The 117,558-nt window shown below is 38.2% G+C and overlaps 1 long non-coding RNA gene across 1 annotated transcript; it reads left to right on the top strand.

Moving 5' to 3' along the window:
• Window positions 1–19,998: 19,998 nt before the first annotated feature.
• On the top strand, window positions 19,999–85,643 carry LOC145525689 (uncharacterized). Its single transcript, XR_014068364.1, has 6 exons — window positions 19,999–20,055; window positions 20,607–20,689; window positions 76,941–76,998; window positions 81,450–81,625; window positions 83,638–83,738; window positions 84,531–85,643. It is a non-coding gene; the product is annotated as an uncharacterized LOC145525689 (long non-coding RNA).
• Window positions 85,644–117,558: the final 31,915 nt, after the last annotated feature.

Genomic DNA, 117,558 nt, shown 5'->3' with positions numbered 1-117,558 from the left:
AGTAAACACATGGTTGGAAATCTTATAAAAGTTAAACATACTTTGTTGCTTTCAATAAACAGTAAATGTCACCTAAAGGGGAAAAGAATTGCTTTATAATACAGAAAAATAGATTTTTGTCATTTATTCTATATGTTTTATGGGCATTCCTTCCTTTCATTTTTATAACTGTTGTAAAGATTAGGTAGAATTTCTTGAAAAAAAAAAACTACACACAAATTAGGATAGATAATATACTCTGTCATGAAACTAGTTTCAACAAATTTTAGAGGATAAAAATTATTTCAAACATCTCTTCTGACCACAGTGGTATGAAACTAGAAGTCAACCACAGAAAGAAAAATGGAAAAAAAAAATAAAAACAGAAAAAAGAAAAAAACAACAACACATGGAGACTAAAGAACATGCTACTAAAAGACCAGTGAGTCAACAATGAAATAAAAGAATCAGAAAATACCTTGAGATAAACAAAAATGAAAACGTAATCATACAAATCTATGGGATTCAGTAAAGCAATTCTAAGAGGAAAGTTCAGAGTGATGTAGTCCTTCCCCAAGAAACAAGAAAAATCTCAAATAAACTGCCAAACATATTACATAAAAGCATTAGAAAAAAAGAACAAACAGAAACAACAGTTAGCAGAAAGAAGGAAATAATAAATATAGGAAAGGAAATAAGTAAACTAGAGGTTAAAACAAATAGAAAAGAACAATAAAACTGAGAGCTGGGTTTTTGAAAAGATAAACAAAATTGACAAACCGATAGCCAGGCTCACCAAGAAGAAAAGGGGGAAGATCCAAATAAACACAGTAAGAAGTAAAAGAGGAGAAATAGCAACCCATAGCACAGAAATGCAAAAACAAAAACAAAAACCAAGAAAAATAAATAGGCCACTGAAAGAAAATAGATAATCCAGAAATAGACTTGAACACAAATGAAGAGAAAATCAGTTTTTCAATAATTGATACTGGGTCCACTGGATAGCCATAAGGAAAAATAAATTAATCTTAACTCTTACATCATATAAATTAATTTCATTTGGATAGCAGAAAATAAATAAAAGCAAACTAGTAAAGCTTCCAAATGTTAACATAAGAAAATATATTGGGCAGGAAAACACTTAATAAACAGAACCACTATAAGCAACAATCATGAAAAACAAGATTGAAAACTGGATTTCTCTTCATCAATAGCCATCGTTAAGGGAATAAAAAAGGTGCTAGAAATTAGTTAATGCTTCTATGGCAATCAAATTGCAACATAAACATATCAAACCAATATGTTGTATACCTTTAACTTATACAGTATTGTATGTCAAATATAATTCAACATACAAAAAGGAAAAAAAAAATGGAAGGAAATGAAAAGACAAGCTACAAAGTAGGAAAGTTCATGTAACTGAGAAGGGACATGGCTACAGTTGCTACCTCTGAGTATCAAATTATCTCATAATTAATTGGTATAAAATAGCCATTTTAATACTAATGTATTTGGCTGTCAAAAAATTTAGAAGTAAAATGGGAATGGCTTGTCCCTGATCCTCACAGTCTGAAGCTATGATTGGGAAGACTCAAAGGCAGAGTGACTAAAGGAATAAGTTACTGAATGAGAGTAGTGAAAGTTTAAGGCTGGAGATTTAGATCAGAGAATTAGATAATGATAGAGATTTTAACTGAGTATCTGAAGAGTAAATATATTAATAGATTGAATATACAGAGGAAAAAAGAGATTGGAGCACACAGATTTGGTGAACTTTATTCTTAGTAGGAAGAAGAAAAGGAGACACTCTTCAAAAAAAGATTAAGAAAGAAGGGTCAGGTTTTGGGGGGAAAAAAGGAGAAAGGATATACATGTAGAAGGCCAAAGAGAAAAGCATTTCAAAAGAGAGGGGGATGGATGATTACAGATACCAAATGTTAGAGTTCAAGGAAAATAAAGTCTGAAGAAAAGACATGGTATAGACAGAAAGGACATTTTTAATGTCTTGCAAGTGAAATATCTGAGACAAGTATAGCAACAGGAGATTGAATATATAGGCTTCAGAAAATAAGTAGGTAGGAGATGGAGACAGAGGCATAGCTGGAAGTTTCAAGGGGTTGACAGTCTAAACAGGAGTGATAAAGACGGAGCAGTAGCAAACAAACACTGTGTTAAGAAAGGTTATCCTCTAAACACAAAGGGTGCTTCTGTAGAAAGAAGTTCTTTATTGATTATGCTATGCAATGTCCTATTTTATCAATAAGAGTTTTCATGAAACAACTGATGAACAGAATCTTGACATTTTAGAGTTCATAAATGAATGCTTTCTCTTTAAGATGAAATAAAAATATCTTTTGGAAAAGATATTCCTTCATGACACATTTAGTAAAATGTTATATTATTAACAGACTCATTAATCTATGCATCCAACCATCCTACAGAATCTGTCTCAGTTTTTGTCATTCTAAAGGAGGGCATCTGTTCATTTCTGCCATCACTGAGACATTTTATATTGGTACTATATGGGTTTTATCTTCTTGGTTTTAACCAACTTCTCAAATTTAATCCGGGTATAATATGTACCAATTCAAACTCACATCATGTTACAAGACTCTTATACTTATTTCATCTGTAAATTATGCTTTTTATTTTCCTTTACTTGATTCTATGAGTTGTTAATGAAGTATTCATTAATATTATATTTAGAGGTATCTTATTAGAGACTCGATACAACATGCCCCTTCAGATTGACAGTGGCTTATCAATGGTTCCTTCTAAAAGGGGTATGTTAAATTATTTTTCAGTAGTACAATTCAAATGGCTATCACTTCTTTCTAATCAGCATCGTTACTTTCTGTCTGTTAATTCTGTTAGACCTGCATCTCATTTATTCATTAGACTTCCAGCTTTTGCACTGGGAAAAATATCATCTAACTTTGACTAATTTATTCACATCAAACATATTTGGCTTCACCATGATAGCAGATGGGTATAGAAATACATGCATGTATGCACTTTGCCTCTCTTCCTGGCAATGAATTAGTCCACAACATTTTCTGTAGTCTATCTCACATTTAATGTCACAGAAGGGATTCATCTTTTGGCAATGAACATTAGTAGCCTGAAGAAAGGGGGTCATAAATCCCATTTTCATTTTTTATTAAAATCATACTATGTCAGGGTGTAATTTTCATTTTTTGCTACAGTGTAATTTATTCAGTGACCTTGGACTATGTTCCTTTGCTAACCTGGAATGTTGAATCAGTGCGCTAACAATTTCTGCAACTTTACACAGTTTCTTCTAATATGAGACCTTAAAAAGCTTAGTTTAGCTGAATACTCACTGATGGAAGGAACAATATTGGTGTACTTGAAGAGGAAAAGCAATGGCCAGTGCAAAATTTTAAAAAATGGAACAAAGTCCATGAGTTACTCAGAAAAAAAATAAATTTTTTTTTTTTTTTTTTTACCTTTTAGGACTCCATTATCTTCAAACTGAATATCATTCTAGCACAACATCATTTACTATCTCTTTAGTCTCTCAAATTTAACCATCAATCATTTGAGTATAACTTATTTCTGAACAAACATTAAAAAAAAAAAACAGATTAAGGGCAATGTATCAATACATAAAATGGTTAAACCTAATAGTTTTAGATCATAATTTGTCTTCTTTCTAAGCATTTAATCATTACCAATAGTTTTTTTTTTTTCCCCTAAACCCATCCTTTTGACATAGGTTCTAATACAAAATAGTGTGAAAAGATGCAGAGATAAGGTAGTCACTTTGGTGGCTGAGGGTGATGGCTGTAATAGATCCAAACTCTGACCAATGTGGTTATCTTTTGGTACAGGTTTGTTGCCACTAAAACTTTCCACCACATCCAGCCCCTGATTCAATTCAACGTTCAACCACCTTCTGTCCATCTCCTGCTTTGCTTTATGTCATTCTCAACTAGCTGGCAAAACCCCAAGTCCAGATTCATTCTTTAGCCAGCTTTCCCTTCTAATTTCAAATACCTGATTCCTGGTAGAGAAAACTATATACACTATAACATATATCTATGGTTTCATGTCCATGGGGTCTCAAAGAGTCAGACGTGACCAAGCAACTAACATTTTCACTTTCACTTTTCATAAAAATATTCCAACAGCCTAAAATTGGATATTTGTGTGAACATGTAAATGTGTATACAAAATATGAGCTATGTTTTTTAAATTATAGGTCAAACTATTAGTAGGTTGTGTAGATAATTTAGTAGTTAAAATATACATTTTTATTTTTAGCAAAATATATGAGAACAGAAAGCTGAGGTCAGACTCTCTTATTTACAATAAATCAATGTATCATTTCCTAATATGTGTGTGCATCATGAGCTATAATGTAAGATGAAATTCTTATTGTGGTTTATAATCAAAATAATTCACTGATCTAAAACTACACAGGATATTGGTGAGAAAGAAAGAAAGTGAAAGTCACTCAGTCATGTCCAACTCTGCAACCCCATGGATTATACAGTCCATGGAATACTCCAGGTCAGAATGCTGGAGTGGGTAGCCTTTCCCTTCTCCAGGTGATCTTCCCAACCCAGGGATCGAACCTAGGTCTCCTGCACTGTGGGCAGATTCTGTACCAGCTGAACTACAAGGGAAGCCCAAGAATACTGGAGTGGGTAGGTTGTTCCTTCTCCAGCAGATCTTCCCAACCCAGGAATTGAACTGGGGTCTCCTGCATTGCAGGCGGATTCTTTACCAACTAGGCTATCAGGGAAGCTCAAAGTGAAAGTGAAAGTCATTCAATTGTGTCCGACTCGGCAACCCCATGGACTGTACTACACGGAATTCTCCAGCCCAGAATACTGGAGTGGGTAGCCTTTCCCTTCTCCAGGGGATCTTCCCAACCCAGGGATCAAACTCAGGTCTCCTGCATTGCAGGTGGATTCTTTACCAGCTGACCCACAAGGGAAGGCCTAGAATACTGGAGTGGGTATTGGTGAGAATGTGGAGCAAATGGAATGCTCATTCACCACTGGTGGAAACATAAAAGTTTCTCCTCTTTGGAAGAAATCATAGTTTCTTATAAAGTTAAACATATTTACCATATGACACAATAATTTCACTTTTAAGTATTTACATAAGAAAAATGAAACCTTATGATGACAAAGAGATTTGTACTTGAATGTTCAAAGATGGTTTATTCATATCAGTGAAAGTACTGGAAACAACCCAAATGTCCATTAACTGATGAATTGATAAACAATTTGTGGTAGATCCATATAGTGAAATACTTTTCAGCAATTAAATATAATAACTACTGATGCATGAAACAACATATTTGAATCTGTAAAGCAAGAAGTTAGGCGAAAGAAGGTAACCCAATCTCACAATATGTTCTATTACTTCATTGATATGAATTTCTAGAAAAGACAAAAAACATAGTGACAGAATCATCAGTGGTTGTTGGGAACTGGGAGTGAAAGAAGGCTTTCATTTACAAAAGGGCATAAGGCCACACAGGTTAATGGAAATGTTGTGTATCTTGATTGTGGTTGATAATATACAACTGTATACCTTTCTTACTACTCATCAAAATGGGCAGCTAAAATGAGTACATTTTATTGTGTGCAAAGTATACCTCAATGAGATTGAGTTTAAAACACTAATGGAAAAAAAGCAAAAACTTGTATAGATCTTTTTAGATGCTTAAAATGATCCAAAATATATTCTCTGATAACTACAGTACAGCTAGATTTCTTAACTCAATATTAAATGTAAGTAGTGTATGGTGACTTTGCACTACATTTGATTTTTTTGCTACACTTACAGTTCCCTCTTCTTCTGATCTCCTTAATTCATCTTTTGATCATACAAATATAAGTATACAACATAAGACTAAACCATAACCATTTCTGAATTTGACAAATGGAAGTAGGATGCATATTTTTTTCTAAAAGCAAGAAAATCGCTGTCCCCCTCACCCCCTGCTTTTTGGAATGTGGGCTTTTTTTTTTTTCTTTTTTTCATTTGTGTGAAAAAGGTGCCTTAGACAATATAAGTCAATTTAAAAATTAGTCTTTTGGAGAGAAAATATTATTAAATAGATTTTCTATAATGAGTTCAAAGGGTAATTTTCTAGTCATTGATATTTTCCAGAATTTCTTTGTAATTATTTCCCCCCCTTCCCACAAAAAAATTGCTTCAACCTTTTCCTTAAAGTATTCCTTTGAGCCTATTCATCTTCCACCTACTCCTCTTCCCATAACAACTGTTTCCAGGAGAGTCTGAACAGCTGACTAAGCAATAATCATTCTTTAACAGTGGACAATTTTTTTCCAGGGGAAAATCAGATTGTATTTCCAGCTGCACTTTTAAACAAGTAGACAAAACCATGTAGCATCTATCCTTGAACAACAAAATCTCTGTGAAAACCAGTCAACTAGGACTCATAACTACAGATGACTTGACAAAATGTAGGCACAATAAAACAACTAAACTATCCAATGATTTATATGTCTTAAAATTAAGTATAAGAATATATGTATGTACTATTTAGCTTTTCTTTCTTTGTTCTTTAGTGTGGAATCCCATAGGCACAGACTGTGATACAAGTTTAGTTGTATCAAATTTCACACACTAAGGAATTTCATCTCTCAGGCATAAGAAAGATGTCATGTAATACTTAGGAGAGAAAATTAGATTATTTTAATATGTAGTTTATTTTCTGAGTCAATGCCTATGTAATAATTTTCAGCAGGTCTATAAGAACACATAGGTCTACAAAATACTGAATAGAAAATTTGTGTTTCTTTTACTTGCTTATACAAGCTTTAAAATGCCAGATGACACAAAGTTGTTGAATTATGATGCTAGCAACAAATGGCCATGTTGGGACATAGATGTCCTGTAATGATTCCAGTAGTCATGCATGGATGTGAGAGTTGGACTATAAAGAAAGCTGAGCACCGAAGAACTGATACTTTTGAACTGTGGTGTTGGAGAAGACTCTTGAGAGTCCTTTGGACTGCAAGGAGATCCAACCAGTTCATCCTAAAGGAGATCAGTCCTGGATGTTCATTGGAAGGACTGATGTTGAAGCTGAAACTCCAATACTTTGGCCACCTGATGCGAAGAGCTGACTCATTGGAAAAGACCCTGATGCTGGGAAAGATTGAGGGCAGGAGGAGAAGGGGACGACAGAGGATGAGATGGTTGGATGGCATCACTGACTCAATGGACATGAGTTTGAGTAAACTCTGGGAGTTGGTGATGGACAGGAAGGCTTGGCGTGCTGCCGTCCATGGGGTCACAAAGAGTCAGACACAACTGAGTGACTGAATTGAACTGAACTGAATGATGGGAAGGTCATCCTTCCCATTTATGGATTGTGAGAAAGGAGGTCTGATACTTCATAAAAATTTGTCTGAGTGAAGGCAACAGATGTCAATGTACAGGTAATCAAAGCACAGATAAATGCCAGGATGCTGGACAAATCACTTCCCAACTGGATGTGTCTGCTGTTGTACTTCATCTGTCGAAGAAGCCCCAACCTTTGGAAACACACATGGTCAGATAGTCAATCATGGTAGCTTTAAATCTTAGCTGATGGGACACGGAACACTTTGAATTGGTCCCGTGATAGCTTTGTGGAGCCAGTTAGAGGATTCCTTTCTCTGTTAGAGTCCTGAAGCTCACCAGGTTGTATTTACACGGCATGAGAGCAGCATCGATTTGGGCAGACTTATTGTGGAAGTCTTCCCTGGTGGCTCAGATGGTAAAGAATCTGCCTGCAGTGTGGGAGACCTGGGTTCAATCCCTGAGTCAGGAAGGTCCCCAGGACAAAGGAATGGCAATCCACTCCAGTATTCTTGCCTGGACAATTCCATGGACAGAGGAGCCTGGCAGGCTACAGTCCATGGGGGTCACAAAAGAATCAGACATGATTTAGCAACTATACAACAATGACTATTATTAGTGAGAGAAATGGTTAGAAAGCAGAAGTTAGAAAGCAGACAAAAGACTGATAAGCTATTCGGCAAGTGGGAGAAAATTGAAACTGATGCTATCAATGGAAAAAGAAAAGCAAGTTTATTTGTACCACAGAACTTTAGAAAGGACCTTTCTATTACGTCAAGATAGGAAGAAAAATTCAAGTAGACTCTATGACTTGATAGTGTGGGTTCACAGTCTATCTCTGGGGGATGTAAGTGGAAAGACTTTGGGAGAAAAGACAGTGCTATTTTTATCATTAGGCTATTAGCATTATTTGAATTTTCAAACTATATGTATGAGAGCTTCTCTGGTTCAAGATGGCAGAGTAGAGGGACATGCACTCATCTCCTGCAAGAGTACCATAATTGTAGCTAACTGTTGAACAACCATTGACAGGAGGATGCTGGAACCCACCCTAAAGAGATATCCCATGTCCAAAGACATAGGAGAAGTTGCAACAAGATGGTATGAGGGGTACAAACATGATAAAATCAAAACACCTCTTAGGTGAGTGACCCATTAAACACTGGGACCTCACAACTGATGTGAAATTACTTTACTGCCCGGAACAATATCAAGCCATCGTTTTGCAATCAAAACTCCCCAGTGCTTGAGAAAGTATTTGTATTTAATATAGTCAACTATGACCATATTGGACCTCAGAGGGCAGCTAGAATCAATACAATAATGTTATACATTCTTGACCTTTAAAATGTGTTTTCATCTCTTCCTCCAACGGGAATATCCTTTCCTAAATTATTGACTTAGAATCTTGAACATTCACTTGAGAGAGACTGTTTCTAAATTGAAATTAAGCGGTGTCTGTGACATTCTTTTCTATTTTCTGATTTTTAATAAAAATAGTCACATGTTTAAGTTGGAAAGTAGCTGAGTAAAGTTGCATCTTGAGTATCATCAGAGGATCCATCTACGGCAGGATCTCAGCACTTGATCATGGTCACTCAGATACTTGGCGGTAAATTCAAGCGTCTGACCTAGGTTGGGGTTATTGCCACTTTATTGGCTGCCTCTCAGGAGAGAATTTTTAGCATGAATTCAACATAGGCCGTATGTGACAAGGAGAAGAGCAAATAGAGTCTATGTCACCCATTGTTTCATAAAAGAAGTTGTCTTTCATTTTCTCTACTTTTTTAAGGGAAGGCTCAGCCCAATTCACCATTTTTTTCTTCCTAAACACATTTTATTTCTTTGGTGGTCACTCTTCCCTTTATTTTCACTTCACTTAAATTACTGTATTCCTTGAAATACCTTTAATTATCGTTCAGTTTCCATCCCTTGGGAACATTCACTGTTGAAATTTTCACTGTTGGTACTAATTTTTAAAACAAAATAATTTTTGGATCACTAGATGCCTAACAGAAGTTCAAGTGTGCCTTGAACTTCTCTCCTGACCTGCAAAGAGAGAAGCTGCTCTATAAAGTAGAAGTTGCCAAGAACGAGAATGGGAACTTTCAAAGTGTTCAGAGGCATTTAAGAAACATTTTTTCTTATGTATGGGGAGTTGACTACTTCATCTTTCTTAATGAAAATGGTGATGATGATCATAATGACAAGAACAGTGGTGGTTGATATGCTAATTATGAAGATAACAACAAGCAATAGAAAGTGCAGTAGTACTAGCGGCGGTGGTGGTGGTGGTAGTTGTGATACTAACGGTAGCAGTGGTAAAACAAGCAACATCAGTCCAAGCAGTAGCAAGTACTCAATACTGGGTATTCAATCATGTCCTTCCCACCATCCTATAACATCCTTTTCATTAAATTGAGTCATACATTAACTTGTCAATATTCAACCAATTTTGAACCACTAAGTGGAATTTTATACACAGATGAGACAGTGAAACTTCAAGAGATTAAATAACTTATCCAAAGTCACCTAGGAAAATAAAATTGGCAGAATTCAGACCTTGGTATATCTGACTCAAAATCCACACCCTTACATTACTCTGTTATTTTAAGCTCTCATGTTTAAAAGCTGTTCTACCAAGATTTCCACGTGTACAAAGACAGGAAGAGTTGTGGTTTTCTTTTTTCCAATGTTTCTTAAATATCCCAATATTCTATATGAGACTGTTTCTCATATACTAGACATCAGTTAGTACTTAACAAAAGTTTAAAAATGGGAAATCCATGCCATTTATTTTTATATGCTTCAAGACAACTATGAGATACTGTGAACAATAAGTAGTCACAAATCATTCTGGATCAGATGACTGGGAAAACTGAATTGCTCTCTAATGTCCAGCCTGTTGGAACATCATATTACTAACATTCAGTGAGCTATTCCCCACATCTTAAATAAGGCAAGCAGACAGTGTTAATGACATGGTAGCAAATGTGTACAGTCTATTCCTTACATTTTGTTTTGATATGTAACGATGCCAATATAATCTTCTCACTTTGATAAGATATTACTTGTTTCATGTTTGTAATTAAAACCCTTTTGTTTGCTTGCTTATTTGGTGATCAGTGATGAGTTCTGAGGTTTGGGGATTATCACAGAAAAAGAAACACTTCCCAAGAGGGTAGTCTAGTTCAAGTAAAGTAAGAAAGATGAAGTCCATCTGTCCACAGCCAAGTAGTCCAGAATTAAGTCTACTTCCCCAGCTGCGAAGTGTAAAGCAGCCACAGGGACACATATAGGTAATGCAACAATTACTGTGCCTTGCTGTGCTCTTGCCAAGGGACACTGATAAGATAGACAAGTATCAATCACTTATGTTATACATCACAATAGCACCCAGAGATGTGTATGATAGATCCTGGCCATTTCACATATGGAAAAACCAGTACAATATAGAGTGATTAAACTCTTCAGCAATCTAGGAGAAATATCTAGAAGAGATCTAGAAGGCTTCCTAGTCATAAAATAATGGTGCATCATGTGCATATATGCAAACCTTCGTTGTTATATCTGTTAAAAATCTCTTTTGATACACAGTTCCTGGTAAGAGATGAAAGGAAAAAAAAAAAAAAAAGACCACCTTCAGGAAACAGAAAACCTTCCAATTTGACAGAATTTTCTTGAAAATAAAAAGTTACAATAGGTGAACATGAAAAAAAATTTTACAAACACAAAAAGAAATTTTCTTAGTTATTCATTTTCGGCCTTGCCCCTATTATTTTAGAACTGAGTAAGAAAACAGCTTGTTTCTTTACACACTACTTTCGTTTTGAGTGAGATACTAAACTCAAGATGTTAGGATATATAGGAGAGGAGAACCTACTGTTATAAAAAAGAACATGTGATCCTAAAATCTAATTCAGGCAAAAACAGAGAGTGGCGTCCTATTTTGAAGACAATCTATTTCTAGGACCGCACTTTGTAAGTGATGGAGTTGAGGTCGATAAGAATTTAAGTGAAAGTGAAAGTGAAGTTGCTCAGTCATGTCCGACTCTTTGCGATCCCATGAATTCAGCAGTGGCCACAGGACTGGAAAAGGTCACTTTTCATTCCAATTCTAAAGAAAGGCAATGCCAAAGAATGCTCAAACTACTGCACAATTGCACTCATTTCACCCGCTAGTAAAGTAATGCTCAAAATTCTCCAAGCCAGGCTTCAGCAATATGTGAACTGTGAACTTCTAGATATTCAAGCTGGCTTTAGAAAAGGCAGAGGAACCAGAGACCAAATTGTCAACATCCACTGGATCATCAAAAAAGCAAAAGCAAGAGAGTTCCAGAAAAACATTTATTTATGCTTTATTAACTAGGCCAAAGCCTTTGACTGTAGATCACAATAAACTGTGGAAAATTCTTCAAGAGATGGGAATACCAGACCACCTGACCTGCCTCTTGAGAAATCTGTATGCAGGTCAGGAAGCGACAGTTAGAACTAGACATGAAACAGATTGGTTTCAAATAGGAAGAGGAGTATGTCAAGGCTGTATATTGTCACCCTGCTTATTTAGCTTATATGCAGAGTACATCATGAGAAACGCTAGGCTGGATGAAGCACAAGTTAGAATCAAGATTTCCGGGAGAAATATCAATAACCTCAGATATGCAGATGTGCCACCCTTATGGCAGAAAGTGAAGAAGAACTAAACAGCCTCTTGATAAAAGTGAAAGAGGAGAGTGAAAAAGTTAGCTTAAAGCTCAACATTCAGAAAACTAAGATCATGGCATCCGGCCCCATCACTTCATGGGAAATATATGGGGAAATAGTGGAAACAGTGGCTGACTTTATTTTTTTGGGCTTCAAAATCACTGCAGATGGTGATTGCAGCCATGAAATTAAAAGATGCTTACTCCTTGGAAGGAAAGTTATGACCAACCTAGATGGCATATTAAAAAGCAGAGATATTATTTTGCCAACAAAGGTCCATCTTGTCAAGGCTATGGTTTTTCCAGTAGTCATGTATGGATGTGAGAGTTGGACTATAAAGAAAGCTGAGCACCGAAGAATTGATGCTTTTGAACTGTGGTATTGGAGAAGACTCTTGAGAGTCCTTTGGACTGCAAGGAGCTCCAACCAGTCCATCCTAAAGGAGATCAGTCCTAAGTGTTCATTGGAAGGACTGATGTTGAAGCTGAAACTCCAATACTTTGGCCACCTGATACGAACAGGTGATTCATTTGAAAAGACCCTGATGCTGGGAAAGATTGAAGGTGGGAGGAGAAGGGGATGACAGAGGATGAGATGGTTGGATGGCATCACTGACTCAATGGAGCTGAGTTTGAGTAAACTCTGGGAATTGGTGATGGACAGGGAGGGCTGGCGTGCTGTGATACATGGGGTCCCAAAGAGTTGAACACAACTGAGCGACTGAACTGAACTGAACTGAACTGTAGTCTACCAGGATCCTCCGTCCATGGAATTTTCCAGGCAAGTGTGCTGGAGTGGGTTGCCATTCCCTCCTTCAGGGGATCTTTCCAACCCAAGGATCAAACTTGCGGTCTCCTACACTGGCAGGAGGATTCTTTACCACTGAGCCACCTGAGAAGCCCCAAGCCACTATATATAAATCATATTTATAGCCTAATTAATTTTTTGACTTCTCTACCTTTGGAAGCAGTCACATGTTTATGGTTAGTGTCCTAGGAACTAGATGTCAGGTAAAAAAAGATGAATAATCAATTATTTGTCGTTAAAGAATCCATTCTGTGATCTGAAGACAGATTGTTACAATATAGTGAATTAAGAGAGTTGAAAAGGGAGAAGTAATCTAGTCTAAAGAGAAGGAACAGATTAGAAAAGCTACACACCAGCTTTCCCTTTGTCTTAAATTCACCTGTTAGAAGGTTCAAGAAGCTAGTTCTAACATTGGCTAGTATGAACCCATCTATGTTTTCCCTAAATAAAGTTCTCATTACTTAATAAGCCAGTGTTATTTATTCCTATTCAACTTTCATAGTCAATCCTTACATATCTGAGATTTCCAATTCTGAAGATATAGAGGTTCCTTTCAAAATGCTTGTCTGTTCTCTGAGTGGGCCTCACAGAGATAAGAATAGGTTAAACATTTCCCTATAAGAGAGAGAGCTGCATACCTTTACAATAACAATGAGAAAAAGTCTTTTCCTTACATAGTTTCAAAGAGCCTTTAATTGCAGCCCTTTAGTAAGCTGGAGGATTTTTCTAAACATATTGACAATGAGGCTAAGAAGATGTGTAACACATATAAATATGGAGAAATCTGACCATATTTTAACCATTCTTTTGATCACCTGTTTGTTTCCCTTCACTGCATCATACTAAACCCTACAGTCAGGATGGGGACACAAGACACACTCAGAATAAGGCCCAGCCTTTTGGAATTACTCTATCAAGAGAACAACATGCCTGCCTCACAAGTCATCTATTCAAATACTTAAATGTTGAATGAACCATGATTGACATTCGATCTAGTCTAAAGACATTTAGTCCCAGATTCTGGTGCCTTTTACAAAAAGGAGTCAATTCACAAAATGTTCAATGTGTTCTCAGGATACCTGCAACTCTATCACAAAGCCCCATCAGCAGAAAGGTCACCTACTACAGGCATCATGCAAAAACCTGCTTTCATTGTGAATTAAGATGAATATATGAAATCGTTTCTTTTAAAGAAAATAAAAGAAACTCCCTGTTGATTGAGATTTCATCTGGAATGGCCTAAATGTTGCAGAGTATTATTCTTAGGCATATTCTTTCACTGACTTTCCTTTGAAAAAGAAATTATTAATAAATCAAGTATGGCCTCAAGATATGTGTGGCTAACTACTTTTATTGAACGCTTATTATGTACCAAGTTCTGAGGAAAAAAACTCACTTTATATGCTTTTTCTCATTCAGCCCACTCTTTATGGGAGAAGAAACCAAGATTTAGGAAGTATAATCAATTTGTCCCAGTTCAAATATTCAGTGGATCTTCAGAGGTAAAGAGATGATTTAAAACAAACCATCTGATTTCAGAGAGAGTATTTGTAATTTCCTCTTGCAGTCATGAAAATGAAGAGGAAAACCTTTTCCTTCCTAGCAATATCATCATGAATGACTGATCTTGAATGATCAAAGGAAACCCAGACATGGTTTTAATGAATACCCTCATTTTGTAAATGAGAAGCTGTCTTTCAACTTCCCTTTTTATTTGTATTGACTTAATACAAATTATAAGAATCAATATGTTTGGGAAGTTTAAGTTTATTTCAATAAGTACTGTTTATTTTATAGTGAAGTATATTTGATTTACAATTTTGTGTTAGTTTCAGGTGTACAGCATGGGGATTCAGTTATATATATTCTTTTCAGGTTCTTTGCCTTACTGGTTATTACAAAATGTTGAGTATAGTTCCTTGCGCTATACAGTAGGTGGTAAAGAATCCCATCTGCCAATGCAGGAGATGTAAGAAATGTTGGTTCAATCCCTAGGTTGGGAAGATTCCCTGGAGTAGGAAATGACAACTCACTCCAGTATTCTTGCTAGGGAAATAGGTACACACACACACACACACACACACACACACACACACACACAAACACACTGTGTATATGTTAATCCCAACCTAAATACTCTTGCTTTAAAAAATTCCAAATACGAAAAAATACAATATCTTTTTAAGAAAACAGCTAGTTATATTGCTCTCTGGACTCTTCCAAACTTCACATAAAACAAACAATGCACACAATGGATATAATAATATTATCACATTGTGTATTACTTTTCTTACAGTATATTGTTTTACTTGTATCTGGATAGCCTGCACAGTCATCATTTTAATGGCTTTGTAATATTCCATCAAGCTGATACACCAAAGATCCAATGCACTGGCTTTATAAAACATCTGATTTTATTTACTAGATGCAAAATAAGTTTGTGTAAGCATGTGTTAGAAATTGCTAGACACATTTTCAATGAAAAAAACATCACTGCAGAAATAGGCAGATTGTTATCTATGTTTTACAAACCAGATTTGAGAGAAATGCTTTAATGAAATGCACAGAGCTTTATTTATTCTGATTTGAGAGTTTGAGGTCTGGAATAGCAATTCTGTATCTGTCATTTGCAATACAGATTATTGTTATCATGATTATATATGAAGCTTTGTGAATGCACCCTGCACTTTATGAATATATCATAGAGATAAAGTAGGACTCTGCCTCCAATGCTTATGAAAAACTGGTAGAGTACAGATAATTATGAACACTGAACAGAGATGCATATTAGTAGATGAAGACCTCTTAGAAAATGTAAGATTTGAGAACAATTTCAAATGATAAAGGAAAGATCCTAGATAAAAATTAAATTAATAGTGATGACATCTCTAGGTTTATTTTCAACCAGCTGATGGACTTGATTGAGTGCTTGTCTCAAGCACATAATTTAACTTCTGCAATGTTCTATTATCTGAGAGGAGCTTATCTGCATTTTGTGGACAATTTAATTCTCAGAGGACTAGCTTTTCTGTTTATTTATTACCAGTTAGACTCTTTTCTACCTTCTCTGAGATATTAGCACCTGCCATGCTGAAGTTAACTTTTGCTTAAGGAATGTATCATGTGCCATTAATCCTTTATAGAATACACTTCGATTTCCACTTTATGAAATTCAAAAGATCAAGGGAATAAGGACGAGTTTGGATGGCAACGTAGCCACTGAGATTGAGTGATAGGGAAAGGTTTCATAAAGAAATTGTTTGATCCAAGTACTGAAGGAAAATTAGGATATAGTGAAGTCATCAAAGGGCTTCCCAAATGGCGCAGTGGTAAAGAATCTGCCTGCCAATGCAGGAGACACAGGTTTGATCTCTGAGTTAGGAAGATCTCCTGGAATAGGAAATGGCAAACTGCTCCAGTATTTTTGTCTGGAAAATTCTATGGACAGAGGAGCCTGGAGGACTATACTCCTTGGGGTTGCAAAGAGTCAGATATGACTGAGCGACTGAGCACACACACACACTCAAACACGAAGGGGAGATAGGGCATCTCACAGAGGGAAGGATGAAACATCATGGTTATTATACATGGTATCCATAATGTCTACAAACACTCACACACACACACACACACACACACATACACACACATATATATATATACGAAGTAATTATTGATATTAAAATACATGGTGTATTCAAAAATATCACATGGTATGTTTGATATGATACCCCTTATTAATGGTGCCATTAAATGGGCTGTAGAAAACTGCAATGAATACAGTGCAGTAATGATGTATTTCCATCAATCTTTGCGTATGTATCTATGATTCATTGCTTTAGATGAATTACACCTCTAGTTTTCACTGAATAAATCTTCAGATTTAACATAGCCCATTAAAAAGTAAGCCTAGGTACAAATGAACTTACAAAACAGAAAAAGACTCAGAGATTTAGAGAACAAAATTATGGTTGCTGGAGGGAAGGGATAGTTAGGGAGTTTGGAATGGACATGTACACTCTGCTACATTTAAAATGAATAACCGACAAGGCCCTATTATATAGCACAGGGAACTCTGTTCAATGTTATGTGGCTGCCTGGATTGGAGGGGAGTTTGGGGAAAAATGGATACGTGTATATGTGACTGAGTCTCTTTGCTGTTCACCTGAAACTATCACAACTTTGTTAATTGGATTTACCCCAATACAAAATAAAACATTAAAAAAAGTAAGCCTGGGTATTCAGAAGTAAATCCAAAAAGAAAAAAAAACCAAAAAACTTGTATCTATGTTTCCAGACTTTATGGCAATGCTATAGGATCTACTGTGTAGTTCAGTATGGCTAGAAGATGTACACTGAGGAGGGAAGGCAGGAAAGAAGAATATACATTTTAAGAGGGTCCCAGTCATTCCAGCTATAAACTCAGCTGTATAGTTTCTTTTTGCTGCTATAACAAATTACCACAAATTTAGTGCCTTAAAACAACAACAAAAAAGTCTCTTATAATTCTGAAAGTTATGTTTAAAATCAGATTTGGTAAGTTAAAAATCAAGGTTCTGGTTCTTTCTTGAGGCTCTGAGTAGACGCTTTTTCAGCACCTGGTGTTTGACTATATCCCTTGGCTTATGGATTCTTCCTCTTTCCAAAGTTCATCACTGCAGTCTATGCTTCTGTCATCACATCACCTTCTTCTCATCTGTAGAAGAATCTCCCTTTACCTCCTTCTTATAATGATACTTGCAATGGTATCATGGGCCCACCTGAATAATCTAGTACACTCCCCCATCTCTAGAGCTTTAACTTAATCACATCTGAAAAATCCTCTTTCCTATATAAAACAATATATTCACAAGTTCCAGGGACCAAGAAGTTAGCATCTTGGTCTTGGGGTCATTATCCAGTCTATGAAACCAACAAAGGCTATTCTAGACCAATTAGTCCCAGACAACTATTTTAGGCTACTATGTTTTGAAGTGGTTTGCTATGTTCAATGGGTAAAAAATATATATATACCAATTTGCAAAATTTTTGTATGAGGAAACTGTAGTTTCATCCAGGTGGCTAAATTGCCAAGTAAAATAATGGATCTTGACTTGAGCTGGAAATTTAAGGTCAACTATCTGAATTTAAACCAACAAGCAAAATGCACAAACTTAATTCCCATACTATGCTGCTGCTGCTGCTAAGTCTCTTCAGTCGTATCCAGCTCTGTGCGACCCCATAGACGGCAGCCCACCAGGCTCCCCCATCCCTGGGATTCTCCAGGCAAGGATACTGGAGTGGGTTGCCATTTCCTTCTCCAATGCATGAAAGTGAAAAGTGAGTGAAGTCGCTCAGTTGTGTCCGACTCTTTGCGACCCCATGGACTGCAGCCTACCAGGCTCCTCCGTTCATGGGATTTTCCAGGCAAGAGTACTGGAGTGGGTACTATGAGTTCATATTATTAATAGCAGCACCATGGTCACCACTCAATGGGTAGAGTATGGGACTTTGAGACTCTCCTATCCCAAAATACTTTACTATAATTTCTCTTTTTTAAGTGGATAAGTCTAATACTTGTAGAAGAACACATTTGTCAGTAGAGATTTTAGTTTCAGCTTCTGTCTTCCAACAATAAGCCTTCCCCTGAGAAGTTGTTGTGAGGACACAGTGAGGTACAGTACATAAAAACTTAAAATTGAGTCACAAATTTGGTAAAATACCCAGTGAGTGTTCTCTTTTTTTATTACCATCTCTTCACAGGGCTTGCACGCCATTAAGGGCTCACCATCATCCAGAAAACAATGGGTTACTTCTACTGAGTAAACTTTGCTGCTGCTACTGCTGCTAAGTCGCTTCAGTCGTGTCCGACTCTGTGCGACCCCATAGACGGCAGCCCACCAGGCTCCGCTGTCCCTGGGACTCTCCAGGCAAGAACACTGGAGTGGGTTGCCATTTCCTTCTCCAGTGCATGAACGGGAAAAGTGAAAGTGAAGTCGCTCAGTTGTGTCCGACTCTTAGCGACGCCATGGACTGTAGCCTACCAGGCTCCTCCGTCCATGGGATTTTCCAGGCAACAGTACTGGAGTGGGGTGGAGTAAACCTTAGGAGTGACTTTATTTTCTAAAACCAACACAGTCTTCTTACTTCATCTTTGCTGTGAGAGCTTTCTCTGTGAAACGTTAATTCTACAAAGACTAGAAGAGTTGAAAAAGAAGCAAACTAAGTTTCTAGTCTCAGATCTACTGTAAACTGGCTTTGTCATTTTAAACAAGACACTTAACCTCTCTGTGCCTCACTTTCCCTAGGTTCTAATATTCATTTGAGCAATTGTAAAGATTAGAGCAATCGTAAGGATCAGTTGAATCAGTTAACCAATCAAACAGACAAACTGAGCAGTAATGATGGCTTTGGCCATCATTTATACGCTGTACTCTGTCTCAGTCCACTAGAGCTGCTCTAACAGCATACAATGGACTGGGTGGTTTATAGACAACACAAATTTATTTCTCACAGTTCTTGAGGCTATGAAATCCAAGATCAAGGTGCTGTCAGATTCAGTGTCTGGTAGGGTCTCACTTGCTAGTTTATAGATATCTGTATTTTTGCTGTGTCCTCACATGGTAGAAGGGGTGAAAGATCTCTCAGGGGTTGTTTTTATAAAGGCACCAATCCCACTCACAGAGGGCTCAGTCCTTATGACCTAATCACCCCCCAAAAGCCTCCCCCTCCAAATACCATCCCAGAGGAGAGTTAGGTTTTAATATATGAATTTTGTAAAGACATCAATGTTCAATCTATAACACCTATTCCTGGATTAATAATAATGCCCTAGAGAAAATAAAATGAACATTCTAACTTCTATACGCAACCACAAATATAGACATTATTTTAAGTTGGCCTGCCATAAACACAGACATTATCTGAAGGTTTGCATTTAATATTGAAAAATCATGCAAAAATACAGCAGAGAATGCACTTGTATAAATTGTCCTTCTTCAAGTTTACAAGAATCAAAGGGGTTAAAACAACCCTCTCAACTATCATAGATGATAGGAGTGGAAATAGCTATAGTTAAGACAAATCAAGAAATTTTTTGAAGCTGAAATCAGACGGACAATTCTTTATGACTTCACAGATGAAAGAAGAGTAAGAATCTTTATGACGGTAGCCAAGAAACAAGTGGTTTACTGTCATGGAACCCAGGAAAGTTCCTAGAATTATTGGTACCAGGTAAGTCTAAAGATTCAATAGGGATAAAAATGCAAAGCTTGGTTGAAAGCTTGTATGTAGTTAGATTCCTAGATATGTATACCGTGACAAATACACTCCCTTCCTAATCTTTCATATGCACACAGAGATACACAGTGGAAAAAAAAATACGGCAATTATTCTCTGGAGTGTTTGAATAAGAGGGCTTCCCTAAGAACAGTGGTTCTCAATCAGGTTCAATTTGTCTCCCAGGGAAGATGTTTTGGTTCCAAATTTGGGGGTGGAGGTGATGTAGAGGTCAGAGATGCTGCTAACATCCTACAATTATAGGATGGTCCAAACAACAAAGAATTATTCAATCCTAAGCATCAATAATGCAGAGGTTGAGAAAGCTTGCTTTGAATATCAGAAAAGGTTGAGGTTGGGATGAAATATTAAAATCAGAAGAATTAAATGTATATCTACACACTAAATGATAAGTACTATGTCTTGAATTCTGAGTCTCTTTTATCCCCTTTACTCACCTAGATGAGCTCTAAAAAAAACCTGACCATGTGCTTTATAACCTCCAGACAGGAACTCAGAAGCTTCCTTCCTTGGGGAAACACTATCTAGAAGAAAAGACCTGTGGATTTCAACAGCTGACCACTCTAAGGTAAAGCTTGCCATCTCCAGTCAGAGTTGTGACATCTTGAGCTCAAATATAAATGGACAGCAAAGCATCAGCAGATACCGAGAAGAGTTATGATCTGAAAGATATAGACCAAAACAGAGGAAGAAAGAAAGAAACAAAAACAAAATTAACAAAAACAAGAAAAAGAAATGAAGGAAACACAGACAAGGTAGGAAGTAAAAGGAAAAAAGATGCTTAATATCATCACAGATGTAAGTGAGGCCATTGAATCTATGAAATAGGAAAAAAGTGTTACAGGAAAAGACATATTAAGAAAAAAAAAAAAGAAACTCTAAACATTTTCCAGAAAGGTGAAAGACAGGGGTTTTTGACACAACCACAGATATTCATCAAGGTTTGCACTTATGAATTGGCGACTGCTGGTTTTGTCTTATTTTTACACAAATATGATTTTTATTATGTTTATTTATATCTATCATTCCACAAAGTGTGCCACACAAATAACTCATACAAATATTTTGTATAAATGATACTTATAAAATGTAAATGGGTAGCAAATAAACAAAGAAAATTAGTACAAAGGAAAATTAAAAAATACTTTGACTGTAAGTCAACAGAGAGGTTATATAGTTTAACTTCAAACTTTAGTAAATTTGTTAAAAATGAATGAAAGGGCAGTGATATAAACCATCCTTGTTTTTGGAAACACAGTGACAGCGAGTTTCCCTTCTATTCCTTCTTATTATATTTACTTAGAAAAATATCAGAAAACAGAGCTTCCATAGCTTTTTGATTGGCTTAGGACTGAACAATATAAAATTTTCCGGGGCATTTAAAATCTGCCTTACTTTACACTCTCATGCAGGTTTTTAGGTCAGCTACCCTGGTACCAAGACATTTCCTTCAAGTTAATGTTGGACACAGTTCTTGCAAATCTCTCTTAAAGGGGTTGTGATACATGTATTCCTCCACTTGTCTGATGGTTTTATTAGATGAGAGCCATCTACTACTAACCTTAGGCATTCTCAAGGAGCCAGTGAATTTGAAAAAGACTGCTGTTAAGGATTGATTTTATTAATGATGAACCTAAGCTCTGTACTTCAGTAATACTTTCCATGTAAGAGTCTTGAAATACTTTGCAATTTAAATGAATTAAGGCTTCTAAGATCCTTTGAGCTAGAGAAGACTTGCTTTTGAAACAGAAAATCTAAGGAAGAGAGATACAGAATTAGTTTTACGTTTTAAAAGTAAAATTAAAAAAAAAAAATCACCTTTCCCTGACCATCCCCTCCCTTGGTTGTACAGTAAGGCTACAGAGGTGAGGGGAGGACCCCTCCCTGTTCTCTGGACCCAGCCCTGCTCCAGCCCCTCAGCTTCCCAGACTCGTGGGCAGTTGGCGGTAAATTCTTCCAGAAGCTGTTTTACTGTCTACTTTTCAGGATTTAAAAAGAAAAAATACATATACAAGTGTTAAAAAAGCAAAATGCAGAGGGCAGATGTGATGACAGATATTTTTTTGACAATTATGCCTTTTAAAAAAATTTGAGAATTTGTCAGTTTTACTGTGGGTTGGCTGTTGATATTTCATCAGGACAACTGTTTCTTTTTTTTTTTTTTTTTTTAGTTGGGGGCTAATTATTTTACAATATTGTAGTGGTTTTTGCCATACATTGACATGAATTAGCCATGGGTTTGCATGTGTTCCCCATCCTGAACCCCCCTCACACCTCCCTCCCCATCCCATCCCTCTGGGTCATCCCATTGCCCAGCCCTGAGCATTTGTCTCATGCATGGAACCTGGAATTGTGTTCTGTTTCACATATGATAATATCCATGTTTCAATGCTATTCTATCAGAACGTCCCACCCTCACCTTCTTCCAAAGAGTCCATAAGACTGTTCTATGCATCTGTGTCTCTTATTCTGTCTTGCATATAGGGAGGACAACTGTTTCTTTGCTGGATTCAGATGACTGAGGAAGAGCCATGCCACCAAAACAAAACTACAGAGTCATCTTTAACCTTTTATTCAAGGTCTCAGTTTTCCTTAACTTTGCACACAAGCTTCAGTATTGAGTTGAATTGTGCCTGCTTTTTATATTCGGAGAGAGTATGACTATTGAAATTGAAAACTTAAAAAAAAAAAAATCACCTTTCCTCTCTCGCTTGATTTTGTGAGTTATGCCCCCTTGCTCTCTATACCGCTCCTCTCTTTTCCCATGTTCCTCCTTCCTCTGCTTCCTCCATTGTCTTTTTCTTTTCCTATTCTACCAACAGACTCATATTCTCAGACCTCCACCCAAATATGATGGGGATCTTTCTGCATGGGGTTGGGATTAGGAGAGGGGCTCCTTTTCCACATAACTTTGTTTACTCCACTTGGGAAGGTGCCTACATAATCCTTTTCTTCTGCTAAACTCCCTCTTCTGCCCACAGTCCCATTTTCTATGGGAGAAAACAGTGTCCCACTATGAGTTCTGGCTTCGCCTTTCTCCCCACTGTGTTTTATCTGGATATGAAGCTCAGGCCAAGTGGCCCTCCCATTCTCAGTGATGGGAGAAAGAGGTCTGGGGATAACCAAACCTGATCTCATATCCTTCCAGGCACCTTGCTCTGGTCTGTAAGCCTTGGGATTTGGCAGAGTACTCTATGACTAGTTCTTAGGAGCTTGGAATCAGAGTACCACTGCTTTTGGAAAACAGGTCTCCACCACTTCAGGCTGAGCAGAAAGAATTCTCTTTCTAGTTCAGGGGTAGGCAAACTATAGTGGGCCAAATCTGGCTGAGGCCTTGTAATGGTTGGTCTTATGTCTCCACTTGGAGGATGTTTTAGGGAAATTTACATTAAAATCAGTGGATGCTGAGTAAAGTAGACCACCCTCCACCATGTGGGTGGGTCACATATATTGTTCTGAATAGAACAAAAGGCAGGAGGGAAGTTCTGCAGCATATGGCCTTTAGGCTTGAGATGTCCACTGGCTCTTTCCCCAGGGTCTCCAGCCTTACAGCCCAAGGACCTGAACTACAGTTTCAACTCATCTCTGGGACTCCGGCCCGCTGGTCTACTCTGCAGATTTTGGACTTGCTCCCCTCCATAATTGCATTTGCCAATTCTTTAACATCGCTTTCTGTATATGGACACATCTTAGTGGTTCTTTTTCTCTGGAGAGTCTTGGATAATAAAGGCCTGGTTTTGTAAATAGAATGATAATGGAAGATAGCCACATCTATTTATCCACGTAGGGTCTATATAGCTGCTTTCTCACTATGATGGTGTAGTTGAAGAACTGAAACAGAGACACTGATCTACAGAACTGAAAATGTTTACTCTCTGGCCCTTCACTGAGACAGTTTGCCAATCCTTGCTGTAGCTGGCGCCCCATCTTTCTTCCCACTAAGAGAATACTATTCATTTTGCCTCAGGACTCAGGGTATGCTTGCCTCTATCTGAGCATTTAGAACATAAGCATATCCATCTCTGTGTCTCACACATGAGGGTGAGCTCTTAGAGGTCTGGGGCTGTTTTACTGTCTTATTTATGTTTGTTTGGAATTTTGTTCATGTTCAGAATCCAATAAATATCTTTTGAGGAAATAAATTACTAAAACAACAGCAGCTGACATTTGCTAATTGAGCTCCTGTGATGATGCCACTCTCTACGTTAAGCTATTTACATACATTAATCTTATTGAATTCAGACAACAGCTCCATAATTATCCCCATTCTGCACATGTAGAAACTGAGACCAAGGGAGGATGTGACTAGCCTATGGTTATACAGCCAGGAAAGTGCAGATCTGGGATCTGAGTCCAGACAATCTGACTCCCAAGCCCAGACTCTGATCTACTTAACTCCCCCTCCCCACAATGAATAAACTGCAGCTCTGGGCCCACTTTAGACTTGTTGCTTCTGTGATATCTAAAAGCTATTATTTTAACAAAATCAATGCACAATCTATTTTAAAATTCAAGTGCCTGATTAGTTCCATTAATATACTTATTTTGAAAACAGCCAATCTGTTAGCTTTCATCTTTATTAAAAAAAAAAAAACCCACAAAACTATAGTAAAAACATTTACAAAAGGAAATCAAAAACATCCATTTGATGCCGTTGCTAGGATCCCCTTTTTTAATATGCAGCGCAGCACCTGAGCCCTATGCTCTGAGTCCTGCCCATGTCTATCAGCCATAGCTGATGATCACAGGTACCTCATGAACGGAAAAGACCCAACAACAATACAAATGATCACAAGCCTCATTTCTTTTCTTTCTGCTTTATGACACCATGGTGCTGCAAACAAAGCATACAAAAAAATTATTTACTTTTTGGTTCAGGTAGTCCCACGTTATATTCATTTGATTTCAGTACATCAGAAAAATCTTCTGATCACTGGGCTCATGAGACATGGGAAAAGCATTTATAGCACCACATGAGCCAGCTGATGGTCCTAAAATTTCTGGGGGTGCTCTTACAGTAATAAGGAATTACCAGATCACATAAAAGCACTTATACCGATACATGAAAGGATTATAAAATAGGTTAGTTTCTTTATGTGGGCCTTAGTCTGCTGTGTTATTGTTGTGGGAGGAACAGGCATTGGGTAGACGACTGGGGGAATGCACATAACCTTCTTGGAGACTATGTAATACTGTCTCTAATGCTAATTCCCACCCATTTTTAGGGCAGGCTCTTAAAAGGCTGGTAGCAGCAACAGGATGATTTACAAGACCTGGTGCAGAAATAGCAGTAGTAACCAGGTACTGCTGGGGATTCTAGCAAGTATCTATGATAGTCTCTTCACATAAATTTCCTACAGTCTAAGAAGAAAGGAATCTCTAATTCAAGGACATTCTCTCATCCATTGTACGATTGCAAAGTTGAGATTCAATGCCTGATTCTTGTCAGACCACAAAGCTTATAAATGGAGGAAATGGGATATGAACTTGATTCAGTTTGTTTCCTAAGCTTGTCCTCATTTCACTGTTCACGGAAAGGAAGGAATCAACCAGCTCTGTTTCCCGGAAACAGAAGGCATTGTCAGATTGTCAGATTGATAAGTGAATATGTTTGATGCCTCATGGTAATCTCTTTCCAATGCTTAAAGGTTTTGAAGGGATAAAAAAAAAAAAAAAAAAAAAAAATCTGTCTAGTCCTCTATATACCCCAAATATCCTAAAAGCAAAAGGTTACTGCATCACCAGAGTCAAGGACTTATCTTCTAACTTTTTCTTCTGGTGATAGTTTATAGCTCAGATAAGGAGAAATTGTTTTCGGCCCAGACAGTCTAAAGAAAGTACCAAAGATATCCAATTTAGAGGTATAATTTGAACAGCTATAGAGGAGATAGGGGGAAAAAAAAGAAAACAACTCATGGAACGGTAGCAAGAAAAGTTGATAGTCCTAGTTTCTTTACTCACTATATACCTCTGGAAATTTTCTGAGCATCTATATACTTCAGTTTTAAATTTCTATGCTGTACAATGAAAATGAAAATAATAATATTGGCTCATAAGATGGTTAATAAGTGAGTTGTGATAGTATAATTTGATAGTAAAGTTTAATACAAATGTTAGATACAGCTATTTTAATTTCAACGCCATTTTGTTAATATAACATTTGTCTTATGGCTAGGCATGAAAGTGTCATGGAGACCAAAGAAAGTGGAGGTAACAAAGAAAGCATTGCTGTAGAAGAAAATAAGATTCTACTCATTTCATTAACAACTTAAATAATATAATTAATTTTTTTTTCCATAAAACAGATTGAGGTGGCAAATTTCACATTTCACCAGGAAAATATCATTAACTTCCTGGGTCTGATACAGTGCCATAATGTTTAGCACTGCTACAGTCTCTTGTAAAAAATATATTATTTATGAAATGCTCTTTAACTAGAGAAGAATGAATGTAATTACATTTTTATACCTGGGTTTCCAGCTCCTATCTAAAGAAATATATATTCTTTAAAGACTGTTTCAAGAAAACACGTCAAATGTAAATAGCATTTTAGCTCTGTTTCTTTTCAATACTCCTTTCTAGCATTTTCTGATGGAAAGTCCTACAGATAATCTTTTTAAGTTGAAAAAAGATATTCCCTAAGAAAGCAAAGCTTTCTCTAGTAAAAACTTTAAGACAGGAAACTATTGCTTTCCTAGGTAAGTTTTAGGGAGAACTAAAGCACATGTTCATTTGGAACTTGGACGTTTATATATATATAAATGAGCTTTGTCTCAGATAGAATGTTCTGGTGGGCTGGCCTTGATCTACTAATTCTTAAATTCAGATTCTCTCAGAATTTTAAGATGTACTGCTTAGTGTGTTTATAGGTTACACCATTCTTTCTTTCATCTGAAATTTAAACTCCCTCCACAGTATCTGACCCATGATTGGCCAATTTATGCTGAAACTCATCCAGAGATAGGACACTGGTACATACATGTATACATTCATTCATACTAGACTCATCCTTTGCCACATATCTAACATTAATGTGAGACTATAGGAATACAAAACAAGGAGAAAATATGTTCTTTGAATAGGGTCACTTGGCTTCTCTTTCCATGTAAACAATGAAAAATGACTCAAAGACTTCCCTTCAGTTTCATGTGATTTGAAATTCACATCAACACAATTCAAATATTAGGAGTGATCTTATTTTTCTTTCTAATTCAGCATACAATTAAACTTAACAAGGGCCTTCTCTCTGTCTAAACTATGCTTTAAGCTCTAGCATGCATTATATTAAGTACATGTTTCATCAGACATGCTAATTTTATCTGAATAACTACAAAGTCTTCTATCCTTCCTTCAACTCTACTTACAGAAACTGTCAACATCAATGTGGTTGATCAGTATAGCAATATTGTCTCATGGTTTCCCCTGTTCTCACTGATATGTGCTGACCTCACTCACCAAGAGGTTTGCACATCATCAATATAAGATTTGGGGGCCCTCAGTCTGTTCCCTTCCTTACCTGCCATATCTCTCTCTACAGTTTAACCCTTTCTCAATTGTCAGTCTCATACATTGTACTTAATCTTGAAGTTCTTCCTGGTCATGAGGTGTTCCCTTCTTACCATCTACTTCATGGTTTCTGACCTTTATTCTCTCCTGCCTACCATCCTGGAAGTGATTGTCTTCCCACATTTATATGGAACCCAGCTATCCATCTCAAATAGCCTTCTCCTCACTGTGGCCACCCACACTATCAAAGCTGAAGACCACTTGCCTCCCAGAAATCAAGCCCACGTTTAGCCCCAAGGGGAGGGCCTCTGGCTCTGTTGTCAGTGGTATCTTGCCCAGCATTTAAATCAGGCTTCAGGTACATCATTTAATATCTTCAATAATTACCTTTTTATCTTTGATAATTCACACATAATCCTCTCCCTGGAAAAAGTATTCACCTGAACTGCCCCTGCCCTTTAAAACTACTCAGATTTTCTCCTTTTTACACATGAGTTTGAGTCCTGCTGTCCTAGCAAGGCAGTTCTCTGAAATCTCCTTATGAATACAGTGGCCACTCTCAGTGCTCATTCTTCACTTGCTTCTGCTGTGCATTTTAAAGAGCTAACCATCCTTACTTTTTGAAGCTTTCCATTGAATTTAAAAAATGGCACTTTTTTCCGTTTTTCAGCCTTCCACTTCCATCTTTCCTGCTGCTTCAGTACCAAACAGAAATACTCATATGATTATAGTAATAACCACCATGTATTCCGTTTTTATGATTTGAATTACATTTTACACATAAACATGAGTTCATTTAGTCCACACATGACTTTAAGAGTGTGTAGTATTATTTCCATTTACAGGTGATATAATTAAGTTTCAAAGGGGTTAAATAATTTGCTTAACATCTACCTTAAGGCTTGAGTGTATATTCTCTCTTCTACCTCTACTCTCTTCCTAGTCATTCCCATATAGTGTTAGGTACAATCTATACACTGATGAAAAACAAATTATTATCACTAGACCAGATCTGTGTTAAACACAAAGCTTATATACCATTTGCCCAGTTGACATTTCTGTTTCATTCCTCAAAGGATCTCAACTTTATAATACTAAATTCTTTATTCTTCTCCTCTGTCTCATCTTCTCTTTTTTCACACATAGGAATGCAAACTTGTTTCTTCCTCCATTTTCTCTCTAAGCAAATGACACCACTATTTGCCCATTTGTCTGCTCAAGCCAACAGCCTAGAAACCATCTTGATTTTTTTCTTTTCCTTCACTCCTCTAACTCCAATAATTATCCAGTTATATTAATTCTTTCTTCACACTAAATCCCTCAACTGTCCATTCTGCACCATCTCTCATGCCTTCATGTTAACAAAAGTGTTAGTCACTCAGTCGTGTCTGACTTTGTGTGACCCCATGAACTGTAAGTCCACCAGGCTCCTCTGTCCATGGAATTCTCTAAGCAAGAATACTGGAGTGGGTTGCCATTTCCTAATTTCTCATTTAAACTGCTGGGATGAATTTTCAACTGATCTACTCATTTTCTTTCTTATATTTCCCTATCTTTTCTCTACACAAAAGCCAGAATGAGGCTTTTCAAGTACAACAGATCGTCACTTCTTTGGTTAAAATCTCCAAATTGTTTCCATCTGGATAACCACATGACATAGCCTCAGCGTCCAATTTATCTTTTGCCCTTCTTCGCTGACTTACCAGGATAGAGATGTTTCACTTTTTAAGTTCTTGTTGTATTCTAAGTACTCCCTGGTCTCTGGGTGTACACAGGTGCTGCTTCTCTCACTTCAACCTCCCAACCCCAGAACTCTCTGAATGGAAGTTCTCAGTTTAGACATTGCATCCTAATTGAGAAATTTTCCCACTGTTACTATCTAAGGTAACTCTGGCCTCTATCACTAATTTTCTCTAATACCATCCTCTTTGCTTCTTTCCTAAGACATTACAGTTTATAGTTATATTTTACTTGCTTATTATCTTATATTAGATTGTAAGTTCCATGAAAGCTGGTGCTATGTCTGTATTTTGTTCACTTCTTTTCAGCATGAAGCAGAGCACATGTATGAGTTGTCTAGGAATTTAGTAATGAAGTACCACAAACTGGGTGACTTAAACACCAGAAACTTATTGTCTCACAGATCTGGAGGCTAAAAGTCTAAGATCAGGGTATTGGCAGGGTTGGTTCCTTCTGAGGGTTATGAGGAAGAATCTATTCTATGCCTTTCCCCTAAGTGGCTTACTAGCAATTTGGCATTTTTTGGCTTGTAGAAATATCACCCTGATCTTGCCTTCATCTGCACATGGCATTCTCTCTATGCCTATATATCTTTTTATAAAGATACCAGTCATAATTGATCAGGGTCCGTCTTAATGACTTCATCTTAATTTAACTAATTACATCTGCAATGACTATTTTCAAATAAGGTCATATTTTGAGGTATTAAGAGTTACAATGAAAAGGGAAAGTATAAGTTGTTCAATCATGCCACTCTTTGTAACTCCAGGGACTGTAACCCCCACCAGGCTCCTCTGTCCATGGAATTCTCCAGGCAAGAATACTGGAGTGGGTTGCCATTCCCTTCTCCACAGGATCTTCTCAAACCAGGGATCAAACCTGGGTTTCCTGCATTGCAGGTGGATTCTTAGCTGTCTAAGCCATCAGAATTAGAATATAAACATATATATTTTGCTGGTGGGGGATACAATTCAACACATAACAGCACATGAAGGTGTTTGATAAATATTGAAAGCTAGGAAGTGATGAAAGTAACATTTGAAACCATGTCTATCCATCAAACTTTAAGACTATCTTTTAACCCCTGATCTGTACAGGTCATCTTTTTCCTCTTCTGATGATTTTGCATCTTGGGCATGAATTCTTAGACTTCATCCATGTTAAACAGAATTGGAATACAGTACCAAAACCAGGATACCTTGATCTGCCTGGAACCCAGAATCAAAGATTTCCTCTAAATAATTCAATTATGTATTATATCAGTTACAACCATTGTAAAAAACAATGATAATGATAGTAACAGTCCTAGTGTACTATGTAAAATCTTGATTTCTAAAGCTGCAGAGAGTTATCAACTATGAATATCATTATTTGACAGTTTTTTCAATTATAGGAAGATGAATGTAACAGCTTTAAGATGGCTGGCCTGCTGCTGTGCCTGAGAGAAGGCTACTGCATAGATTGACCTTTGCCAGATTGCTCATGTTTAAAAAGCTCACATGGACAGCTGGCCAATTTTCACACACACTTGCTTTAATTGCAAAAATTCAGGATTGAGGTGCAAGTATTCTAAACTCCTCTCTTAATCGAGGTTTTCTAGAAAACAAATCCTGTGGCAAAAGCTTCTATACTACTGTGTGTTGAAGAATCAGATCTCAGAGAAGCCAAAATGAGGGAAAAGGAGCAAGGGAAGGAAGGAGGAGAAAGAATTAAAAGAGGGACACCAGTGAGGCATCTGGACTATCGTTAGAGAGGAGTAAGAGAAGACTGCATCTCAGAGGAGGCTCTCCAAGAGAAGAGTGTGAGACACATTTTTTGTAGGCTCGCTCCCTGACCCCTCTCTCCCTTCCAACAAAGTTCACCCAATGTAGCTTTAGCTTTCCTGCACGTGTGCATTGTGTCACCTAGTCTCTCCATGTAGCTGCCTCTAGAGGTCCAGTCTAGTGAGGGAGCTGATATGGTTTCAGCTCTTAGCCAGCACTATCTAGAGCTCAATAGTTTATAATGGTGAGGCTAACAATCATAGAGAGTTGGACCTAGAACCAAGGAAAAACGACAAGCTGCTGCTTATCAAGAGCTATGCAGGGTCTGAGATTTTACTCAGTTAACCAGTAATCCGCCTCCTGGATGTTGGCAGAAGACATGAGACTGCTGGTCAGTGATAACAGTAACCAGAGTGCCAGCATCTGTGCATTTCCTGAGCCCCAGTTCCCACCGGGTGACTTGAACAGGGTCAGGTTGCCCTTGATATGTGATAGGTTGTTCTTTAAAAGAATAACTCAGAGCTTAGGGAATGCACAGGCTGTAAGCTTGCCTGACCTTTGCCCTGGAGAAGATATATTCTTACTTATTATAGACGCTACTAAGCAAATCAAATCACAGAAGAATTCACAGTAGAGGTAACAAATGAACTCAAGGGACTAGATCTAGTTAACAGTGTGCCTGAAGAACTATGGACAGAGGTCCGTAATATTGTATAGGAGGTGGCAAACAAAATCATCCCAAATTAAAAAGCAAGAAGGCAGAGTGGTTATCTGGCCTTAAAGATAGTGGAAGAATGAAGAGAAATGAAAAGCAAGGGAGAAAGGGAAATATATATCCAATTAAATGCAGAGTTTCATAGAATAGCTAGAAGAAAGAAGGTCTTCTTCAATGAACAGTGTTTAATAATAGAAGAAAACAACAAAAGGGGAAAAACTAGAGATCTCAATAGTTATAATGGTGAGGCTAACAATCATAGAGAGTTGGACCTAGAACCAAGGAAAAAGGACAAGCTGCTGCTTATCAAGAACTGTGCAGGGTCTGAGATTTTACAACTGGAAACATCGAGGGAGCATTCTACCCAAAGATGGGCACAATAAAGGATAAAAATGGTAGAGACCTAATATACGCTGAAGAGATCAAGAAGAGATGGAAAGGATACACAGAAGAAGTGTATAAAAAAGATCTTAATGAACCAGATTACTATGATGGTATGGTTAGTCACCCAAAGCCAGACATTCTGGAGTGAGAAGTCAAGAAGCACTGCTATTAATAAAGCTAGTGGATGTGAAGAAATTCCACCAGAACTATTCAAATCCCTAAAGGGTGATGCCATTAAGGTTTTGCATTCATTATGTCAGCAAATCTGGAAGATGCAGCAGTGGCCACAGGGCTGGAAAGGTCAATCAGTATCCCAGTTCCTAAGAAGGGTAGTACTAAAGAATATGCTAACCATCGGATGAGTGCTAAACATTGCACTCATCTCCCATGCTAGAAAGGTCATGCTTAAAATCTTGTATGCTAGGCTTCAGCATTATATGAATCAAGAAATTCCAGGTGTCCAAGATGGGTTTAGAAAAGGAAGAGGATCTAGAGATCAAACTGACAACATTCACTGGATTATAGAAAAGCTAGGGAATTTCAGAAAAATATCTATCCCTGTTCATCAACTATGCTAAAACTTTTGACTGTGTGGATCATGACAAACTGTGGAAAGCTCTTAGAGAGATGGGTGGGGATCATCTTATCTGTCTCCTGAGAATCCTGTATGAAGGTCAAGAAGAAACAGTTAGAACCCTGTATGGAACAACTGATTGGTTCAAGATCGAAAAAGGAGTATGACAGTCTTCTGTCACCCTGTTTGTTTAATCTATACGCTGAGCACATCATGAGAAATGCTGGGCTGGATAAGTTACAAGCTGGAATCAAGATGGCCAGGAGAAACATCAACAGTCTCAGATATGCAGATGATACCACTCTAAAGGCAGAAAGGAAAGAGGAACTAAAAAGCCTCTTGATAAGGGTGAAGGAGGAAAGTGAAAAGAGCTGGCTTAAAAGTAAATATTAAAAAGACTAGGATCATGGCATCCACCCCCCATTACATCATGGCAAATAGAAGGAGAAAATGTGGAAGTAGTGGCAGATTTCCTTTTGGGCTCGAAAATCACTGTGGATGGTGACTGGAGCCATGAAATCAGAAGATGATTGCTTTTTGGCAGGAAGGCTATAACAAACCTAGACAGTGTGTTGAAAAGCAGAGACATTACTCTGCCGACAAAGGTCCGTATAGTAAAGGCTATGTTATTCCCAGTGGTTGAATAGGGTTGGGAGAGCTGGATCGTAAAGAAGGCAGAACACCAAAGAATTGATGCCTTCGAACTGTGGTGCTAGAGAAGACTCCTGAGAGTCCGTTGGACAGCAAGGGGATCAAAACAGTCAATCTTAAGGGAGATCAACCCTAAATATACTCTGGAAAGATTGATGCTGAAGCTGAAGCTCCAGTATTTTGGTCACCTGATGCAAAAAGAGGACTCATTGGAAAAGTCCCTGATGCTGGGAAAGATTGAGGGCAGAAGGAGAAGAGGGCATCAGAGAAAGAGATGGCTAGATGGCATCACTGATGCAATGAACATGAACTTGGACAAACTCCGGGAGATAGTGAGGGACAGGGAGGCCTGGCGTGCCACAGCCCATGGGGTGGCAAACAGTAGGACATGACTGGGTGACTGAACAGTAACAACAAGCTTGTCTGACCTTTGCCCCGGAAAAGATATATTCTTACTTATAATAGACACTACTAAGCAAACCAGCCTTTTGTTCTGAAAGAAGATACTGTCTTCATTTCTGGAACAAAGGCAGTTAGTGTCTCTGCTCATAAGACTTGCCAAATTGTAAGAGACCCACAGATGATAATATTACAATACTGTTCAACCAGAAACCAAGGGAAATGTGAATCTGGGGTAGCTTATGAACTGAGCCTGGTACATCTTCCTCTTTTCATATATTTACCGTTTGCAAATATCATGGCAAAGGACTAAAATATGTAAAAAAAAAAAAAAAATCTTCTATACCCAGTTTCCTTTCGCTTTTCCCCCAAGTAATTGTAGGTTGGTTAATACATTTTCTGAAGTTTTAATACTCAACATAACTATGAAAATATCTTGCTTAGTTACTCTTTTTCTTAGCCTAATTTTTCTATTAGCATATTTAGGTAATCAGAGCTATAGAAATTCTGAGATAAATACTACCTTCATTCTATAGCTCTAAAAATTGTGCCATCTGCATTTAAAAAGTGCTATATAGGCATGTTATAGAAGAGAAGGGTGATGTGAGAAATGTAAGTAAACTGCAGGAGAGAGCATACATATCTATAATTTGATTTATAACGAAGGATCTGAAAGCACCCTCATTCCATTTCATAGATTAGGAAAAGGAAATTCAGGAGCATTAAGAAGCTTAAATAAAGATGGAACCAATATTAACCCCTGATATTTAAATTATACTTAATTTTATGTTCGGTGCTTACAGTTCTCCTTTTTAAGGGTGTCTAATGGCACCCCACTCCAGTACTCTTGCCTGGGAAACCCCATGGACGGAGGAGCCTGGTAGGCTGCAGCCCATGGGGTGGTGAAGAGTCAAACACGACTGAACGACTTCACTTTCACTTTTCACTTTCATGCACTGGAGGAGGAAATGGCAACCCACTCCAGTGTTCTTGCCTGGAGAATCCCAGGGACGGAGGAGCCTGGTGGGCTGCCGTCTATGGGGTCGCACAGAGTCCAACACGACTGACGCGACTTAGCAGCAGCAGCAGCAACAAATACGTAAGAAAAAAAAAAAAGACATAAAATAAACATGACAAGGCCTCTCCATTTTTTTACTTCAGGATAGACCCTGACATCTAGATGAGGTTGAAGAGAAAAATTAATGCTTGCCTTTAATATCATGTACAAAATAATCTTTGAAGGCTTTCTCTGTGAATTCTGTATTGTCTTTAAGACCTGATCATTCTCAATGGCTCCTTGGAGTAATTCAGTTTGAAGAGCTCCATGTTCTACTGTGATTTACACCAAGATGCCTGCTTGTGTGTGTCTATTGCAAATTTCCAGCTCCAACCAGCAATTTTTTCCTATAACAGATACACACTTCACTGAGTGGAACTCAACTATAAACATTTTATTGTCTGAGAGATTCATATGTATTGAGACATATAGTGTTTAGAATTCTGAATATTAAAGAGGAGGAAAAGGAAAGAAAAAGGAGGACTAGTTGATGTCTGTCATGGTTTCCACCCCATCCCCCCAAATCCACAATGCTAAAAAAAGTATTCAAAAATACAAAACTGTAATTTAAACCAATGGATTTTCTCCCAAATCATAAAAAAAGATCTGCTTCTTAAATTTACCAATATATCACCAGATTCAATTTACACAAAGAGAAGCCCAAGTGGTTTTGTAAAGGGTTAGATTTATGTAGCACTGTTCAGAAAGCAGACTGTGTTGCTGTATTTCCACATTGAAAGCATGGAATACCTTTATCTGAATGAAATATAAACTACACAAGTACAGAATTGCCATGCAAAAAAGGTAGAGACCCTAACCCATATCTTAACCTGTGCTACTATTTCCCCCAAAGCCCCGACCTTCTTCCTTTTCTCTGTGGTCACCTTGGAAAGGCTAGAATTCATAACCTTTCCCAGCAGCTTTCCCCTGGCTGCCAATGGAAAGAAGACAAATGGTTTTAATTCTTATTTCTGTGCTGTCCGCTGTCCAATGCAACTCTGCTGCCAGCTGGTCCTGCTGCAGCCCTGCTCATAGGAGCTTGGGTTCATGTGAAATTTTCACACAGACATTACAGGGGTGAAGGAGGGAAGACCAGTGTGGAGAAGGTCTTGCTGCTCATGGAGTAAGATTAAGATACCACAGTAGGACAGCAAGCATGGCACACGCAGTTCTACTTCTGAGTGTTCCACAGTCACAGGTGATAGAGGGGTGATGCCAGCCCAAGAGAGAGGCCTAATGTGTGCTGTGCTAAGTCGCTTCAGTCAAGTTTGCCTCTTTGCAACTTCATGGACTGTAGGCTGCCAGGCTCCTCTCTTCATGGGACTCTCCAGGCAAGAATACTGGAGTGGGTTGCCATCTCCTTATCCAGGGGATCTTCCCGACCTAGGGATCTAACCTATGTCTCTTAAGTCTCCTGCATTGGCAGGCGTGTCCTCTACCACTAGTGTTACCTACAATCTACCTAGGCCTAATGAAATGCAATATATAAAAGGTAACATACATACATGAGCCTATTAAAAAACAAACCAGTATATAGACTAGTGGCCTAGCTCGATGAAAGGATTGTTGTGGACTTGATTTTATTAATGGCTTTTTCAAGCATTAGGGAAGTCAAATACTGAGCTGTTTTGCTCGGAAATTGCAAATATAGTATCCCAAGGGGACAGGTTAAAAGATACAAGGACAGTTATGGAAGGAGAAGGAGAGAAAAAAGTCAGTGTAGGAAATAGCAATAGCCAAGTGACTCTATTTTACCTGAATTCTGTCCCTGACTATAATCTTACAATGGGAATTTGCCACGTCTTGGGAGTAGGAGCAATTCTTGCTTCATGGCTGCCCGAGACACAGATACACTCACAAACACATATTATGAGAAGCAGGAAATATGAATGTTAGTGATTAAAGTGAGAGGTGGTTTATTCTGGAGAAAATGTAGGAAGGAGAAAAGTAAGAAAAGAAAAAAAGGCAGCCACTCAGGAAGGAAGTCAGATGGTGACAAATTGGGGGTTTGGTGTGGGATTGCTGCTGGTAAGAAAACACCATAGGTATCAGGACCCGGACAATTTCTTTCAGATGTATAAACATTTCCCTAAAGCAAACCTTTGAAGACTTGAAACATCAAACTGTCACAGCAGAGGGCAGCAGGGAGAAATAGTGTTCTCAAACCCAGCTCAAAGCAGCACGTAAGAATGGTTTTTTGAAAGGTCTTTGCCAGAAACCTAGATGCACAAGGGGCATATTTCTGTGATCTCTGTAAATTCTTGAGAACAAGTAGTTTCCAGGAGCTCAGAACCTACAGGTCCCTTTAGACCAGTTCAATAATAACTGGACCTGAACACCTGTCGATCTTCCATTCATGCATCACACATATCAAAACTAACCAGGCACAAAATACTGTATTTAAACCCAAGAAATATACATTGGGGGAAAAAAAAAATCAGGCCTTGACCAAGAAATGCTGGTTCTAGGCAGTATGGCAGGGAAGTCTGCAAGAGTCCTCTGCATTCAGCCAAAAGTGTGATGAGATGTGAGAGACGGGGTGGAGGGAGGAAGACAGAGTGAGGAAGAAGAGGATGAGGAGGGGGACGGAGAGCGGAAGAAGAGGAAGGGGCCAGGGCAGAGGAGGAGAGAAAGATCATTCCTTGGATGATTCAAATATTTACATTTTCCTTCTTTGTTCCTGCCTATGCCATTCCCTCTCCTGTCCTTTTTATTTATTTCCCTACATCCTTTCTGCTCCCACCACCCCTACTCCTGACAAACTGTTCAATTCTTTGATTTCAAATCTGTTGCTACCTCCTACACTAGTCCACCTGTGAGTTTGTTTGTTTGTTTGTTTTTCATGATCTGCAGGCTCCTTCCCACCCTCCCTCTCCATCTCTGCATCCTGAAGTAGAACATCGATGCAAGCACACCATAGACACAAATGCACAGCTGTCCTGACTTCTCTCTGGCACTCTCCAATGACGGACAGTCCAAACATTTAGCACAGCATGCCAAAATATTGAAGTAAAAATGAGAAGCTCTCCAATCGCATTGCTAATTATTTGTAAACAAGCTCTTTTCAAGGTAGAAATTCTGGCAATGATGTCTGGTGTAGGAGACGCTGGGAGTCTACTGTTAGAAGACAACAGAGATCCCCTTCAGATGCTAGGTGGCAGTGTTAACTCACTAACAGGCTCATACCTAAGACTTGCCAAGTCACACAGATAATTTAGCTTGAGTGAGACACACATAAAAGTGGAGAACTCATAGAGATGGGCTGAAGCCAGGAAAATAAGTTACCGTGATGGTCCATGGAGGAGTTCATAAACATGGAAAGCTGGGAGTCATTCCTTTAAAAAGGCTCAGCCAGAGACGGTTGATATTTTAAGAGCCTGCCTTGTGATTTCAGCGTCAAGATTTCAAAGCCATACTGTCTTTTAAAAACACATAACACTGGTAGAGAGATTTCCCCAAATGTTGAATATTTTTTCCATCTCCATCTGAATTTTCCCATCTGAATAATAGTGATCAATATTTGTAGCAACCAGAAAATAACTGAACATCAAACACTGCTCCGATGAAGGGATTTCATGAGCAGATTGTCTTTCTCTTTCTCTGTGATCATTACCACGATATCTTCAGTCCCAATTACTCTTTCTCTCTCTCACATTCCAATTAATCACCTAGACCAGTGGATTCACTCACATAAACATTACTCAAGTCTGATCCTGGTTTATTTAGATTTTTATAAACATTCCTTCCTTATAAGATTGTGGTAGACTTTTGATTGGACATTCTTCCTTTTGTGTATTCCCCAGTTTATACTAACCTAACCAAAGTTACAAGAGATCTCAAAAGCAAATACAGGTCACTTAGAAGCACAGATACTCATAATCTAGTATCAAAAGCAGCATTCCAAGGATATTTTGTCCTCTTAATAGAGAGAGAAAATCTAATCTAGTCTTGCACCAGCTTGCTTTTAACAATAAAATTCACTTGTTTAGTTAATTTCAATCTAAATCTAGCCAATTTTGGCCATCCGCAAATCCTTTGTCACTTTCTGTATCAATATTAGTTCATCCTTTATTTCTTTTTTCCATCCAGAAATAATGAACTCTAAGACAGACTTGCTTTCTTTTTCCTTAATAAAATGCAGTTCCATTCCTCACACCTTCTTTACTGAAAATATGCATCCTATTTTACTACTGTATACTGAAATGTTTCTTTTATTATTTTATTAGCTTTAATTACATGTTTAAATTAGAATCATCAACTCTTAAAAACCTTAATTTTTAGTGAAAACTAACACATGACTTTGAGTAGGCTTCAGGAGTTGGTGATGGACAGGGAAGCCTGGCGTGCTGCAGTCCATGGGGTCACAAAGAGTCAGACATGACTGGACGACTGAACTGAATTGAACTGAAGAAGTAATTAGGAACCATTTTTACATTAGCATTACGTAGATAGACTGGTGAACATAAATTGCAGAGATAATTTCTAAAATATTTGCTTTCTTATTGAGAGCATCTCAGGGGTGGTATCAAACATATGCATTTATAGTTCTATCTTTTTTCTCTGTAGTAATTGATGTCTTAGAACCTTACTGTATTTGAGAATGACCCAGCTATTCAATAAACTACCATCGTTTAACTTAATTTAACACAGCTCTAAAATTTTGTGTTACCAAATATTTGGAGAGATCACCCTTAAATAGACATTTCTAAAACATAATTATTCCTATAGAATTTACCTAAAAGCCCTAGTAACTGAGGCACCAACTTCACTGGGCAAAAACAAATAAACAAAAAACTTCACAAAATTCTTGGAATTATAACTGTTTTTATCATCCTTTATTAGTCAAAAAAACTAATGGAAAATCTGGATTCAAGCAGAACAAAGCTTATTAACATAGGAATGAATGTATTGTTGAGAATAATTATTATTTTATAAATTTGTGTTTAAAATATTCCTGGTTCTTCAACGGCCATTTTTTCCAGATTTAAAACAAACTTTTGTCTTAAGATACCTACAACTTGGTAAGATATACTTTTGTGAACAAATATGAAACATTTACTTTTTCTCTCTACCTGGTACTTTTAGAATTCAGAAACTGTCAGTGAGTATTCTTATTTTCATGCTGCTTATGATAGGACACAATTGGAAACATTGGCTATATAACTAAAACTTTGATTGAAATGATATTCCACATAAAATCTGAAACTCTTTATAAACTGTGCCCACAAAGCAGCCTTAAAAAGAACTTAAATGGTCAATCACTTTTCTTGCTGTACTTAAATAAATAATAAGGGAAAATTTTTATACAAAAAGTTATTTTTACTATAATTCTCTTTGCTTAAAAAATAGAGCTAATTGTAGAGAGTAAAATTATGTTTATACTTTTGTAGATGTTAGATTCTAGTCTTTGGGGTTATTTTAATATAACTGTAAATTGAACTGGATCCTGCATTTTTCTAGTTTCCTCAAATATCTGGCTATAATTCACCAAACTAACATTTACAGTTTTTTTCCCACCCTTCTGATTTGGAATCAGTAAGAACAGAAAGTGATTAAATCTCCTTAAAAAGGTCTGTACCAGGTCCTTCTCAGTACCCACATGGCAGTCAAACTTCAGGGACTTGGTGTACATTTCACAGCTGAAAAAAAGCCCCACTTGACACCTGGTACTGCACAAGCATTGGAAACTTCTGAGCCAAACTGATGAGGAAAAAAAGTAACTGACATTGATGAAAAACTATACTTACCCAAGACACTGGATCAAGACTTCCTACTTTAGCTATCCATGAAACTCTTTACTCTTTTCATTATTTTCTTTACTCTGACATTGATTTAGAAAGCTAATAACATCATCTGCATTTCCTAAGATACTCCTAAGGGGAGGGGGACAAATCTTTTAGAAAGCGTTTTTCTACCAAAGGTTTCAATCTATGAATAATTATCTAGATCAGATTTGCCCCCACTAGATTCTCATCAGCAGTACCCATCTTTCCAAGGCATTGAGGATGACTATTTCAAGATAGGAGATTCTCTTCTCACATGTGCTGAAAACCATACTGACCCTTGGATTCGAAGGGCAAATTCAGTAACTCTTGAAGAAAGAATCTATTAACAGTGCCACCTTAGTGGGAGTAGTTTGTGCTATGATGAAATTTGTCCTTGTCTGTGGTGATTGTTATTCTCATTGTGACTATAAATGCCTAATGACTGGCATATAACTGGACCATGCCTCTTAAGTTATTTAACTGTATCCCTAACTATTCTAGAAAAAACCTACCAGGAAGCCTTTCATAATTCAGGGTTCACTTTCTTTGGCAAAGTCCTATTACCCAGGTTAGGGGTAAATGCAAATGAAGCTACGATTAGGAACCTTTCCTTAACTCTCGGAAACAGTCCATTGCTAAGAAACCAGCTTCCCAAGAAAAATCCTTAGACTTTCTGGCCAAAGTTTTGACAACAGAATAGCTCTTGATGATCTTCTAACTGAGCAAGGAGGTGCCTGTGCTATGGCCACCACCACCTACTACACTTAGATTGACACTTCTGGGGAAGCTGAAACTCAGTTATATAAGATAATTGAGTAAGTCATTTGGCTTAAAAAGGTGACTTCTTTAAGGAGTCCTTCTTTGAATTGAATCTTGGGAACCATGACTCCTAAGTGCACTCCAGACATTGGGAATTAACCTGATTATAGCTATCATAATAATCTCCCTAGATTTATAATTCCAGAAATTATCGTAACTATCCTACATTCTCTCAAAACCTTAAATGCAAGTTTGCAGCCAATAACTTCCAAGCAAATGATGTCCCTCAGGCTGAAGTGTCACAAAACGAATGAAGAAAATGACCAACTTAAAAATTATGACACTGAAGTCATGTCCTGTAATATTACATGTGTTTGATCCCATCAAAGATCAACAAAGCTGTAGAGCAATAGTTGAGAGTGCTGCTAATGCCTTAAAATATTACAACATCCCTCAGATAGACTGAGAGTCTGATCAAAAGGAGAAAATTATTAAAGAGAAAAACCACAGGCCCAAAATGGTGTCACCTGTGCTAATGCCCATTATAACTAACTTAGATTTAATACCTAACCTAACTGCAGTTTCAACCTTCCCCAGAAATGTAATCTTAATCAACTAGTTTAGAATATCTCTGGTCAGAACCAATGAAGTAATCTGCTACATGGGTCCTCCTCAGCCCTCAGAGGAAGAAGAGGCAACTATATTAGAAAACTACTGCCATTCCCTCAATGCTCAAAAGAAGCCCTGGCCCAAAATAATTCTTTCTTTTCATTGCAAATAGCTTCCTTGCTCCATCCTTCTTCCTATAAAAACTTTTCACTTTGTATAACCACTCAGAGCACCCTTATAGTAACTAGATGGGATGCTGCCTGACTCATGAATTGTCTAATTAAGCAAATTCAATCTTCAAATTTACTCAGTTGAATTTTGGACACTTCTTACATCTGTAATTTTTGACACCTCTTACATCTGAGAGTCCCTTGGACAGCAAGGAGATCCACCCAGTCCATCCTAAAGGAAATCAGTCCTGAATATTTATTGGAAGGACTGCTGCTGAAGCTGAAACTCCAGTACTCTGGCCACTTGATGCGAAGAACTGACTCACTGGAAAAACCCTGATGCTGGGAAAGATTGAAGGTGGGAGGAGAAGGGGGCGACAGAGGATGAGATGGTTGGATGGTATCACCAACTCAATGGACATGAGTTTGAGTAAACTCTGGGAGTTGGTGATGGACAGGGAGGCCTGGTGTGCTGCACTCCATGGGGTCACAGAGTCAGACATGACTGAGCAACTGAACTGAACTGAACTGACATCTGTATTTATATCTTTATTCTGTTGGTTCTGATTCTAAGGAGAATCCTGACTAATACAGGAGAGGATGGTTATGTGATCTAAATGGTAACAAAAGAGTGGTAGAAAGAGGTTGGATTCTAGATATATTTTGAGGCAGAAAAAAAAATTGTTAATGGTTAGAATGTAGGTAAGGGCTTCCCTCATAGCTCGGTCAGTTAAGAATCTGGGACTTCCCTAGTGGTCCAGTGGTTAAGACTGTGCAGTTCCAATGCAGGGGGCCTGGGTTTGATTTCTGGTCAGGGAACTAAGATCCTACAGGCCTCATGGCACAGCAAAAAAAATAAAAATAAGTAATATAATAATACGAATAATAAAATAATCTTAAAAAAAAAAAAAAAAGTATCTCCAGGCAATGCAGGAGACCAGGGTTTGATTCCTGGGTCGGGAAGATTACCAGGAGAAGGAAATGGCAACCCACTCCAGTATTCTTGCCTGGGAAATCCCATGGACAGAGGAGCCTGGTGGGCTACAGTCCATGCAGTCACAAGGGTCGGATATGACTTAGTGACTAAACCACCATCAGAATGTGGGTATGAATGTGAATCAAAGAGATGAGTCAAGTTTGATTTAGAACTTTTGGATGGAGCAACTGAAAAAATAAAGTTACCATTCTGTTGATATTCAGTCACTCAGTCATGTCCAACTATTTGCGACCCCATGGACTGCAGCATGCCAGGCTTCCCTGTCCTCTACGATCTCCTCTGGCACCCCCTTCACTTCTTGCCTTCAATCTTTCCCAGCATCAAGGTCTTTTCCAAGTTACCATTTACTGAGGTGGAAATATTGAGGAAGAATGAGGCGATAAAGAGCTTGGTTTTGCACATACTAAACTTAACATGCTACTGTCTGCTGCTCAGCACTAGAGTGGCAGCTGCACGGTGCTGGAGTGACTATGAGGAGATACCCCACGTCCAAGGGCAGAGAAGCCCCAGCAAGACAGTAGGTGCTGGAGCGGCAGCTATGTGGTGCTGGAGCAGTGGCTGCGTGGTGCTGGAGCAACTTTGAGGAGATATCCAACGTCCAAGGGCAAAGGAGAAGCCCCAGAAAGATGGTAGAAGGGGCAAAATTGTGTTTAGAATCATACCCACCAGAGATGCTCATAGGGCTCAAACATACCTTGTATGTACCAGGACCCAAAGACCCCACAGAGACTGAGACAGAACTGTGTTTGGGTGTCTCCTGAGGAGGTACATGTCAGCAGTGGACTGCTCCGGAGGCAGGGGCTCTGGGTGCAGTAGACCTGGGTGTGGCATAAGCCCTCTTGGAGGAGGTCACCATTAACCCACCATAGAGCCACTAGAACTTACACAGGATTGGGGAAACAGACTCTTGGAGGGCACAAACAGAACCTTGTGCACACTAGGACCCAGGAGAAATGAGCAGTGACCCCACAAGAAACTGACCCAGACTTGCCCATGAATGTCCAGGAATCTCTGGTGGAGGCATGGGTCAGTGGTGGCCTGCTGCAGAATTGGGGGCACTGAGTGTAGCAATGCATGCATGGGACCTTTTGAATGACATCACCAATACCTTCATGACCTCCACCATAGTTTGGCCTCAGGTGACTCAGAGGTAAAGCGTCAGCCTGCAATGCAGGTGACCTGGGTTCAATTCCTGGGTTGGGAAGATCCCATGGAGAAGGAAATGGCAACCCACTCCAGTACTCTTGCCTAGAAAATTCCATGGACAGAGGAGCCTGGTGGACTACAGTCCATGGGATCACAAAAAGTTGGCCAGGACTGTGCAACTTCACTCTCAAATAACAGGGAGGGAACACAGCCCCGCCCTTCAACAGAAAATTGGATTAAAAATTTACTGATCATAGCCCCACCCATCAGAACAAGACCTACTTTCCCCCTCAGTCAGGAAGCTTCTATAAGCCTCTTATCCTTCTCCATCAGAGGGCAGACAGACTGAAAACCACAGTCACAGAAAACTAACCAATCTGAGCACATGGACCACAGCCTTGTCTAACTCAATGAAACTATGAGTCATGCTGTGTAGGGACACCCAAGATGGATGGGTCATGGTGGAGAGTTCTGACAAAACGTGGTCCACTGGAGAAGGGAATGGCAAACCAGTTCAATATTCTTGCTTTGAGAACCCCATGAATAGTATGAAAAGGCAAAAAGATAGGAGACTGAAAGATGAACTCCCCAGGTTGGTAGGTGCCCAGTATGCTAATGGAGATCAGTGGAGAAATAACTCCAGAAAGAATGAAGAGACAGAGTCAAAGCAAAACAACACACAGCTGTGGATGTTACTAGTGATGGAAGTAAACTCCAAGTAAACTCTGTAAAAGCAATATTGCATAGGAACCTGGAATGTTAGGTCCAAGTATCAAGGCAGATTGGAAGTGGTCAAACAGGAGATGGCAAGAGTGAACATTGACATTTTAGGAATCAGCGAACTAAAATGGACTGGAATGGGTGAATTTAATTCTGATGACCATTATATCCACTACTGTGGGCAAGAACCCCTTAGAAGAAATGGAGTAGCCATCATAGTCAACAAAAGAGTCCGAAATGCAGTACTTGGATGCAATCTAAAAAATGACAGAATGATCTCTTTTCATTTCCAAGGCAATCCATTCAATATCACAGTAATCCAAGTCTATGCCCTGACCAATAATGCTGAAGATGCTGAAGTTGAACGGTTCTATGAAGACCTACAAGACCTTCTAGAATTAACACCGCAAAAAGACGTCCTTTTCATTATAGGGGACTGGAATGCAAAACTAGGAAGTCAAGAAATACCTGGAGTAACAGGCAAATTTGGCGTTGGAGTACAGAATGAAGCAGGGCAAAGGCTAACAGAGTTGTCAAGAGAACACACTGGTCATAGCAAACACTCTCTTCCAACAACACAAGAGAAGACTCTACACATGGACGTCACCAGATGACCAACACTGAAATCAGATTTATTATATTCTTTGCAGTCAAAGATGAAGAAGCTCTATACAGTCAGCAAAAACAAGACCGGGAGCTGACTGGCTCAGATCATGAAGTCCTTATTGACAAATTCAGACTGAAACAGAAGAAAGTAGGGAAAACCACTAGACCATTCAGGTATGACCTAAATCAAACCCCTTACGACTATACAGTGGAAGTGACAATAGATTCAAGGGATTAGATCTGATAGACAGAATGCCTGAAGAACTATGGACAGAGTTCATGACATTGTACAGGAGGCAGTGATGAAGACCATCCCCAAGAAAAGGAAATGCAAAAAAGCAAAATGGTTGTCTGAGGAGGCCAAATTGCCAACATCCATTGGATCATCAAAAAAGCAAGAGAGTTCCAGAAAAACACCTACTTTTACTTTATTGACTTTGCGACCAGAGCCTTTGACTGTGTGGATCACAACAAACTTTTGGAAATTCTCCAAGAGATGGGAATACTAGGCCACCTGACTTGCCTCCTGAGAAATGTGTATCCAGGTCAAGAAGCAACAGTTAGAACTGGACATCGAACAACAGACTGGTTCCAAATCTGGAAAGGAGTATGACAAGGCTGTATATTGTCACCCTGCTAATTTAACTCATACGCAGAGTACATATGAGAAGTGCTGGGCTGGATGAAGCACACACTGGGATCAAGATTGCCGGGAGAAATATCAATAACCTCAGATATGCAGATGACACCACTCTTATGGCAGAAAGCGAAGAGGAACTAAAGAGCCTCTTGATGAAAGTAAAAGAGGAGAGTGAAAAAGTTGGCTTAAAACTCAACATTCACAAAACTCAGGTCATGGCATCTGGTCCCATTCAGTTCAGTTCAGTTCAGTTCAGTCGCTCAGTCATGTCTGACTCTTTGCGACCCCATGAATTGCAGCACGCCAGGCCTCCCTGTCCATCACCAACTCCCGGAGTTTACCCAAACCCATGTCCATCGAGTCGGTGATGCCATCCAGCCATCTCATCCTCTGTCGTCCCCTTCTCCTCCTGCCCCCAATCCTTCCTAGCATTAGGGTTTTTTCCAATGAGTCAACTCTTCACATGAGGTGGCCAAAGTAATGGAGTTTCAGCTTCAACATCAGTCCTTCCAATGAACAATCAGGACTGATCTCCTTTAGGATGGACTGTTTGGAGCTCCTTGCAGTCCAAGGGACTCTCAAGAGTCTTCTCCAACACCACAGTTCAAAAGCATCAATTCTTCGGCGCTCAGCTTTCTTCACCATCAAACTCTCACATCCATACATGACCACTGGAAAAACCATAGCCTTGACTAGACGGACTTTTGTTGGCAAAGTAATGTCTCTGCTTTTCAATATGCCATCTAGGTAGGTCATAACTTTTCTTCCAAGGAGTGAGCGTCTTTTAATTTCATGGCTGCAGTCACCATCTGCAGTGATTTTGGAGCCCCCCAAAATAAAGGCTGACACAGTTTCCACGGTTTCCCCATCTATTTCCCATGAAGTGATGGGACAAGATGCCATGATTTTAGCTTTCTGGTCCCATTACTTCATGGCAAGTAGATGGGGAAACAGTGACAGACTTTATTTTGGGGGACTCCAAAATCACTGCAGATGGTGACTGCATCAATGAAATTAAAAGACATTTTGCTCCTTAGAAGAAAAGTTATGACCAACCTAGATGGCATATTAAAAAGCAGAGACATCATTTTGCCAACAAAGTTCCGTCTAGTCAAAGCTATGGTTTTCCCAGTAGTCACGTATGGATGTGAGAGTTGGATGGTGAAGAAAGCTGAGCGCCGAAGAATTGATTCTTTTGAACCGTGGTGTTGGAGAAGACTCTTGAGAGTCCCTTGGACTACAAGGAGATCCAACCAGTCCATCCTAAAGGAAATTAATCCTGAATAATTATTGGAAGCTGAAACTGAAACTGATGCTGAAGCTGAAACTCCAATACTTTGGCCACCTGATGTGAAGATCTGACTCACTGGAAAAGACCCTGATGCTGGGAAAGATTGAAGGTGGGAAGAGAAGGGGATGACAGAAGCTGAGATGGTTGGATGGCATCACTGACTCAATGGACATGAGTTTGAGTAAACTCTGGGAGTTGGTATTGGACAGGGAGGCACGGCATGCTGCTGTCCATGGGGTTGCAAAAAGTCAGACATGACTGAGTGACTGAACTGAACTGAATGTTCAAATGAGACTGAATTGTCATTTGGATAAATAAAGCTAGAATTCAGAAGAGAGTTTACAACTGAAGATCAGTATTTCAAAATCATTGACTTTATAACTGTGGCCTAGAAGAGATCACCCAGGAAGTGAGAATAAATAAATAAGAGAAAAAGTCTGAGCACTATACTCTCCAGTAGTTAAGTAGTAAGGTTTAAAAAAAATGGGGAACATTCAGTAAGGAGCTTGAGAAGGATCACTCAATGAGATAAGTAGGAAACCAACACAGAGTTGTTCCCCAGAGACCAAGAAAGATATTCAAAAGAGAGGCAATAGTGGAGCATGTCAAGTGCTCTTGGTAGGTCAAAGTGGCGACAGAGGGTTTTCTTTTGGACTTGACAATGTGGAGATAACTAGGGGAAATATTGTGTTGTTTGAAAACTATAATGGATAAAGGTGTTAAAGGTAAGGAAACATATATACACAACATTTAAGACAGTGGTAAACTTTTCCCTAGGGAAAATAATGAAATGGGATATAAAGGAACACAGAGGCATATAAAACAGAATTGGTAATGTTATAATTCTTAAATTGGGTTATTCTGCTTTATAATATAAAATGTGTTATATATGTTGCAGGGAAGAGCCAATTACCACTCCATGTTGGAACTTTCTTTGATTTGCTTTTCATTGCGAGTATTATTTTAATCATATATAATGGCCTGCCACAGAGAACCATGCCCCTCTGCCTGACCGTTTGACTAAAGTGTCTTTGATCTGTTCATAGGGAGATAATCTGACCCTGCCCACCTGTGAATGGCTGCAGGAAAGAAGAGATTAACACATCTCTTACATAGGGTGTCCATTCCCAGAGATGTCTTTCAAAACTGATGGCTCTTTTTACTTTACTTCCTCACTGCCTTTCCCTCTCTATTCTGACTTTTTACTTTTTTTCCTCACCTCCTCCTACCTCTGCTCTATAAAAGAATGTGACCCCATAAGATAGTTATTTTGAGATATTAGTCTGCCATCTTCTTGGTCTACAGCTTTCGGAATAAAGTTATATTCCTTGCCTCAATTCCTCATCTCTGATTCATGGCCTGTTGTGCTGTGAGCAGAGTGAGCTTGGACATGGTAGCATGTGTAATCTTCTGAATGAACCAAAAATAACCTTATTGAAACTTAATATGAAGAAAGATATGGGTAGAATTGGAATCAGTTGCCACAGACTATTCTTCTGAAAAATTTGTAGGGAAATGGGCTAGTGGTTATAAAATTAAAGTCTTTTTGCCTTGGTTTTTAAGAAAAAAATGTATTAAATTATGCCTCTGTGCTGCTGGGAATGTCAGAAGGGGGAGAGGAATAGAGGAAGCAGGACAGAGAAAGTTTGTGAAATCTGGGCTTCAGGTACCAGAATTCTGATCCTGTGCTGTCAAGAGTCACACTCCCTGTTTTTCATTATTGCTTTTCTCTGTAGAACTTTATGCTGTAGCAAAAAGCTTTCTCCAAGATGGTAACTCTCAGCTACAGATTCACATCCTCCCCAATTTAGCAAACCTAGTAGAACTTAATAGAAGGTCTTTTTCCTAATAGAAAGATAACTTTCTTCTCTCAACTTTTGTATATCAAGTCCAGAGAGAATTCTGCTTCTACTTGAATAGTAGTAATTGTTGACTAGACTTAAGTTGCATGTCTACACCTGTTGCTAGGCAACGGTATCTATTAACAGAATATATTGTGTGCTGGGCAGAAAAATATAATAAATTAACCCAATCCACTACAATCACTGAATATAATTTTTAAAACAAATAAAGCTCCTACTACTTACAAAAATATTTTATTGTAATAACAGATGTATCTGGGGAAACTGAGAAAGGAATCAGTCTGCTCTTGATGGTGCAGGTATCTTTTGCCTTCCAAAGTATGTATGCTTTCTTGTTCTATTTTCCTCACTGAGGGGAATAGGGGGTGATGTGGCGACTTTTGTTTAGTTGGAAAATATTTAATACAAGAACATATCATCGATGAAGATGTGGTTTTCAAAGAACTATAGGGCAAAGGGAGAGATATTTTGGAATGTGACTATCTGAAGAGAATAGCATGAAGACTTTGAGAGAATCCAAACTGTTGCATTGGGGCCAAGAAGAGAAGAGAACGGTCATGTGTGGCAGTACCTTGGAAACATAGATTTACTAAGAAAGGAAAATATACAGAAAGACATATACACACACAGTTTTGGATATGCATGAATATGTATACATAAGAAATGAGGAAAGAATTTCATCTAGAGCATTATTTTTGATTTAGATTCCTTTGAATGTCATTTGATTTCCCATTGATCACTGGCACAAGAACAGAAAAGATTTTGCTTCTGAAGCAGTTCAGATCTAAGCATCTTCGGAAGTTCTCTGACAGACAAACAGTATCCTTTATCTTAGGCCAACACAGCTAAAAACTAAGGTAGATTTATGAGCTTGACACAGGAAATGCAAGTGATTCTCTGGAGTCCACTTCCCAAATGATCATAGAACCTTATTTGAATTGTTTGCATATTTATAGAAAATCCACTGTAGCTACTTCCTGTCTTTGCCATTTGCCAGCTCTGCTACAGTTAGAGACTGCCCCAGAGTAGTTTCTAGCACCTCCTCTTTTCTTCCTCCCCATCTTTTCTGACACCCACTCTATCCCTGCTCACCCTGTCTGTCCCATCCTTCCCCCCAACTGCTTTCTCTCCATTAGTTTGTTCTAACACTATCATGTCAAACCTTTAGAAGCTGCCACTCCGTAGCAAAGGACACTAACAGGGTGAGTGAAAATAGGGCTGCAGTAACTGAAAGGAGAAAAAGGAAGCCCAGTTACCCATGGGAATGGTTTAGTAAACTGAAGATATAATTGAGTTTGGGCTGAAAGAATGTGGTATTCCCCACATATCATAATTTTGAATTGCAAATACAAGTCTTTAGGTTAACTCTAAGATCTATGAATTGGACAAACAATGTTAGTGGGATAAACAGAAAATGGATACAAATATAAGATAAAACAATCAAGGGCTTTAAGTTCCCAAAGGTTTTGCAGCCTGGTGTACACACACTATAGGTACACCTGAAAGCGAGCTGATGGACCTACAACTTGCATTGTAAACAATTATTATGGAATCTTCTCTTGGTTTTCCTCCACCCTTCATGAGGTTCTCTCTGTAAATACCTTGATTAAATGCCAAAGGCTCTAAGCTAATATATCTTGTTTCCATCCGTTGCAAAATGTTTCTATTTATTTTTCCAATAATGCAGCTTTTGTAATAACACTGGACTAGGAGATGTTGGGGTGGGGGAGGAGAAATGAAACAAGAAAAAGAAAGGTCACACATTTTAAGCCATATGGGATTTTTTTTTTTATTGTTATGTTTGAAGTGTGTTTAGCACAGAGACAAATTGTACATTTACTGCAAGTCACCGGGACCTAATGAGCTCCTAATGTGTCCCATACTTCAAGGTTTTTCAGAACAAGCCAGTAACTTAGCAACCACAGCTAAACCTTGACAGGAATAATCATTATTTGTGTTGCAGCTTCAGGCTTCCCCATGATCGTTTTTTTTTATTTTGTTTCCTTCCCATTTATATATATATATATATATAAGGACCCCAGAACCAAGCAGAAAAGTGAAGGCTGGGAAGGGAGAATTTCCCTCCTGCTGCTTCAGGTCACAAATGGCACAACCAGAACACGAGCCTAGAGTTAAGAATTATTTCCCAGAGATACTAAAGAAGGTAACGGGAAAAAGGCTAGATGTGGTCATTTCAGGTGAGTGAGTGTCAGATATATTTGCCACTCAATATTTATGAATTCAACATTTGCAGTTTTGGCAATTCACAAATCAACATAAAATTCTCTGATGTATATAGAAAACAAATTCAAGTTTACCAGAGGAGAAAGGAGGTGGGGGAGGAGTGAATTAGGAGTTTGAAATTAGCAAATACAAACTACTACGTATAAAATAGATAAATGACAAGGTCCTACTGTATAGCACAAGGAACTATATTCAATATCTTAACCATAATAGGAAAGAATATGAAAAAGAATGTATGTATATATACATATATACACACATATATTATGTCTATATAACTGAATCACTTTGCTGTATACCAGAAACTAACACAACATTCTAAATCAACTGTACTTTAATAAGAAATAAAAATTCTCAGATGTATAAAATATTTTAACATTACTGAGGTACAAATTTGTGACACAGGAACCTCCCTCTAGTCCAGTGGTTAAGAATCCACTTGCCAATGCAGGGGACACAGGTTCAAACCCTGGTCCAGAAACTAAGATCCCAGATGCTCTAGGTCAACTAAACCCACACTTCAACTACTGAGCTCATATACTCCAGAGCCCGCATGCTGCAACTACTAGACCTGAGTGCCACAACAAGAGAAGCCACCATAAGGAGAAGCCCACACGGTAACCAGAGAGTATCCCCTGTTTGCCGCAACTAGAGAAAGCCTGTGTGCAGCAACAAAGAGCCCGTGCGATGCAGCCAAGACCCTGTACAGCCCAAAATGACAAATAAATAACAAGTAAAAGTATTTAAAAATATCTGTGACATAAACTCCTTAACAGTAGCAAGTTGCTTAATCAGTGAGTGAACCTAGCTGATCACCCAGCATCTTGACTGCAGTCCACGTTAGTTGTTCTCTATTGAAGTATTAAAAAATAAACTGCTTTATTAGGAATCTCTACACCTCCCCATTCCCTTTAAAATAACAGTGACGACAACAAAAACTTCTCATGAAGATGATGAAAGGAAAGGGGAACATATCTAAGCTAGCATTAGTGTCCAACCAGAAAATAAAAAATTTATAGGATAAACCCTAATATGTATGGAGATCCATACAGAACTCTAGGTGTTGTCCATAAATTTCAAAGGTCTGTCAGAGTTATCATGGTTTCTGCAGAATTGGAGAAGTCATATCACTGGTATGCTTAGTCGCTCAGTCCTGTCCAAGTCTTTGCAACCCTTTGGACTGTAGCCTGTCAGTCTCTTGTCCGTGGGATTTTTTAGGCGAGAATACTGGAATGGATTGCTATTTCCCTTCTCCAGAAGATCTTCCCAACCCAGGGTTTGAACACATGTCTTCTGTGCTCCTGCACTGCAGGTGAATCCTTTACCCACTCACAGGCAGGACATTTTAATAGACTTTTATTATTATTGGGGCGATTGCAGCAATGGTGAAAAGGCTTACTAAGCAGACCTGTTTCTGATTTCACAGGTTGATCCACATAAAATGTACCAGTTGATGAAAAACCCAAAACAGAAGAGAAAATGTGTTATTTTAACACAGTTCTTTGTTTAATTAGATTTTTTTTCAGGTTGAGAAAATAAAAGGGACATTGCTTAGCTTACACTCTTTGAAAAAGATAAATAAAACAACGCTATGGATATTCAGAATGTCTGATCTCAAGACCTCACTTTGTGATTAACTAACTAGTTAAGTGACCATGAGTTATAGTTAACCACTCTGGATCTAGAACTGTTTTTAAATTGTTGTAGGCCAGGCTAGTCCCTTATGCTGAATAAATGATCTTTGGGAAAAAGCACAGTGATAGGACAGGATATTGCCTAACACTGTGAATAGTTCTGAATGAATCTCTGCAAAGATGAATGCTAGTTACTGCTGTCTTTTTATCTGAAAAGAAAATAATTATAATTGTTTTCAGCATAAACAGGTGCTTGTGGGACCTTATTAATGCATTCTTAGGTCTCCATTAATAATTTAAAGGATAGATACCTTGTAAGTCTGATTAATAAAAATTGCTCCTGTAGGTTCTCATGAAAAATAAGCTTTGGTGAATGATAGTGTCCAATTTTCTTATGCATATATATTGGAAGTAATCAGTTTACTGTCATGTAATTATTTATATGAGCAAAGGTTAATAGATAGCTGATAAATGAGAGAGACCTTTGTCTCTTTCTGGACATAACATAAATAGTTCTACGTGGTGGAAATAACGAATGGCAAGTGAACACAGATTGTCCAGTAGGAGGTAGAGGACTGTTAAGAGAATGAGGAGGCGTCTAGAAGAAGCTTAGGACTAGCTGAAAGGGGACTGGAACCCTTGAATGAAAGAAGACAGAGAAGTTGGATGCCATGAGAACATGTAGACTTTCAGGATGCCTGGCAAAATGGACTTGGAAGTTAGACATTGGTATATAGACTAAGGAATTATGATCAGAACTGTCTTATAACCTTAACAAGGCTTCACTGATTTTGTCTGTATCCCATTTAATTTCCTGAGACCACATTGTTTATATGATTGCTAAGATGTCCTTTTGCATAACTCCTGGGAGTCTACACCAATGGTTGTGTACTGCACAATGCTGTGGGGATGCAGTTCACATAGACCATTCTGTGACAGGTGACTCCTGGAATGTGCAGTATGGAGACCAATAGACTCACTCTTACTAGTCAAATATTTCTGCCTCTGTATGTAAATGGACGGAAACCACTATTCATTTAAGAAAGCTATAGAGAATTGGGGGTATATATATATATATATAATGCTGGGGAGTGAGTGGGGAGAGTGATATTCCTAAATCCATGAACAACAGACAGAGCTACTAGCTCTCTGTGAATGACAACTGGGATGAGGCTGTGCTGCTACAAATAAATGAAAACCTCACCTTATGGGTTAGAGAAGAATCTGGGGGAAGGGAGAAGACACTGGCAACGTACAGTAGAGTCACGTAATGAACCCAGCTCGACTGTTTCTCAGGATTATCTAAACTGCAAACTGTCATTTGAGGACAGAATTTATAGTAATATATGGGTGCTCTCTCAGGGGGAAGAGAGAGGGAGAGAGAGGGGGGGAAAGAAAGAGATGAGGATGAGGGAGAGAGGGAGGGAGGGCAAGACAGAAGGGATGAGGAGAGGTGATCAACTAGAAGGAGGAAGAGGTGGGGGGACAGTCAGTTTTACATGGGAGCTTATTTTAATATATAAGTTTTAATCTACAAAAAAAACTATTTTCAATTCCATAGCTTTTTGCTGAAGTTTGACTAATGACAGACACTGATATAAGACTGGAGAATGTGAAGAGAAAAAAGCCAGAATGATTTTATTTTCTTTTTCTCTGCCTGGATAGTGTCCAGAGCAGTAGCTCTGGCTCTCGTTAGATCAGTGATCCCCTATCTTTTTAGCACCAGGGACCAGTTTCTGGGAAAACAATTTTTCCATGGACTGGGGGTTGGGGGATGGTTTCAGGATGATGCAAGCTCCTTACATTTACTATGCACTTTATTTCTAATTTGGATTTCCCAGGTGACTATTGCTAAAGAACCTTCCTACCAATGCAGGAGCCATAAGAGATGTGGGTTTGATCCTTGGGTCAGGAAGATCCCTTGGAGGAGGGCAAGGCAACCCACTCCAGTATTCTTGCCTGAAGGATCCCATGGACAAAGGAGCCTGGTGGGCAACAGTCTGTAGAGTCACATAAAGTTGGTTACGACTAAGTGAGGTCTTCTTTGGTGGCTCAGATGATAAAGAATCTGCCTGCAATGCAAGAGACCAGGGTTTGACCCCTGGGTTGGGAAAATCCCCTGGAGAAGGGAATGGCTACCCACTCTAGCATTCTTGCCTGGTGAATTTCATTGACAGAGGAGCCTAATGGGCCACAGTCCATGGGGTCGCAAAAAGTCAGACGTGACTGAGTGACTAACGTACTTTTTATTTATAATTTTATGCAGCTGCTGATCTGGTAGAAGTTTCAGGTACACAGCCCAGCATTGGACAACCTCTCCTCCACAGTATCATCTGACATAGAACAGGCAAGAAATGTCTACCAGGATGCTTCTGGGCTCTGGTGATACTATTTACTCCCTTAGATTCTCCAACTCAAGGGTAATAGAGCCTATGATTTGCTTGTGGTACTCGCTGGGCTGCTTCCGCATTTTCTTTCTGGCCTTTACATTTTTTTTTAACTCCCAGTACAATCAATTCCCTTCCAGATCGATTTTCTGACTGGATCCTTAATATTATGTAATTAAAAGGCTATAGGTGTGGTGTACACACACACACACACAATGGAATACTACTCTGTAGAACAAAGTAATGCCATTTGCAGAATCATGGATGGACTCAGGGATTATCATACTAAGTAAACTAAATCAGACAGAGAAGGACAAATACCATATGGTATCACTTATATGTGGAATATAAAATAAGTTACAAATGAACTTATTCACAACACAGAAACAGAATCACAGACATAGAAAACAAATTTATAGTTACCAAAGGAGAAAGGGGGAGGGATAAATTAGGAGTATGAGATTAACATATATACACTACTATACATAAAATAAAAAACAAGGTCCTACTGCATAGCATAGGGAACTATTCAATATCTTATAATATAATATAATGGAAAAGAATATGAAAAAAGATAATGCCTTTGTAGAAAAAATATGATGGGTCTTTATCCCAAATCTACCTACTAACTAATCAAGTGATATAGGGGAAAGTTATTTCATCTCGTTAACTATAATTATTTGAACAATAATACTTAAATTACAAGATGTTTCTAACAATTAAATGAGAAAATAGATGTGAAATGTTGCCTGGCACATGTTAAGTGTCTAATAAATGTTAATTTCTTTCCTTTTATTCCCATGGACTACACAGGAAGAAAAAAAATTATAAGTATAGTTATAAAATAACACAAACGATAAACCATATGCAAGGATTCCAGGGAGTGCTAATAGAACATAACTTGCCTACTTTAAGTATCCCACAATTCTAACCCAATCTACAGACTCTTCCCTCTGCTTTGGAACCACCTGTATTAGTCTGTGTTGCCATAATAAAATGCTGTAGACTTGGTGGCTGAAACAAAGAAATATATTTCCTCACAGTTCTGGATACTGGGAGTTAATGATCAAGGTGCAGCCAATTCAATTTCTCATAAGAGCTCTCTTCCTTGCTTGTAGAAGGCCATCTTGCTTTATTCTCATATGGCTTTTTCTAGGTGTGTGTGTACAGAGGGCAAAAGAGACAAAAAGCTCTCTGGTGTCTCTTCTTATAAGGACACTGATTCTATTGAAACAGGGTCCCAAATTTATGACCTCATTTATCCTTAATAACTTTACTAAAGGCACAATCTCTGAATATAGCCACACCAGAGTTAGAGTTTCAGCATATGAATTTTGAGGTGACACAAACATTCAGTCCACAGCACCTCCTATAAACACTTTAATCACGATGGTGTGATCACTCACCTAGAGCCAGACATCCTCTAATGTGAAGTCAAGTGGGCCTTAGAAAGCATCACTACGAACAAAGCTAGTGGAGGTGATGGAATTCCAGTTGAGCTATTTCAAATCCTCAAAGGTAATGCTGTGGAAGTGCTGCACTCGCTATGCCAGCAAATCTGGAAAACTCAGCAGTGGCCACAGGACTGAAAAAGGTCAGTTTTCATTCCAATCCCAAAGAAAGGCAATGCCAAAGAATGCTCAAACTACTGCACAATTGCACTCATCTCACATGCTAGTAAAGTAATGCTCAAAATTCTCCAAGCCAGGCTTCAGCAATACATGAACCGTGAACTTCCAGATGTTCAAGCTGGTTTTAGAAAAGGCAGAGGAACCAGAGATCAAATTGCCAACATCCGCTGGATCATCGAAAAAGCAAGAGAGTTCCAGAAAAACAACTATTTCTGCTTTATTGACTATGCCAAAGTCTTTGACTGTGTGGAACACAATAAACTGTGGAAAATTCTGAAAGAGATGGGAATACCAGACCATCTGACCTGTTTCTTGAGAAACCTGTATGCAGGTCAGGAAGCAACAGTTAGAACTGCACATGGAACAACAAACTGGTTCCAAATAGGAAAAGGAGTACGTCAAGGCTGTATATTGTCACCCTGCTTATTTAACTTATATGCAGAGTACATCATGAGAAATGCTGGGCTGGAAGAAACACAAGCTGGAATCAAGATTGCCAGGAGAAATATCAATAACCTCAGATATGCAGATGACATCACCCTTATGGCAGAAAGTGAAGAAGAACTAAAGAGCCTCTTGATTAAGGTGAAAGAGGAGAGTGAAAAAGTTGGCTTAAAGCTCAACGTTCAGAAAACTAAGATCATGGCATCTGGTCCCATCACTTCATGGGAAATAGATGGGGAACAGTGGAAACAGTGTCAGACTTTATTTTTTGGGCTCCAAAATCACTGCTGATGGTGATTGCAGCCATAAAACTAAAAGACGCTTACTCCTTGGAAGGAAGGTTATGGCCAACCTATATAGCATATTTAAAAGCAGAGACATTACTTTGCCAACAAAAGTCCGTCTAGTCAAGGCTATGGTTTTTCCAGTGATCCTGTATGGATGTGAGAGTTGGACGGTGAAGAAAGCTGAGTGCCGCAGAATTGATGCTTTTGAACTGAGGTGTTGGAGAAGACTCTTGAGAGTTCCTTGGACTGCAAGGAGATCCAATCAATCCATCCTAAAAGAGATCAGCCCTGGGTGTTCATTGGAAGGACTGATGTTGAAGGTGAAACTCCAATACTTTGGCCACCTCATGTGAAGAGTTGACTCACTGGAAAAGACCCTAATGCTGGGTAGGATTGGGGGCAGGAGGAGAAGGGGATGACAGAGGATGAGATGGTTGGATGGCATCACCAACTCAATGGACATGGGTTTGGGTAGACTCCGGGAGTTGGTGATGGACAGAGAGGCCTGGCGTGCTGCAATTCATGGGGTCGCAAAGAGTCAGAGACGATTGAGCGACTGAACTGAACTGAAGGGCTTTTTTAGGGCTTCCCAGGTGTTGCTAGTAGTAAAGAAACCATTTGCCAATGCAGGAGACATAACAGACTAGGGTTTGATCCCTTGGTTGGGAAGATCCCCTGGAGGAGGGCATGGCAACCCACTCCAGGATTCATGCCTGGAAAATTCCATGGACAGAGGTGCCTGGCAGACTTAAGTCCATAGGATTGCAGAGAGTTGGAAACAATCAAAGTGACTTAGCATACACACAAAGGTGTGAGTAATCGAGACATCCTTCCCTATTTAAAACAGCCAATAGGTCCAGTTTGCAAATATAATTTTGCCAATATTCTTCAATCTAAATTTTCCATATATTTCTATTTTCAAGTTCCACAAAACTAAGGTGATTTTGCAAATCTGAAAGTTCATGTCTTTAGCTAATAATGGACCTTCTCTCTAGCATATCTGAACTCATTTTTATATTAGTGCTGCATTTAAATCTGGAAAAGGAAGAGTTGTTTTGAATTCGGGGGCCCGGTTAATGTCCTGCTTAGCAACAACACAAAGACGACTCAAAGAAACCAGGCTCTCTCCCCTTTTAAAAGGGTTTCTTAGGTTCAAAGAACATTGCATTTCCCTTTAGACATGAAATATATTTTAGCTAGTCACATATAGTAGTGAAATGGAGAAGATTCTGAGGCAAATAAGTAGGTTTGAAAATCAGCCACAGAAACCAAATACTGAGGTCTGGCAGAACTTGGTGCAGTTATAGCAAGTGCTTCATTATAGAAAGCTCAGTCCTACATACCACAAGGAGGGATACAAAACAATCAAACTTTTTAGGGATATTATATCATTATTAAATTTGAAAAACACTTTGAAAATTTATTGTCTTCATAATAAAATATTTTAAAATGACATAAGCATTAACCTAGGGTGGTGCTAGTGGTAAACAACCTGCTTGCCAATGCAGGAGACATAAGAGACGTGGGTTCAATCCCTGGGTCAGGAAGATCCCCCTGGAGGAGGGCACGGCAATCCATTCCAGTATTCTTGCTGGGAGAGTCCCACAGACAGAGGAACCTGGTGGGCTACAGTCCACAGGGTTGTATAGAATCAGGCACGACTGAAGTGACTTAGCATGTAAACATTAACTTAACTCATTATTTCATTTCTAACCTATAAAATAGTCATATAACTTTATCTCATTGTAAATGCTGACATCATATATATGATATTTTCTATAGTTGAAACTCCTTATAAGGGTCAAAAAGAATTTTGAGCAGTATTGACACAAATTACTTTCTATATTTACCCAGAAGGTATGAAATTCTTGGTCAAATTTCAAGTGGATGTCTGAAGAAAGAGTATAAGTAATTACTGTATCTGACAATCTATGAGAAGTTACAATGTCAATGGTTAGTCAGGAATAATAGATTTCTCAGATGTTTGTTTCAAGTTCTGTATTGGATTTCCCCAGGTAATCTTTCCTGGCAAAAACAAGAGGCACTTGGTCATTGAATCTCACTCTGGAGAGACAGTGGGAGATAACTTTCTTATGCTAAATAACATCTGAACGTCATCACAGGACCCCTGAACCTAACCTGCTGCTTATACTAATGCATTGGCGCAATCCCATTTCCAGCAGGAAAAAAAAAAAAGAAAGAAAAAAGTGCTCAAAAAGTGCATCCTGCAAAATGTATTAAAAGCCAGAGAGCCTATTATCAATTTTGATCAAGTAAATCCATTTCTACAAATTCAGCCAAAGCATCCATGGATTAAGATCCATATATAAAGACGTCCATTATCCCCATGACTGATAATGGTGAAAAATCAGAAGAACCTAAATGCCCTCCTGGAAAGGAATGGCTAATTATGGTATACTTATTCAATGGAATATAGTAAGGTAATTTAAATTCTATTTAGCAAAAATAACACAAGAGCAAATGTTATCTTTCATAAGGAGCATGTACTTTTCTTTAACTTTTTCTAATTTTATGCACTTTTCAACTATAGCTAAAAGATTAGATAGATGCTTATAAAATCCAGGGGGAACTTACTGGAATCATGAAATTCAACTTTCAAAGTATTTTAGAAATTTAATAATAATATTCCTAAAACATTAAATCCCATTTGCCACATGATAATTATACGCTTCATAAGAAATTGAGTATAAATAGCCCTCCCTAGGTACTTCCAGTCTGTCTGTCTTCTAATCCACTCACCTTTCTTCATAAATGCTGAAGTGGTGTCTACACTTTAGACTGAAGTGATGTTGAAGATCTTTTGCTTAACTTAGGCTCCTTGGTCTCTCAACTTTAAAATACCAGAAAGTGCCTCCTTCAACCTAGGCCATAACATTTAATGACAGGGTATGATGTGGTCAAGTTCATGAACTTCAGATTCAGATGGTGAGGTTCCACCACCTGTCACATCAGTTCAGTTACCTACTTGCTCAGAAAGAGATTTAAGTTCTCTCTGCTCAGTTTACTCTTGTGTCAATCAGGTTCACTCTGAAGATTACATGAATATGTTCATGGCTTACAGCACTGTTTGGCACATAACATTCAATAAATGTCAGCCGCTATTAATATCATCATTATTGTTAGAAAGAGCATCAGAACCTCTATGCACCTTCTTTATTGTCCTTGAGTAGCATTTTGATACTATTTTGTGTATTGAGGAATAATACATCATTGCATTTTTCAAAAGCAGGATGATAACAATTATGAATTGGAACATATTTCATGAGTGGAAGGAACAAATAGGAACATACTTCATGAGTGGAAGAGAATTCAGAAATTGTTTAGCACAAACAACTTTTTTAAAGGTGTTCAGAGATTTCACGGCTTCCCATGTGGTGCTAGTGGTCAAGATCTGCACAGGGATCAAACCCATGTCTCCTGCGTCACCTGCAGGAGACACAACAGACACGGGTTGGATCCCTAGATTGGTAGGATCCCCTGGAGTAGGAAATGGCAACCTGCTCCAGTATTCTTGCTGGGAAAATTCCATGGACATAGGAGCCAATGGGCTACAATCCATGGGGTCAGAGAGCTGGACACGACTGAGTGACTCAGCATAGCACAGCACATCACAGCAGGAAGTGTCAACTTGAACAAGTTATGCATTCAGTTTGGGACCAACTAGAAATAGCAACCAGGAATCCTGGTATCTCATGACTCGCTTCTTCCACTGGGAAACTCTGGAGCCTTGTGTTGACAATGTGCAGCTCTGGGAAATGCTGTGAATTACACTGGAAGGGAGACTAGGAAAGCATCATGTGTCTTAATAGCAGATGAAGCAAGAGAGACTGGGAGAAGACTCTCAACATATTATAAAATCTGAGGTGAATGAGACAATCTCCCCTTTCATTGAAAACTGTTGTCAGATTCAACAAACAAAGCTGCTTGCTTAAGTATGATGGATACCTGCTCCTCAGAGAGAAAATATTTTAAACATCAGATGTAAATTAAAATGTTTCATATATTTCAAACAGAGTATAATTCATAAAAAAAAAAAAAACCAAAACTGTTTACATGTTGCAATAAAACAAAATCTGAACTTGGCAGTTTTGATTTGTTATTTAACAGATTATCTCTGTGTCAATTAGGTTTGTAGTAGCAGCTCTACTCATATTCCTTAATTATCAAGTGGTTCTGGCTTCTTATTGCTGACTTCACACTGGAATGACACCGAGTTTTTGCTTTTGGTCTGGTCATCAGAACTCCTAGCTGTGTGTAAATAACAATTTATACCATATCAGAGTTTGATGTTTTAGCACAAAATGAAAATTCTAAACCATAAATCATGAGGACACTATGGGTTTGATCATTCTAAATGTTTGTGAAACCTTGAAATAGTTTAGGGAATTTTATTATGCATTTCAAACTGCATATTTAATATTTCCAACCATGAAATGGTAATAGAGTTATTCCCAAACTTACAAATGAAACCCAGGAAGGTTCAGGGAGGGCAGCACTCTGGAGGATGGCATCTGAATTCAAAATTACGTTGTTAAGTTGGAGAAGTAATCAGAAATCAACAAAATGAAGTTTAACAGGGACCAGTGGAAATCATGATAAAAAGAGAGAGAAAGTGACATGCTGCAGATATGGGAATTCTACAGGAAAATGCCCTGTAGTCAACTGATCACACTATTAGAATAAAGTAGGACAAGAACTAGTTAAGTCTAATTTTCCCCCTTTTTCTTTTGTTTTCTTCCTTAAATATAGCACTAGAATGATTAATCCTCGTCCACCAGGCCAACTTAGTCCTCCCTCTTTTTACCCCTTTATTCCTTACTTTCTTCATCCTTGTCTTTTTTAACTTTCTTCAAGCTTTATTCTGCCTAATCAGTCACCTGGTTAGTCTTGACACTAATGGCAAAAGTGATAAAGAAAGAAAGAAAAAGAACAAGAGTCATATGCTATGCTAAGTCGCTTCAGTCGTGTCCGACTCTGTGCGACCCCATAGACGGCAGCTCACCAGGCTCCGCCGTCCCTAGGATTCTCCAGGCAAGAACACTGGAGTGGGTTGCCATTTCCTTCTCCAAAGAGTCATACTGAACTACAACATACTAGACTGACTGGGAGTCAGTCTATATCACAGGTTAAGAAACTTCTATATCCCCAGAGGCTCAGTGAGGGAGAAAGTGAGCATACCTTGGCATGGCTTTCCAGGTGGGTACTAATGTTTCTCCACCCTGCCCCCCCGCCACCCCCACCCCCCTCCGCCTCCGCCGTCTTAAGCAAGGTCTGGAATTGTGTGAAAAGAGAGGCACATTAATCAGCCCCTGGTGACAAACAGTACAGCCAGGTTTATCTGTGGCTCTAAACAATGTCAAGACATTGGGCTGCCTCTCTTACCAACAGGGGGCTGAAATAAGAATTACAGTTACACTCAAGGATCAAGATATATTTTACTTTCTAAGAAACAGCCAGATAGTTTTCAAAAAATGCTTGTGACACTTTACATATTAATATTTCTAGTTAGTTAGCTGTGTGCGCAGTTGTATCTGACTCTTTGTGGCCCTATGGACTGTAGCCAGCCAAGCTCTTCTGTCCATTTCAGGCAAGAATACTAGAGTAGGTTGCCATTTCTTCTCCAGAGGATCTTCCCAACCCAGGGACTGAACCCCTCCATGTCTTTTGCATTGGTAGGCAGATTCTTTACCCCTGAACCATAGGGGAAGCTATACATGTTTCTAGCACATATGAAATTATAATTACTCCCCACATTCTCAAGATCTTTTTATATTGTCTTATTTTTCTTTAATTTTAGCCATTCTAGCTAGTGTGAAATGGTATCTCATTGAAGTTTCAGTTTGCATTCCTCATTGAGTTTTCAATTTGCATTTCCAGGATGACTAATGATGTTAAGCACCTACTCAGGTTCTTATTGGTCATTCATATATCTTCCTTTGTAAATTGTCTGTTCAATACTTTTGCTCATTTTTAATTAGATTGTTTGTCTTTTTATTATTGATTTTTAGGAGTGCTTTCTATTTCTTGATACAATTTATTAGTGAGAAATGCATTTTGAGTATTTTCTTCTAGGTTTTTTTCTTACCTATTCATTTTCCTAATGATGCCTTTTGATGAGCAGATGTTTTTAATTTTGATGATCTCAAACTTAATAGGATTTTTATTCTCTATTATGGCTTGTACATTTTGGATTCTAAGAAATCTTTGCCATCTATAAGATTAAAAATATTCTCACATTTTCTTCAAGAGCTTTATAGCTATAGTTTTAAATGTATGATCATTTTAAATTAATTTTGGAACATGGGATAAAGTAGATATAGAAGTCATTTTTATTGCTATTGTGAGCATCCAGTTCTTCCAGAATCATCAGTTAAAATACATTCTCTCATTTAATTAACATAGTGCCCTTGTCAAAAATCGATTGGCCAAGCTCAATATTAATATGGAAATTATTCTCAAACTGATTCTCAACTGACTTAAGGATGCAACGTACTTCCAATCAAAATTCTAGTAGGCTTTATTTTTAAAATTAAATTAAATTTATTTTTGTCTTAAAATATTTTCTTAATTGTATATAAAGTTTGTAATAAAGAGAATCAAATTTAAAAAGCAATTTTTTAGCATAAGGACAGATAAAACCACTGAATATGAGAAAAACATAAACACATAATAAAAACATGTGTGATCTATATAATATTGAAATTGAATGATCTAAGCTACAAAAATCCTAAGGTAAACACATAGAACACAATAATATATTAGTTACTCTACCACTTTCCCTCATTCCCAGACAGAGAACCTAGTCTCAGGCCCTACAACAGTCTTTTCATATTTTCTTCATAGCACATATGACAAAGTATAATGTTTTCTACTATTCTCCTGCATTTGAAGCACAATTTTTAAAAGATGATACATTTATAACTTAGAGTTATATGTATTTGTATTTCCAATATAAGTCTCTGCATATGTCACACTCACAATTAATGAATGAAGGAAATAATAAATTAATGCATGATTACCCATTATCACTAAGTAATAAACGTCCTTGTGGGACCATTTTGTAGCAGGGTTTTTTTTTTTAACAGAAATTGACAAGTTGACTTAAAAATCTTTACAGGAATTCTAAGGCTCTGGAATAGATAAAGCAATGAAAAGAAAGAACAACAAAGTTAGAAGAATTATTTGACCTGATTTCAAGACTTATTGTTAAAACTGTAATAATCAAGATAGTTTGGATATTTGCAAAAAGATAAACACAGATCAATGGAACAGAAAAGAGAGTCAAGAAATAGCCAAATACATATCTGAATGATTTTTGAGAAAGGTCCCAAGGAAATTCAATGAAAAAGGAAGATTTTTCAATAAATGAGTTCCTGTAGTAAAAAAAAAAAAAGTAAACATCTTCCATTACCTTATACCACACATAAAAATTAACTCAAACTGGATTATAGTCCTAAATGTAAAACCTAAAACTGTAAAACTCCTAGGATAAAATCTTTGTGATTGTGGGGTAAGTAAGATTTCTTAGAATATGATAGGATGAAGCATACATGAAAGAAAACAATGATAAACTGAACTTCATCATCAACAACATTAAAAAATTCAAGACAAGCCACAGACTGGTGGAATATATTCATGCTGATCAGACTAAGAGCTTGAATCTAGAATATATACAGAACATTTTGAACCTAATTATAAGAGGGCTAACAACTCAAGAAAACAGATACAAGATTTGAAAAGATATGAATGGCCAATGGCATATGAAATGATGCTGAGTATCACTAGGCATTGGTGAAATAAAAATCGAGAACAAGGAGATATTATCTATATACCCATTGCTGCTGCTGCTGTTGCTAAGTCGCTTCAGTCGTGTCCGACTCTGTGTGACCCCGTAGACAGCAGCCCACCAGGCTCCTCTGTCCATGGGATTCTCCAGGCAAGAACACTGGAGTGGGTTGCCATTTCCTTCTCCAATGCATGAAAAGTGAAAAGTGAAAGTGAAGTCGCTCAGTTGTGTCCGACTCTTGGTGACTCCATAGACTGCAGCCCACCAGTCCCCTCTTTCCATGGGATTTTCCAGGCAAGAGTACCCATTAGATAAGTTAAAACTTAAAAACTACCACTACCACTACAAGAAATAAAATCTAGCCATTTTAAGTCCTAAAGAGGATGTGAAACGACTGCAACTCATATTCTTTGAATGGAAATGCTATAACCACTTTGGGATATGTTTGGGAAAAGTTTGGTAGTTTCTTTAAAAATTCAATATATTCCTATCATCCATCATTTTGCAACTAGTTTCCATCATTTTACAACTAGTTATTTCCCTAACAGAAAAGAAAGCAAATGTCCACACAAAGACTTATATATGTAAATATTCATTGCAGCTTTATATGTAATAGCCAAAAACTATTGGGAAAATCCAAATATTCATCAACAGTTGAATAGATAAGCAAATAGTGGTATATCAATGAAATACTACTCAGCAATGAAAAGAAAGAATTACAGAAATGCACAACAATGTGGACTGTTCCTCAAAATCTTTATGCTGAAAGAACTATGCCAGGAAAAATAGAACACATATTGTGTTCTTTCATTTATATGAAAGTCTACAAACTATGCAAACTATGGTGTCAGAAAGCAAATCATGTGTTTCTATGATGGGGTGTTTAGATGTAAGTGAATTACAGATACTTGACACAGGATACTTTTGAAAAATGATGGGAATATTTATCTTGATCAAGAGTGTATATACATGCCCAAACTAGTGAAGTTTGGTATACTTCAATTATACTACAATAAAGGTGAATTATCAATTCACTGCATGTTTGTGGGTCTAGAAGTGTCACTCCCAAAGGTTTTATCCAAGAGATAATATGAAATGAAATGAACCATATGTCCACATAATAGATTTGGAAAATAAAAAAAAATGTTCATAGCAACCTTATCCATTCGATTTAAAAGCTAGAAAGAAGCAAATGTCCACCAACTGGAGAATGCGATATATCTAGGACTAGAAAATAATGAGTTACTGATTCACATGACAAGACAAATGATTCTCCAACACATTATGTTAAGCAAAAGTGTCCAGATATATCTTTGGTGGTGGTGGTTTAGTCACCAAGTTGTGTCTGACTCTTGCGACCCCATGGACTGTAGCCTGCCAGGCTCCTCTGTCCATGGGATTTCCCAGGCAAGAATGCTGGAGTGGGTTGCTATTTCCTTCTCCAAGATATATCTTTGCTTACATGCAAAAGCAAAATTTGAAAGTCCCATACTGTATGATATAAACTCCAAGAAGGAGCAAACTTATTTACAGAGATAGACATCAGAAATAAGAAAGTCATTTCTTGAGAGAGAGTTAGAAGTGACTGGAAAGAGCCAGAGGACTTTCTGTGACAATGTAAACATTCTATTGGGTTTTGCAGCTTTGGACCATGAATTTTAAATCATTATAACTAGACTTAAAATACATCTTTACTAATCAAAATAGGAACCATTACAATCAGTACATTTCTGCCAACAGGAAATAAGCTTGTTTATTCTTGTAGTGTAAAAATCTGTGCTTCAGGATTCATGAACTCTTGGAAAGTTTTTTTTGCATCCTGCTGGTTGTGGAAGCATTTTCCCTGTAAAAGGTTGTCAAGATGCTTCAAGTGGTGGCCGGTTGGTCACAGGTCTGATGCATATGGTGGATGCAGCAAAACTTTGAAGTCCAATTCATTCAACTTTTCAAGCATTGGTTGTGCAACATGCAGTCAAGTGTTGTTGTGGAAAAGAACTGGGCTCATTCTATTGATCAATGCCAGCTTCAGATTTTGCAGTTTTCAGTGAATCTCATTGATTTGCTGAGCATACTTTTCAGATGTAATGGTTTCACTGGGATTCAGAAAGCTGCAGTGGATCAGATGGGCAGCGGACCACCAAACAGTGGCCATGACCTTTTCTTTGGTGTAAGTTTGGTTCTGAGAAGTGCTTTGGAGCTTCTTCTCAGTCCAACTACTGAGAAATGGTTCATTGTTGTTGCGTAGAATAAAAGAAGAGGACACTACAAACTATTTTTTTTTTTTTTGATTTGCAGTCAGCTCATGAAGCACGGACCTCTCAAGGTTTTTCACCTTTCCAATTGGCTTCAAACACCAAACGACCATAGAATGGTTGACATTGAGTTCTTTGGCAACTTCTCATGTAGTTGTAAAAGGATCAGCTTCTATGATCCTTCAATTAGTCGTTGTCAACTTCTGATGGCTAGCCACTATGCTCCACATCTTCCAGGCTCCCCTTTCCTTTGCAACACTTGCTTGAGGCACCACTGCACTGTATGTTAATTAGCAGTTCCTAGGCCAAATGCATTGTTGATGTTGCAAGTTGTTTCCGCCATTTTATGACCCATTTTGAACTCAAATAAGAAAATTACTCAAATCTCCTTTTTGTCTAACATCATTCCCATAGTCTAAAATACATATAAAATAAACAACAAGTAGTAAGTCATTAGCAAAAAAACATAAATCAAGAAATGCACACTGCAATTCTGTATAATATAACCACATTTAAGAATGTATTCCAACATCAAATGGCAAATTTCAACAATGCAAAAACCGCAATTACTTCTGCACCAACCTAATATATCTTGCTTTAAAATAAAGTTACATAACCCTGGGTTGGGAAGATCCCCTGGAGAAGGGAAAGGTTACCCACTCCAGTATTCTAGCCTAGAGAATTTCATGGACTGTATAGTCCGTGGGGTCTCAAAGAGTCGGGCATGACTGAGCGACTTTCACTTTTACTTTACATATACACACTCAGGACTTCCCAGGTGGCTCATTGGTTAAGGATTAACCTGCCAAGTAGGAGACACAGGTTCAGTCCCTGGGTTGGGACAATCCCCCAGAGAAGGAAATGGCAACTCACTCTAGTATTCTTGCCTGGAAAATTCCATGGACAGTGGAGCCTGGCTAGCTACAGTCCATGGGGTTGCAAGAGTTGGACACAACTAAGTGACTAAACAACAGCAATTTACACAGATCTGTTAAAATCTGCCAAACTGCACACTTTAGAACTGTGAGCTTTATTGCATGGAGGGAAAGAAAGAAAAAAACAGAATGGGGTAAAGAAGAGGAGAAAGATGGAAAGAAGGTGAAAGAAGGTGGGAGAGGAGGAGAGAAGAAGGAAGGAAAGAAAGGGAAGGAAGCAAGTCAATTTAACATTAACTTCTCTGTAAAGCCTCCATATGATCTCGATCAGAGGTAGCATCTTAAAACAGATAGACCATCTTCTGTACTTATTGATACTATTCTACTTGGCTGGTTTGTTTTACTACATGGATGCTAGGAGAATCTTATAGCACAATTCATAGCAATCAAATAGTTGATAAGAAAAATTCTTCTTCATAGAAGAATTCTGGGTGGAAAACAATGTATAATTTAAAATCACTATTTCATAACCCCTTAATGAAATCATGGCTTAGGCAATACTCATCAATGGAAACTAAAACTATTAGGTAAAATATTAATGGAAACCTTAATAGTAGATAGGACCGGATGAATGATAGCAGAATCCATTGATTAATCTTAACGTCACTAAAAGTGTGACTACAACTATTAGGTGCTTTCCTACACATGTGATGCAGATACACTAGGCATACCGATCAAATATTCCTGAAAAAAATAACTGATTCCAAATCTAATCAAACTCTAATTATGGAAAATATGTGGAGTAGAGGAACAATTTAAACAAGAGCATGAAGGAAAAAAATCAAATCTAGTTATGGGATATTTCACAAGACAAATGGCCCAATTTTCTAAACAAACAAAAACTTTGGAGAAGGAAGGCCATGATACACTAGAGACTTAAGAGATATTACAACCAAATTCAATTTGTGGACCCTTTTTGGATCATGACTGGAACAAACCAATTATAGAAAGACACTTCTAAGACAATTAGGGAATATGAATACATCTAGTTATTAAATAATATGAACAAATGTCTTTAATGTTGGTAGATATGATAATATTATTGTGGTAGTATTTTAAAAGTATGTCCTTACCTTCTCCCTCAGAGTCCATAAAATTGTTCTATGCATCTGTGTCTCTTATTCTGTCTCGCATATAGGGTTATCGTTACCATCTTTCAAATTCCATATATATATGCATTAGTATACTGTATTGTTGTTTTTCTTTCTGGCTTACTTCACTCTGTATAATGGGCTCCAGTTTGGAGAAGGTGAGGGTGGGACGTTCTGGGAGAATAGCATTGAAACATGTATATTATCATATGTGAAACAGAACACCATTCCATGTTCGATGCATGAGACAAGGGCTCAGGGCCGGGGCAATGGGATGACCCAGAGGGATGGGATGGGGAGGGAGGTGGGTGGGGGGTCCAGGAAGGGGAACACATGTAAACTCATGGCTGATTCATGTCAATGTATGGCAAAAACTATTACAATATTGTAAAGTAATTAGCCCCCAACTAAAATAAATAAATTTATAAAAAAAATAAAAAAATAAAAAATAAAAGTATGCCCTTGTCTGTTAAAGCACACTGAAACATACTAAATTATTTATGAGTGAAAAAATGTCAAAGTTAGTATTTGCTTTGCAGACTCTGAAAAAAAAAGTCAAGCAGTAATTTAGGTAAAACAACATAGGTGAAATATTGATAAATGTTGAAGTTGATGATGGGCATACAAGGTGCACTACACTACTTTTTCCTTACTGGTATTGAGTGTGTTTTATAATTTTCATAATGAAAGACACAAATGTCTACTAAAAATCTACACTTTATATATTCTTCCTAATATTTGAGTTACCATTCAATGGTATTTATGAATCCCAATCCATAACCATTTCTGATGTTATAAAATGCATTTATTTTTACCTCTTATGACATTTTATGACAGTCAAGCATGTGTAAGAACATGTTTTTATTTTCAGAGACATACAAATATATTCCTAGTCTATTTTCCCATTCTTAATCTCCTCTTTCTCAAGTGCATCTTCCTTTTACTATGAAAGAAACAGCACAACAAAACATGCAAAATTCAGTCCTCTCTCAGAACACACTTCCTGCTTGCAAAGCCAGAGAATGTCCACATGTTTACATGTTGTCAGCCTCCTGATCACCACCCAGCATGCCCAACAAGTAGACTGGAACAACTGTACTGGAAATAAACTCTAAACTCACATTTTATTTTAGCTTTTCTTCCTCTTATTGCAATAAAAGAAATAACAGTTTTATAAAGAGACAATGGGGAAAAATTCATTACTTGTTTTTGTGCATCAAATCCTGGTACAAAATATCATTATACACTTGCTGTCTGTGTTTCAGCCACAATGAATTTGTTGTTGTTCTAGAAACTTCCACATTCATTCTCTGTTAGGACATTTGCATTGGTTCCATATTTATTTGAGGTTCAGCTAAAAAACCATCTCTTCTCAGAGAGCTTTCTGAGTACCCAATCTAATGTACTCATTTCTCCATCATTTTCTTTCACATTTAACCCATTTATATTCTTCTAAGTATTTATCATTATCTTTTTTTTCACCTCCTTTGTAGCTGTTTTTCTGTGCACTATTATCCTCAACTAGACTATAAGTTCAGGGATTGTGACTATCTGGTTTATTGTAATACCCTCCATGACTCAAATAGTAATTGCATAGAGTAGGTATTCAAAACAATATTGTGGTTTGAATAATTTTTATATTGACAAAAATTATGTACTATATCATATGTACTATGTCATTTATGCCATAATACAATAGTAACAGCAACACAAATGATACTATTATCAGACTATTTTCCAAAAAATATTCTATGCTGAGAGTGTTTTGATTGAAACTGAAGATAACAGTGTGATAGAAACAGTAAGGACATCAAAAGTGAGTGATAATAGTAATATACACACAAACAATATTAATACTATTAATGAACTGTGTCCCTAACTAATAACCCTAGCTGAATAAATAATAACCAATATTATTAATCTTTATAATAACCATAGAAACTCTAAGAGGGAGAAGCCACACAAAGGAATTAAATAATTTGGACATAACCACTCAGAATGTCTATCACAAAATTCAAGTCTTCTAACCAAAAGTCAGTTATTCATCCATTCATTTGTTCAATAGGCACTTATTAGGAACCCATAATGTGTTAGGGATAATGCTGGACACTGTCATGAGTAAATCAGACAAGAACCCTGTGTTCACAACTTATTTACAAAACCATATTATGCTCCTGTCTACTGTCACATAATATGGAAGCAAACAAAGACAAGGCTTGTGAAGCTTTTCAACGCAAAAAAGAAAAGGAAAATCCTTTTTTTCAACTGGACTAAGCCACATCCAAGCCACATATTTTCAGTGCAACAATTGGATCCTGATATTAGCAATGGCACTGCTGATCAAACACATGCAATGGTCTACACAATGGATATTTACTTACAACTTCCTAAATAAACAACCTATATAAAAATATGGCATTCCACTTCTTCATCTGCTGCTCTTCTTGATCTATCTCTAGAAGAACAGTTCAATTTTTTTTCATATTGTTGGCTTAAACTCTCTCAAGGTGAAAAACAATAGTTTTATTTTAAAAAAAAATTGAGGTCAAATTAATCTACAACTTCAAGTTTTAATTGTGTGAGTAAGAAGGAAAATGGGCCAACCCTCCTGGGGGATCCCGTCTGTCCTGGTTCTAGTGACCAACTAAGCTGCTGATTTGACATTCTAGGGAATTGGGATGTATTCTTCACTGGAGAAATCCCAAACTGCCTGACAAAATCTAAAGTGTTTGACCTTTCCAGTCTTACTGCTTTCATTATTTAAAATGAAAAGAGAAAAAGAAAAATGAGAGAGCAAGTGGAACTATACAAAAATTTGCTTATCAGATTCCATCTTCAGCACTACTTTAAACCTTTTTTTAAATGTGAGCACAGAATTGTTAACTTTAGGGTGAAATTGGGCCAAACTGAAATGCCAACTCATATTTCAGAGAGCCTTTATTGTTATAGTTCCCCAGTGGTAGATGGGAACCCCAAAGCTTATATAAATGTATGTATGTATTACTCTTGTGAATGGGAGGGGGCAGGTTTTAACATTTCTATAGCTTATTCTGTCCCTAAGGGAAGAAATGAGTTATGCTATTCCTAAAGAAATCTAAAAGACAGAAGAAAATTAATAATATAAAACTTTTAAGAAAACAGGATCCAAAATAAAATCTAACATGTTACCTCTGGCTGACTTTGTGATTCTGGGAAGATACGATAATGCTAAGTAGATTAAATCCAGTCAAAATCCTATCAGCTTGTGTGTGTGTGTATATATCTATATACGTAATTTATTTATAATATCTATAAAATACATATAAATATATAAAATAAAGTTATATATAGGTTATATATTATACATTGCTATATGTAATATATTCTATAATAAAATATACATATTCCATAAAATTAAGAATTAATATGTAATCATATTTAATTATGTATTATTAAATGTAAATATATTTTATAAATTTTAGATAGCTATATAGATATGCAGATGTATTGATACGAGAGTAAAACAAAAAGTACCACCTGATGAATTCACTAAAGTCTCGTTTTTCTCTTGGCCATGGAGGCCAAATGTCAGTTGTCACTTGGAATATATATGTTTATTTAGGTACATAATGAGAGGAAGCATCAGATAAGTATATTAGAAACTATAATAACTTTCCTTTGTAATATATTAAACTACATTTATAAATCTTGAGTTCTAATATGTTGCCCAAATGAGAAGAAAGGCATTAGACATATTATTGTTTGAAGGTGGAGATCATTTTTCCATTACACATTCTCTGTAAAAGTGGCTTTGCAAAATGTATACAATTGACCAACCAGTCACACAACACCATTTTTTGCATAATAGCAGTACTCAGCCTTGTATTTTAACTGGCTTTATTTTGTTTAGGGAGCTGGGCTGCAAATTCATGAACTCTATATAGTCTTAAAATCTCAATCACTATTTTTTCATACAACTTATAGTCAAAGATGAAGGACAAGGAAAAGAACAAGAGGAAAAAGAGGAGGAAGAGGAACAAGAGTGGGAAGAGGAGAAAGAGGATGGGGGGAACTATACAAAATTTATTTCTAAAAATTGTCTGCACACATGTGTGCTAAGTAGCTTCAGTTGTGTCCAACTCTTTGTGACGTGTAGCCCACTAGGCTCCTCTGTCCATGGGATTCTTCAGGTAAAGATACTGGAGTGGGTTGCCATTTCCTCCTCCAGGGGATCTTCCCCACCCAGGGGTCAAACCTGCATCTCTAAGTCTCCTGTGTTGGCAGGCGGGTTCTTTACCACTAGCACCACCTGGGAAGCCCCCAAATTGTCTACTCCCACTAAACTAACACATGTGTCTTCTATTTTCTCTCCATCCCTAAAACCTTGCACTTCCCTGCCTTCTTGTCTAGGATTGTGTCATCCCCTACTCTGGTAACTCTCCATTTTCTGTTTGCACCTGCTGAATAATCTAGCCTCCCAGGTATCTGAGTCACCCCTTCACCCTGGGCTTCCCCATTATCTCTATCTACCCTCACTTGACTTCATTACTCTACTTCAAAGTCACACGTTTCATTGTCTTCCTCCAATTACAAGTACCTACGTTTTACCCATCCCTTCTGCTGTTCCTTAGGTTCATTAGATCTACTATTTAAGCTCACTAAGATGTCTAGTTCTAGGACACTTTAATTTTCCTTCTATCAGTTTTTTTTTTCCCCCTATTTCAGTTCCTTCCACCACCAGCTTGGTTCCATTATCTTGAGCACTTTATATCACTTGCTCCCACTTTACTTGCCCTCTAGTACCTTACCTCCATGTAAACTCCTATCTAGGCTTCACTGGTGGCTCAGACAATAAAGAAACTGCCTATAAAGAAACTCCTGAACCCAGGAGACTGGGTTCAATCCCTGGAATGGGAAGATCCCCTGGAGAAGGGAATGACAACCCACTCCAATATTCTTGCCTGGAGAATTCCATGTACAGAAAAGTCTGGCTGGCTACAGTCCGTGGGGTTGCCAGAGTGGGACGTGACTAAATGACTAACACTTTCACACTTTCAAACTCCCAACTATGTACCAATTCTACAAAATCAGTTTCTATATCTACATCAGGGCTGCTAAGTCCAGGTAAAGAAAATCAAATAGCTATATAAACGTGCGCCACCGTGTGTTCTGGTTTTCGGTATAAGCTGTGATTGTCAGTTCTCAATACATAACCATGGTTGACACCCTGGTTCATATACTCATTTTTTTTCATAGTTTTTATTTAGTCCAAATCCAACTGCTACTTTTCTCACTGCCAGCAAACCATCTACAAAACAAAGAAAAAATGAGGTGATATCAACTCATCTCATTTTCATGTGGAATTAAGGTGCTATGGTTTTGAGGGAAATGGTTTGGCCCAGAGGTAAGGAAGAGATGAGAGACAGGCTATGCAGTGGCCAGATCTTTTGTTTCTGGGTTCTTTAATGTATGCATTGAAGCTATTGTGAATTACCAATGGAGCCATAAGACACTACTCTCACTACTTTCTCTATTATTACCATGACTAATATTGTTGCAATATGGAACAACAGACTGGTTCCAAATAGGAAAAGGAGTACATCAAGGCCGCATATTGTCACCCTGCTTATTTAATTTATATGCAGAGTACATCATGAGAAACGCTGGGCTGGAAGAAACACAAGCTGGAATCAAGATTGCTGGGAGAAATATCAATAACCACAGATGTGCAGATGACACCACCCTTATGGCAGAAAGTGAAGATGAACTAAAAAGTCTCTTGATGAAAGTAAGAGAGGAGAGTGAAAAAGTTGGCTTAAAGCTCAACGTTCAGAAAATGAAGATCATGGCATCCGGTCCCATCACTTAATGGGAAATAGATGGGGAAACAGTGGAAACAGTGTCAGACTTTATTATTTTGGGCTCCAAAATCACTGCAGATAGTGATAGCAGCCATGAAATTAAATGACGCTTACTCCTTGAAAGGAAAGTTATGACCAACCTAGATAGCAGACTAAAAAGCAGAGACATTACTTTGCCAACAAAGGTCCATCTAGTCAAGGCTATGGTTTTTCCAGTAATCATGTATGGTTGTGAGAGTTGGGTTGTGAAGAAAGTTGAGCGCCGAAGGATTGATGCTTTTGAACTGTGGTGTTGGAGAAGACTCTTGAGAGTCCCTTGGACTGCAAAGAGATCCAACCAGTCCATCCTAAAGGAGATCAGTCCTGGGTGTTCATTGGAAGGGCTGATATTGAAGCTGAAACTCCAATACTTTGGCCACCTCATGAGAAGAGTTGACTCATTGGAAAAGACCCTAACACTGGGAAGGATTGAGGGCAGGAGGAGAAGAGGATGACAGAGGATGAGATGTCTGGATGGCATCACCGACTCAATGGACATGAGTTTGAGTGAACTCTGGGAGTTCGTGATGGACAGGGAGGCCTGGCGTGCTGCGATTCATGGGATCGCAAAGAGTTGGACATGACTGAGCGACTGAACTGAACTGAACTGAATATTGTCACTGGCACTTACACTGCTGTATCATCAACTTCTTTCATGTCTGCTCTCCCAACATGTAAAGTATTTGCATATGAAGAACATTTCATTAGCACTGTTACCAACAGACTTAGAAAAATGCAAGGTGAAGAAAATACACCAAGAATACAAAGCAACATTTCAAACAATAATAGAATCTAGGCCATTTGTAAATGCCAGCTCTTCCTCAATACACATAAAGCATATTAAAGTTTTTGATTTTTCACTTTTTCATTACAGAATCCTCTATCTGTTCAGTACTGTATCTTGCAATATCCATCATCACATTATCAAACAGGTGAGTAAACAAATCAGTTTCAATTGCTGACAAAAGAAAACACATATTTATCTTCACTCTGATTTTAACCAAGAATTTCAGTTTATTGGAGAATATGCTTAAATTGTTCATCTTCTCCATGACAGGGATATTCTGAAAATTTTGCATCTGATTTCAATCTTAGTGAAAGGCCTGAGTGTCTGTAATTATATTAACCCCAGATGCCTTCTTATATAAAGGGGGTGTAAGGAACTCTCTCACAAGGATTCAGACACCAACAGTAGACAACTTAGTTTAAGGGGAAAGATATGGAAAATGAAGCCAAACAAACAGGATTTGGTAGATTTAGATGACATTAAGCCTAACACAGGCTCATCCATAATGACACTGTGAAAGAAATTCTAAAGAAAACTTTAGATGCCACAGTAGTAATGCTAGTATCTAGAATGAGGGATTGATCACCTCACTTTATTCTGCACTAGTAACACCAGACTCAGAGTTTTCAGAATGCACCGTGGTTAAAAGCTTGAGCTGACACAGGGGTTCTGTGTCAGAACCCCTCCCCTGCAAATTTCCGGTTCTGGAATATTATATAATCCCTATGCCTCAGTTTCTTCATCTATAAAATGAATACATAGCTGTTATGTGATTATGTAACACCCCTATTTTTTTAATGAGGGTTATTGTATAGATGAAATGAAACTTCAGAACCAATGGGTGAAAACTATCAAAGGACACCCATTCCATGGAGATGGCCTTGTGTAGGCTCTTTGAGCATTGAACACAAATATTGCAAGGGGTATTTGATCCCTGGTCCAAAAAGTGATGTAATGTTCGCCTCAGAACTATGAGATATCACTGTCCCGAAATAGTGACCCCACTCTCATTTTTCAGCTCTGCCTAAAGTGCCTTCTAATAAGTATTTAGAAAGTTATTTTATTGCCCATATAGAGTTCAACAGTAAACTCTGAAATCAGGGAAAGATCAAACAAACAAACAACTTTTATTCCAGTGGCCTTTCTGAAATGAAGATGAAGATGAATTATACTATGCACATGGATAAAAAAATCAGTGAAATGCTGTTAATAAATCAAGTTTTCAATCAAAGACAAATAAAATCTGAAATACTGCAGCCATGCCCCCAGGGTCCATGCCTTGTTATAATGACTTCATTTCAAGCCTCTTTCAAATGAGATCACTTTTTTTTAACAAGGTTCTTTTGGTACTTTTTATATGAGATTGAGTCAGTTCAACCTTATAAATAATTTTATTTAGTGATATGCTACTGTATAACAAGTTTCACTCATGGAATTCCTAAAACTAAATTTTAAACTCATCTGCATATAACTAAATTTGAAGCTCAATGAATCAAAGTACAGTAACAACCCACAAAGACTTAATGATTCCAGTAGCTTTAATTAGCTTACATATAATTCTTTTCATTGCCAAAAAAAAAAAAGAAAATTTAAGTGAACTTGAAACACTATATTGCATTTAATAAAGTATCAATTTTTTGACAGAATTCACACTGTTACCAAGGTTATAGTGAAAATGACACACTAATTCATTGTATTGGCATTATAAATTGGTCAATTCATATATAAAGAAAAGTGAAACTATGTAGCAAAAAAGCCACAAGGACTGGTACATCTTCTGACTCAAAAATTTTACTCCTAGAATGTATCTTAAAGTAATAATTCAGTATGTAAATAAGATGATCATTGTAGTGTTATCAATAATAGTGAAAAAGGCTAGAGACAATCTGAGTACTTCACACTAATGGAGGTTAATAAATTATATCACTGTAATACAACAAAATGATGTACAGCTAAAAAATTGATTAATACTTAGATAAATGACAAAATAGTTGGTATGTTAAGTGAAACTTCTAGAATAGTAAGAGTCATCTTTTTGGATATATGAAATACATCTATGCATGAAATATAGAGGGTAGTTTTTTCAGGTTAACTAAATTGTTGATTTAGTAAATTTTTAAAATTCAGTTTTACTAGAGTGGGTAGCTTATCCCTTCTCCAGGGGATCTTCCCGACTCAGGAATTGAACAGGGGTCTCCTGCATTACAGGCAGATTCGTTACCAGCTGAGCTACCAGGGAAGCCCTAAAAAATAATAGAAGACCCCAAATGGACACAAGATATAACTTAGGCAGATAAAGCTGGAAATCAGGTGACAGACTTTTTCTTTATATTCCCATATAATGGGAAGTTCCAAATTCTTGAAGCCTTAAGGTCAATAATATCATGCCAATCCCTTTACTTGCCAAGTTCTAGCTACCTGTTTTTTTTTTTTTAAGAATAAAGTGATAATAATCAAGAAAGCTTTCATTATAAAACTTAAGATTTTAAAGTATTTTGAAAATGAAAATATAATCAAATACTGATTAATAAAAATATTAGTGGGAGAAAACAAGCAAAGATTTCCAGGGAAAATAAGATTCTCTCCTTCGTGGAAAGTTAGATAATGCCTATGCATTAAGAAGGAAGTGCTGTTTTCCCCTGCGACTCCTAAACTAAGTGAGACAAACTCTTTGCTTACTGTAGTTAATTAGAATTACCTGGTACTGTATATTGATGGATCTTTATTCAGTCCCTTGGTTCTTAACAAATAAAAAATCCATTTCCCTAGGCTGACCCATTAATTGAAGTCATTCTTTTGGTTTGGTTTTGCTTTCTTTTTTTAACATATGCAATTTTGTCACAGTAAATTTTAATTTCCCAAATGGCAAAACATTTCAGAATATCTCCAAGGTGCTTGGAACTGAAGATCAGCCACGGAGGTATTACAAGTGTGGCCACACTTCCCTCTGAAATCTATCAAAGCTCTTCTAATTAGTCTTTTGCCACATGACATCTCACCAACTTCAAGAGATTTAGGGTGGTTAATCCTCCATCAGCAACTGCATTATGAAGATGACTGAGTTTGGAGACTGTAGATAATAAGTAAGCTAGACTTTACAAGTCACTCTTTGGGTTATGTTTAATGGAGATGAGTTTGGGCTGTTTGATGGAAGACGCCAGAGTTAGAGTTGAGCTTTTTAGATTTTGTTTGTCAACTTTGTTGTACTGACTTCTCCCTAAAGCACTTCTTCATTTTCTCCATATGCAAGATAGTGTTAGAAATACCTGTCCTAGCAACATGCTCCCAGGAATATTTGATAGGTAATTAGTTAAAGAGGGCATTCTACCTTGCTGGGCAAGGGCAAAAGACAAGTACAGGTGAATTCACACATCTGATCATCTGGTCTGATTATTTCCCTACATCCTTTGTCTGTTGTTTGAACTGAGAGATTCGTGATTCCTGATACAAACTATTTGCCATTGACTGCCACAATTTGTGAACTATTTATTGTATTTTATTTTATTTGCAATAGCAAACGATACACTAATGTCTCACACATACTTGACTAAAAAATTATGACATAACAAAGCCTTTGTAAATCAAAAGAAATTTAGAAATAGAAATGGATTATTTTTCCTTCTCACTGGAATACAGCCTTGTCTCACCAAGGCCCAAATTATTCTGTTTTCTTGCAGTTCCACTGAAACTAAGCTGATATCTGAACTGGGAACATCTTCGTTCCTATAAAACTTAAACGAGTTTTCTATGGTCCCTAGAAATAAGTTACATTGTTCTTATTTTATTCCGTCAAAGAAATTTGAAAGAGCTCTGGTTTTTAGAATCTTGATATTTATTCCTATTCCTAAAAAAAAAAAAAAAAAAAAAAAGGCCATAAATAAGCCACTTTATTGGAAAAGTAAACTAGCACATTCACTGTAGAGTTACTGAATTGATACACTACGTATTTCTCATTTATTAGCTTAATTTTGTTGTCAGCTCTTCTACTGTAACATTATGTATTTCCTACGGGTTCACATGAGATTTACACTCATTTTTTAGCTATTTTATTGCTAGATATTTCCTTCTTATCAGTTATTTATTTAAAGCTTTCACCATACCCATTTGATCTGAATAAATTTATTGAATATGTACTCTCCTTTTATAACCAAGCTCAGCTTTTGATGTGTACTTATATTTTATATAATATCAAAAAGATCAATAATTTAGAGAATGATTTTGATTTGCCTTTTTTTTTTTTTGCTCTTTTATAGCTAAAGGGAAAGGTAAAAAGAAGGACAATAGTATGTGATTTTTCTCTAGTAGTTACTATCCTTCCTTCAAAGAAATTCTGGAATAAGGATTCTTTAAAAAATAAGATGTAAGCCTACTTTGATATTAACTTAAAAACTACAACTTGTGAGTGACCAGGTTTTACCAATTTTTATGTAATTTGGAGATATGGAAAGCCAGAAGTCCAGCTCCCTATGTTAGGAATCTGATGACTAAGTATGCATTAGAGTCTTTCCTATAGTTACAGTGACTGACTTCAGTATAGGTCATATTATTGCTCATTCATATTTGGTTGCCTACCCTATGCTGCCCCTCCTTTTGCAGGAAAATTATCCATTCCCATCTTGTTGGAAGAAGAACTGAGTGCATGATTTGGTTTTCCCAACTGGCAATGTTAGAGATAGAGGTTGCAACAGATAGAGGCTACTCCATCAGCTAGAGTATCCTGAGATGAAGATGACATGGAAGAGAATCATAGTAAATCCATGATACCATGCTGAGTAAGTTGAAATACTTTATTACTATGAGAAATTAGGATTTGGGGGTCGTTTGTTACTGTAGCATAACCTAGTTTGTCGTAACTGATACAAGTATTAATATAGGGATCCTTACAGAAATGAGGTTAAAAGGAAGCCATTCCCTCACAAAGTGTGAGTGTACTACAGAACAGGCCCAAGAAGTAAGCACCTCAATTCAGCTGACCTAAGTTAGGTTAGGTATGGAACTAAGGGACTTAGGCAAAAGGCTTGATAGACCTATATCAATAGCATAATGTGTACATCTTGCTAAGGGATCAAAGCAAACGCAAAGGAATTGATGCTCAACTCACAGATGCAAAGGACAAACTTGTGGTTACCAGTTGGGGGTGGGGGAGTGGTGAGTACAAACTATGAAGTGTAAGATAGACTATAGGGATATATTGCACAACACAAGGAATGCAGCCTATATTTTGTAATAACTGTAAATAGAGCATAACCTTTAAAATTTTATATTTTTTAAAATTAAGGGAAAAAAAAGGAAAATGATGTTCACGTGGTGGAGAAATTTTGAAGCACAGAATTCTAGGGTCTGTGAGCTGTGTTTAAGACAGTGACTGTCCTAGGAGGTTCTAGACATATTTAGGGAGGAAAATGAATTCAGATCTAGGGAAGCAATGCCAAAGACTGAAGGGTAGGGAGAAGTAATAGCAGAATGAATATTTTTAATCAAGAGGTAAGGGTGAGTAAAGATATGCAGAGAATTATTTTTCAGTTGGCTCAGAGTAAGGAGTTCAGTCTAATAATTCTAAATTTTAAGAGTATTAGAGCCTAAAAGGTGCTATTACTATGGTACAGAAAAGCTTCTAAAGAACTGTATGGATGTGAGCAGTGCTCTCGATCTTTTATACCTCAAGAGCTCTGCAGGCCTAGAGCTTACTTAGCTAAAAATGTCCCCTGATGAGCTGCCTAGAGACACGTTTGCATCCTGAATTGCAATGTACCCCTGGGCTCACAGATCATTCTGACTTAACTGGGAATGCTACTCTCAGTATCTGCATATTTGTGCTGTGAAATTTCCAATCAAACACACGGGAAGAGAACAGAAGACCATGTGTGACTGTGTGCTTAGAGAGCATATCAACAGAAAAATCCAGTGAATGAGCCAGATCTGGCTACTTTAGTCCTAATTATCTTATTCCATCCTCAAGAAACCAACCTAAGAAGGTATTATGATTGTGCTCAGTTTGCAAATGAGGGAACTGAAGCTCCAAGAAGTAAAGTAACTTTCTCGAGATTACTTAACCAGAAACAGTGGGGGCAGGTTTTTAATCTGCGTAGTCTAACTTCAGAGTCTATGCTTTTTAACAGCTAGCTAAACTGTGGCCCATGTTACTGTTTATATCTATTTAGTTCTGGATTTCTTTGTAATTCAACAAAAATTATGGTCAAAATGAGAAAATATATTTCAGATATGCAACATATAGCCCCAACTACCTATGCTTTTCTCTTCACACATTTTATTTGTGGGAGATGTGACCTGATGGTGTGATGAAAGAATCAAGAGAATCCTTGCCCAGCATCCAAAATAAGCCCAAGTATTAACATATATTTAACCAAGGATATATTGAATTTTGGGCTTCCCAGGTGGTGCTAGTGGTTAAGAAGCCATCTACTGATGCAGGAGATGTAAGAGATTCAGGTTCAATCCCTGCATCAGGAAGATCCCCTGCAGGAGGGCACGGCAACCCACTCCAGTATTTGCGCGTGGAGAATCCCATGGGCAGAGGAGCCTGGGCTACGGTCCACAGGGTCATAAAGAGCTGGACACGACTGAAGCAACATAGCACACATGGATGCATATTGGATTTTAGGCTATATTTCCATGAAAGGAGTTAAGACCAGAAAGATCATCTGAATAATTGGGCAGTGAAAAGAAGGGGGATGCTATTCTTCCCTTTCCCCCAATTTATCCACTTAGCTGACAGCAATTCAGGTGTTGTCCCTGAATAATTTGTGAAAATGTGCCCTTCTAGGCTTTCTGTGGGCTGTGACCAGATTCTATTTGATCTCCACCTCATTATTCAATGGCAGTGCACTCCAGGTTCAGCAGTCAGCAGCGGTGCGTTGAGCAGGGGTGAGTGGCTGGCCCATTACCACTGATAAGCCTTTTACCAAAGACAGCTCCCACTGAGCGGAGCGAACAAGACTCCGACTGGCTACAAAGTGGGCTTCAGATAAAAACTCATTACTCTCCAAAATCTAGCTCAAAGACCAGAGAGTTATCCTGAGGAGGCTACAGTGAAGTTCACCTAATTATCAATTACACTCTATCTTCCTTCCTCTTCTCTCTAATTTAATCTCTTAAATTCCTCTTTTGAAATGGTAACAGCTGGAATAGTTTTGATCAGAAACACAACCCATCATAGAATTTTAAGGGAAAGGGGTAAAAGATAAGCTGTCCTAGAGAAAGCTTTACTAGGGAAAATGATCTGTGATGTGTAACCACAGTCTAGAGATTACTGGGAAGGCAAAAATGAAAGATGGCAAGGCGATGAGGACTGTCCACAATGGCACCTGGCAGGGGGGCACTGTTACATCACAAGCCATATATGAGACTCAAAATATGAGAACCATAGCTTAAAAAAAAAAATAAAAGTAAACACGTGAAAGAGGTCCACTGATGGGGAGAAAGGGAAGAGAAAGCTTGTGTTTGTTTGTTTTTAATCTTTCTCAAGTTTGATGCTAATCCTTTATGATGGGGTGGAGAGCTGTGTGTGATTTTCATAACTGAAGAGCAGTTTCATCATTCTTAGCAGCAGGAAGTCCCTTTCTGCTTGTCTTTTGAAAGTTTTTGTTTTAGTAGAAATAGGATTATATAATCCTCCAGATAATTCCCGTGACCCTAACTTTTGCTAAATTTTCACAGCACATGTCGATCGATTTTGCAAAGTGTTGAAAGAGGACTGGTATTCTGGGATTGGGAACGGTATTCAGAATCTTTCTCAAGATGCTGGAGAGATGCATTTTTCACCTCTCAGAAACTGTTACTCCCTTTCAGCTATCAAACCATTCAGACCAGGAGAAAAGGCTGGCCAGCCTGCCCCACTAGGTGGTCTTCTTTCCAAAATAAAGCCCCACAGCACCCAGCAGGGAGAGAGACTAACGCCAGCCCTCTGCCTTCTGATTAGTTCATGAAAGGAAAAGCTCTCACTGAGCTCCCACCCCAGAGTCTCTGCATGGTTTCAGAGGCCTTTGGAACTTCTCTGGGCTTCAAGAGGAACTGGAGGCAACCGGAAAAAAAAAAAAAAAAAGTACAGCTGGCTATTTCTTTACAACTGGAGAAAAATCTCCTAACCTGGAACAGAGAGCATCATGACCTGCCTACAGCCAGCCAACCCCAACACATAGGTTTTCACCATACAGAACTAGAGGCTCTGTGGCTACTGCAAGTTAGCACGCCCTGCATGTGTATGCAGTGAGGCACTCTGCATGGAGTTTGAGAATCCAAGATCAAGGATGCAGCGCTGTCACTAATAACTTCAAGGGAACTTTGATGGAGTTGGGGGCAAGGACATTCTAGGTTTGATTTCTTCTTCAGGCTCTGTGCTAAAGGTAAGAGCAATACATACTAGCAAGCAGAAATATGCTTTGGGCACACAAACCATAAAAGAAACCATAACAGAAAAGAGCCATTGCTTTAATGTATGCTACAATATCTTCTATAGCTCTCTTCCAGACATCCCAAATTGCTTCCACTACACCCCTGGCCACAAAAAAATAAAAATAAAAAAGGGATGAGCAGGGAGCCTTTGGGCTGTTTAGACCATATTACTATTGGATAATTTTCAATACGCCCCCTCTGAAGAGCATATCTGGGTTTGAAGTATTAAGATTTTTAAGAAAAACCTAAAAAGCAGCCATTGCCCCAGTCAGAAAGATTTTGCTATATACACCAGCCATGTTAAGATCCAGTCAAAAACAGAGACTTTGGGAGTGGCTATGTAATATGGTTGGAAATATATGTTGAAATGAATTGCAAGATGGCTGACTCCTACTGGTTATTGCTAAAAACACCAAACCAAGATGAATATATTTGGAGTGACCTCATCTCTAGTTGCCTGACTTTAGACAGGTCTCTCTGCTGAGACTCGCTCTCCTTGATCTTATATAAGGAAAGGATAAGGATAATGTTTGCCCAGCTTTTTTCAGAGTCCACAACTTGGACAAGACATTGTAAAAACTCTTCACAAATTATTAATATGCCACAACATAAAGCGGCACCCACAGTTAGTGAATACTTCTTATGTTCACTTACCTGTGAATATATGTATACCTGTCTTTCCTCAAAATGCATTTTCTTCAAGGAGAGATTGCCATTTTAGGTCATCTGTGAAGAACGGCAAGTTCCTTAGCTGCCCAAAGAGAAGGTTTCAAGTGGTTCTGTGGCCATTTGAGTAACTGTGTGGCCACTGAAAGAGGTCTTCCACTTGTTTGCATCCTCAGTGACAAAACCAGAGTTTGTCACAAAACATTCAAAATAAAGAAAAGTGCTCCCTAATGTTCCCATTTGCTTTTCCCCGTGGCTGTTCTCTGTTGAATCATACAATTTACTGTTAGTTATTTAGTGGTTTCAAATTATTTTACAGTGCAGTGGGGGAATAAACGTGGCTATATAGAGCAGATAAATTAGAGGAGCATAACCTTACATGATTAAAAACAACACAGTCGTGCTTAATTTCTCTTTTTTTTACTGTTGTGTTGAGGCTGTCATAGCTTCCTTAGAGAATTCCAACCATTCTCTGAGTCTCAACTTCAGTGCCCTCTCCTCTCTTGAGCCTTCTCTGGTTTCTCTCAAAGAAAAATTGACCTTGCCTTCCTCTGGATTTCCATGTTACTTTGTCTCCAAGTCTCTCACGGTACTAAATTCAATCTAATATTTTTTTATTTTCTTTATGAGCTAAGACTCTGATGCTCACTTTTTTCTCTTGCCTACACTGTACTATCCTTGGTTTCACACACAGTATTTGCTCAGTAATTATTGATTAGTAAATGAGTGATTTTGTGAATAAAATATAAATCCATGTGTGCTTTACTTGTACTGCTACACGGAAAACACAGAGTTACTTACTTGGTGTCAGGAGATAAGGAAGTGATTAAAAAGCCCACTTCAGGCTGCCTCTGGGCTGGGCCAAACCCACCAGCTCTCAGGAAAGCATCTAGGCTCCAGGGGGCATGAGATCAGATCTTCACCACATCAAACTCCTATGCTCTGAGTACATATGTATCAAGGAGAAGAGATGATGAACATGAATTTCTGCCCCACTCAGCTCTCGGGATCCTTGAAAAGTCAAGTATTCAGACCTCTGACATTCTCATTCAGGGAAAACATGGCTTTTGTGCCTCTTTCTTTTTTCTCTTACATTTAGCCCTAGCTCCATAAATGCCTCATTTGTGTTCTGGTGTGGCTTCTGCCGTCATTAGAATTTTTGCTTTAATTAATTATTGAGCCCTCACTGCAAAGGGTTTTCCACTCTCCACTTCTCAACACCGAGGTCTTGCAGCCGACCTGCTCCACTGGCCTGGATGTGGGACCTGAGACGGTTCAGAATCAGCTGTTTTTCCATGAGGGCTTTTTGGGTGAACGTGGCAAGGATAGGATTTTGTACACATTTCCTCCTGTGTGTGTGTATAAAATAAATGTACATGTTTATATGTACAAACATATATATATATATATATATATATATATATATATATATATTTTAACTCAGAAGGTCTAGTACACATTCCCAGACTACAGCAAAGTACAGTAGACAACAACACTAGAATTGCAATTTCCTTTAGTAGTTTTTGTTCAATTTTTCCTCCCATTTTAATTCTATGTGCCAAACTTCTGATCATTTCACCTTTGGTAGAGTTTTTATTTGCTCATTTTTGCCACATTGTTTGTCATCAGTTCTCTGTAACCACTTACATGTCCTTCATGATTTCCTTGTGCAGCCAGCCATGCTATGCACCTCCTTCCCTTCCCTGGGGTTCTAGGAAGGAAAAATCCACATCCATGATTTTAAAATCACCTAACAGAATTCTTCTGTCTGCCAATGCAGGAGATGCAAGAGATCTCAGTGGGGAAGATTCCCTGGAGAAGGAGATAGCAACCCACTCCAGTATTCTTGCCTGGGAAATCCCATGGACAGAGGAGCTGGTGAGTTGCAGTCCGTGGGGCACCAAGGAGTTGACATGACTGAATGACTGAGCACGCGCTTATTCCTAGTCTTATTTACAGCCTTATACCTGCCTTCATCCCCTCTTCTGTTCCCTGACCCTAAGGACAACCTCTGTACCCCAAGGAAGCTCAATTTCAGAGAGGATGCAGAGAATTTGGTGAGACATTGACAACTGTCGTCACTTTTAATGGACCCTGCATGGCATCCTTCCCACTTTATCAACCTGGAAGCTGATGAGAGGAGGGCTTCCCTGCTGGCTCAGTGGTAAAGAATCTGTCAACACAGAAGAAACAGGTTCAATCTCTGGCTGGGAAGATCCCACATGCTGTGGACCAACTAAGCCTGTGCACCACAACTATTGAGCCTGTGCTCTAGAGTCTGGGAACCACAATCACTGAAGCCCTAGAGCCTGTGCTCAGCAGTAAGAGAAATCACCAGAATGAGAAGCCCCCGCACTGCAACTAGAGAGTAGCCCCCACTCTCAGCTACTAGAGAAAAACCCATGCAGCAAGAGAAACCCAGCACAGCCAATAAGTATATATGTATATATTTGAAGCTGATACGTTTGGCAATTGTCTTTCTATGATATTCCTAAAACTTGAAAAATATCAGGCACTGACCACAGTTTTATTCCAGTGAATCAGTCACTTGTTTAAATGCTCTCTCTGGTTTTCTCTCTGAACATACACGAACTTCCCAATTCCTCTTTTTCTGCTTGGATCTTGCCCTGCCTTCTTGTAAGTCAACAGCATTTGGGGAATATGAGAAAGGACCACAGATCTTCAAGGTAGGAAAGTGTGCTCAGAGACATGACACCTCTGTGCTTCCTTAGGACTTGATCAAACCCATGAACTACTGTGAAATTAAACTGAGGTTTGAGGTTCTACTACCAATGAATTACATAGGCTGCAGAGAGGGCACTTACTTCTCTCAGTATTTATAAAATAAGGATAATTAGTTTCCATTGTCCTCCCTCACAAGGATACTATGGAAATTAATGACCTAATATCTTCAATTGGCCTCACCCCCTGGCACAAAGATATGAATAGAGTACAAAAAATAACAGTGACCATTTTGCTTCTGAAGACTGAAAACTTTTTTTTTTTAATCTCCCCACAATGAAAAACTAGTTAATTCTCCTGACAAGAAATAAAGTACTTCTGTCTGCCTTGGTCTGATTCATGCAAAAGACTTTTTCAGTGAGAAGAAATTAACCACGAACTCTTGCTTGCACACAAACAGTTCTCCCTGCCTTTCATATTCATCTTCCTTTTATCACGGTTGTTATTGAAAAGACTGGAGGACTGCATCTTGCTCAGCTATCTGAACATCTACCTTTTCTCTCTGTTCTCAAAACCCACTGGGGGCACAGCTGATCCCAGGGCACCTCAGGCAAGTATATGTGGGGGAGAATGGGGGAGTTACATACTCAGATCTAGGTAGCAGTCAGAGGGGACTGACAGTTGGTCAGATCAGGTACATGTTCATATAGAGGGACAGACAGCACTCAAAAGAATTATGGAAGCCGGCAGCCAAAAGGGCCAAGGCTTATTCTGAGCAGCGGAGAGCTGCACTATTTATAGGTTAGTTGGTGGCCATCCTTGTAACCATGCTTCTAGAATGCACCTTTTCAGATTCAGGCAAGACAGTGATGGAAGATTCTATTCAATGCAAAGGAGTTCACAAAAGTAAAACTGCAACAACTATGAGAAAAGGTTAAAGCATTTTTAATATATGCACCATAGCCAAGTGCTGGCTGGGCCATGAGGTAGAGATGATTATGCTTTACCAATAATTGAAAGCATACATGAAAGTGGATGAATTTTTTCATCAAGAATGCTAGGAGTGGGTAGCATAAAAAGAACTAAGTTGGCAAAAGGTGGGCATATGCTTGGAAATGGTAACCAGCTTCCGGACTAGACTATCAAAGAAATCTCACAGAATGATCTCTTAAATGACAGCAAACAGCACGGAATCAGAAAGAAAATTAGAGGTTTTAGAAATTAACTCAATTGTAAATTAACCAAATTAAATTAGCACATAACTGCTGTTCTCTTTGTTACAGTATCTCATTAATGTTTGTTATTTTGTCTTCTTTGGCTTTTAATGAGTTGCATGGAATCTAAGCTATCATCAGTGAACCTGAGAAATGCTATATTTTTTTCACAATTAAATAATCTGACTGTTTGAGTACAGGCTTTGTTGGGGAGTGAATCTTTTAGCCAAGCTAGCAGGAAGATTTTTCTATTTGGAAAAGTAATGTGTATCAAATAGTTACACAGCTCCTAATATTTGCTCACTATAGTTCCATGAATTTCTCTGGTAAGGAAACAATGAATGTATATGGATTTAGACAATCTCTCACTCATGGAAAGGTATGTTCACATCAGTTTCTCTTGCCCTCCAAGTTCCATGAGGACAATGTGGGACCGTCCCAGGCAGGTGCTGTGCAGTCAGGTCTATGCCAAAGCCTGGAAACACTAAGTGTAAGAAACACTTAATCTTAGAGGTGGCTGCTGGCAAACCAGCTCATCCTCCCCTTTGGAGATAGAGTAGTTTTGTAGGGTTTTGTTTTTTTACCATGGAAAGTAAGGGCAAACCTTCTCTATGTAGAGGTAGGTGGGAGACTTTACTATTTTTGAAGGTCTAGCTGGATCTCTATCTTTAGAAAGACAGTGACGCTAGCTTTTGAAGTTATCTGTAAAGCAAATAACCTTCCAGTGTCTCAGAAGCTCTGCAGACATACCAGAATAATGGAGAATTCTCTCAGCGCTTTAGCTTAGTGGAATGCACTTCAGAGGCAGAGATCTGGGTTCAGATCTTAACTTTAATATTCATTTTAGGACATTTGGCACATTTCCACATACTCTTTCAATCCTAAAACCCCTCACCAGCAAATACATGAATTGTTTCATTGCCATATAACACCTCTCTGAATGCAATAATAGAGAACTTAGCTCAACACCTAGCATATATTAAATGCTCATTAAATTTGATTACCTTACCTTCCACTGTCTCCCAAGTTCATTGAGCTTCTGAGATGACTCATCAGCTATACACTCTGTATTGCTTTAGGTAACAGAGCGTGAATTACCAGGAACATCTCTTTTAAGTGAAAAATAATTAACATGTGCAAGATGTTTGTCCCAGAAAATAGACAATTATTCATTAGCTTCCTGGGGTTGGGCAAACCATCTGACCTATTTGGGTGTCAATTTCTTCATTATAACATATGAAAATTGTTCTAAATTATCTCTAATTGCTCTTTTAAATTCTAAGTTCTATTTTCTCATTTCTGTTTTACATATTTTTATCAGGTACAGGGTAATGATTTTAATTTAACTTACTTTGTGTATTTTTCTTGAACTGTGAGTTGACTGTTTCAAAATAGTGAAATTTAAATTTTTTTCTTCTGCCAACAAAATAGTACATTCTCATGACCAAACTAATTCTACCACACTTGTTTATAAAGCAGTCATAAATGTACATGTTAGGAATGTCTTCCTTCCTTCCCATATGATTTCCTTAATATGTGCATATTTATTGCAAAATTGAAGAGGTTTTACAGAAGAATCAATCTTCAAAGATTCACATGAATGGAAAAACAAAGTGAGGAGTATAATCAAAAGTGACACAATTCAAATAACTGATATTTAGCATAGGATTTGTTTATATATTTGCTTTTGTACACAGGTTCCTTTGTGTCCTAGGATTGTATTTTAAACAAAAAGTGAAGGCACACTGAAAGCTTCTCTAAGAAATAGGATGGTTTTGCTGCCCAACACAGTCTTCTTATGGAGCTTCCTTGGTGGCTCAGAGGTAAAGAAACTGCCTGCCAGAGATGTGGGTTCGATCCCTGTGTTGGGAAGATCCCCAGCAGAAATTCCATGGCTAGAGTAGCCTGAGCAACTACAGTCTATGGGGTCACAAAGAGACAGACATGACTTAGTGACTAAACAACAACAACATAGACTCCTTATGGAAATCTTTCTTGCACAAAGACCATACATCTCACCATGATTGCTCTGACAAATTCCACCTCCTAATATCCCCTTAGAACTATGGGATTGCTTTTATGTACAGATTTATGATTTATTTTTTATCATACATTTGCACATAATTCTTAACTTATCTTGTATCCAGCATTAAGTTGAATACTATACAAGGACTGATTGACAGAAAAGAGATAAAAGGTAAAACAAGACTCAAGGCAGATTTGTTAGAGATAGAGAATAAAGAAGTTAAATTGGAATTAAAAAGGGACATACTACTTCTGATCTAAGGATCTGCCAGGGGTCCGGAGGCATCTGCAAGTCAGATTGCCATGGGAGGAGACTCAGCATAGGCTGAAAGTAGAAAGTTCTTAGAACTGGGGAACATACAAACATGTCAAGAAACAGATAATGATCTGGGCTATAAACAATTTATGCTCAAGGTTGATCACATCCTTTTGAGGTAGTTCAGTAAAACATAATTCAACAAACCCTTCTGATACACCATTATATGCAAAATGCTCTTCCAGCTACATCTGTCTCAGTCTTAGATCAGAGAGCTGGGAAAGCCTGGATCCTGGTTCAATTCAGCAGAATTTCTAGCTTATAGTGAATTTCAATGTCATGCACTCAGTCAGACCTGTGAACTGGAAAAAAAGCACACAACCTAAAAATTGTATGTCTTGTTTTATTCAGGACCTTACTCTGGGAGACAGCCTCTCAGACAGCTCTGAGAACTATTCCAAAGAAGTAAGGAAGAAGCTAGGTTATGTAGGAGGTTTGCTGATAAAACAAGAACAACAAAAACATGTAGTTGAACACCAAAAGGTTATTGCCAATTACAAAAAACAGACATCTCAAGTTAATGACCTTCATGTCTTCCTATATATGGGAAGATCTGAGAGTCTGGTCTCATTGAAATTTTTCCTGTGATATGCATCTTAACTATCTAGGGCTAGTATCCGGTTTTCCCTCCATCCTGAATTCCCCTCAGGCAATTATGTGGCTGATGGCTTGATGGTAGCATTTATTGTTTACCAGAATAGCAGGCAACATTCTCTGTCCACAGACTATACACTCTTGTACTTTTCTATCTGTGTGTTCATATGGCATTATTCATAGAAAACAATTTTTCTAACCATGAACACTAGCTTGAAAATGAGTTAAGGACAAGTGAGATTTTGACAGAAGGAATGTTTAAATTCTTGATACACATACAAATATTTTAATCAAGATTTTATGAACAGTATTGACTTTTTGTAGAGATAGTATTTTCTCAACAAAACTCCAATTACCAATTTCATTCTTTGATCAATATTCTATATAATGTCTTTACACTTTTTACATCTATTTTTCATGCTCACTTTGCTAAAACTGTCTTTATTGTTACCAGTGCTTTTTCTGTGTAAACTGTACAGTGAATAATTGAAAGATCAAGGTCTTTTGTTCATATTGAATTACATTAATTAGTGCCAGCATTTCGCATGTAGGGCTTTTCTGTTTGTATGCATGTGCTTATTAGTTCCATCAAATCCATTTTTCAGTCATTTTTTGCAGATCTAAATTTTGTCAAGAATATTTTATTTTTATATTAATTTTTAGTCAATAAAAATGTTATTATGTGCAGTTTCAGCCATTCTCAGTTATTTTTTGTTCCATTTGTTTCTCATATGTCTAATTTTCTTGGGTCAATTTTTGCAGTTCTCAGTGTTTCCATGAGATATTACCCCTGAGTCAGTTTTCAACTATCACAAACTTTCAACTATCATAGTGCAATTTTAGTTTATATTATTTCTATAAGTCTAATTTTTCTTGCATCAGCTGTGCTTTTAAATTCACCAACAAGTATTCGTTATATAACAAACAAAGGATTTAAGTACACTGTAGAATTTACTTATCTTCAGGATCGAGGCAACGACATCATCACCTTCCAGTTGAGGACACAGACAATAAACTGGATTGAACAATCATTTTAAAAATGATCTAATATACCCCCAGCCTCGTAACAAAGGATACATATATTTTTGAGGATAAAAATAATTCCTAGTCCCAGGTCTAGCCCATAAATTCTGGTCTTTTGCAGGGTAAGATAATCAGCAGTTTTTAATTCATCTGCAGTTTCTTTTCATAGCTGGTCAGACAGAAACTGAATATATTCTCAAAAACTCATCTAGACTATCTCTCCCTTGGCATCAAAATTCAGGGAGATTGATACTATAGTATCATACCAGAATCCCCAAATAAAGATGGAGATTGAAGAGATACAATATAGAGAATAAAACACAATTCTAGTTAGAGATGGCAAGTTGAACACAGATTTATTAATACCTCTGCTTATTTGGCCTTGGAGTACAGAATGAAGCAGGGCAAAGGCTAATAGAGTTTTGCCAAGAGAACGCACTGGTCATAGCAAACACCCTCTTCCAACAACACAAGAGAAGACTCTACACATGGATATCACCAGATGGTCAACACTGAAATCACATTGATTATATTCTTTGCAGCCAAAGATGGAGAAGCTCTATACAGTCAGCAAAAACAAGACTGGGAGCTGACTGTGGCTCAGATCACGAACTCCTTATTGTCAAATTCAGACTTAAATTGAAGAAAGTAGGGAAAACCACTAGATCATTCAGATATTGACCTAAATCAAATCCCTTATGATTACACAGTGGAAGTGTGAAACAGATTTAAGGGACTAGATCTGATAGAGTCTATCAGATATCTGATAGAGTCACGAACTATGGACGGAAGTTCGTGACATTGTACAGGAGACAGGGATCAAGACCATCCCCATGGAAAAGAAATGAAAAAAAGCAAAATGGCTGTCTGAGGAGGCCTTACAAATAGCTGGGAAAAGAAGAGAAGCAAAAAGAAAGGAGAAAAGGAAAGATATACCTATCTGAATGCAGAGTTCCAAAGAATAGCAAGGAGAGATAAGAAAGCCTTCCTCAGCAATCAATGCAAAGAAATAGAGGAAAACAACAGAATGGGAAAGACTAGAGATCTCTTCAAGAAAATTAGAGAAACCAAGGGAACATTTCATGCAAAGATGGCCTCGATAAAGGACAGAAATGGTATGACCTAACAGAAGCAGAAGATATTAAGAAGAGGTGGCAAGAATACACAGAAAAACTATACAAAAAGATCTTCACAAGCCAGATAATCACGATGGTGTGATCACTCACCTAGAGCCAGACATCCTAGAATGTGAAGTCAAGTGGGTCTTAGAAAGCATCACTATGAAAAAAGCTAGTGGAGGTGATGGAATTCCAGTTGAGCTATTTCAAATCGTGAAAGATGATGCTGTGAAAGTGATGCACTCAATATGGATGTGAGAGTTGGACGGTGAAGAAAGCTCAGCGCCGAAGAATTGATGCTTTTGAACTGTGGTGTTGGAGAAGACTCTTGAGAGTCCCTTGAACTGCAAGGAGAACAAACCAGTCCATCCTAAAGGATATCAGTCCTGGGTTCATTGGAAGGATTGATGTTGAAGCTGAAACTCCAATACTTTGGCCACCTCATGAGAAGAGTTGACTCATTGGAAAAGACCCTGATGCTGGGAAGGATTGGGGGCAGGAGGAGAAGGGGACGACAGAGGTTGAGATGGCTGGATGGCATCACCGACTCGATGGACATGGTTTTGGGTAAACTCTGGGAGTTGGTGATGGACAGGGAGGCCTGGCATGCTGCTATTCATGGGGTCGCAAAGAGTCGGACACGACTGAGCGACTGAACTGAACTGAACTGCTTCTTTCCAAAACCTCACTAAACTGACAAAATGAATAAAAGACATAAAGGACAAAAAGAAGAGGCAATTAGTTTAGTAAAACTTTGGGAAAAGGTAAAGCAAAACAGCTGGTGGTAGTTGATGTAAACTGAGCTGAGAAAGTCCAACTATAAAAGAGTAGAAATCTAAGGGACACCAAAACCGTCTTGTAGAAATAACCCCTTCCTTCAAGAAATCAGGTTTTTGTAGTGTCCAGAACCACTGAAAGTGACGTAAAAGCAGAACTGAAACAGGAGGGTGTTTTTGAAATTCTGTTGAGTAAATAGTTAGATCTTTCAATTTTCATCCTGATTATGTTTAGGAAATATCAGATCCTCTCCTATGTTCTCCTCCCCACTTCCTCCCTCTAAAAAGAGTGGTTTATTCTCTGGAAAGGCTAAAACAGAGGGTCTACCTTAGGGGACACTACACTGGTGTAAGTCCTGTGAGATGTGAGTAGGTGTGTGTACTCTTTTAAAACATTTTCATGAGGATACCCGGCCTGGACACATGGACAGCTGCAAGTATGATCAACTTTGCTTACACAGACACGCTGGCACAAAAGCACAGTCTGACAATAGTGAGAACATAGAACCACACATCCTGCCACATCCATCCTTCTTTCTGAAAGATGCCATTTATTTTAGATATAAATCGACAGCCAACCCATACAGACCTGCTGTTGCTGCGATACTAACACTGTAAACTATTTATTGCATTTTAGGGAATTTATCATATAAATTAAGCTGGAGAAGAAATGCAGACCAAAAAAAATATTCTCCTATGTTAGGAAGCTACTGTTATATTTTCGACCTTCATTGTCAAACCCATTACATTTTTGACCTTCATTCTCAAACCCAGTCTGCAACAGGTTAAGAGCTATACCACAAGGCATGAAAGCAGATACTAAATCCATTTCTAACTTCTATAGTTTTCCATCTGCTCAGCTCCAAGATTTCAGAATGTAGCTCATTAATACAGCTAAGGACACAACTGAAAATCTGAGTGTTGGGAATCTACCACCTTCTAGAAATCCGCTGAGCCAGCCATAATTTGCTCACACCAATCTTTCCTGGATTCATTACATCATGTACAATGTAACCTAATGGGCTTACTTTTGTCCCAAGACACTCCCATTTATTGTCACAAACTGGTGAGATACCTTCAGGTCAATACTTGCAACAGTCCACTCTGATTTTGCATCTAGATAGAATGTCCCATCTTTCCTTTCCTCTCCTTTTCTTTAAGAAGCTCTATAAATTACTGGCATTAGCAGCAACAGAAATTCTCAATAGCAAAGGTAGATTCTGGTCACAACAAGAAGTGGATTTAATCTTTGTGTATGAATGCTGTGATTATGCAACCCAGTCTCTCTGTATGCCAACACTGGCACTAATACTTTGTATGTTCAATCTTCCAGCATGATTTTCTCAAGGGTCTTGCATGATTGTACAGCCTCCTCTGTTAACTGGTTTCTGCATGTGTAGTGTGGACATAATACAGCCAACAATTTATCAACAGTCATGTCTTGAAAATAAGTGTTAACCTGGTAATGAAGAGGACAGACCACGTATGGCCTCATGAAACGTGTTCTTGGGGCGAAGTTTAGATCCCAGATAGACCAGGTTTATCCAGGTTTATTGATCTCAGATTTATCAGGTAAATCTCAAATAAGTTGCATAACTTCCTGAGGTTTCAGTTTCTTCAAGTGGAGAAATGAGAAAGGGCAACATTCATCTCGCAGACTTAATGTGAAAAGTAAATGGAGATTACATGGAAATCACATGGAGAATATGGAGATTTTACATGTACAGTTTCTAAAGAAACTGGTCCAGAGACACACAGTAGGTGCTCAAGATTTAACACATACTTCCACCAGAAAATAGCTTTGCTGTTAGATCCATTTATGTTGAGCTATTATAGCAGACTTTGCTTTGCTTGAACTTCCAGATGTTCAAGCTGGTTTTAGAAAAGGCAGAGGAACCAGAGATCAGATTGCCAACATCCGCTGGATCATCGAAAAAGCAAGAGAGTTCCAGAAAAACATCTATTTCTGCTTTATGGACTATGCCAAAGCCTTTGACTGTGTGGATCACAAGAAACTGTGGAAAATTCTGAAAGAGATGGGAATACCAGACCATCTGACCTGTCTCTTAAGAAACCTGTATGCAGGTCAGGAAACAACAGTTAGAACTGGACATGAAACAACAGACTGGTTCCAAATAGGAAAAGGTGTATGTCAAGGCTGTATATTGTCACCCTGCTTATTTAACTTATATGTAGAGTACATCATGAGAAATGCTGGGCTGGAAGAAGCACAAGCTGGAATCAAGATTGCTGGGAGAAATATCACTAACCTCAGATATGCAGATGACACCACCCTTATGGCAGAAAGTGAAGAAGAACTAAAGAGCCTCTTGATGAAAGTGAAAGAGGCGAGTGAAAAAGTTGGCTTAAAGCTCAACGTTCAGAAAACTAAGATCATGGCATCTGGTCCCATCACTTCACGGGAAATAGATGAGGAAACAGTGTCAAACTTTATGTTTTTGGGCTCCAAAATCACTGCTGATGATGATTTCAGCCATGAAATTAAAAAACGCTTACTCCTTGGAAGGAAGGTTATGGCCAACCTAGATAGCATATTTAAAAGCAGAGACATTACGCTGCCAACAAAGGTCCGTCTAGTCAAGGCTATGGTTTTTCCAGTGGTCATGTATGGATGTGAGAGTTGGACAGTGAAGAAAGCTGAGCACCGATGAATTGATGCTTTTGAACTGTGGTGTTGGAGAAGACTCTTGAGAGTCCCTTGGACTGCAAGGAGCTCCAAACAGTCCATCCTAAAGGAGATCAGTCCTGGGTATTCATTGGAAGGACTAATGTTGAAGCTGAAACTCCAATAGTTTGGCCACCTCATGTGAAGTGTTGACTCATTGGAAAAGATCCTAATGGTGGGAAGGATTGGGGGCAGGAGGAGAAGGGGATGACAGAGGATGAGATGGTTGGATGGCAGCACCGACTTGATGGACATGGGTTTGGGTAGACTCCGGGAGTTGGTGATGGACAGGGAGGCCTGGCGTGCTGCGATTCATGGAGTCGCAAAGAGTTGGACATGACTGAGCGACTGAAATGAACTGAATTGAACTGATTATAGCAGAATAACTATACCTAGCAGGAAGGTTTCAAAATAATAATTTAAAAAACTGTCAAGTTCTTTCTCCTTCAAATTAGGGAAAAAAAGAAAGAATGAATCCAAAGACTCATCCTTCTCATTTCTGTCTCCTTGGACAGAGAGCTCTGTCTCCCTTGGGAGAATGGCTCCCACTGGCTACATTGCAGTATGAACCATTGTGTCTTCCCAGTTAGTATAGACAGAAGTATCCCCCTAAATGTGGTCTCTCATCAGAAGCTGTACCAAGCCAGTGACATCTCCCTGGAAAAAAAAATGTCACTAGCTCTGTTTTCATCATTCAGTGTCAGGTCAATGTCAAGTTCATTTTAAGAATCAACCTTTGGAGACTCTTCTGGGCATCACTTGCCATTTCCACTAAAGCCTGTCTTTGTAAAGCATTTTTTAAAATACTTTTCTTATGAGAATTCTTTTCAAGTTTCCCTAGAGATATGGCATCTTTGAGGCTGACCCACAACAGAGTCAGAGATTCAGTGGATACAGGAGTTCTACTCATTCACTGCTCCCTTCTTGAGTTTTGACAAAAGAAACAGAGAATGAGGACATGAGAGAGATAAAAGGACGTCCCATTAGGGGTCAGGAATTGATTTTTTGTTGTTGTTTCCTGGAAATCCACTATGAAATGTGAGAGTAACAAGTTTACCAATGTTTCAGACTAAGATACTGCTGTCAGAACTATACCATTGAAGGCAGCAGTGGTAAATTCAGCATATTATTGCCTAAAGCCATTAAAGGGGAACATACTTTAACAGGTAAACATATATAAGGATTCAACATTTTGCTGAAAAAAAAAAGATATATAGGAATCAACTATTGGGGGGAAATAAGAGGAAGTCTAACAAATATTTCCAGGTTAAACCAGCTAATTGCAGAGCAGTCCATCACTGACTGGGCCATTTGTGGGTGGTGCTTAATAGATAACACAAGAGAACACTCAGACATGGACTTGGACAGGATAGGCAAGACTGAACACATCAAAACTGTGAAAGAGAGGACATTCATTCACTAGGATTCAAGTTAATGGCAAAAGTAACGACCAGATGGGGTTTCCCACACTCATATTCTTGTGAAGGTAGGGTCCAAATTAAATTTTGGGAACATAAAACTTACTCACTGGGGTGAGGAGCTCTTTAAGAAAATTAATTCAATAGTTGGAATATGATATTACCAGCATCCCTCCCAGGGGTTAGGAGGGGCTTACAAAAATGAGAAGCTTATGAATCATTAGTCTGATAATACATCTACCTCTGGTTAAGAGTTATTTATAATGAACATTTGAATTTTTTCTCTGGACAACTTCCCTGTAAATATCTTGCTAAATTGGGGGCTGACAAAGAAAAAAATTGTTACTACTTGACTAGTAGGTTTGCACTGGAAAGTGTGATATGGGAGGGGAATTTTATTCTAGTTTAGTTAGCCATATAAAGTGACTTACTCAAAGAAGTAATTTTTAGTAATAAAAATAACTTAATGAAAAGTAAAATCAGAGAAATGAAGAAATGCAAAGAACAATCACAAGAATCATGCTATTGTATTTCCTTCTAGTCTTTCTCAAAGGTGTGTGGCAGGTGGTGGGGGGTCGGGGGGGAGAATTGACCCACATCATTCAAATTATATTCATAGCAAAGTCACTAGTCACTACATCAGATGTTGCCTTATTATTATAAAAGCCTGGGTGATTGGCTTTCCTGGGTGATTGGCTTTTCCTTATCTTTCTCTCCTTATCTATTATTTATATATTTTTTAATATTTTTTTAAATTTATTTTGATGACCTTCGAAACATTTTAATTTATAATCAAGCTCAATGTTGAAGTTTCTGGTTTTAACATAGAAATAATACAGCTTTAGAATTTTGGACATCAAATCACTGTAGCTTGAAGAACTACATATAGATTTGTTGTTGTTGTTCAGTCCTAAGTCTGTCCATCTCTTTGCAACCCCAGGACTGTAGCACACCAGGCTCCTCTTCCCCACTATTTCCTGGAGTTTGCTCAAATTCATGTTCATTGAGTTGGTGATGCCATCCAACTGTCTCACCCTCTGCTGCCCCCTTCTCCTTCTGCCCTCAATCTTTCCCAGCATCAGGGTATTTTCCAATGAGTCGGCTCTTCACGTCAGGTGGCCAAAGTATTGGAGCTTTAGCTTCAGTATCAATCCTTCCAATGAATATTCAGGGTTGATTTTCTTTAGGATTGACTGGTTTTATCTCCTTGCTATCCAAGAGACTCTCAAGTGTCTTCTCTAGCACCACAGTTTGAAAGCATCATTTTGGATATGTATGCTGAATCTTGGCAGAAATCAACTCTCTGATATAGAATAGCTACAGAAGCAGAATTTTCCATAAGGTGCAGAGAATCCCTGATTAGATGATTAGCTAACTTCTGGAATGGGGGTCTGATCTGTAATTCCTACCCCTGTCATTTTTCATTTCTCATTTAGTGGGAGCAGGGAGTGGGACTACCTTTTATATTTAAAAAAAATAGTTTTAATGTATCCAAACAAACCCTCCAGAAACAGTAAAAGCTTTTTTGGGTGACTGCCATACTGCCATTCTCCACATAATATGTTTCAGAGATAATATTCAGTCTTTTTTTTTTTTTCTTTTTGCATTTCTATAGCAAGGGAAAAAAAAAAAACAAGGCTACAGATTATCTCTGTACAGTACATATATCCCATTGACCTCCCCCCTCCCTATTTATTTTTGAAAGTCCAAGTATCTCAAAGAGCAGCTATTTTTTAGATGCAGAATGATGTGGCCAAGAAAGTATGCATTATAGGTAAGGAACCTTGGATTTTTGTCTTAATATCCTACTACTAGGCTTCTGCTTTCTCATTAAAAAAAAAAAAAGAATTAATTGGGGGATAATTGCTTTACAATATTGTGCTAGTTTCTGCCATATATCAACACGAATCAGTCACAGGTATACATATGTCCCCTCTCTTGAATCTCCCTCCCATCTCCTACCCCATCCCACCCCCCTAGATTGTCACAGAATACTGAGTTAAACTTCCTACAGCACACAGCAAACTCCCATTGACCATCTATTATTGTTAAGTAACACTGAACAATCCTAGATTTAACATCCTAAGATTCTTTGATAGGCTTATATTGTTGCTTTTTTCTTCATGATTCTGAAGTGTTATCTTGGCAACTGTTAGATTATATTGCTTCTTTTTGTGCAGTATCACAACTTTTGAATTCAGCATCTCTCATTCAGCTCAGCTGATCGTGTACTTTCAGGGCAGCAGAGTCCATCCATATCCTATATTCTCTCTAGAACAAGGCCAGTGAACCATTTCTGCAAGAGTTCTTTCTGCTCCCCGAAGGTTCTAAGCATTTTTGATGAGGATACAGACATGAGTTAAAGTAGGCACCCACTATGTGTCAGGAACCACTGCAGGCACTAGGGATAGAATAATGAAAAACACAGGTTAAGTTTTCTCTTCCCATAATTGCTTCGAGTCTAGCGGGGGAATACAGACATGGATCAAATAAAAATAAATGTGAAAATGCAAGAGTGACAAGTGCCACTATAGACAAATACATTCTGTTTGAAAAATCTATAGTATTATTTGATCTGTTTAGGGAGGTCCAAGAGCTTTCCAAAGAAATTAATGATTAACCCAAGATCTAAAGGGTGTCAGAGTAAAGAACAAAAAAGCAAAGGAAAGGAATCTAGGTAGAGGTTATATCACATGAAAATGCCCTGTGACGGCAGGAAGTAACATGGATATATGCAGCTGATGAAGATGATGGTTATAAAGTAAAAGAAGATCCTGGAGGAGATTAGATTGGAGGTGTTGTTAGAAGCCAACTACCCTTTTGACCCAATAAGAAATTTCATCTCTATCCTAAGAGCAAAGGAAATCAGGAATGAGACTGCATGATTAGATTTACTTACTGATCCCCTTCCACTTGATAATAAAAGAGTTGAGGCACACTTCTCCAGAGTTAGACAGTGTGGAGAACAAAACAGTCATATAAGAGCTCTATTACAAGAAAAGACTCTTGAGAGTACTTTGGTCAGCAAGGAGATCAAACCAATCAATCCTAAAGGAAATCAACTCTGAATATTCACTGGAAGGACTGACACTGAAGTTGAAGCTCCAATACTTTGGCCACCTGATGCCAAGAGCCAACTCACTGGAAAGACCTTGATGCTGGGAAGATTGAGGTCAGGAGGAGAAGGGGGTGGCAGAAGATAAGATAGTTAGATAGCATCACCAACTCAATGGACATGAATTTGAGCAAACTCGGGGAGATAGTAGAGACAGGAGCCTGGCGTGCTGCAGCCCACGGGGTTGCAAAGAGTTGGACATGATTTACTGACTGAACAACAATAGCTCTACTGTTATTCTAGATTCTGCTCTGGACTGGTAAAATTTTCTTGAATGTTTCACTTCTGTACAGTTTATCATGGGTGTAGACAGGACAGTACCAGACGGACAATCAGAAATTCTAGTTATCTGGTTTATTCCTGCATTATGTATGCTACTGAAATGGATTTTGACATCTGAAGGACAGTCATAGGGCCTACAGGATTCCCAGCAAGCAGACTCACAGCTCCGCTAGGTGAGAGAAACACAGCTGTCTGTTCCCCAGGCACATTCTTTGATGAGACTGCAAGTGCTTGCTAATACACCCAACAGAGAATACTGGAAAATTCCAAGTTATTTTGAGGATCTATCCTTGGCCCTTGTGATGTTTCTATATTTTCTTCCAAATCTCAATTAAGTGTACAATATCATCTTTATTCCTAGAAACTCTATAAACCCCATCAGTCAGTTCAGTTGCTCAGTTGTGTCCGACTCTTTGCAACTCCATGGACTGCAGCACGCCAGGCCTCCCTGTCTATCACCAACTCCTGGAGTTTACTCAAACTGATGTCCATTGAGTCAGTGACACTATCCAACCATCTCATCCTCTGTGGTACCCTTCTCCTTCCGCCTTCAATCTTTCCTAGCATCAAGGTCTTTTCCAATGAGTCAGTTCTTCGCATTAAGTGGCCAAAGTATTGGAGTTTCAGCTTCAGCATCAGTCCTTCCAATTAATATTCAGGACTGATTTCCTTTAGGATGGACTGGTTGGATCTCCTTGCAGTCCAAGCGATTCTCCAACATCACAGTTCAAAAGCATCAATTCTTCAGCACTCAGCTTTCTCTATAGTACAACTTTCACATCCATACATGACTACTGGAAAAACCATAGCTTTGACTAGACAGACCTTTGTTGGCAAAGTAATGTCTCTGCTTTTTAATATGCTGTCTAGGTTGGTCACAACTTTCCTCCCAAGGAGCAAGCATCTTTTAATTTCATTGCTGCAGTCACCATCTGCAGAGATTTTGGAGCCCCCAAAATAGTCTGTCACTGTTTCCACTGTCTCCCCATCTATTTGCCAGGAAGTGATGGGACCAGATGCCACGATGTTAGTTTTCCTAACATGTTAGTTTTCAGCCAACTTTTTCACTGTCCTCTTTCACTTTTATCAAGAGGCTCTCTTGATAAACTCCATAAGAGATTCCAATTCATGCTAACCAGCATCTCACAAGCATGCAGTCATCATTCAAAAATGATGCCTCATAACAATAAACACCAAGAAGCCCACTACCCTCTGGCTTAGAATTTCCATTGTTCTTAAGTAGTGTTAGGGCATCATCTTCAATAGTCCTGTCCCTACTTCCCGCCAACCTTACCATTGTGGTGATTCTAGATCAGTGAAAAGAGGAGTGGCTGGATGGGACACAGCTTGAAACCTATCTCTTCAGCCTTCTCAATCTCTGCGTCCTAAAGCCACACCAACAAAACATTTCAGCAGGTGACATTCAATATCACAGTGATTCAGATAATATAAGTGGCCAGATTTTGAACCAGCTCTGGCTCTGGTTAGCAGACAAAATAGAGGGTTAAGGCAAATCAGACTCCTAATGAATATCCAAAAGTAATTCCATTGCCCTTGTTCTATGACTAAGGTCACTTACTGACCTGGCAAGGTTGGGAATGCTAGACTTGATATTAAGGAATAGGCACAGAGCAAGAGATAAGATTGAAAATGATGCGGTCAGGGGAGCAGATAGAGTGTTGGCCCCTGACCCTTATAAAGTGGCATAGTCTAATCAGTGACTAAAGTTTAAGTTAGTCCTTTGTTCCTTTGTGTGCCCCACAAAATCAGTACCTTTCACCCTAAATAGAATTGCTCTATAACAAAATAAACGGGTAATAGAAAAGAACATCAGTCTATTTGAATAGCTTCAGAAGGCTGTAGTTCATTATAACCTCCATTAAAACATACCACCAATGACAACAAACACAGAGAATATGCAGGAGGAGTATCCTTTTTCCTCCTCTTTTGGAAGAAAGCGATTAGAATACAGGGGAGCATATGAGTAGAAATGGAAATGTCTTGCCTACTAGAGCTTTGCACGTTTTTTCTGCTGTTCCTCCAAATAAGGATAAATGGATTTTATTTGTTTACAGATGGCCTCAATAGTACATCCATCACCTTTTTTCTCTTATTATTCTTTCCTCTCTTTGCAATTTTTATTAAAATGAGAATAGAATGGTTAGTGGCTGTGATCATTAGCTTGCAGAAGCTGGCTTATGAAACAGATTGTTAGTGCCATAAACACAGGGCGAGGAACTCTATCACCCATTCCCTGATGTAGCATGTCAATTCTCATGGAATGGCTTAGCCTAAATAGTGTTTGCTGCCATTCATAAATATTTAATGACAGTGATCCTTAAGTAAACTTCACCCAAATCACTCAATCCTGCACTAGTAATGACTGTACACCAGTAAAACGCAGGGAGAAGCAGCTGTTCTAGGCTGTTTGTAATATTAGCTATTATTCAAATACTGTGTCATTCACCCTCCACAGCTAAAAGGCTAGGCTCCAGCATTTGGAAGAATTAATTCTCTGCTGTGGACTTTCAAAATGTCCAAGGTTAAATGAAAAGAGAAGAGAAAACAATGACACCAGGAAAATGGAATGAGTACTGAAAAGCAAAACATGTTAGATGAACAACGTAGTTTTCTCTAAGAATTTTTACAGGTTATAAAGAAAATTAAGAAAGGATTATGTTAAAAAGATATTCTATTTAGTTACACCATGGAGTTAAAAATGAGTAAGTGGAAATGCATATTTTATCTCTGGGTAAAACTGTAGTAATAATGATAATGTTGGGTAATGACAGCATTTTCCTCCAAACTGATCTATAAAATCAGCAGTCTCAACCAATGTACCAAGGTGATCTCAAGGAGTTTATGGAAAACAAAAGCACATAGAAAAGTCAGAATAATCAAAAAATAATATGAAATGGAAACTATAACTACTCAATATTAAAACCTATTGTTGTGCTCAGATGCTCAGTTGTGTCTGACTCTTTGCGACCCCAGGGACTGTAGCCTGCCAGGCTTCTCTGTTCATGGAATTTTTATGGCCAGAATGCTGGAGTGGATTGCCATTTCCTCCCCCAGATAATCTTCTTGACGCAGGGATCAAACCCGTGTCTATTAACCTGAATTGGCGAGTGGATTCTTTACCACTAATGCCACCTGGGAAGCCCAAATATTAAAATCTATTAAGCTACAATATTTGAAATAGCTTACACTGGTCAAGATTACCAAAAGAACCATGGAAAAGTGAAATCATATATAGAGATGAATACCCGAAGGAATTTAGTATATGATAAAGGTGAATGAAAAGTAAATTATGTAGCAAATATTGTTGAGACTACTGACTAGTGGCTTAAAAAAAAAAAGTTAGATCACTTTCTTATATCTTACATGAAAATAAATCCCAAATAGATCAAAGAATTAATAAGTAAATAGGAAGAGAAAAGAACAAAGTTACTTAAGGACGAAAGGAAAGCATTTTTTTTTTCTTAAATATCTGTGATAGAGAATTAAAACCAAAAAAATCATAAAATACTCATAAATTTGTATAAAATTTAAAACTTCTACCACCCTCAAAATAACCACAAATCAAGTCAAAAGAAATGATAACTAGGAAAACTATTTCTAGCTCATATGATAGTCTAAGATTAAAGCAGTTTTAATATTAAAGCAATTTTACACATAAAATTTTAAAACTAAGCATGTGACAGGAAAAGGAGAAAATGACACAAGCAAACAATTCACAGAAACACAAAACACCAATGCTCAATTAACATAAGAAAATGTTCAAACTCAACAGTAATTAAAGAGATTTAACTTAAATGTTTGACTATATTTTACACATCAAAGTAATAACAATTTTAAACTTTGATGTTACCTAATGTTGAACGGATATATTGAAACACTAGATATATCTTGGTGGAAGCTTAAATTACTGTGTTTTGTGCAGCCTTTGGCAATATCTATTACAATATAAAGTCCACCTATATTTTTACCCAACAATTGGACTTCTAGAAATTTATCCTACTGACACACTCACCAATTTTGCAAAACACATGTATAATGAGGTTCATTATAGCATTCTTTTTAATAGCAAAACAAAACAAAATAGAACAACCATATGATAAAATAAAAACCCTAGAAACAATTTAAATCCATCAAAAGAAATTAAATTACTATGCAGTGATTAAAATTAATGAAGTAAATCTATTTATAACATATGCTAACATTCTAACTGTAGTGTTATGTGAGAAAAAATAATATGTAACAACGTGTATAGTTCAATTCCATTTCTTCTTTCTTCTCTGAAAAGTATAAATTATATGTAAGCTTCTAGAGTTAAACAAAAGCTAAACAATCTTTTAACTCATATAACATCCCTGATAAGAAATGTTTGGAAGCCTCCAGTTGCCTCCAACTGCAAATCTGAACTTTAAGGCCAACCAGTAATTCCTGCTCCCATCTATCCAAACCTAATTTATTCAGCTACAAGGACATCCAACTGAAGTCTCTTAACTCTCCAGGCATTTGCCTTCTTTAATGTTCCCTGGGACAAATGAGACCACAATATAAGCAAGGACATTGAATGAATTATTCATATCAGAGAACATATGAGTGTTACAGATCTAAAGAAGTCATATTGGGTTGACCAAAAAGTTCTTTTGGATTTTTGCATAACAGCCTATGGAAAAATCTGAACAAACTTTTTGGCCAACCCAGTATAGTGGCAAAGATGTCTGAATAGCAGTCTATTATCAACTGCAGTTTTAAGTACCCAGCTACATAAGTAAACAATAAGATCTATCAATATAATCAATATATAAATCCTGCTGAATCAATGTAACAGTTAATTCCCAAAAGACCAACCTGTTCAAAGGTAGACAACTGCAAGGCAGTGCATCTTTCAAGCAATGTATGCTGGCATATCTTTCTCCAATTTTACAAGAACATCAAAATTTTGTTTGAACCTGAAGGAACCCTGTACAAGCCCTATGGAAGCCAGTCCCTCCTCTATGCTCTCAGTCAATCGAAATGAGGAAGCAGGATAGAGGGGATCTGAACTGTCCTCTGCAGGATGTTATCTTCTCTGTGCTAGAACTATGCCATTTTCCTATCTGATTTTTCCAGGCAGTAGAAATCTGGCATAAACTTGTAAGTCCTAGATACACAGGTTTTGAAATCTGCTGACTTACAGAGTGCTGATTTGGACAAGTCATTTAAATCCTTGAACTTCAATCCTTTCATTGGTAAACTATGAAACCTACGTCCTAGATTTTTTAAAAAAAGAATAAATGATTTTTAAAAAATGTAAAATGCTTGGCAAGGTACCTGAGTGTTCATGCTCAGTTGCTTCAGTCGTATCTGGCTCTTTGTGACCCTATGGACTGTAACCCACCAGGACCCTCTGTCCATGGAATTCTCCAGGCAAGGATACTAGAGCGGGTTGCCATTTCCTCCTCCAGGGGATCTTCCCAACCCAGGGCCTGAACCCACATCTCCTTTGTCTCCTGCATTACAGGTGGGTTCTTTATCCACTGATCATCAGGGAAGGGTCCCTAGCACATACTAAATGCTTGGAAAATGCTATTTTTATATTTTCTTTCCAATCACCTGTTTGAAAAAAAAAAATGTCATCTAATGCAGGGTTTGTCTGATGTCTTTCTTTTATTCTTACACCTACCACTTACAGAAATGGTGAAACATGGCAATGGGCATGACCTTTGACTCTATGTCTCTTTCTTTGTGCTGTTATGCCTCTGTTGGTCCTATGTACCACCCACAACATTGTAAGCAAGTATAGTGCACAGGCTGTACACAGTCTCTTGATTTCCTCTTACTGGTATGAAGATGCACACACACAGCAAATTCCCAATGAATGTGGTTGACTTAGTGCTCTGACAGCTAGAGGGATGCAGCACTTCTAGGTTATAATATTTACTGCCTGCATCATACAACTGAGTAACTAGTTAACCAGCCATCCAAGGAAGAGAATCACAGGTTGATCAGAACTTATGATAACAGTTCCTGTGGGTCGATTTCAGAATTCAGTGTCTCATTCAGCGTTTAGCTCTTTCTCTAGGAAAGACACTGTGGCTGCTTGTCACATCAGTACATGGGCTGTTGTACAAATGGATATGGTAAGTAAGGAAGACGCTGCTGACTTCCTCAAGCTCACTAAGCATCACACCAGGAGTGTCGTTTTTCCTAAGAGAGTAGAACATAACAGTCATAGAATGTTTGCAGGATAAGTCAGGGTCTCGTTAGTTGGACCTGTACAGAGCCAATAGGGAAACAAAAGAAAAATCACTGAAATAGGTCCACATTTAATTGCACTTATATTCAGTTAATCACAGCTAATAAAATAGGCAAGGTACCAATTTCCTTTATGGTAGAAGTTCAAGCTAATTTTTTAAGGAACTGTGACTCCTCTTAAATGGCCAGGTCAAGGAAGTAACTGGAATTACAGAACTGGTATTTGAAGCCACAGTTACACTTTTCTGTGACTGTTTTGTTCTATTTTGCTTTCCCCCTTGTTGGCTCCAGAGTGTCTAAAAAGGAAGGGATTTTAAGGTCATCTGATTAGAGGAGAAGGATGAGAATTTGCCTCACAGCTGTCTGAACAGAGCAAGCATCCTTCTTATACACTTGGGGTGATGTGTCAGGGGGTGTTCTGACAGAGACCACTTAGCCACGCTGTAATACCAAGTCATATCCCCATGCTGGAGGATGAGGGATGGACACTGACATTCATAGGAAAAGCTTATAACTGTTATTCTGAACCATCAAAGTAGCAGCAGATAATCCTTGTGCTGCTAAGCTTTCTCATCACTAAAGGAGTTGGACAAAACTAATTCTGGTATCTCGCAATTCACTTACTACTAAAATGTCATTGATGTCTAAAAAACAAGAAAGATTCTGGAAATTCTGTTTCCAGCAAGAACAAAAAAATCTATGGCAAAGCTCATGTTGAGGAGTGGGTAAGCAGGAGAACACAGGAGAGCCTCACTTAGCGAGCATAATCGGGGGTCCACAGGGCGCGATCACTCCAACTGTGTGCCCTTGGGCGAGTCCCTTGACCTCACTTAGCCTCAGTTCCATCACTGTAAAATGGGGCAACGGTAACTACCTCATAGGTTGCTGGATCTGGTAGGCTGTAAGTGCTCAGTGTTCCTTGTTAACATTAGTAAGGGGCCAACAGAATACACACAAAGGCAACTGAAGAAGGATGAAATTCACATTCTATGGGCCGGAAGATCTCTCTGAATCAGTACCATATTTACATAATACATTTTCTCCTCAAGTATAACCAGTTGCCTGTTTATATTGCACTTCTAATAGTAAGATGCTCATTTAATATTTAGTAATTAGAAGCAAGGTTATTGCAGTAACATTGCTCTAGAAGGACCCTTCTCTCCTGGATTTCTAAAATAAATAAATAAACAAATAAGTAAATATGTGACTGATTAAAAACTCTTATCGCCTCACACAACAGACACCAGTTTGATTTCTCCCTTTAACTGCAATGAGGTCACACTCTTGGGTTTGTGACATAGCAGCAGTTGCCATGGAGATGATAGCTTTATCAGCAACTCCACTTTGCAATGACTTGACAGAAAGGTTACCAAGAAGCAGATGGGCTATGAAGGAGACAGAACCCCTTGTCTAAACACAAATAGCATTGATAATTAATTAGTTGAAGCAGTGGGGGAAATTATGAAAATGTGTGAAAGGTAAAATTATTTCTATTTATTACAGATTTGATTGTTCTATTCCTCTTTTGCCAGAGGAAAATCACATCTCTTCCACCCTGGGAAATGTTGCATGGAACACTGAAGTAATGTTGCACTAACTGGTTTGAGTACGCAGGGGTTCACTTCCCAGAACCATTGACTTTTTGGTTAAAGTCGCAAAGTTAGTTATCTTAAGTGACTGTATTTTCTAAGGTCCAAAAAAAGAGATTGTAGAACAAAACAAACCTCAGATTACTGAGATGATTAAAGAATCACAGTGTCAATTTATTTCAGCTCCTAAAGGCTCAATTTGAACATACAAATCCTCTATTCAAAAATGTATCCTCTGATGATAAAAGCCCTTGTATTAATTTTCTAAGGCTGGGATAACAAAATATCACAGATCCCGAGTGACTCAAACAACAGAAAGTTGCTTTTTCACAATTCTGGAGGATAGAACACTTAGATCAAGGTCTGGTTTCTTGCAGAAAGTAACATAAAATTGTAAAACAACTATACACTAATAAAAATTAAACAAATAACCAAAATAAAAGGTCTAGTTTCTTTGAGACCTCTCTCCCTGGTTCACAGTTGGCCACCTTCTCGCTGGACTCTTACACGGTCTTTCCTCTGTAGACACATCCCTGATGTGTTCTTCTGAGTCCAAATTTCCTTGACTTATGAGATCATCCATCAGATTAGATTAGGGCCCACCTCAGTGGCCTCCTTTTTAAACTTGCCTCTTTAAAGGGCTATAACCATACATAATCACATTCTGAGGAACAGCTCTTCTAATGCAGCAGCCTGGGCCCCTTCACTATGTCATCTGAAGCAGCTTCTATCTCTGCCTTCTTGCTTTGAGGCACTAAAGGGGAGATGATGTATAATCACATGTCTGGTGGGAATTTAAATTACATAAATAACTGTCTATCTTTGAGAAAAGGGTAGCAATCCATTCTTTCCTCAGTCAGTAAATGATAAGAACTTAGGGAAGTGAGAAGAACTTTGAGATGGTTTAAAATGAATGACCTAGTGATTGAATGATTGATGTCCACTCTCTGAGTTTCTCAGAGAAAATGACTAATTTCCCAAGCCTGAAAACAAACAAAAACAAACAAAAAATGAAATAAACAACACATTTTAAAGATGAAGCTAAAAACACTCCATAATTGAAAAGATATGTTCAGTGTGAGCCAACTGTCACATCTTTAACCTTTCCATCTGTTGTTACATATTACAAAAAGGAGGATAAAGCCTCAAACTACATCTAGCCTGTTAGCTGGTAATTCGATTTCCATGAATTTGGGAGCTGGTGAGGCACGCTTGACTCCCTGTTTGTTTAAGCATTGAGGCTGGCAATTAACCCTCTTCCTTTAAGTAATCAAAGGTGTTTGCTGGGACCTCAAAGTCACCTCAGATGGGGCATTATACTAATGACCTGTTTGAGCAAGACTCAAATTGAAGTAGGAATGATGGCAGAAAGATGTGGCCTTTCTCTATAGAAATATCTTTATGAGTATAATTAATTGAATAGATTGTAAAAACAAACTTGTTGAGAGATTACTGAAATGGTTTTCAAGTTTTCTTGATGTGAGATGCACAGAGATATGGAAATACAGAAACTTAGAAAAAGATAGTATCAATAAACAACATGTAGACTATCACAAAGATTACTTCATTATAAAGTAAAGCATTTGCATCTTCTTTGAGATGTAAACCCAAATTTGATTTCTCAGGGGAGACCTGGAATATCTCCACAGAGGTCCCTCCCTCAGTTCCTCTCACAGCTGTCATTCAATTGAAAATATTTCTATTATGTATTTAGGTCACTGAAATGCATTATATTTCTGGGGCTGAAATCAAATGGGACATGCAGGGTCTCAGAGAATATAGTACACTGTGCTCTGTCAGGTTCCTGCTGGCGGTCCTCACTGTGTGATGCCTTACTTCTTCCTCTTGATTATTTAGGATGGGAGGATGGGCAGGAGAGACAGAGTTAGCAAGAATCTTTGCCATCTGGACTGATTTCTCCAACTTACGTTCAAACAACATTCTTGAAATTTCTTTATCCCACAGTCTTATGTTAGCATTCTAGCATGGTAAAGAGTTTTTGAAGGGCTACAGAGTAGACACCTTGAGGTCATTCTTCTCCTTCAAAAAAAATGAGAAGTAGGGAGCCAGAGATCACTCCCTTCCTTGTTATTTCCACAGGGAAATAAAAAGCCTACACTTCTTCTATTTCCTTGATACCTGTGATCATTAACAAAGCACCAAAAGAACACGCTGCCAATGCAGGAGACATAAAAGATGCAGGTTCGATCCCAGGGTTGGGAAGATTCCCTGGAGAAAGGCATGACAACCCATTCCAGTATTGCTGCCTGGAAAATTCCACGGACAGAGGAGTCTGGTGGGCTTCAGTCCATGGGGCTGAAAAAGAGTTGGACATGACTGAGCATACACACTCTACTACTAAATATCTGGGTAGTTTTCTGGGGGAGGAGGAAGATAAGTACTTTTTATTTTCTTGGTTTGAATTCTATATACATTTTTCCTGTATATATGTTTGACTTTTTAAAATAGTTTTATTGAGGTATAATTAATATACAAAACATATTTAATGCATTTAATTTAACAAGCTTGTAGATTTGCATACACCCATAAAACTATCACTACAATCAAGGTAAAAAATATCCATCAACTCCAAAGTTTCCTTTTGCCCCTTTGTTTTTCGTTTGTGTATGTGGTGTGATGGAGGAGCCTGGTAGGCTACAGTCCATGGGGTCACTAAGAGTCGGACACGACTGAGCAACTTCACTTTCACTTTTCACTTTCATGCATTGGAGAAGGAAATGGCAACCGACTCCAATGTTCTTGCCTGGAGAATCCCAGGGAGGGCGGAGCCTAGTGGGCTGCCGTCTATGGGGTCCCACAGAGTCGGACACGACTGAAGCGACTTAGCAGCAGCAGCATGTGGTAAAAACATTTAACGTGAGTATCTGCTTTTCTTTAAGCCACACAGTTTCCAAGTTATCCTAATTTTCCTGAACACTCTACCCATATCAAATCAAGACAGATTAAATTCTATTACATTAGAATAATATCTATCTACTTACTTACCTATCAATCTATGAAAATAACAATAATAAGCACCTGCTCAAAAATCTGCTCCATTTTAATAATACTCAATACATTGAGATTTGATCATCACCAAGAATTTTGATGGTTCATTACTATCCATTTATCTACTCTTAACTTATCAAACAATTATTTGGCATCCATTATGTGCCAAGTGCCATCTTAAGTTCTGGGGACACAAAGATAAGTTTAAGGTAAGAGATTCTTGTGCTTAATGTATTTTACAGAAACAAAATGTTATCTGCTGAAACATATCTTTTAAAATGGGAACTCATTTCTTTAGCCTGGTCTCTCTCACTTACTGAGCAAGTTATCAACTGGCTGCTATCAAGCAAGGCAGGGTATTCGCCTTTGAATTATTCTCTTCTCCATCAGCCCCTTGATTCTACCTCTCCATGAATTTTCTCCAACCTTCCATAGTCTTTGTTTCCATCTTCTTTCTCCCCTGAGTTACTCCTTCATAGATGTTTCACTATAGAGAATGAGAATTACCTTCTCTGAATTTCAGTAATCTAAAGCTGGATCCCTTACCTTCCTTCTCATCAACCAGAGTAGTAATTTAAGTCCAAGTGGCACAACTTTTCTATCCCCTTTCTGTCTCTATTTCTGCACAATTCTTTTGTGTACTTTGCAAAAGAAGAAGTTTAAGATCATATAAAAATAAAATTACAGGGCAGAACATACCACCAACTGTCAAATCTCCTGTAAACTGGTAGTAAGGGTTTTACAGAGGATTGCTTCTTAACAACATAAGAAAACACATGTCTTGAGATCTTTGACCAATATTGCTTTTCAGATGTGCAGGCTTACAGAATCTGAAGTCTTTAGGGCATTAATACAATTTCACCAACAATTATGGTTACTGAACTGATAAAATGCTGAATCATTCTGTCTCTGACCTTCACCAGTCAGACCTGTGAGGCAAGAGAACAGGGCTGGTACCCTAGCTCACTGCTGTTTCCTCCTGAGTGAATCATTTAGGCTTAGCCATGTAGCTGTTCCTCTTACTGGGTCTTCTGGTAAGGCCCAGGAGATGAAAGGAAGGTCACTTTATTCTTTAGTCACTCTAGAAAAGGCAAAATAAAAGAGACAGGTGAGCCAGTTTAAAGCCTTCCTACGCCAAGTGTGGACCACTGACTAACATCATCTCCACCACCTGAGTGTGTTAGGGATGCACAGTGTCAAGCCCCACCTGAGAAGCACTGAATTAGAACCTCCATTTAACAAAGTCCCCAGTGATTCATATACACACTAAAATTGAGATAAAGTTGAGAAGCATTGGCTTAGAAGGTGACTCTTTCCATTGACAAAGGACAAAGAAAGAAAGTGGCTCATAAATTGGGGTTAAAAAACTTTTCTTTGGAGAGAGGAGAAAACGATGGGTGTAAAAGAGAGGAGCTGGGTGTCTATTTCCATCTCATATAAACACACACACAAACACACACGCCTCTACCTGTATTTTTCCAGCCCACTCTGGATCTCAGCTGCTAGAAATTCCTCTCAAATTATTGCTGGGTATGTATAACACCTATTCCTACCTGAGCTGTTCACATGATGTCCTAAGAAGCAAGAGAATAATCCTTCACTTTCTTCCTTAGCCCAAGCATTAGTTTTGATAGAGGTTGTCTTCCTAACATTGCCCTCACTGGCCAAGGGTTAAGAAGCTCACTGAAAGAAGATCTCTTTTTGATTATTTGAAGCAAGAATCCAGCAGTGCTATTTTTCCAGAAGTGGCACAGATTTTTCCTGATCATTTGGGCATTCTTCATGTGGCTCCATCAAACAGAGGATTATTGATTTTTAGTGTTAGAAGGAACTTACAGGACCAGTTCATATTCTTATCCGATGCTGAAATTCCTGCCACAAGTCAGCTTGTCATTGCCCAGCTTACGCTTGGATGAAACAAAGGAAAGAAACCTCAAAATTCACGCTCATATGCCATCGAGCATTCAGTGACACCGCAGCTACCTCGCTCATTATTTGAGAATGCAACACTCCACTGATGACATTTATCACCCTCTTCTTAGTCCGGCATGCTTCTCTCATCAACAGTTTAGTTTCAGAGAAGTGGGGCAGGAAGGGAGAAAGTCCCCTCACAAACAAATCCTTTTGTCTAAGTGTGAGAATATAGTATAGTATTCATAAAGATGGTAGTTAGAGCCCAGCATGAGAGAGGTACATTTCTCACACTAATAATAACAATAATAACCATAATAGTAATAAAACACTCTTTAAGAACTACCATTCCAGAGAAAATATTTGCTATTAATATTATTGTTTTTATTATTATTATTGTATTACTGCTAATAATAATGATAGGTTACTTGCTAAGAAACTGGGCCTTCAGTGTAACTAAGTAAGCATATTTAGCAAGGGCTCTCCTGAAGGCATTTCTTTAATTAATAAAGGAGGCTGACAGATCTTCTCACAGCCTACTGCCAGGTACCAATTGATTGCCTCCCTCTAATAACTGTTTAATTTGCTTTCCTGTACTAATCTTGTCATGCAAATTGTTGGCCTCTGCCCCTCGCTGACAGAGAGGATGGCATTACAATAGGCCAAATGGCACTGCCCCTGGTTCCACCTCGCTCCTGCCCTACTCCCATTCTCAGCATTTGCCATCCCTGCACAACCTCCTCCTGCCTGTAACCCAGGCACAGATCTGGCCATTCGATTATCCAGGAACCTGCCAGATGACAGTGAGAGAGTAAATCGGTCAGACCTCCAGGGCAGCAGCTAGAGGAAGAAAGAAACATCCCTTTGCTGGGTCTCATGACCTCTTTCTATGCTTAAACAAAACTCATCAGCTCACAGCACAGATTAGCATGGCCTCATCATAGACATGGAGTTAAGGTCATATAAGGCCCAAATGAGAGCAAGGTCATCCCAGAAGGAGGGGAAATTGTGCCAAGGTAACAGGAGGTGAGGGGGCGATGGGCAGTAAACAATGAAAACGCATCAGTGGAAGAGAACAATGACAAGCAAATGTTTGAGATTCTGAGTCAACATATCAGGGAACCCAGGGCACAATCACACTTGATGACTGAGGCAGAGATAGATGTTGGCAGTCAACACCCCCCTGTTATCATAGCTTCCCTATCTTGATTTAGGGTATGCCAGAAGCTTCTGGCTTTTTGCTTAGCTTTCATATTTCTACCTCACTAAATAAAAGGCCTGCAAAGATTCAAGCACAGAGAGGTGTACATGGAGGTTGCGTGCATGCTCACTCAGCTGTGTCCAAGTCTTTGTGACCCCATAAACTGTGGCCTGCCAAACTCCTCTGTCCATGGGATTATTCCCAGGCAGGAATACTGGAGTGGGCTGCCATTTCCTCCTTCAGGGGATCTTTCCCATCCAGGGATTGAGTCTGAGTCTCCTGTATCTCCTGCATTAGCAGGTGGATTATTTACCACTGAGCCATCTGGGAAGCCCACATGGAGGTTGCAGAGCTACAGCTAAGTCACTTCAGTTGTGTCTGACTCTGTGTGACCCCATAGATGGCAGCCTACCAGGCTCCTC

This window comes from Giraffa tippelskirchi, chromosome 2 (assembly GCF_054371585.1).
Source record: "Giraffa tippelskirchi isolate mGirTip1 chromosome 2, T2T-mGirTip1v1.2.pri, whole genome shotgun sequence".
Classification (NCBI taxonomy): Eukaryota; Metazoa; Chordata; class Mammalia; order Artiodactyla; family Giraffidae; genus Giraffa; species Giraffa tippelskirchi.
The sequence above is the reverse complement of the archived record's forward strand: the minus strand, read 5'-3'. Positions and strand labels throughout refer to the sequence as shown.